Here is a 144,179-nt window from a genome sequence, read left to right on the forward strand (position 1 = left end):
CGAAAACGATCTGATCCCGCTTCATGGAATCAACCGTCGAGTCATAGTTACATGACTGCGCTAGGATGCGGAGATGGGTCGCGAAGGACTGAAAAGGTTCATTCTTACCCTGAAGCCTCTGCTGGAAAAAGTACCATTCAAAGCTCTCATTCACCTCAGTGTCGAGGTGGCTGTCAAACTTCAGCAGGACTGTTTTGAATTTTGTTTTGTCTTCGCCGGCAGCGAACGTAAGGGAGTTGTAGATGTGGATGACATGGTCCCCCGCGGTGGAGAGAAATAATGTGATCTTCCTGGCATCCGATGCTGCTTCGAGGTCGGAGGCCTCGATGTACAGGAGGAACTTTTGCTTGAAGATTTTCCAATTGGTGCCAAGGTTGCCGGAGATGCGGAGCTGCGGAGGAGGCTGGTGTTTTCCATTTCACCGGATGGCTGCTTCCTGGTCAATGCGGATTCACTCGAGGTAGGTCCGTAAAGATCAGTTTCACTCTGGTACCATGATGTGTTAGGCAGGTAGGCTCAACGTGGACTGCACTCGATGCAGGGAAGCTAAAAACAGACGTCGAACACTGGAGAAAATCCAACACTGTTTTATTCAACGATAGAACTGATACACATATTCAGCTGTGGGTCGACTTTATACTGAACTGACTGGAGACCTTGTAGTAGCCTGATCAGACTTACTAGCTACCGCATGATGTTTGCACTTGCTAGCTCGTGGACTCTGACTGTCTCAGTGGCTGGGTCCAGAGAGAGCGGGAAACCTAGTGCCCTCTGGCTTTATAGTGGTAGTGTCCTGTTTGGTGATTGGCTGCACTGTGTTGTCCTTACTGGTCATCCTGTGTGTCCATCACTGACTGTCTGCATCTCATTAAATACATGAGTGGATATTATGACAGACTCCAAATCCAATGGTCTTTTTCCACGGAGATTCTATCCCTTCTCACAGACAGACTGGGAGACCCGCCATCGCATGAAAGCAATAACTTCCTGGAGTGATTCCAGGTTGGGTTTATATCGCATAAATTGTCAATGAATGTCTTGTTAAACGTGGTTCAGTTAGCGGAGTGGCTGTGGCTTGGTACTTGCAATCAAATGGGGTTCCCCCGCACAGTTTCGAAACCTACTCGCACTGCAGGCAGCCCGGTAGCACAGTGGTTAGCACAGTTGTTTCACAGCTCCAGGGAGCTGCGTATGCGGAGTCTGCGCGTTCACCCGGTGTCTGCGTGGGTTTCCTCCGGGTGCCTCCGGTTTCTTTCGGACGTTCGGTGCAGACTCAAGAGGCCGAATGTCCTGCAGGGATTCTCTGGATAACAAATTAGAATCGTCAGAACTCCGACATTGACGGGATGTTTAAGGCGTCTGACTGATCTTCATCATGATGCGATCAAATGTTTGTATCTTTCAGTCTTTCCGCGGTGTTTTATTTACAATGTGCAGAAAAATGTTTAACATGGTGTTGAATGTTTCCCATCAGTTCATTCAGAACAATCCTTCAGCTGATATGATGGAAATGTAATTTGCTGACAGAAACAACATTCCCATCACTTCACATCTGGCTGCACATCTGGACCAATGCACAAAGACGACCTTCTTCCGTTAGTTATTGTGGATATTAAACATCCATGAGGGGGTTTGGTGAAGTCAGGTCATATGGCGAGTTGGCCGAGGGGTGATGGCGATGCCCTGCTAATCCATTGTGCTTTGCATCTGCGGGTCTGAATCCATCTTCGTCGATGATCCATTTCCTGCGTCTCCGCGTTGGTCCACTTATTGAGGGTGACCTGATGATTTATTCAGTGTGTCCGGAACAAGGATGGAGTTTAGATTCGGAGTTCAACAGGCCTGAGGAGTGAATCTTCTTGCACCAATCTCTATACCGATATTTCTGGCTTAACTGGGCGGTCCCTTACCCTGAGATTAATCCCTCAGGTCCCAGACTCTCCCACATGGAAAAACAACCTCTCAGCATCCACCCTGTCAACCCCCCTGAAAATCTATTAAATCAGTGAATTTGAATGGTGAGAATTATACCCTGTCCCAAAGATTAGTTCAGGCCTCTGGATTCCCAATCTAGTGACATAATCTTTCATCCCTTTGAACAACAGTTGATTCGGGTCATTATTAAACATCTTGGGCCAGTGGGCCGATGAATGGCAGATGGAGTTTAATTTGGATAAATGTGAGGTGAGGCATTTTGGTAGCTCAAATCAGTGATTGACCTACTCAGTTAATGGTAGGGAGTTGGGGAGAATTACAGAACAAACAGATCGAGGAGAACAGGTTCACACATCCTTGAAGGTGATGTCGCAGGTGGACAGGGTGGTGAAGAAGGTATTCAGCATGCTCGGTTTTAAGGTCAAAATATTGAATCCAAGAGTTGTGATGTCTTGTTCAAGTTGTACAAGACATGCTCGTAAGACCACACGGGAATACTGTGTTCAATTCTGGTCACCCTATTTTCGGAAGGATATTGTTAAACTAGAAAGGGTGCATAAGTGATTTACAAGGATGCTACCAGGACTTGATGGTGTGAGTGAAAATTCGAGGCTGGATAGGCTGGGACTTTTTTTTCCTGGAGCGTAGGAGGCTTATGGGTGATGTCATAGAGGTCTATGAAATAATGATGAGCATAAATAAGGTAATGAGGAGCATCTGGAACGGGCTGCCAGAGGCAGTGGTAGAGGCAGTTATCATTTTGTCTTTTAATAATCAGTTAGACAGTTACATGCGCAGGATGGGTGGAGATGGATATGGGCCAAATGCGGGCAAGTGGGACGAGCTTAGTGATAGAAACTGGGCGGCATTGACAAGCTGGGACGAAGGGCTGTTTCCATGCTGCCAACATCCACGACTCTTTGACTCTGTCTGTCTTCCTGATGATATTAGAATTTCCTCCACAGAATTGTATTGAACCGATTGATACATAATATTTTATTCTATGTTTTATCCAAGTCAAACAGGTACTGTGGATTCATCAGGGGATAAAGAAAATACTAGGATGAGAGCGAATTGAATGAACAATGTTCCCAAAAATTATATTCCAAAAAGAGCCCTGCAACGTTTGGATGGAAAGGTGAAACTTTGAGCGGAGGAAGGAAAACTCAGCTGACAGCAAGCTCCACCGGATTTCTATATCAAACGATCGCGGTGGGACTCGAGCTTCCAATCATCTGGTATCTTCATTATGTTCACCGAAATCAGACGCCTTAGCCATTAGGCCACGCGACCACTGCATGGGACATACGAGCCGATGTTTATCGCATGTGAATAAATACTGTGATTCTCTCTGTTTCCCTAGAAACCAGTACAATGCAGAAGGAGGCCATTCGGCCCATCGACTCTGCACCGACCCTCCAATCCTGCACCCCACTCATGCTTTAATTTGGATCGAGACTGGGACGTTTGGTGCTGTTCTATGTAAAGCAAAAATGAACTTCTAGGATATTTCCAATGTAACTGTTTTTCTTCCGCAAACAATTGAATCAGTGAAATTGTGCGTTTCGGGAGCTGGGATTTTCGAGTCTCTCAAGGCTTCTCTCCAAATCCAATGGTCATTTTAAGGTAGATTCAACCGCTCCTCACATAAACACCGGGGCACCGTTCATCGCAGGAATGCAAGAACTTCCTGGAGTGATTCCAGGCCGGTTTTATAATGTTTTGTATGTTTTATAATGTTGAAATGAATGACCTATTGAACACAGCTGCGATGGTCGAGTGGTTAAGGTGTTGGACTTCCCCAGCAGGTTCGAGCCCTGCTTCCCAACGACTGTGACTGAAGAATTAATCGATTTTTAGTCAACGGTTTGACACAACGTTCGCGACTTAGCAAATTCTAATATCCTCAGGAAGAGGGTTAATGGTATTTTGGACATCAGCCCGGCTAGTTTAGTCGGTAGAGCATCATAGAATTGCATCGAGTCTGTACCGGCTCTTGGAAAGAGCACCCTACCCAAGGTCAACACCTCCGCCCTATTCCCATAACCCAGTAACCCCACCCAACACTAAGGGCAATTTTGGAGACTAAGGGCAATTTACCATGGCCAATCCACCTAACCTGCACATCTTTGGACTGTGGGAGGAAACCGGAGCACCCGGAGGAAACCCACGCACACACGGGGAGGATGTGCAGACTCCGCACAGACAGTGACCCAAGCCGGAATCGAACCTGGGACCCTGGAGCTGTGAAGCAATTGTGCTATCCACAATGGTACCGTGCTGCCCTCATGCTTGGGACTCTTAATCCCAGGGTCGTGGGTTCCAGACCCACGTTGGGCGCTTCCATATTGTAATCTGAGAGTGTTGAGCTGAATGAACTGATTTGATAACAGGAACACAAGGTTATGTTCCTGGACTGGGAATCCAGAGGCCTGAACTAATCTTTCGTGACAAGATTTAATTAATCTGGAATTGAAATTTCATCTCAGTAATGACGCAGGAAGGTTCTGCTGCAGACGGATCATATTTCCACAACTGGGAACACATTTCCACAACAGGGAATGATTAGCACAACCACAGTGAAGTTCTGTCACCGGCAGAGTCACAGTTCCAACAGAGAGAACAGTTACACAGCAGAGAGCTCAGTTACACAGCAGAGAGCTCAGTTACACAGCAGAGAGCACAGTTGCACAGCAGAGAGCTCAGTTACACAGCAGAGAGAACAGTTACACAGCAGAGAGCTCAGTTACACAGCAGAGAGCACAGTTACACAGCAGAGAGCTCAGTTACACAGCAGAGAGCTCAGTTACACAGCAGGAAAACATTTAATTGCCTATCTTTGTGGAACCGAAAATCCCTTTTTGCTAAATAACCAGTTTTTCCATCTCAGTATCTTGCTGGTTTGCTCGGCACCTTTTCTGTGTGTCATTGTGTGTGTGTGTCCTGATAGTCTCTTCCTGCTTTACTGTGTGCCTTTCTCTGTCTGTCACAGCCGTGCTGATGTTCCGTGTTATTGTCCAGCCAAGGTGAGCTTCACAACACGTGGTTCTCGTTTAAGAAAAAAATAGTTACGTGGCTGCCGCAGAACAGCAATTGCGAACACGGCGGATCTAAAAAGCAGAGTGGCGCAGCGGAAGCGTGCTGGACCCATAACCCAGAGGTCAATGGATCGAAACCATCATCTGCTATTGATATTCTCGGTCACCCCAAAATTAAACATGACGCTATCACCCTGCGGCACATCCGCCTTTTCTTTTCAGTAGATTAGTATCAAAGTGTTGCATCCAGTGTGATCCGGACATTTGCGCCAGGAATGAAGCAGACAGCATTACATCACTGTGAAGCTCAAAGTAACAAAATAGGGAAGCTCTTCAATTCACTCTCACTGAGGAAAACAGACAACATCTGCTGAGTTGTGTGAGTATTATTGGTGCCAATATCACATCTCCACTGACTGGAATGAATTATGTTTTGTTAACACAGTCATGTCATTTGGTAAAGACCGAACCGGGAGTTTTTCAGTGTTTTCAAACCCTATAACAGCGAGAACGTGAAAAGTTTATATAATAACTTCCAGGAATACCCCACAGAGGGGCAATAAGCATATATAACAATATCCAATAATAAACCACTATAGAAACCGAGATCACAGTTTCGCCACTCGGACGGATGTGAACAATCCAACCAGACTATTTAGAACAAGCGAAGATTCCTGCCTCCAGCCACCTCACTTTCTCCAGCTCTCTTCCTCAGCTCGAAACACACGGAATGACGCAAACGCCTCCAATCAAATTATTATTGCGATGGCCGGGAATCGTACCCGGATCAACTGCTTGGAAGGCAGCGATGCTCCCCAGTATCCCCCCATCCCTTACTGCCGAATTTGAGTCATTTTGATGCTTTGCATTAGTTTGATAAATTGTTTCGTAAACAACGTCTCACTATGTTTGTGTTATTTCACTCCAATTTAAAATGCTCCTGAATGAAAGTGTCCGTGTCGCACGGCTCCCGGTCAGCCAGGAGATGGCACCAGTCCACAATAAAAATATTTATTTCTGATGTTCTGTGTGCCATTACATGGGACTCTTGCTCTGGCCTGAGACCTCACCTTGTCCTTGTGTCCTGATGCTGCCGTTTGCACCCTGGTTAAGTAATCATAGAATCCCTCCAGTGCAGAAGGAGACCATTCAGCCCATCCAGTCTGCACTGACCCTCGGAAAGAGCACCCCAACACGGCCCAATCGTCTCCGAACCGTTTGGATACGTCAGGTGTTAGTCTCCTCTGGAGACGAGGGTTCAATCCCACTCCTGACATTGCCATTGATTCTCAGCTGCGATAAAATGCCAGAGGTCCCGGGTTCAAAAATCCGGACGAGCCCGGATGGTGTCATTGACTGAAATCGGGAGGAGGTTTGAGCTCCCGGGAAGTTATTGCAGCGAATATATCAGTGCAGAACACGTGAAGAAACGGACAGGGTATTTAAAGGTCGTTTGATCATGGTGTGGGATTCTGAATTGATCCTCAAGTAAAAACAGACGCAAGCTTGTGCATCCGCGCAGCTGGCTGAATACAATGGTTATTTGTACCTGATAAACCTTTGATTTGACAAACGCGCTTGCGGGATGAGGTGGCCGAGTGGTTAAGGGGACGGGTTGATAATCCATTGGGCTCTCCGTGCGTGGGTTCGAAACCCATCATTGTCGATTTTCCATCCTGCTTTCTCCCAGTGGGACTCATTTTTCCAAAGTATCTGCAATCACTGATGTGACAATCCAGTCCAAGTTGTGAGGCCGGATTGCATCGAGTTGTGTTGGAAGCGCGAGAATTAAAATTCAGTCAGGTTCCGATTGAGATGCATTGATCGGGTAGTGAGGTCGGAACCACTCTGTCTATTGGGTAGTGTCAAAGCCAAGCGACATTTCATTGTTCGAGAGAATGAGGAGTTTCGGGAATCAGGATATTTACAGCAAAAATCTGCTGGAGGAGGGAATGAGGGGAGTCCAAAAATGTATTCAGAACTTTAATGTAGCGGCGGCAATGCAGATTCACCAGAATGATACAGACATAGAAGGTTTCAATTACGAGAACAGATTAGAATTATAGAATCATAGTATGGTTCCAGCACAGGGTGCGGCCATTCCGCCCACCGTGTCCATGTCAGTCGCCCAGAGCTGGAAAATCTCAGCAGACCTGGCAGCATCTGTGGAGCGGGACACAGAGAATGGGAAGCAGGGTCAGACTGGACTGGAAACTGTAACTCTGTTTCTCTCTCCACAGATGCTGCCAGACCAGCCGAGTTATCCAACATTGTCTATTTCTGTTGCAGCATTTTATGAAGAATCTCCATAGCGGCCTTGCCTTTGTGCTTGGCGTTTCTATTTATTTATTTCGTTCTGTATAAATTTAGAGTACCCAATTATTTTTTTTCTCCAATTAAGGGCCAATTTAGCGTGACCAATCCACGTACCTTGCACATCTTTGGGTTGCGGGGGTGAAACCCACGCACACATGGGAAGAATTAGCAAACTCCAGGCGGGCAGTGGCCCAGGGCCGTGATGACGCTACTATTTATAAAGACTGGTCCCGTATGGGCACTAAGGGCAATTTATCCAATCCAACTAATGCACGACTTTGAACTGTGGGAGGAATCCGGAGCACCCGGAGGAAACACACGCAGACACGGGCAGAAGGTGCAGACTCCGCACAGGCAGTGAATCGAACCTGGTACCCTAGCACTGTGAAGCCACTGTGCTAGCCACTTGTGCTACCGTGCTTTGTGCCCAGATAAATTATTGCAGCGAATATATCAGTGGAGAACAAGTAAAGAAATGAAAACGACATTTTTTAAAAACCGCACGCTTCTGCACCCAGGTAACTGGCTGAATGCAATGGTTGTATGCAACCCCGATAAACCTTTGATTTATTTGCTGAACAAGAATTTCCCCATCTGCGCCTTACAAATAATCAATGTCCCGCTTCCGCGGCCTTCTGAGGCAGAGTTCCAAAGTCGCACAACTCTCTGAGAGGGAGAAATCTCATCATCTCCGTTCGAAAAGAGCGACGTCCTTGTTTTTAACTGCCCAGTTGTTCTGGTGTCATCCACGAGCAGTGAGATTGAACCAACTATTTGGACAGCACGGTAGCACAATGTTAGCACTGTTGGTTCAATATTCCCAGATAATAATATGGACGCGGCCAACTGGGAGGTAGAGTCACATGCTCTACTGACTGAGCTATCCAAGTCTCCGCATGTTTGATTAAACTGCTCAAAAATATAAACTGAGCGGGTCAATCTGAAATATCCGCATTTACCAGCATTGTGGCTTTGAACGGAGTCATTTCGGGAACATTCCCACAGAGAAAAATTCCTGGAACCAGCGGCAGAAAATCCTCCTGAGCTTGACGTGATTTGAACACGCAACCTTCCGATCTGGAGTCAGACGCGCTACCGTTGCGCCACAAGCCCAAGTGCGGACCATTGCGGGTTTCTCCTCATAAATTTATGTTTTATTTATACCCAACTGTGCGAAAGAAACGCAAAGAAGTTCGATTGAGGGGTATTAAAGGGCCCTGAAGTAAAGCAGCTGTACCACGTGGTTAAGGGGATGCACAATAATCCATTGTGCTCTGTACACGTGGCTTCAAATCCAATCCTGGTCTGTGACGTGTCTGTTGTGTCTCTGTTTGGTCCCCTCATGGGGGTTGTGGTGATCCACTGCAATAGGAGATGTAATGTAGGGCCTGCACTACAGGTTCGCCGGTAGCTCCTGCCTGCTGGCTCCGCCCAGGGAGAACTGTATAAATATGCATGCCCTCCAGTGCCCTGCCATTTCGCCAGATGCAGCAGGAGGCCTCGCATCTGACTGTAATAAAGCCGCAGCTGTCCACAACTTTAGTCTTTGTGCAATTGATCGTGCATCAAAGATGAAGTAAAAATGCTGTTATTTTTAACTTTTGTTTGAGGGCTGGCGCGGGGGGCGGGGGTGGGGGTGGGGGGGTGGGATAGTCGAACACTGTCCACATTGAAACCAAGTTAAAGAACGATAAGTACTTATTTCATTCCCCGCTGTATTTGCGTCTAAATTCAGAGTGAGAAACTTTCCCTTCTCAGTTTGAAACTCACGAAGAGGCGCAAAAATTCCCAATTTATTATTGCGATGGCTGGGAATCGATCCCGAGTCAATTGCTTAGAAGGCAGCTATGCTCACCACTATACCACCATCGCTCACTGCTCAGAGACGTGTCCTTTTGGTTCTTTAGATTAGTTTGATTAACTGTTTCGTATCAAGTACTTACTTTGCGTAAGTTGTTTCACTCCAATTTAAAATGCTCCTGAATGAAAGTGTCCGTGTCGCACGGCTCCTGTTCAGCCAGGAGATGGCACCAGTCCACAATAAATGTACATTCCATGTGTCATTACATAGGACACTTACTCTGGCCTGAGACCTTAACTCGTCCCTGTGTCCTGATGCTGCCATTTTCACCCTGTTTAAGTAATCATAGATTGCCTCCAGTGCAGAAGGAGGCCATTCGGCCCATGGAACCGGTACCGACCCTCGGAAAGAGCACCAGATTTTGGCCGAAACGCACCTAACCTTTCGAATACGTCAGGATGGCCGAGCGCAGGTCGCAGTCCCCTCTGGAGGTCAGGGCCCGAATCCCACTCCTGAAATTGACTTTTCCTCCGCGAGGCACCATCCAAACCTGGAACCCCTCCCTAACAGCACTGTGTGTGTACATACACCATATGGACTTGCAGCGGTTCCAGAATCCCCTCACCGCCCATTCTCGCGGTCAATTAATGATAGATTGTAAATGTTTGGCCGAATCAGCGACAATCACAGCCAGAGAGACCTGCAATAACCCTCAGAGCAGGAAAGGCAACTCATTGTCCTTTGGCCCAAAAGCAAAATACTGCGGATGCTGCAAATCTGAAACAAAGACAGAAAATGCTGGAAATATTCAGCTGATCCGGCAGCTTCTGTGGAGAGAGAAACAGGTCGTTCCAACGCAAGGTCAGGTTGTGAAATGTTAACTATTTCTCTTTTCACAGATACTACAGATCCGTACAGTATTTCCAGCATTCCCTTGTGATTAGCTGAACATCCTCAGACTCTGTAGCTTCGTCCGGAAAAGTGTCTGTTCACTGAAGAAAAATCTGGACTCAAATCCCAGCCCAGCCTTATTCCGTTTGACCACCTGTGCGATTGAGAACTTCCTCCACAACAGGGGGAAATGTGTTGGATTTCTAGTCGGAAAATATGCCTTTTGCAGGTTTCAATTCAGTAGAATATCTACAGAGATTGTAACGCAAGTATTGATTTTAGCTGCCATCATCCAGTTGTTAAATCTTTCCACTAGAAACCCACTGGATTTTCCCCTTTGACTTGAGTCCTGCTCCCAGAGGATCAGTTCAGTATTTTCAATAATATTATATTTTGAATGCTCTGTGTCCAGAGAATTGTGACGCTGAAATTGCTCACACTTCTCTCCATTGTTATCTACTCTGCAGGTATTGGCGACACCGTCTAATGGAGACATGCTCGCAGGGCTGTGAGAGAGGCTTTCTTTCAGGCGTGAGGCCTCTTTTGGTCCATCAACAGCAACCGGATGCCTGCAGAGAAACTCGGAATACCGAGCCCCTCTTCCCAGGATGGACTTAATCAGGGACAAGATGTTGTTTGAAGAGAGAATCAAAGGTCTGAAGAATTGGTCTGAGATTCCTGGCGTTTTGTGAAGAGAACAAGGTGGTGGAGCAATGTGACAATAGCAGGATACGAGTTTGGGATATTATCCAGTCTGTGCTGGGGGGCCTGCGGGAAGGACGTTGTCTTGTCTGCCCACCCAAGCTGAATGTTGGGATTGAGGTGGTGATCAGATTCCGAGAGGAGGTTGAAATCCTTTCACTGAGTTTCAAGCTCACAGTGCGGTTGAGTGTCTTGAGTTACAGGAAGATACAGACGGGATGGTCAAATGGGCAGAAAAGTGGCTGATGGAATTTAACGCTGAAAAATTAGATGTGATCATTTGGTAGGGGGTTTTCGCAGTAACTTCATTGCAGTGTTAATATAATCCTATTTGTGACAATAAAGAATATTATATTATTATTATAGGATTAATGTTAATGGCCTGACACTGGGAAGTCCTGAGGAACAAAGGGACCTTGGAGTGTTTGTCCAGAGATCTCTGAAGGCAGAAGGGCACGTTAATAGGGTGGTGGAAAAGGCATTTGAGATATTTGTCTTTATCATTCGGGGCATGGATTACAAAGCAGAGAGGTCATGGTGGAGTTGTATAGAATGTTGGGGTACCGTGTGCAATTCTGGTCACCACATTCTAGGAAATATGTGACTGCACTGGATGGGGTGCAGAGGTGATTCAGCAGGATGTTGCTTGGGATGGAACATTTAGGATATGAAGAGAGGTTGGATAGACTTGTTTTCTCTCTCACGCAGGAACAGAGATGACTGAGGGGTGATCTCATCGAGGTGTACAAGATTATGATAGGTATAGACAGGGCGGATAAGGAGCACCTGTTCCCCTCAGTCACAAGGGGACACTATTGTTCTGTGATTCTGTTGCAGATCAGATCTTGGAGGTATCGCTGCTGTATTCCCAGGAGGCGGTGGTCTGATTCGGTGAGCAAAAGCTTCCATCGAGGACGGGGTTCTCAATAAGAACAAACTGAACATAGAACATAGAAAATACAGCACAGAACAGGCCCGTCGGCCCACGATGTTGTGCCGAACCTTTGTCCTAGATTAATCATAGATTATCATTGAATCTACAGTGCAGAAGGAGGCCATTCGGCCCCCTGAGTCTGCACCAGCTCTTGGAAAGAGCACCCTACCCAAACTCAACACCTCCACCCAACACCAAGGGCAATTTAAACATTAGGGGCAATTTATCATTGGCCAATTCACCTAACCCGCACATCTTTGGACTGTGGGAGGAAACCGGAGCACCCGGAGGAAACCCACGCAGACACGGGGAGGACGTGCAGACTCCGCACAGACAATGACCCAAGCCGAAATCGAACCTGGGACCATGGATCTGTGAAGCAATTGTGCTATCCACAATGCTACCGTGCTGCCCTTAAGAACAAATAAATCTACACTATATCATTTTCCCGTAATCCATGTACCTATCCAACAGCTGCTTGAAGGTCACTCATGTTTCCGACTCAACTACTTCCACAGGCAGTGCATTCCATGCCCCCACTACTCTCTGGGTAAAGAACCTACCTCTGATATCCCTCCTATATCTTCCACCTTTCACCTTAAATTTATGTCCCCTTGTAATGGTGTGTTCCACCTGGGGAAAAAGTCTCTGACTGTCTACTCTATCTATTCCCCTGATCATCTTATAAACCTCTATCAAGTCGCCCCTCATCCTTCTCCGCTCTAATGAGAAAAGGCCTAGCACCCTCAACCTTTCCTCGTAAGACCTACTCTCCATTCCAGGCAACATCCTGGTAAATCTTCTTTGCACCTTTTCCAGAGCTTCCACATCCTTCCTAAAATGAGGCGACCAGAACTGTACACAGTACTCCAAATGTGGCCTTACCAAAGTTTTGTACAGCTGCATCATCACCTCACGGCTCTTAAATTCAATCCCTCTGTTAATGAACGCGAGCACACCATAGGCCTTCTTCACAGCTCTATCCACTTGAGTGGCAACTTTCAAAGATGTATGAACATAGACCCCAAGGTCTCTCTGCTCCTCCACAATGCCAAGAACTCTACCGTTAACCCTGTATTCCGCATTCATATTTGTCCTTCCAAAATGGACAACCTCACACTTTTCAGGGTTAAACTCCATCTGCCACTTCTCAGCCCAGCTCTGCATCCTATCTATGTCTCTTTGCAGCCGACAACAGCCCTCCTTACTATCCACAACTCCACCAATCTTCGTATCGTCTGCAAATTTACTGACCCACCCTTCAACTCCCTCATCCAAGTCATTAATGAAAATCACAAACAGCAGAGGACCCAGAACTGATCCCTGCGGTACACCACTCGTAACTGGGATCCAGGCTGAATATTTGCCATCCACCACCACTCTCTGACTTCTATCGGTTAGCCAGTTCGTTATCCAACTGGCCAAATTTCCCACTATCCCATGCCTCCTTACTTTGTGCAGAAGCCTACCATGGGGAACTTTATCAAATGCCTTACTAAAATCCATGTACACTACATCCACTGCTTTACCTTCATCCACATGCTTGGTCACCTCCTCAAAGAATTCAATAAGATTTGTAAGGCAAGACCTACCCCTCACAAATCCGTGCTGACTATCCCTAATCAAGCAGTGTCTTTCCAGATGCTCAGAAATCCTATCCTTCAGTACCCTTTCCATTACTTTGCCTACCACCGAAGTAAGACTAACTGGCCTGTAATTCCCAGGGTTATCCCTAGTTCCTTTTTTGAACAGGGGCACGACATTCGCCACTCTCCAATCCCCTGGTACCACCCCTGTTGACAGTGAGGACGAAAAGATAATTGCCAACGGCTCTGCAATTTCATCTCTTGCTTCCCATAGAATCCTTGGATATATCCCGTCAGGCCCGGGGGACTTGTCTATCCTCAAGTTTTTCAAAATGCCCAACACATCTTACTTCCTAACAAGTATTTCCTCGAGCTTACCAATCTGTTTCACACTGTCCTCTCCAACAATATCGCCCCTCTCATTTGTAAATACAGAAGAAAAGTACTCATTCAAGACCTCGCCTATCTCTTCAGACTCAATACACAATCTCCCGCTACTGTCCTTGATCGGACCTACCCTCGCTCTAGTCATTCTCATATTTCTCACATATGTGTAAAAGGCCTTGGGGTTTTCCTTGATCCTACCCGCCAAAGATTGTTCATGCCCTCTCTTAGCTCTCCTAATCCCTTTCTTCAGTTCCCTCCTGGCTATCTTGTATCCCTCCAATGCCCTGTCTGAACCTTGTTTCCTCAGCCTTACATAAGTCACCTTTTTCCTCTTAACAAGACATTCAACCTCTCTTGTCAACCATGGTTCCCTCACTCGACCATCTCTTCCCTGCCTGACAGGGACATACATATCAAGGACACGTAGCACCTGTTCCTTGAACAAGTTCCACATTTCACTTGTGTCCTTCCCTGCCAGCCTATGTTCCCAACTTATGCACGTCAATTCTTGTCTGACAGCATCGTATTTACCCTTCCCCCAATTGTAAACCTTGCCCTGTTGCACGTACCTATCCCTCTCCATTACTAAAGTGAAAGTCACAGAATTGTGGCCACTATCTCCAAAATTCTCCCCCACTAACAAATCTATCACTTGCCCTGGTTCATTACCCAGTACTAAATCCAATATTGCCCCTCCTCTGGTTGGACAATCTACATACTGTGTTAGAAAATCTTCCTGGACACACTGCACAAACACCACCCCATCCAAACTATTTGATCTAAAGAGTTTCCACTCAATATTTGGGAAGTTAAAGTCGCCCATGACTACTACCCTATGACTTCTGCACCTTTCCAAAATCTGTTTCCCAATCTGTTCCTCCACATCTCTGCTACTATTGGGGGGCCTATAGAAAACTCCTAACAAGGTGACTGCTCCTTTCCTATTTCTGACTTCAACCCATACTACCTCAATAGGGTGATACTCCTCGAACTGCCTTTCTGCAGCTGTTATACTATCTCTAATTAATAATGCCACCCCCCACCTCTTTTACCACCCTCCCTAATCTTATTGAAACATCTATAACCAGGGACCTCCAACAACCATTTCTGCCCCTCTTCTATCCAAGTTTCCGTGATGGCCACCACATCGTAGTCCCAAGTACCGATCCATGCCTTAAGTTCACCCACCTTATTCCTGATGCTTCTTGCGTTGAAGTATACACACTTCAACCCATCTCCGTGCCTGCAAATACTCTCCTTTGTCAGTGTTCCCTTCCCCACTGCCTCATTACATGCTTTGGCGTCCTGAATATCGGCTACCTTAGTTGCTGGACTACAAATCCGGTTCCCATTCCCCTGCCAAATTAGTTTAAACCCTCCCGAAGAGTACTAGCAAACCTCCCTCCCAGGATATTGGTGCCCCTCTGGTTCAGATGCAACCCGTCCTGCTTGTACAGGTCCCACCTTCCCCAGAATGCGCTCCAATTATCCAAATACCTGAAGCCCTCCCTCCTACACCATTCCTGCAGCCTCGTGTTCAACTACACTCTCTCCCTATTCCTAGCCTCGCTATCACGTGGCACCGGCAACAAACCAGAGATGACAACTCTGTCTGTCCTGGCTTTCAACTTCCAGCCTAACTCCCTAAACTTGTTTATTACCTCCACACCCCTTTTCCTACCTATGTCGTTGGTACCAATGTGTACCACGACTTCTGGCTGCTCCCCCTCCCCCTTAAGGATCCTGAAGACACGATCCGAGACATCCCTGACCCTGGCACCCGGGAGGCAACATATTTTCCAGGAGTCTCGCTCGCGACCACAGAATCGCCTATCTATTCCCGTAACCATTGAATCTCCTACAACTATTGCTTTTCTATTCTCCCCCCTTCCCTTCTGAGCCCCAGAGCCAGACTCAGTGCCAGAGACCTGGCCGCGAGGGCCTTCCCCCGGTAGGTCATCCCCCCCAACAGCATCCAAAACGGTATACTTGTTTTGAAGGGGAACGGCCACGAGGGATCCCTGCACTGTCTGCCTGTTTGTTTTTTTCCCCCTGACTGTAACCCAGCTATTCTTGTCCTGTACCTTGGGTGTGGTTACCTCCCTGTAACTCTTCTCAATCACCCCCTCTGCCTCCCGGATGATCCGAAGTTCATCCAGCTTCAGCTCCAGTTCCCTAACACGGTCTTTGAGGAGCTGAAGTTGGGTGCACTTCCTGCAGGTATAGTCAGTGGGGACACCGGTGGTATCCCTCACCACCCACATCCTACAGGAGGAGCATGTAACTGGCCTAGCCTCCATCCCCTCTTACCTTACAGAATATAGCTGCTGTGTGGACTAACTAGATCTCCGCCCTCCGACTCTGCTCCCAGTCAGCTACACTTCCTGTAAACTCCTGGCTCTCTTCGCACTCTTTGCGGAAATGTCGGAAACAAAATGAAAGGAGCACCTTACTCCCTCCTCACCTAACTCCCTCGGTCACCAAACTCTCACTATCGCACTCAAAAAGCACCAAATTCAGCACTCAGTGCAAACAAAGTCTGCACTGTCGGGGATCACTTTTATACTGTCAATCTAGCCTCTGAAAAACTGGCCTAATCCAATTAACTAATTAACAAGCTCCAGCTGCAAGTGCCTAGAAGTAGAAGCCTGTTTAAAGCTGATTGAAAATTCACCTTCTTCTAAACCAAACAGCAACTTTTAAGTTAATTAACTAAATAAAAGAAAGACTAAACTTTAGATAAAAATGAAGCCTTATACTCCCTCGGTCACCAAACTCTCACTATCGCACTCAAAAAGCACCAAATTCAGCACTCAGTGCAAACAAAGTCTGCACTGTAGGGGATCACTTTTATACTGTGAATCAGTGCGCAAAGAAGCTCGCACTCAAAACAACAATCAATAAATAATAACGTTTCCTGCAACGTTTGGAAGGAGAAGCAGCAACGGCAGCGAATGGAAACGTGGTTCGGTTTCATTCAGCTGAATGTATTACTGTGTAAAAAGATCGTGGTCGAAATGGAACATATTTTGTCTCTCTATCTGTTTCTTTATTTCCTTCCCTCTCCCTCACTCACTGTTTTTGTGCTTCTCCGGGGACTGATTGGATACAGTGAAACTCAGCCCCATCTCATCCAAACTCTTTTGGACGAATACATCCTGGTGATGGACGGTCCTGAATCAGTGGAAGAATCGACAAACTATTCCATTCTTGGCTCTGTGAGAAGTTCCATTCCTGGTTGTGAGGTGGCTCTGGGATAAAGGGATCGAGAGAGAACGAGGTGACTGCAATCTGACTCTTACTCTGAAAACCAGTTAGTGCGCCCTTGTACAAACTGGATGTGTCTGAGAACAGGAGGAAAGCAGATCATGGGCCTGTGATTGATTTTATTGAACCGGACCTTGAAAAGTGAAGCAAACTTCTAACCATTCAGCGCCTGTCTGAGAACTGCTAAGGAATTACGGCCGATATTGAAACGGTTCATCTTGAATTAGTTACAGCAAATCGATTCTTTCAGAGGTGTTGGTGTATTGTTTTCAGAGTCACTGTCATAGTTTCTTTAAATATGATTTCTGCTTGTTTTTGTTTTGTTCAGTAAATTGGGAAATCTATTTGGAGCGGGTGCAGTTGGTCAATATCTGTGCCTCTTGCTTGGCAGCTCCCCGGGAAGCAGCAGCTCCATTCCTATCGAGATCTGTGGACACAATCAGGAGACCGAAACTATTGCGCACTGCTGCCATCTCCTGGCTGAAAGCAAGTTGTGCAACAAGGTAACGTTGTATTCGTGACACGCTTCAATTGGAGCAAAATAACATGAACATGGTTAAATATTATCATTGTAGTAATCACATTTAAATCCCCAGATATCTGATTTCTGACTGAGCGACCCAGCTCATCCCGATCTATCGGAAAATAAAAGATTCCCATTACAGACATATTGGTTACAAGAATATCCAATCTCTGATTTAATACATTCCCCCGCTTCATTGTTTGTGTATTCGTTCTATAAATACACAGCGGGTGGCATAGCCCGGGGACAGGTGGTGGTATAGTGGTGACTGTCCCAGCATGTCCCAGGTTCAGTTCCTGGCCATCACAGTGGTCAATTATTTAATTAGATATCGCAGGTCAGGACAGAAAAGGAGTGGACACTCCTCAAATAAAATTCACCAATTGTTCTCATCACCCATGTGTTTCATATCTAACAACCAGCATCAATTTGTTTTGAGTGGAAACATAGTTTAAATTAACGACAATCTTCAACATTAATAACTAAGTTCTCAGTCTGAAGCAACAGTAAATAGGTGGGTTACACGGGCCAGAAATACGAACCACGCAAAGTTCCGTCTACAAAATGAGCTTAAAAAACTCCTAGTGGCTGAATAAATTAATCACTAAGTACGTTACATAATTATTACCAGTAAAACGTTATTACTGAAACAGGATGGAAAAGGCAGCATCAGAACACAAGGACAAGGTAAGGTCTCAGATCAGAGTAAGTGTCCTATGTAATTACACACAGAACATAAGAAATAAATTGCATAACTACATTTATTGTGGACTGGTGCAATCTCCTGGCTGAACGGGAGCCGTGTGACACAGACACTTTCATTCAGGGGCGTTTCAAATTGGAGTGAAATTTACACAAACAACACGAATTTCTTTCTGCTCACTGTGCCCAGTTATAGTGATCTGTATTAAACAGCAGGAGCGGGACCCGCAGTCTTCACCTTGTTTTAAAATAATTTAGAGTACCCCATTCATTTTTCCCAATTAAGGGGCAATTTAGCCTGGCCAATCCACCGAGCTTGCACCTCTTAGGATTCAGGGGACGAAACTCACGCAAACACGGGAGAATGTGCAAACTCCACACGGAGAGTAACCCATTGCCGGGATCGAACCTGGCACCTCGGCGCAGTGAGGCAGCAGTGCTAACCACTGTGCCGCCATGCCGCCCTCGCAGTCTTCACCTTCACGGTGAGACTGAATTTCAGTTTGGGGGTTTCCGAGAGAGCGGATGATATTGTGCAAACTGAAGTCACTTTTCCTGTGAATGGAGCCGGTTAAAGAGCACTGGCCGGCCTGAGAGTCCCCGAGCCCGGGGTCAGTGGGGGCCTGGAGACAAGGCAGATTCCAGAGAAAGGGAAATGGATTAGAGATAGAGGGCGGATAGGAAAAGCGAGGAGTAGTGAGAGGGGGGAAAGGAGGTGAGTGACACAATGGGTGATATTGTGAGAGGGACAGATGGAGGGAACTGGAGGTAGGGAGGCAGCTGGAGGCAGGATTCCCCTTTATTTATCCTGAAGATTACCACTTCAAATAATTCGAACAGATTGTCATGCATGATGTGCCCTTCTTGAAGCCATGCTGAATCGGTTTCATTTTGTTATATATTGCTAAATGTTCTGCTATTATATCCTTTAGAATGGACTCTAACAGTTTCCACATGACAGATATTATGCTAACTAGCATTTAGTTATCTGTTTCTGTCTCCCTCCCTTTTCGAATAAGGGTGTTATGTTGGCAGTTTTCCAAAAAGAACAGTACAGCACAGGAACAGGCTCTCCGGCACTACCAGCCTGCGCTCATTATGATGCCTGTCTGAAGTAAACACGCTGCGATTTTCCAGAATTTAAGGATTCATGGAAGATTTTCACCAGTGCATCCTTTTCATCGATGAGAAGTTGGTAAGAAGGTTCTGAATCTGCAGCCTGGTTTGCAATATTGGACATACATCTTCCGGAAGCACACTCTTCACCAGTGATACCACTCCAGTCAATCTCCACTGCACAATCACCTCGGTCTTGGCGGTTTTCCAAAGGATTTGTTTGAACCCTGGCTAGGATCTAACAATCCACACAAATGCCATATGACTCCAATTCTTTGAATCCCATCTATCACAGCAATTTTGACCAAAGGAGGTAATGACACATTATAGACAATGACATGCTTCCTTCAATGTTAATCTCCTTAATGACATCAAATACAATTGGCCTGAAATCTGTATTGAATAAATAATCATCAAATTCTGCAGTCAGTCCATGAACAACCCGCGCCTTCATTCCACTTATTGTAACTTTAATTTCCCTTATCACACTTCTTTATCACAAAGGTTTCTTTAAACTCCCTTCAATAAAAGTGCTCACTTTCCTCATCGACCATTCGTAAATGTTTTGTTTTGTATAAAACTTTTGTTAAAGTAGAGGTAAGAGAAAGACTGGCTGTAGGTAATGATCACATGTCATGTGGACCAGATGTGATGCAGCTGAGGATGCTGAGTGATGTAATAGTGGACATTGTGAAGTTACTGGCCAGAAACGTCCGAATTCTATTTGTGTTTTTAATGGGCAGCTACAATCCGCTTGTTTATTCCAGGACACAACAATGAATAAAGTGAATCAGTGCTGAACAGGTTCTAACATCCCAATCCTCCAGCTTGTTCTTATTGGCAAACCGGTCCTGGATTGAAGTTTTTTGCTTTAAGAATGAGACCACTGCCTCCTGGGAATATAGGAACGATTTCTCGAGCACCTGAGCTGTAAACGTGAAATTCAGTGAAAGGATTTCACCCTCCGCACGGAATCTGATCACCTCCTAAACCCCAACATTCAGCTTGGGTGGGCAGGCAAGACAATTTCCTTCCCCCCGCCCCCCACACAGACTGGATAATATCCCAAACTCGTATCCTGCTATTATCACAATGCTCCACAACATCGCTCTCTTCCCAAACCTCCAGGAATCTCACCCCAAATCCTCAAACCTTTTATTCTGTATTCAACTAACATTTTGTCCACTGATTAAGTTCATCCTGGGAAGAGAGGTTTGGTATTCCGAGTTCCTCTGCAGATATCCGGTTATTGTTTAATCACCGAAAGAGGCCTAAAACCTGAAAGAAAGCCTCTCTCACAGCCCTGTGAGCGTGTCTCCATTAGACGGTGTAGTCAATATCTGCAGAGTAGATAACAATGGAGAGAAGTGTGAGGAATTTCACCGTCAACATTCGGTGGAAATAAATGATTCAAAAGAAGACATTATTTTAAATACTGAACAGGTTCTCTGGGAGCAGGGCTGAGGTCAAAGGGAAATATCCAGCTGATTTCTAGTCGAAAGTTTTAACCATTGGACTGCATTCAGTCCTTCTGTTAAAATGTCTGTAAATTATCCAGTGGAAAGTGAAGGACAATTTAAACCTGCAATTCTGGAACAAAGACTGATTTTGCGCTGTTATGTTCTTGGGGAGAATTACAGACAAAGAGATCTAGGGGTACAAGTTCGGAGCTCCTTGTAGGTAGAGTCGCAGGTGGACAGGGCGGTGAAGAAGCCATTCAGCATGCTCGCTTTTATTGGTCAGGATATTGAATACAGGAGTCGGGACGTCTTATTGAAGTTGCACAAGACATTGGGAAGAGCACACATGAAATACTATGTTCAGTTCTAGTCACCCTCTTATGGAAAGTATATTGGTAAACTAGAAAGAGTGCCGAAGAGATTTACGAGGATGCTACCAGAACTTGGTCCTCTGGGTTATAAGGAGAGACTGGATAGGTTTGGACTTTTTTCGCTGAAGCGTCGGAGACTTCGAGGTGAACTGATAGAGGTCTATAAAACAATGAGGAGCATAGATCAGGCAGACAGTCAATATATTTACCCAAAGGTAGAGGAGCCTAAAAGGCATAGGTTTAAGGTGAGAGGGGAGAGATGGCAAAGAGACCAGAGAGGATTTGTTTTCACACAGAGGGTGGTGAGCATCCGAAATGGGCTGCCAGAGGCTGTGTGGAGTCGGTACAATGTTTTCCTTTAAAACACAGTGAGATATTTACCTGGGCAGGGTGGATATAGAGGGATATAGATCAAATGTGGGCAAGTGGGACTAACTTGGTGATAGAAACTGGGCAACATGGACAAGCTGGGCCGGAGGGCCTGTTTCCATGCTGTAAACATCTATGACTCTGTGACTCTATGGAGGAAGTGTTCAATCACACAGATCAGGTCAAACGCAATAACACTCTGCTGGTATTGATCTGAGCTACAGAGTGTGAGGATGTTTAGCTGAACAAAACGAAATGCTTGAAATATTTTACGGATCCGTGGTATCTCTGACAAGAGAACTAGTTACCATTTCAGATCCTGACCTTTCATTGGAACGACCTGTTCCTCTCTCCACAGAAGCCGCCGGATCAGCTGAATATTTGCAGCATTTTCTGTTTTTGTCTCGGGTTTGCAGCATCCGCAGTATTTTGCTGTTGGGCCAAAGGACAATGAGTTGTCTTTCCAGCTCTGAGGGTTATTACAGGTCTCTCTGGCTGTGATTATCGCTGATTATCCATCTCTGGGACCTGTATTGTTCAATAAGACTGCCATTTGTGGAGGGTTTCTGAAATCCTGTCAGGGAGCTGGAGTTAAAATACACGGAGCCCTTACTCAATCGAAATGTAGGGCAGAACAGTCTCGAGGTGCTCAACGGCCAGCCCAGTTTGTTTGTTCCTGTGAATACAACAGGATATAAACAGAGACAGCTGCAAACACATGTTGCATTTCATTCATAAATCAGACAGCAGTGAAATGGCCCTTCAGCCAATCGCATCTGTGCCGGTCAAAAACAACCACCGAACCAATCTCATCCCATTTCCCAGCACTTGGCACATAGCCTCGTGGACCCTGGGATCGCAAGTGCCCATCTAAACACTTCTTAGATATTATGAGGGGCTCTGCTCCACCAGCCATTCAGGCAGCGAGTTTCAAACTCCCGCCTCCCTCCAGGTAAAGAGGTTTTCCAATAAACGGTTTCACAAGAAAAGCCTCTGCAGTCAGGAGTTGAAGAGGGAGAGATGACCCATCTGTCATCTTGTACTCTGTGCCGCTATTAATAAAGTCATGACACTGTTTGATTTATAAACGACTCTTACAGACTGCCCTGTCACCTTCAATGATTTGTACACATGTCCATCCATTTCCCGCTGAACCTGCACTCTTTTTTGTAAATAGACACTTTATTTTATATTGTCTACTTCTGTTCTTCCTCCAAAAATAAATCACTTCATTCCTTGTCTGCTACAGGTCCTCCCATTGCACCAACCTGGCTGCGTCCTTCCGGAGTTCTACTATAATTTCTGTAGCGCTTTTCACTGCCACAGTGCGGCCCAAAACATTCCCAGGCAATGAAGTAGTTTTGAGATGTCGTCACTGTGCGAATTACTGAACTTTTGAACTGCCTGTTGGACAACTACAGAAATCCTCATATGGGGATGTGAAAGCGCTGCAGATGTGGCTCTGTGGCGCAACGGATAGCGCGCTGGACTTCTAGTCGCTGTCGTGATGAGACATTCAAAGGTTGTGGGTTCGAATCCCACCCGCTTTGGATTTTCGGTTTGAATAAATCAGTAACATTTATTAATGTTCCCAGATAAGTGAAACTACCGTCCCGAGATTCCTTCTGAAAGGCGACTCCAGTCACTCTCCCCTTTCCCATCTGAGCAACGTCACAGAAGAAAACCCATTCTGGACAAAAATAAAATCTTTGAAAGCTGCTGACCAGAGTCAGTCTGTTCCCTCCTCAGACAGATGGCAAACCGTGCAGATATATCAGCGGGCAGTTTGTTCCTCACAGGCAGCTCCAAACAAGGATGATGTGAATCGACACTGAATGCTCACACTAACAAGTTTATCACAGCTGGAATGAACAGCTCATGTTGCAGCTTTAGATCAGACAGTGGAGGATTATCACAGGCGCTCTGTCAGACTGCATGGTCCTTCAGACAGGTTTCCGACTGGACACGTGGAATGAGCGGCCGTGTGAACATTAGCGGTTCAGGGGGAGATTTCTCACTGGAGTCCCGGTTCCATTCCCAGACCTTTCTCTTTCCTTGTCCTCTTGTCATTTGCACTTTTCATTGTTCCATCAATGGCGGCCGTGTCTTCAGCTGTCTGAGCCTTGAGCTCTACAATTCATTCAAGAAAAATCTCCAGCTGTCTCTCCGCTGTCCAAGTGCAAAATGAATGAATGCAATTAGAAGCAAAAGACAAACAAACGGACGGGCAAGAAACACACCAAACAAAATGGAGAGAGATTGTATCATCTAAAATTACTGAGCTCGATGTTGAGGACGGAATTCTGTGGGTGGCTACTTAAATGTTGAGGTGGTTTTACTCGAGTTTCCGTTAATCTCTATTGGAACACGGATGACCAACGACAGAAAGGTCAGAGTGGGAGAGGTGGAGAATTGAAATGACAAGTGGCAGGAAGCTCGAAGTCAGGATTGTGGATTGACAGAGATTTCTCAAAGCGGTCACACAGACTGTTATTTGGCCTGTTCAAGTAGATGAGACCAAATTGTGGCAGCAGATACAGGAGCTTAAACTGAAAAGCACAAGTGTCTCACTGGTTCACTTGGAAGGAGTGTTTTGGGCACTTGGATAATGAGGAGGGAGGAGGTAAAAAGTCAGGAGTTGCATCTCCTGCACTTGCAAAGAAAGGTGCAGATAGAAAGAGAAGGATATTGGCGGTGGAGCAGCGGTCGCGGAGGGGATTGTCCCTTCAGTCTGGTGAATGGGGAGAGCAGGGGAGGGTGTTTTTCAAGATGTCATAAATGGTCCCTGGAATACGGAGACTGACGGGCTCCAAGGTGAGAACAAGCGGCACCAAATCAGTTCAGCTCGACTTACACAGGACACAACACTGTCAGTAACGGAAAGATCTTTTGGGATAAGAGCAAGAGTTTTGCAACATTGTTCACTTTTATTTCCATTTCCCACCTTAGCCGCTTTTCCTACAAATGTTGGCAGCGGTTGGATTTCCACCCGCATCCTCGAAGAGACTGAAACCTAAACCCATCTCCTCAGACCGCTCGGCCTCGCTATCCTAAAGGTTCATTGTTTCTGATACTGATGACTGGTGATTGGCATCTTGCTGTTTATCAGCTGAGTCCAGGATTTCACATTGAGAGAGAAGGAAATGATCCAATCACAGAGCTGGAACGCTGCTTCTAGTTTTCTCCCCACAGATGCTGTTTAATTCTGAGCATTTCCAGCATTTCCTGTGTTTATTATTTATGATGATCAACATTTGAAGTAATTTGCTTTGTGATTAGTGAACCTTCTGAGCTGGGTTCAGGGGACTCGGTTTCCAAAATATTTTAAAAGTTATTTGACGGGACGTGGGTGTCGCTGAATCCGTCAACAATTATTGTCCAAAATTAATTTCACTTGAGAATTTGGCGGTGACGTGATTCTTGAACCGCTGCAGGTCCATGTGGTGTATGTACACATGGTGCTGTTAGGGAGGGAGTTCCGGGATTGTGAGCCAGCCACAGAAAGGGTGATATATTTCCCAGGATGGTGTGTGTCTCGGAGTGGAACTTGCAGGTGGCCGCTGTTTCTCTGTATCTGCTCCCCTTGTGTTTCCAGGTGAGAGATCCCGCGGGTTTGGATGGAACGTCGCGGAGGAAAAGTCAATGTCAGGAGTGGGATTCGAACCCACGCCTTCAGAAAAGTCTGCGACCTGATCACTCGGCCACACTGGGAAAAACATGGGTAACAGCAAATTCCTGCGGATGCTGGAATCTGAAACGAAAGAGAAAATTCTGGAAAATCTCAGCAAGTCGAGCAGCATCTGTAGGGAGAGAAAAGAGCTAACGTTTCGAGTCCAATGACTCGGCTTTGACAAAGGGTCATTAGACTCGAAACGTTAGGTCTTTCCCCTCCCTACAGATGCTGCCGGACCTACTGAGATTTTCCAGCATTTTCTCTTCCGGCCACGCTGACACACTGATGTGATCAACCGGTGAAGTGGGGATTGGGCCAAGGGTCGGAGCCGACTCGATGAGCCTCCTCTTGCACTGGAGGGGCTCTGTGATAACTTAAACATGTTGAAAGCGGCAGCATCCGGACACAAGGACAAGGTAAGGTCTCAGCCCAGAGTAAGTGTCCTATGTGATGACACACAGAACATCAGAATTAAATTGGTGAAATACATTTATGGTGGACTGGTGCCATCTGGTGGCTGAACGGGAGCAGTGCGACACGCATACATTCATTCAGGAGCATTTTAAATTGGAGGGAAATAAGCTACGAAGAGCAGGATTTTTTCAAGGAACACTTCATAAACTAATGTGAAGTACTAACATGACTGAGATTTTGCCAGTGAGCGATGGTGGTATAGTGGTGAGCATAGCTGCCTTCCAAGCAATTGACCCGGGTTCGATTCCCGGCCATCGCAGTTGTAATTTGGAAGTGAACTTTTCCGCGACTTCGTGAGTTTCAAACCGAGAAAGAAAAACAGTTTCTAACTCAGAATTTACGCGCAATTAGGGAGGGGAGTGAAATAAGTAACTTTCTGATCATTTTTAATATGGTTTCAATATGGACAGTGTTCCACTATTCACCCACAAGCAGTCAAACAACAGCTAAAAGCCGCAGCTTTTTCACTTCATCCTCAAGTTTGTCAAATAGCAGGAGATTCAAAGTCGTCCTCTTAATGCAGAATGACAGTGAGTTCAGTAAGAAATGTTTACAAACAACAACAATTTCTTTCTGCTCAATGTACACAGTTATAGTGATCTGTATTAAACAGCAGGAGCGGGAACCGCAGTCCGCAGTCTTCACCTTCACGGTGACTCTGAATTTCAGTTTGGGGGTTTCAGAGAGAGCGGATGTTATTGCGGAAACTGAAGTCACTTTTCCTGTGAATGGAGCCGGATAAAGAGCCCTGGCCAGCCTGAGAGTCCCCGAGCCTCCATGAATCTTCACAGCTCACAGAGTGAAGGGCTTTTCCACTTTGAAAATGACCATGTCCGGCAGCTGGAGCTTTCCCTTGTATTTTCTGGGATCTGGGAAACAGCGGATCACAAAAAACAGAAATGAAATATAAATAATCGCAGTATTTTTTCACGTGGGCTAAACATCAGCTCAAATGTTACAGCCGGTGGCCGCGTGGCCTAATGGATAAGACGTCTGACTTCGGTAATTCAATTAATGATATCAGGCGATTGCAGGTTCGAGTCCTGCCGTGGCCTTTGTATACAGAAATCCGGTGGAACTTTTGCTGACAATGCAGTTTTCCCTCCTCTCTCTCATCTTAGTCTTTCGTTTACCCCCGAATGAATCCACAATATCTGATTGATTTCGATGAAGATTTGAATAAAATATTATGGATCAATCGGTTCAATACAATTCTGTGGAGGGAATTATAATGTCCTCAGGAAGATGGTTACAGTCATAGATGTTTCAGCATGGAAACAGGCCCTTCGGCCCAGCTTGACCATGCCGCCCAATTTGTATCACGAAGCTAGTCCCACTTGCCCGCATTTAGCCCACATCCATGTATATCCACCGGGGGGGGGGGGGGGGGGGGGGGCGGGGCTTGACAGGATAAATGCTGAGAAGCTGGTTCACCATGTGGGAGAGTCTAGGACCAGAAGGAATAATCTCAGAGGAGGTGGCCGCCCATTTCAACCAGAAATGATGAGTAGTTTCTTCTCTCGGAGTATAGAGCATCTGTAGCAATGTTTGTATGAACCGAATGTAGAGGGTGGGTCAGTTAATTTGTTGAAGGCTGCCACAGACAGATTTTTTAAAAATTTAGAGTACCCAAACATTGTTTCCAACTAAGGGGCAATTTTGCAACCAATCCACCGACTCTGCACATCTTTTGGTGTGGGAGCGCACCCAAACACAGGGAGAATGTGCAATCTCGACGCAGATAGTGACCCAGAGCCGGTATCGAACATGGGCCTTCGGTGCCGTGAGGCACCTGCATAACCTACTGAACCACCGTGCTGCCCTTGAGACAGATTTTTAATCAGTAAAGGAAAGCAAGGATTATGGGGATAAGGCGGGAAACTGGGTTTGAGGATTATATCAGAACAGACATAACCTCTTTGAATGGTGGAGCAGACACGATGGGCCGAATGGCCTACTTCTGCTCCTCCGTCTTACAGTGTAATGAGATCTTCTGATGGACTTGTTTTCACGGCTGGGCGGCCGGTTCTGGAAAGACAAAATCTGCCAGCAGTGCCCCAGATGAAGCTGGCGTCTGTTTTGGAGCTTCTGAAACCGCATGTTTTCATGGTGCCAAACTCCTGCCCAAAACTGGTGTCGTGAATTAAATCGATTATCAGACAGAGGATTAGGAATATCGGTATAGAGAATGGTGCAAGAAGATTCAATCCTCAGTGCATTCCAGACCCGAAACACTCGTTGTGCAAAAGTGCTTCTTTTTCAAACATCACAGCTGCTTCCTTTGCAAATCAACGGAAATCTGTGCCCTCTCATTCTTGCTCTTTTTTCTCGGGGGAACAGTTTCTCTCTAGTTACTCCGCCTAGCCCCCTCATGATTTTGAACATCTCCATCATATCTCCTCTCAGCCTTATCCTCTCCAAGGAGAACGTTCCCAACATCTCCAATCTAGCCTCCTAAATGGAATCAATCCTGTAAACCTCTTCTGCACGCTGCCCAATACGTCCACAGCCTTCCAATATTGTGGCTCCCAGAGCTGTACAAAATATTCCATCTGATGTCTAACTGGTGCCTTGTACAGATTCAGCATAACCTCCTTCCTCTTGTTCTCTTTTCCATTCGTAAATAAGCCCAGAATAAGATCTGCTTTATTACCTGCTCTCTCCACCTGTCCACCTTCAATGATCTATCCACATATACACCCAGCTCTGTCTGCTCCTACATCCCATAAATAGTTGAGGGGCAGCACGGTAGCATAGTGGTTAGCACTATGGCTTCACAGCGCCGGGTCTCAGGTTCGATACCCGCTTCGGGTTCTCTGTCGGTTTCGGCCGGGTGCTCCGGTTTCCTCCCACGCTCCAAAGATGTGCAGGTTAGGTGGATTGGCCATGCTAAATTGCCCTTAGGTTAGATGGGGTAGCTGGGATGCGGGGATAGGGTGGAGGTGTTGGCTTCATGGGGGTTCTCTTTGAAGAGCCGGTGCAGATTCTATGGTCCGAATGGCCACCTTCTGCACTGTAAAATCTGTGATTCTACACTTCCCTACCAAAATGCATCATCTCACACGTCTCCAGATTGAAAATCATCTTTCGTCGTTTGAAGTACTCGACTGTCCGCGTCTCAGTTTTCAAAATTTCCAAGTTTGTACCATCCCTAAACTTTGAAACTGTTCCCTGTACACCATGATCTAGCACATTGTTATACATCAGGGAAAGCAAATATTCCAGTAGGAACCCATGTGAAACACTCAAACCTTCTTCCAGTCCGAAAAGTCTCGATTGACCATTACATTCTGTTTCTGATTATTCAACCACATTTATATCCATATTGCTGCTGTCCCTTTTATTCCAGGAGCTACACATTTCGCTAATTCTGTGCAGTTTTGGTTTCCTTATTTAGGGAAAGATGTAAATACGTTGGAAACGGTTCAGAGAAGGTTTCCTCGATTGGTGCCAGGAATGAGCCTTTTGTCAGTTGTAGGGAAATTACTGGAGAGAATCCTTCGAGACAGAATCTACTCCCATTTGGAAGCAAATGGACGTATTAGTGAGAGGCAGGATGGTTTTGTGTCTCACTAACTTGATCGAGTTTTTCGAAGAGGTCACAAAGATGATTGATGCAGGTAGAGCAGTGGATGTTGTCTATATGGACTTCAGTAAGGCCTTGTCAAAGGTCCCTCATGGTAGGTTGGTACAAAAGGTGAAGTCACACGGGATCAGTGGTGAGCTGGCAAGATGGATACAGAACTGGCTAGGTCATCGAAGGCAGAGAGTAGCAATGGAAGGGTGCTTTTCTAATTGGAGAGCTGGGACTAGTGGCGTTCCGCAGTGATCAGTGCTGGCAGCTTTGCTGTTCGTAGTGTATACAAATGATTTGGAGGAAAATGTAACAGGTCTGATAAGTAAGATTGCAGATGACACAAAAGGTTCGTGGAATTGCGGATAGCGATGAGATCTGTCAGAGGATACAGCAGGATTTAGATCTTTTAGAGGCTTGGGCGGAGAGATGGCAAATGGAGTTTAATCTGGACAAATGCGAGGTAATGCATTTTGGGAGGTCTAATGCAGGTAGGGAATACACAGTGAATGGTAGAACCCTCAAGAGTATTGAAAGTCAGAGAGATCTATGTCTACAGATCCACAGGTCACTGAAAGGGGCAACATAGGTGGAGAAGGTAATCAAGACGGCATACGGCATGCTTGCCTTCATTGGCCGGGGCATTGAGGACAAGAATTGGCAAGTCATGTTGCAGCTGTATAGAACCTTAGTTGGGCCACACTTGGAGAATAGTGTTCAACTCTGGTCGCCACACTACCAGAAGGATGTGGAGGGTTTAGAGAGGGTGCAGAAGAGATTTTACCAGGATGCTACCTGTTATGGAGGGCATTAGCTATGAGGAGCGGTTGAATAAACTCGGTTTGTTCTCACTGGAACGACGGAAGTCTTGGAATTCACTATCATTCATCATTAAGCGCAACACCTCCATACTCCCAGAACGCCTTGATCCACTGCAATTCGCATACCGCTGCAACCGGTCCACATCAGACGCCATTTCCTGGCCCGACACTCATCCCTATAGCATCTCGAAAACAAAGACCCCTAAATCAGACTCCTATTTATTGACTACAGCTCCGCCTTCAACACCATAGTCCCAGCCAAGCTCATATCAAAGCTCCAAAACCTAGGACTTGACTCCCCACTCTGCAACTGGATCCTCGATTTTCTGATCAACACAACACAATCAGTAAGAATGAACAACAACACCTCCTCCACAATAGTGCTCAACACCGCCGCCCCGCAAGGCTGCGTACTTAGCCCCACTACTCTGCACCCTGTTCACACACGAATGCGTGGCAATACTTGGTTCCAACTCCATCTACAAGTTTGCTGATGATACGACCATAGTGGGCCGGATCTCGAATAACGCCGAGTCAGAATACAGGTGGGAGACAGAGAACCTAGTGGAGTGGTGTAGCGACAACAATCTCTCCCTCAATGCCAGCAAAACTAAAGAGCTGGCCATTGACTTCAGGAAGCAAAGCACTGTACACACCCCTGTCAGCATCAACGGGGTCGAGGTGGAGATGGTTAGCAGTTTCAATTTCCAAGGGGTGCACATCTCCAAAAATCTGTCCTGGTGCAGCCACGTCGACGCTACCAGCAAGAAAGCACAACAGCGCCTATACTTCCTCAGGAAACTAAGGAAATTCGGCATGTCCACATTAACCTCACCAACTTTTACAGATGCACCTTAGAAAGCATGCTATCGGGCTGCATCACAGCCTGGTATGGCAACTGCTTGGCCCAGGACCGCAAGAAACTTCAGAGAGTCGTGAGCACTGCCCAGTCCATCACACGAACCTGCCTCCCATCCATTGACTGCATCTACACAACCCGCTGCCTGGGGAAAACGGGCAGCATAATCAAAGATCCCTCCCACCCAGCTTCTTCCATCCAGCAGCAGGTACAGAAGTCTGAGAACACGCACGAACAGACTCAAAAACAGCTTCTTCCCCACTGTCACTAGACTCCTAAATGACCCTCTTATGGACTGACCTCATTAACACTACACCCTGTATGCTTCATCCGATGCCAGTGCTTATGTAGTTACATTGTATATGTTGTGTTGCCCTATTATGTATTTTCTTTTCTTCCCTTTTCTTCCCATGTATTTAATGATATGTTGAGCTGCTCGCTGAAAAATACTTTTCACTGTACCTCGGTACACATGACAATAAACAAATCCAATCCAATCCAATCCAGTCAGTGGTGTTGTGTGGAAAGTAGGATTCAGTCTGTGGAGCTCCGTGTCCCATACTCTATATGTTCAGAGTGACCATTGCACAGTCCTTGTGGAGACAAGGCACCATCTTCACATTGAGGATTCGCTCCATCGGGTTCTTTGACACTACCACCCTGCTAAACGCGATCAATTTTGAAATATAATTCATGTATATTTCAGTCTCTGACACTGTATGACAGAGTCAGATTCATTCCATATTTGTAATATTCCGGTAATTCATCGGATTGTTGCATATCTTCTGTAACACTCTGTCTTTGGGATTCAGTTAAATCGCTTTGCGAGAGTCTCTGGGACTGTATGAGAGTCTGTCATTCATTCAGTATCCTTCATTCTCTGAAAATCTGTGTGAAAGTCGAAGGAAATCTGTAATGATCAATCTCTGATATTGTTATTGAGTGGATAAAATCATTATGTTGTTTGTCAGTTTCCGTTAACACGTCTGCATATCAGAATCATTACAAAACTTTCAGTGGCATTGCGCTTGCGTGTCCGTTGGGGGAGGGGCATATAGGCATTTGGGTGGTGAATGAATCTTTACCTCTCAGTCTCTGATGTGCACAGTACGAAGTCTGACAACACTAGGTTAAAGTCCAACAGGTGTGTTTCAAACACTAGCTTTCGGAGCACTGCTCCTTCCTCAGGTCCTGTTTTATTCTGTTCGCAGAGGAGGCCAACAAAACAAAAATACCCCAATTTACCCAATGATCCCAGTACGAAAAGCAAGGGACAAAAATTGTTTCTTTTCATTTTATTTGAACAACGAAACCAAATTGAACAGGAATAAAGAAGCGCATTGAGCTGATACAATAAGCTTCGGGAGATAATGAGAAGCTGGTTTGATTGAGTCCTGGTTGTCGGTTGGATCGTTGGTCGAGCGGTATTGATTCCCGCTGACAAAACATCCATTTGCGATGAAATGCGAGAACTCCCGCGTTCAAATCCCGGACGAGCCCTGTTTTTTTAATCAAGACGATGGATATGGTGTCATTGACTTCAATCGGGGGCAGGTTTGAGCTCCAGAGAATATATCAGTGCAGAACATGTGATGAAACGAACACGACATTTCAAGACCGTTTCACCATGGTGTAGGACTCTGAATTTTTCCTCATATATCAAGTAAAACTAACGACCGCTTGTGCATCCAGGTAGTTGGCTGAATGTAATGGTTGTATGTAACCCCGATAAACCTTTGATTTATTTGCTGAACAAGAATCTTTCAATCTCCGCCTTAAAAATAATCAATGTCCCGCTTCCGCCGCATTCAGAGGCAGAGTTCCAGAGTCGCACAACTCGCTGAGAGGGAGAAATTTCCCCATCTACGTCCGAAAAGGGCGACATCCTTGTTTTTAACTGCCCAGTAGTTCTGCTCTTACCCACAAGCAGAGACATCCTTTCCAAGTCCACCTTGTCAAGACCATTCAAAATCTGATGTTCTTCAATCAAAACAACTGTCACTCTTCACCTCTCCTTTCCTCAATAGAAAACCCGCTCATTCCTGGGACCAATCGAGGAAATCTCCAAATTCACTTTCGGCTAGGTTTATCACCAAACCTGCCTCCTGAAGTCGATCGAAGAACTCCATACGATGCTTTAAATGTTCTTTCCATGTCTGGAAGTTGGAAGTAAAAGCAGATTGTACCACTTTCTCAATGCAATCCCTCAATGGTGGGATAGGATAAGAGTCCATTCTTGTAACTGCATTCACCTTTCTGTAGACCACACGCAACCATTGGGTACCGTCTGGTTTAGGTACCATCACTATGGGTGAGCTCCATTGGCTGCAATCCACTTCAATTATGCCATTCTTCAGCATACCCTCAATCTCTCTGTTAACCTGTGCCAATTTTAAAGGATTAAGTCTATATGGATGTTGTTTGATAGGGACAGCATTTCCCACATCTACATCATGTATAGCCATTTTCGTACTTCCCAATTTATCCCTACAAACGTGCCCATGTGATATCAATAGCTCTTTCAGGTCAGTTCGTTTTTCCTCTGGCAGGTAACTTCACAATTCATCCCAATTTTTAAGAACATCCTCATTTTCCAATTTAATTTGAGGTATGTCAAATTCACAGTCATCTGAATTTGGTTCATCACTTTGAGTTAGAATCATTAAAATCTCCTTTGTCTCTCCTTCCCTTTCAAAGTACCTTTTAAGCATATTCACATGACACACTCGCTGAGTCTTCCTCCTATTTCGTGTTTTTACCACATAATTCACCTCACTTAATTTCCTTTCAATCTGATACGGTCCACAAAACCTAGCTTTTAAAGGCTCCCCTACCACTGGTAACAACACTAAAACTTTATCCCCACTGGCAAAACTACGAACTTTGGTTTCTTGTCTACTACCCGTTTCATCGCATTTTGTGCAACTTTCAAATGTTGTCTAGCCAATTCACCTGCTCTATTTAATCGTTCCCTAAAATTTGACACGTAATCCAATAGTGTAATTTCCGATTTCTCACCCACCAATTTTTCGTTTTGCAATTTAAGTTGTCCTCTTACCTCATGACCAAAAATTAGTTCAAAAGGACTAAATTTGGTAGACTCATTAGGTGCATCCCTAATTGCAAATAATACGAGTGGGATTCAGGCACTAGCTCATATTCACTCAAGGTGGGTTTCTTCACCTCCTCATACGTTGCAGAAACCTCCTCCGGAAGTGATGCAAACACTTCACTAACTCTACCGACCAGCTTTGTTTGAATCAGTAACACGCACATGTCCTGCGGCCATTTCATTTGTTTAATTACCTTCTCAAATGAAATGAAAAAGGCTTCCACTTCCTTCTCGTCAACCCTTGGACATATTTAAATAGATTCCCACCAAGCCTTCGACTATGACGCTCTTTCTCACTATCCTCATCGCTATCACCCAACTGTACGTTTCCCTTTACATCTGCCAATTTTAATTGATTGTCATGTTTCAAGGCCATTTTCTGAAGTTCAAACTCCCTCTCTTCATCTTTTTCACTGATCTGCATCTCCCTTTCTTTTTCGTTTTATTCCGCTAGGGCTATTCTTGCTTTTCTCCTTTCTTCTCTCTCCTTTTCATTTTCCTCTCTCTCTCTTTCTCTTTCGACTCTCTCACTCTCGTATTCAAGCCGCTTTAATTCTTTCTCATGTTCCATTTGTTTAATTTGCAACTGAATTTTTGTCATTTGCAATGAGCCAAACTCTATCTCAGGCAACTTTTAATGCTTAACCACCGCCATAATTATCTCATCTTTTCGCATTTGTCAGGTAATGTTAACTGCAATGTTCTTGCAAAATCCAACAGTCTGCTTTTCGTTTCTGTCCGTAAAGTACTACGTGTGACATTCTCCACCCCCAAAAACTTCTGAGCCTCTGAAAGAGACATTGTTCGCAACACTCTCCCCACTTAAACTAAAATACCACACCGGAAAAGCAACAATCGTTCACTGTGTTTAAGTTCACAAAAGCCAATCCAATAGATAGACTATTATCGCGGACGGGCCCCCAATTGTTATGGGCGAGGCGTTTTCCGAACCCCAAAATGTATCATGGAGTTCAACCAATCTCTCCCTTTAATGGATTTGTTGCTTTTCCTAGCACATGGCTTTTTCCCTAGGTGTGGGATTACAATTATGGACACGTGGGTTTTTAAACACAAAACACCGTTTATTCCATGAACTCAACTTAACATCTTAAATAAACATTCGATCTCTTAACACCCCTTACTTAAAAGATAACTCAGAAAATATTGCAACAGTAACTAAATACTTAAAATGTTCCTTCAAACTTCCAAGCGACTTAATGCCTTTGAACAGAATCACATCAGGTTAACGGGTTTACAATTATGAATTTAAATCACCCAAATGATCCAGAGATGGTATTTTATGTCAGAGATCCAGTTCCCGTCAAACACAGACACTCCCAAGCTCTTTTCAAACTTGCAGCTCCCTGGAAACACACACACACAAGCTTGAATGCAATAACTTCCCGGAGTGATTCCAGGCTGGTTTTAGAATATATTCTCTCGACCAAGTTACTAATGAATGACATAGTGAACACCGCTGCGATGGCCGAGTGCTTAAGGCGTTGGACTTGAAATCTAGTGGGGTTACCCCGCGCAGGTTCGAATCCTGCTCACAGCGATTGAGTTTCGAAACGTTTGTTCGACTCCCCGCACAAGCTGCTGAATCGGAATGTTTGTAAATGAACGGTTTGAACCTATATCGAGTTCAGTCAGATATTTAACATTTTTTGGGGGAAACTGAGCGAAATATAAAGAAACTCGCACTGAAATCAACAAAGGGGTGTTAAGGGGCAGGACGGTAGCCTTGTGGATAGCACAATTGTTTCACAGCTCCAGGGTCCCAGGTTCGATTCCAGCTTGGGTCACTGTCTGTGCGGAGTCTGCACATCCTCCCCGTGTGTGCGTGGGTTTCCTCCGGGTGCTCCGGTTTCCTCCCACAGTCCAAAGATGTGCAGGTTAGGTGGATTGGCCATGATAAATTGCCCTTCGTGTCCAAATTTGCCCTTAGTGTTGGGTGGGGTTACTGGGTTATTGGGATAGGGTGGCGGTGTTGACTTTGGGTAGGGTGCTCTTTCCAAGAGCCGGTGCAGACTCGATGGGCCGAATGGCCTCCTTCTGCACTGTAAATTCTACGAATCAATAAATAATAACGTTTCCTGCAACGTTTGGAAGGAGAAGCAGGAACGGCAGCGAATGGAAACGTGGTTTGCTTTCATTCAGGTGAACGGCTTTCTGTGTAAAAAGACCGTGCCAGAAATGGAACATATTTGAAAAATATTTTCTTGTTTTCTTTCCTTTGTCTCTCTATCTGTTTCTTTGTTTCTTTTTCTCTCCTTACTCCTTTTTGTGTGCTTCTCCGGGGACTGATTGGATACACAGTGAAACTCAGCCCCATCTCACCCCAACTCTTTTGGACGAATACGTCCTGGTGATGGACGGTCCTGAATCATTGGAAGAATCGACAAACTATTCCATTCTTGTCCTTGTGAGAAGTTCCATTCCTGGTTGTGAGGTGGTTCTGAGATAAAGGCATCGAGAGAGAATGAGGTGACTGCAGTCTGACTCTTACTCTGAAAACCAGTTAGTGCGCCCTTGTAGAAAGTGGATGTGTCTGAGAACAGGAGGAAAGCAGATCATGGGCCTGTGATTGATTTTATTGAGCCGGACCTTGAAAAGTGAAGCAAACTTCTAACTAGTCGGTGCCTGTCTGAGAACTGGTAAGGAATTACGGCTGATATTGAAACGGTTCATCTTTAATTAGTTTCAGCAAATCGATTCTTTCAGAGGTGTTGGTGTATTGTTTTCAGAGTCACTGTCATAGTTTCTTAAAATATGATTTGTGCTTGTTTTTGTTTTGTTCAGTAATTTGGGGAATCTATTTGGAGCGGGTGCAGTTGGTCAATATCTGTGCCCCGTGCTTGGCAGCTCCCCGCGAAGCAGCAGCTCCATTCCTATCGAGATCTGTGGGCACAAACAGGAGGCCCAAACTATGGAGCACTGCTGCCATCTCCTGGTTGAAAGCAAGTTGTGCAACAAGTTGATGATGTATTCGTGATACGTTTCAGTTGGAGCAAAATAACATTAACATGGTTAAATATTATCATTGTAGTAATCACATTTAAATCCCCAGATATCTGATTTCTGACTGAGCGACCCAGCTCATCCCGATCTATCGGAAAATGAAAGATTCCCATTACAGCCATATTGGTTACAAGAATATCCAGTCTCTGGTGACACACGATCACTCGAACGATCACTCGTCTATCCAATCAGTGAGGTTGGCCTCACTGTGAGACAAGATTAGCAGAAGGAAAACTAAATTAATTAGATTCAGATCACACGGTTATACTAGACCTGAAACATGAAAACCCCGCCATCTTACAATTCCCGTTCCAGCCTCCCCGAACCGGGGCCGGGAGGTGGCGACTCGGGGCTTTTCACAGAACCTCGATTGAAGCCTACTTGTGACAATAAGAGATTATTAGTATTATTATTATTGCTCCTCGCCTGCGGTATGGTGATCCTCAGGTTAAATCACCACCAGTCAGATCTTACCCTCAAAGGGCCTATGGTCATCAGGGACTAGAGTGACTTAATTTATTTTAGAACTGGATCAATGTATGACATTTCCAGGATGTGACTTCACTCTAGACTGGCCAAATGACTGACAGCCGGGACATTAACGACCATTGAGGAGTTACCGCTACCTGAGGCTTGGTGGGATTGCTGGTTTTAAAGGTTCATCATGACATCTAGAGATAAAAAGCCGGGAAAGTGGACATGAGTATTATCATGAGATCATTAAAATGTAAAAGGAGGCCATTCTGCCAATGGACTCTGCAACGATATTCTGAAAGAGCCTCTGTGTCCCCACCACATCCCTGTAACACCACCCAACTTTCTGAACACTAAGGGTCAATTTAGCATGGACAGCCCACCTAACCCGCACATATTTGGACTGTGCGAGGAAATCGGAGCATCCGGAGGAAACCCACACAGACACGGAGAGAAAGTGCAAACTCCACACAGTCAGTGACCAAAGGCTGGAATTGAACCCGGATCGCTGGCTCTGTGAGGTAACCACTGTGATAACGTGCCACCGTATGAGGTCATAACACGTCATATATCAGATCAAGCATGATCTCATTGAAATGCGGAGCATATTCGATGGGCTGAATGGCCTGCTTCTGCTCCTACGTCTTATACCCTGATATTGTGTAAATGTGTTCCTGTTCTTGGGTAAAACCCTTGTTAAACCAACACAGACACCGCATGTCGTCTGCATCTGATTATCTGGCGCAGAGAAGGTGATTGTGGAATACATGTCGTACCCATCAAACTCTGCTACTCACCTGACTGAGATTTGTTCTGTATCTGTAAATCACAGGTAGTGTTCGCGAGTGGAGGGAACACTCTGCACCTCAGTCTCTGGGACAGGTTGTGAGAGCAGAATTCCTTCATTATGAGTCAATGTCTGGGACTGTATGTGAGGGTGGGATTCAGTCTCTATTAGACATTGGTACTGAATATCAGTGTGGAAATCTGTCTGTATCTATCAATCACAATTACCGTTTGGGAAAAGTGAGATTAATACACAACAGCAGCACTGCTGTAACAGACAGAGAAAGAGACACAAAAAATCAGAAAGAGACTATCAGGACACACACAATGACACACAGAAAAGGTGCCGAGATGGAGAAACTTTTTTTAGGAAAATGTTGTTTTCTGCTGCACACAGTTTGTAAAATTATATCTTGCTGTGCAACTGAGCTCTCTGTAACCGTGACACTGCCGGTGACAGATCTTTACTGTGTTTGTGCCAAATCATTACTTGTTGTGTAATGTGGTCCCAGTTGTGGAAATAAGATCCATCGGAAGCAGAATCGTTACTGAGACGACATTTTAATTCCATATTCATTAAATTTTGTCACGAAATGTTCGTTTAGACCTCTGGATTCCCAGTCATAACCTTGCGTTCCTGTTACGAAGAAAGTTCATTCAGCATCAATATTTTCAGATAATAACACGGAAGCGCCCAACGTGGGGCTCGAACCCACGACCCTGGGATTAAGAGTCCCATACTCTACCGACTGAGCTAGCCGGGCTGCTGGTGCACAATTTATTAAGCGTCTTCTTGAAGAGAGCTGATGCGGTTAAGTCCTTCTGCCATACTTCCCACTCCTGACACCATGGAGAAATGCTCGTCTCTCAATGACTGGCGACCAATGACATGTAATAAAAAATAACTGACTTAATAATTGAGCAGGTCCTCCTGGCTTGTGCTCTGACTGCGATCCGGGGAACTGCCGGAATCCCGACACGTGACCATTTTAGTTGCGTCATCAGGTCATCAGGCGACCGTTCGGCCTGCACAGGTCTCCTTCTGTGCTGTAATTTCTAGATTTCATCATTTAAATTTTCCTCCAGACTGTAAAGTGTGGTCCTGTTCCATTTGAATTTCTAATATATTTCCCATGTAACTGATGTTGTTCCACAATCTATTTAATCGGTGGAATTGTGCGTTTAGGGAGCTGAGGTTTTCGAGTCTCTCAAGGCCTCTCTCCAAATCCAATGGTCATTTTCCACGAAGATTCAACCCCTCCTCACATAAACACCGGGGCCCCGTTGATCGTTTGAATGCAATAACTTCCTGGAGTGATTCCAGGCTGGTTTTAGAATGTATTCTATCGAACAAATTACTAATGAATGACACCCTGGGCACAGCTGCGATGGCCGAGTGGTTAAGGCGTCGGGCTTGAAATCCAATGGCGTTTCCCCGCGCAGGTTCTAGTCCTGCTCGCACCGACTGCGATTCGAAGTGTTTACTGAACTCCCCGCGCAAGCCACTGACTCGAGAATGAATCGGAATGTTTGTAAATGAACCTATATCGAGCTCAGTCAGATATTTAATGTTTTTTGGGGAAACTGAACGAAATATAAAGAAGCTCGCACTCAAAACAACAATCAATATATAATAACGTTTCCTGCAACGTTTGGAAGGAGAAGCAGCAACGGCAGCGAATGGAAACGTGGTTTGGTTTCATTCAGGTGACCGGTTTTCTGGGTAAAAAGATCGTGGTAGAAATGGAACATATTTTATCTCTCTATCTGTTTCTTTGTTTCTTTCTCTCTCCCTCACTCACTGTTTTTGTGCTTCTCCGGGGACTGATTGGATACACAGTGAAACTCAGCCCTATTTCATCCCAACTCTTTTGGACGAATACGTCCTGGTGATGGACGGTCCTGAATCAGTGGAAGAATCGACAAACTATTCCATTCTTGGCTCTGTGAGAAGTTCCACCCCTGGTTGTGAGGTGGCTCTGGGATAAAGGGATCGAGAGAGAACGAGGTGACTGCAGTCTGGCTCTTACTCTGAAAACCAGCTTTGTACAGCGCCCTTGTAGAAAGTGGATGTGTCTGAGAACAGGAGGAAAGCAGATCATGGGCCTGTGATTGATTTTATTGAGCCGGACCTTGAAAAGTGAAGCAAACTTCTAACCAGTCGGTGCCTGTCTGAGAACTGGTAAGGAATTACGGCTGATATTGAAACGGTTTATCTTTAATTAGTTACAGCAAATCGATTCTTTCAGAGGTGTTGGTGTGTTGTTTTCAGAGTCACTGTCATAGTTTCTTAAAATATGATTTGTGCTTGTTTTTGTTTTGTTCAGTAATTTGGGGAATCTATTTGGAGCGGGTGCAGTTGGTCAATATCTGTGCCTCTTGCTTGGCAGCTCCCCGGGAAGCAGCAGCTCCATTCCTATCCAGATCTGTGGGCACAAACAGGAGATCCAAACTATTGCGCACTGCTGCCATCTCCTGGCTGAAAGCAAGTTGTGCAACAAGGTAACGATGTATTCGTGACACGTTTCAATTGGAGCAAAATAACATTAACATGGTTAAATATTATCATTGTAGTAATCACATTTAAATCCCCAGATATCTGATTTTTGACTGAGCGATCAGTTCATCCCGATTTATCGGAAAATGAAGGATTCCCATTACAGCCATATTGGTTACAAGAATATCCAATCTCTGATTTAATACATTCTCTCGCTTCATTGTTTGTGTATTCGTTCTATATATGGAGGCAATGTTTGAAGAACTCAGTAACAGGTTGATCAATGTACCCGGAGAGGTGAAACTGCCGCCACGAACTTCCTTCTATAAAGGTGATTCCAGTCACTCCCCACTTTCCCATCAGAACAACGTCACAGAAGAAATCACACCAGCTTCACAGAACAACCATTCAGCACGAAAGTAAATTATCTGAACTATGCTAACCAGAATCAGTGTGCTCAAACATGTGTTCTTGTTGAAAGAAAAAATGAGGAAGTGAATAGTGTGGCTACCGCAGGGCAGTAATGTTATAGCTCCTGGTTTAAGGAGCAGAGTGCCGCAGCGGAAGCGTGTTGGGTCATTAGCCCGAGGTCGAGGAATCGAGGCTATTCTCTGCTATTTACATCCTCCCTGACACGAAAAGTAAACATAACGCACGTTCCTGTTTGCTTTGCAGCAAATACCTATCAGAAAATTTCTTGCAGTCTCATCCCGACATTAAACCCAGGATAAAGCAGACAGCATGACACATTACAACATTGTAAAGCTCACACAGAGGGAACCACAGAGAAAATGCTTTAAAGTCTCAGCAGGTCTGACCAGATCTGTAGGGAGAGAAAAGAGTTAACGTTTCGAGTCCAGATGACACTTTGTCAAAGCTGGACCGGATACGATATCCAGTAGTACCCCACAAAGGGGCAATATAGGTATATAACGATATCCAGTAATACCTCACAGGGGGCACATAAGGAAATAAAGCTTTATCGAGCAACAAATCACAAGAGAAACTAAGTTCCCATCTTCCCCTCTCGGACGGATGTGAACAATCGAACCTGCCGGACTATTTACAAGAGAAGACGAATTTTACCCGGAGTCCTGGGATCAATATTAATTCCTCAACCAAAGTCACTGAAGCAGATTATCGAGTCATTAACTGCGCTTTTGCCTGTGTGGTCTCGCTGTGCGTATCTGAGCAGGAATCTCATGTCCTGAGACCAACGCTTTTCCATTGAAAGGAAGGTATTGGACAATCGTGAGGTTGAAAATCTCCTTGGAGAAATTTAACCTCGTGGGGGAAAGGTCAATATCAGGAGTGGGATTCGTATCCACGCTTCCATAAGAGACTGCGACCTGAACTTCAGCGCCTTTGACCGCTCGGTCACCCTGATGCGTTGTCGCCGAAACTAAGATCCGTGCACAAATCGACTCAAATTCTATGTTCATCATCATTTCATTTCAAACAAGATATGCTTATCCTACTTTTGAACACCAGCCATAATCCTGTATCTGAGTGCCATCCTTGTCCAAGCCGCTGGGGGTTAAGGAGCTCCTCATTGCTGCACTGATCAGTTTGCTCCAATCAACCAGGACCGAATTCCCGCTCTACCTGTTCCTCACTCGAAGATATTGAGAGCCTAAGTCCTGAGCGACGTGAAGTATCCAATTGGAGAGTTGCATTCCGGCGAATGGAATCTCTCTCCACAGCTGCTTCCGGTGCTGTTTTCACCGACAAGTAGCCGAAGAATGCCTCCTGTGTCCAAACAGGAGAACGTTCGTCCAGGAGAGGCGCCAGAAGAGTGTTCTGGGAGAAGTCAACTTAGTCACCTCGACTATACTGTGGGTAGCTGAAGAACAGGTGTCAAAGAGCGGATCAGACTGTAAGCTAAACGTTGATACTGATAAAGAAAAAGGTAGATGTGCTGCTGACAAACAGCGACTTGTTTGCGTTTGGTGTGAGTGAGAATATTAATAGCAGAGAATGGTTTCGATCCATCGACTTCTGTGTTAGGGGTCCAGCATACGTCCGCTGCGCCACTTTGCTCGTAGTTGATTTGCTCTGGGGTCGGACTTGAAGCAAAGCTTGAAGAAATCAGTAAGAGCGTGATCAATGTTCCCAGAGAGGTGAAACTGCCGTCCCGAACTTCATTCTATGAAGGTGATTCCAGTCATTCCCCACTTTCTCATCAGAACAACGTCACATAATAAATCACATCCCCTTCACAGAACAACCATTCAGCACGAAAGTAAATTATCTGAAATTTGCTGACCAGAATCAGTGAGCTCAAACGTTTGTTCTTGTTGAAACAAAAAAATGAGGAAGTGAATAGTTGTGTGGCTACCGCAGGGCAGTAATGTTGTAGCTCCTGGTTTAAGGAGCAGAGTGCCGCAGCGGAAGCGTGCTGGGCCATTAGCCCGACGTCAGGGAATCCTGGCTATTCTCTGCTATTTACATTCTCCCTGACACGAAAAGAAAACATAACTCACGTTCCTGTTTGTTTTGCAGCAAATACCTTTCAGAATCCTTCTTGCAGTCTCGTCCCAGGAATGAAGGAGACAGCATGACACAGTACAACGTTGCAAAGCTCACACAGAGGGAAGCACAGATAAAATGCTTTAAAGTCTCTGCTCAATTGATCCTCAAGATAAACACTTCCAAATTCCACCAATTCCATTGGGAAATGCATGAATATCGATTGTTTAAATTTTACATACATCTAACACCTCTCCGTCCACCCGGTCACATTCTATCACCGACAGTTCATGTGAATCTCCCCCGCTCTGTTGCGGTTCTGTGTCGTGGCCAGTAGATGTCAACACACTGTGGTAGAGAGAGGTTCACAGATTCGAGTGAGACACAACTGATAAAAATTGTTTTTATTATATTAAAGTTGGGACGGCGGGATCTCGAAGAAGATAATATGTGGTGATGGTCTATTCTTATATTTTGGTTGTGTTGAAGCCGTCAACATGTTGTATGTGGGAGTGAGGTGCATTCTCTCTGCACTTCTCTGGTCCCGTTTGTAAATGGGGGATTCCTGTTACTCTCAGGTAATGTGTGAGAGTGTAAGAGACATTCTGAACCTGTCAGTCTTCGTCACTATATGTGCCTGTGGATACGTTGTCAGTGGAACCGCACCGTGACACCAGTTCTTCAGCGACCCACAGTACAGTTGAGGTTACCGGGATGACGTTTCCCATAATTCTCTTCAGCCACCTCTCCAGGATGAACCTCCTCCTGTTTGTAGACTGGAGGGGTTCTTTGGCTACTTGCCTGTAATAAGATCGCATATAAAAATTCCATTGAAGTAAATGAGTTGTATCATGTGGTTAAGGAGACGCACAATAACCCATTGTACTCTGCACACGTGGGTTCAAATCCCATCCTCGTCTGTCATGTGTCTGTTGTGTCTCTGGTCCACTTCATGAGCATGAAGTACAAATGCTGTGATTTTTTGCTTTGGTTCACGGGCTTGGCGGGTGGTGAATTCGGCGAACACTGTCTGTGTTGAAACCACATTATAAAAAGGTGAGAAAGTTACTTATTTCACTCCCTGACTTAATTGCGCATACATTCTGAGTTGGAAACTGTTTCTTCGTCTCAGTTTGAAACTCACAAAGTCGCGCAAAAGGTAAGTTCATAAAATAAAGAAGCAGACTTCAGCCATTAGACCCATCGAGTCTGCCCAGCCATTCTATCGTGGCTGATATCTTCCCCATCTGCGACCTACAATGTTACAGATGAAGAGGTCGATTGCGATATCAGCAGGAACACCTTCTCCCTAGAACGCATGATCTCGGAGCGGGAGTAGGCAATTTAGCCTCCTGAGCCTAACACCTTCCATGTGATGTTGGTTGATCCCATCCTGGCCTCAACTCCACCGTCTTCCCGTTCTCCGTATCCCTTCAACTCCTTACCAATAAAACTCTCTCTACCACCTCCTTAAATTTACTCACTCTCCCTGCATCCAACGCAATCTGGGGTACCGAATTCCACAGAATCATAAACCCTTTGGAATAAGTAGTTTTCCCTCAAATCTTTTTTCACATTGCAATCTCTTATTCTAAGATCATGACCTCCTCTTTTAGAATGCCCCACAAGAGGAAGCAACAGCTCCACGTCAACTTTTTCCATACCTTTTGGCATCTGATACACCTCAATTAGATAATGACGCATACATTCTGAGTGTGAAACTGTTGGCCAGTCTTCCTCAGTTTGAAACTCACGATGTTGCACGATAACATCCGATTCAATGGCCGGGAATCGAACAGGGACAACTGCTTGGAAGAAAACTTTGCTCACCACTCTCCCACCGTCGCTGCATTTCCAATTTTGAACACCAGGTGGAATAGAAGGAGGCAGATACATTCAATCAGTTCATGGATGCAAAACGAATTAAGGCATATTGCCATGCGTACTTGTGGGACGAAGTGGCCGAGTGGTTAAGGCGATGGACTACCAATCCATTGTGCCCTACACACGTGTGTTCGCGTTCCATGCTCGTTGATTTTAAATCCACTTTTCTCGGAAGTAGGCCTCCTTTTTCCAAGATGGATATGCAATCACTGATCTGACAATCTATTCCAAGTTATCAGGCCAGATTGCATCGAGTTGGGTTAGAGGACGGTGGAACGGAGGCAGACGTGTTTGGGGCTTAACCGCTCTTTGACACCAGTTCTTCTTCGGCTACCCACAGTACAGTCGAGGATACCGGGTTGACTTCTCCCATAATTACCTTCTGCCACCTCTCCTGGATGAACATCCTCCTGTTTGTGTACTGGAGGGTTGCTTCGGTCACTTGTCTGTGAGAAGGTCAGGTATTAAAGTTCCATGAAGTAAAGGAGTTGTACCACGTGGTTAAGGGGGTGCACAAGAAACCTTTGTGCTCTGCGCACTTGCGTTCGAATCCAATCCTCGTCTGTAACGTATCTGTTGTGTCTCTGTTTGATCCACTTCATGAGGGTGATGGAAAAATGCTGTGATTTTTAGTGTTTGGGGCTTGGAGTTGTGAATAATCGAACACTTTCCATATTGAAACCACTTTAGAAAATGACGAGAAAGTTACTTAATTCACTCCCCCCCATAATTGCGCACACATTCTGAGTGGGAAACTATTTCTTTCCCTCAGTTTGAAAGCCATGAAGCCGCGCAAACGATAGATTCATCAGATAGATGAGCAGTATTACGCCATTCGACCCATCGAGTCTGCCCGCCATTCGATCATGACTGAAATGTTCATCATCTGCTACCTGAAATGTTACGGAACAAGAGATGGATTGAGATATCAGCCAGAACACCTCCTCCCGAGAACACATAACATTGGAGCTGGGATATGCAATTTAGCCACTTGGGCGTAAAACCTTCCATGTGATCTTGCCTGATCAAACATAATGGCCTCAACACCACCGTCCTGCCCGTTCTCCAGAACCTTTCAACTCATTACCAATAAAAGTCTCTCTAAATCCTCCTTAACTTTCTCACTGTCCCTGCATCCACCACACTCTGAGGAAGTGAATTCCACAGAATTACAACCCTTTGGGAGAAGTCGTTTTTCTTTTTTAAATTTGCAGCCTCATATTCTAAGATGATGACCTCTCGTTTTAGACTACCCCACAACAGGTAACATCAACTCCATGTCTACAATATCTACACCTTTTCGCATCTTAAACGCCTCACTTAGATAATCCGTATAAATTCTGAATGAGAAACAGTTGACCAGTCTTCCTCACTTTGAAACTCAGGATGTCGCGCAAAAAAATCCGATTCAACTATTACTGCGCTGGCCGGGAATCGAACCGGAGTCAATGGTTTCAAAAGCAGCGATGCTCACCACTATACCACCACCACTGCATTTCACCCGTCGAATACCTGGTTGAATAGAAAGAGGCAAATAATTGCCATCAGTTCATGGATGCAAAACGAATTAAGACGTATTGACGCGCCAAGTTGTGCGACGAGGTGGCCGAGTGGTTAAGGCGATGGACTGCTAATCCATTGTGCTCTGCACACGTGGGTTCGAATCCCATCCTCGTCGATTTTTCGCCCATTGTTTCTCGGAAGTGGAATTCATTTTTACACGATGGATCTGCAATCACTGATGTGACAAACTATTCCAAGTTGTCAGGCCACTTGCATCGAGTTACGTTAGAGGAGGGACGAACGGAGGCACGAACGGCGGCAGACGTGTTTGGGGCTTAACTCCACATTGCCACAATTCTTCTTCGGCTACCAACTGTGCAGTCGAGGTTACCGGGTTCACTTCTCCCATTATTACCTTCTGCCACCTCTCGTGGATGAACGTCCTCCTGATTGTACATTGGTGGGGTGCTTCGGCTACTTGTCTGTGACAAGATCAGATATTAAAATTCCATGAAGTAAAGGGGTTGTTCCACATGGTTAAGGTGATGCACAATAATCCATTGTACTCTGCACACGTTGATTCAAATCCCATTCTTGTCTGTAACGTGTCTGTTGTGTCTCTGTTTTGTCCACTTCATGAGGATATAGAAAAAAGGCTGTGATTTTTAGCTTTTGATTAAGGGCTTGGCGGGCGGTGAATAGACGAACGCTGTCCATGGTGAAGCCAAATAATAAAAAGCTGAGAAAGTTACTTTTCACTCCCTGCCCTAATTGCGCATAAATTCTGAGTTGGAAACTGTTCCTTCCCCTCAGTTTGAAACTCAGACTCGATGGGTCTAATGGCTTAATTCTGCTCCTATATTTTATGAACTTATCTTTTGCGCGACTTCGTGAGTTTCAAACTGAGGAGAAGGAACAGTTTCCAACTCACGAAGTCGCGCAAAAGATAAGTTCATAAAATATAGGAGCAGAATTAAGCCATTAGACCCATCGAGTCTGCCCCGCCATTCTATCGCGGTTGATTGTGCCAGTTAGAAACTTCTAATATTCTAACAATTATTTGGGAACTAGAATCGTCTAATATTCCATTCCCTGTGTAGGTTAGAAACTTCTAATATTCAAACCTCCACCTGCTTAACTAGAAACTTCTAATATTCTAGCATCGCTTTACCCAGAAACTTCTAATATTCTAGCCCTCCACGTTGCGCGCCATGAAGTTAAAACCTCACCACTATTCTTAGAATTCCCCCTGTACCAGAAAAGGGTCAAGATATTCTAAATGATGAACAGGGATTCTCACTCCCTGACTTCTATGCAGACTTAGGTGGGCGCTATTCGGGTCAAACCAGTGTTTCATGTTATCCCACGGCATAACCCATGTCTTCAGAGAAGATTCTGTTTACTTTCCACTCAGGTGCTTCACTCACGGGTCCGGCTTTTCTAAGTAGAGTAAAGTAAACTTTCTAATAAGCACTCTTTCAGGTTATCAATTTAAGTTCGTTTTAATTTCAAATTAAAAGATGTAATCACTGTTTTTACAGAAAAGTAATAAGATCTTTTCTTTGCATCTTCCTGGTCAGTTGTTAGACCTTCAAGTCTGCCTTGACAATTTTCTCCTGTAACTTTTGTTTTTTTCCTGATGGATTCGCTGTTCTGCTCGGCTTCCGTGTTCAGTCCTTCCCATGACCGAGGGCAGCTATGAGAGCTGGCTGCTGAATTATTAGGTATTATATAGCCCTTTGCGCAGCCTTAGTTTCTACATGGCATTTATTGAAATGTAGCTGTTGCTTGCCGACTGTAGCTATTGCAAGCTCCCTGTCGTTGAACTAGCTTATTCTGCTTGACATGTAATACTTTTGTTTGGCAGGTAATATATTTATTTGTTGCTGCGTCAGCAACTTTCTTGATATCTGTCTTTAGTGATGTTTTTTCTCAGTCTAAATACTGGATATGAACTCGTGTTCAACGAAGCAGTTCGCCTCTGCACTTCCACTGGTCAGCTGGTGTCAACGGCAGGTCGCCCCCTATATTTCTAACCTTATCTGGCTTGGACCTATACCCTACGACCTGATTATTTGCTAAAAGATTTTTAACGTCAAAAATGTGTAAATTATGGGATAAACGTGCCACCTCATGTGTTTCGTAGCTGGAAAGCAGTTGTCTCATATTTAAGTGGCGTCAGCAAGGTTTCCCGCTTAACCTTCTCCCCCAATTTAAACCTAAGATCCTGGTTGTTCCTTTTTTAATTGTTCAGTAAAATAATGCACTTCTCGGGAAGTGTGAAATACTGTTCCCGTTTATATAACTTAAGATTTTAAATTGATTGAATGTCTTTTTAACTTTAAAACCATGTTGAGTTGTCCATATCTGTTTTCTCTAACGCCTGCGAAGCTATCTGTATTTTAAACAACCTGCGGCTGTTAACCCTTTGTGGGACCTTTCCCTTTCATTTCAAATCTCTGTCTTTTCCAGGTTCACATTCATGGTTCAAATGATATATTTTTTCATTATAACCTGTTCCTCACACGAAGGTATTGAGAGACGAAGATCTGAGCGACGTGAAGTATCCAATTGGAGAGATGCATCATGGCGACTGGAATCTCTCTCCACAGCTGCTTCCGGTGCTGCTTTCACAGCCGACGAACCCCTCCAGTGTCCAAACAGGTGAAAGTTCATCCAGTAGAGGCGGCAGAAGGGAGTTCTGGGAGAAGGCAACTTAGTCACCTCGACTATACTGTGGGTAGCTGAAGAACAGGTGTCAAGGAGCAGATCATACTGAAAGGAAAATGTTGATACTAATAAAGAAAAAGGCAGATGTGCTGCTGGGTGATAGCGACTTGTTTGCTTTTGGTGTGAGTGCGAATACAAATAGCAGACGATGGTTTTGGTCCATCGACTGCTGGGCTATGGGCCCACCACGCTTCCGCTGCGCCACTCCGCACGTGGTTGAGCTATTCGCGGTCGAGGTCGAGGAATCGACTCACAGGGGGCCAATAAGGAAATAAAGCTTTATCGAGCAATGAATCACAATAGAAACCGAGTCCCCAACTTCCCCTCTTGGACGGATGTGAACAATCCAACCTGCCAGACTATTTACAAGAGAAGACGAATTATCTTCTATGTGGCATATAAGGAAAGTAGGAAGGAACTTAAGCAAGGAGTCAGGAGGGCTAGAAGGGGTCACGAAAAGTCATTGGCAAATAGGGTTAAGGAAAATCCCAAGGCTTTTTAAAAAGCAAGAGGGTAGACAGGGAAAGGGTTGGCCCACTGAAGGATAGGCAAGGGAATCTATCTGTGGAGCCAGAGGAAATGGGCGAGGTACTAAATGAATACTTTGCATCAGTATTCACCAAAGAGAAGGAATTGGTAGATGTTGAGTCTGGAGAAGGGGGTGTAGATAGCCTGGGTCACATTGTGATCCAAAAAGACGAGGTGTTGGGTGTCTTAAAAAATATTAAGGTAGATAAGTCCCCAGGGCTAGATGGGATCTACCCCAGAATGCTGAAGGAGGCTGGAGAGGAAATTGCTGAGGCCTTGACAGAAATCTTTGGATCCTCGCTGTCTTCAGGGGATTTCCCGGAGGATAGGAGAATAGCCAATGTTGTTCCTCTGTTTAAGAAGGGTAGCAAGGATAATCCCGGGAACTACAGGCCGGTGAGCCTTACTTCAGTGGTAGGGAAATTACTGGAGAGAATTCTTCGAGACAGGATCTACTCCCATTTGGAAGCAAATGGACGTATTAGTGAGAGGCAGCACGGTTTTGTGAAGGGGAGGTCGTGTCTCACTAACTTGATAGAGTTTTTCGAGGAGGTCACTAAGATGATTGATGCAGGTAGGGCAGTAGATGTTGTCTATATGGACTTCAGTAAGGCCTTTGACAAGGTCCCTCATGGTAGACTAGTACAAAAGGTGAAGTCACACGGGATCAGGGGTGAGCTGGCAAGGTGGACACAGAACTGGCTAGGCCACAGAAGGCAGAGAGTAGCAATGGAGGGATTCTTTTCTAATTGGAGGGCTGTGACCAGTGGTGTTCCACAGGGATCACTGCTGGCACCTTTGCTCTTTGTAGTATATATAAATGATTTGGAGGAAAATGTAACTGGTCTGATTAGTAAGTTTGCAGACGACACAAAGGTTGGTGGAATTGCGGATAGCGATGAGGACTGTCTGAGGATACAGCAGGATTTAGATTGTCTGGAGACTTGGGCGGAGAGATGGCAGATGGAGTTTAATCCGGACAAATGTGAGGTAATGCATTTTGGAAGGTCTAATGCAGGTAGGGAATATACAGTGAATGGTAGAACCCTCAAGAGTATTGAAAGTCAAAGAGATCTAGGAGTACAGGTCCACAGGTCATTGAAAGGGGCAACACAGGTGGAGAAGGTAGTCAAGAAGGCATACGGCATGCTTGCCTTCATTGGCCGGGGCATTGAGTATAAGAATTGGCAAGTCATGTTGCAGCTGTATAGAACCTTAGTTAGGCCACACTTGGAGTATAGTGTTCAATTCTGGTCGCCACACTACCAGAAGGATGTGGAGGCTTTAGAGAGGATGCAGAAGAGGTTTACCAGAATGTTGCCTGGTATGGAGGGCATTAGCTATGAGGAGCGATTGAATAAACTCGGTTTGTTCTCACTGGAACGAAGGAGGTTGAGGGGCGACCTGATAGAGGTATACAAAATTATGAGGGGCATAGACAGAGTGGATAGTCAGAGGCTTTTCTCCAGGGTACAGGGGTCAATTACTAGGGGGCATAGGTTTACGGTGAGAGAGGCAAGGTTTAGAGTAGATGTACGAGGCAAGTTTTTTACGCAGAGGGTAGTGGGTGCCTGGAACTCGCTACCGGAGGAGGTGGTGGAAGCAGGGACGATAGGGACATTTAAGGGGCATCTTGACAAATATATGAATAGGATGGGAATAGAAGGATACGGACCCAGGAAGTGTAGAAGATTGTAGTTTAGTCGGGCAGCATGGTCGGCACGGGCTTGGAGGGCCGAAAGGCCTGTTCCTGTGCTGTACATTTCTTTGTTCTTTGTTCTTTGTTGAATTTTACCCTTCTCTTGGCATCAATATTAATTCCTCAACCAGAGTCACTGAAGCAGATTATCCAGTCATGAACTGGGCTTTTGCCGGTGGGGTTTGCTGTGCATATTTAAGCAGAAATCTCATGTCCTGAGACCAACGCTTTTCCATTGATAGGGAGGTATTGGATCTTCCTGAGGTTGAAAATCTGGCTGGAGAAATTTAACCTCGTGGAGTAAAAGGCAACATCAGGAGTGAGATTCGAACCCACGCCTCCAGAAAAGACTGCGTTTTGAACGCAGCGCCTTAGACCGCTCGGCCATCCTGATGCGTCGTCGTCGAATCTAAGATCCGTGCACAAATCGACTTAAAGTCTATCTTCATCGTTATTTCATTTCAAACAAGATATGCTCTTCCTACTTTTGAACCCCAGCCAGAGTCCTGTATCTGAGTGCCATCTTTGTCCAAACCGCTGGTGGTTCAGGAGCTTCTCATTGCTGCATTGATCAGTTTGCTCTAATCAACAAGGTCCGATTTCCCGCTCCACCTGTTCCTCAGACGAAGGTATTGAAAGTCTAAGATCTGAACGGCGTGATGTGTCCATTTGGAGAGTTGCATTCTGGCGACTGCAATCTCTCTCCACAGTTGCTTCCCGTACTGCTTTCACAGACAAGTTCACAGACTGTACTGTGGTTAGCTGAAAAACAAGGAGCGGATCAGACAGAAAGCAAAACTTTGCTACTAATAAAGAAGAAGGCAGGTGTGCTGCTGACAAATAGCGACTTGTTTCCGTTTGGTGTGAGTGAGAATATAAATAGGCTTGTAACTTGCTGGCGAGGCCGTCGCCGGTGATGATGACGTGGCGTGGACTCGCTGAACCAGGTTCAGGAGCTCGAGCACCGAGCAGAGACGCTCTGTCAGGCCCGACGATTTCAAACCACAGTGTTGCCTTGATCGCCTTGTTGGATACCCCTAGTTGACAGGAACCAGTGGCAGCTATGGCATTGCCATTGTAGTCATTGAACTGGCAGGCCGGTGGAAGAATGCTTGGTCTGGCACGCATGGTGTCGAGGCCGGATTTTGAGATGAGGTTCGCTGATGCGCCGGTGTGAAGTTTGAATCGGATGCAAGCCTTGTCTCATTTCATTTCATTTCGTTTTCATTTAATTAATTGTGTGGACATCACACCACCCGTCGATCCACACTGAGGATCGAGAGGCGTTTCTCGTTGTGGTGGAAGGCAGCGCATGTGTAGTTATGATGTCCACCCGGTATGGGGACCTGACGCACTCAGCATCAGGGTCTGTTGGGCTGTCGGGATCGGAATCTGGCATGCCTTGTTGTATCGAGCGGACACTTCTGCGCCGCAGCTGGGATCGCTGGCTGCTGAGCGGTGGAGCAGATCTGCAAAGGGCTGCATAGTGGCCAAGCTTGCCACACTGTAGACACCGGCGTCCTTTTGCCGGACATTTCCGCTTTAAGTGGGTGGAGCCACAATTCGGAGATGTCATGACGCTGATGGCAGGGCATTCCGTGCGCCATCGCGCATGCGCAGTACGGTCGGTCGACGTACGCACCTGTGCAGTCGTGTTTTCGGCCTCGCCGTCCACTCGGTCATGGCGCACCTGCGCAGGGACCTGGGAAAAGCGCACAAAGTGACCACTCTCCTCGATGCTCAGGCCCTGCATTTGAACAATGGCCTGCACCCGTTCCGCCTCGTGGGAGGCCGGTTTTGCAGTTTCTGCCGCCCTGATGTGGGAGTAACGATTCTTAGCATGCTCATGGATAACGCATGTCTCGATAGCAACTGAGAGGGTCAACTGTTTGACTTTCAGGAGCTGCTGCCGAATGGAATCGGAGTGGACCCCGAAAACGATCTGATCCCGGATCATGGAATCAACCATCGAGTCATAGTTACATGACTGCGCTAGGATGCAGAGATGGGTCACGAAGGACTGAAAAGGTTCATTCTTACCCTGAAGCCTCTGCTGGAAAAAGTACCATTCAAAGCTCTCATTCACCTCAGTGTCGCAGTGGCTGTCAAACTTCAGCAGGACTGTTTTGAATTTTGTTTTGTCTTCGCCGGCAGCGAACGTAAGGGAGTTGTAGATGTGGATGACATGGTCCCCCGCGGTGGAGACAAATAATGTGATCTTCCTGGCATCCGATGCTGCTTCGAGGTCGGATGCCTCGATGTACAGGAGGAACTTTTGCTTGAAGATTTTCCAATTGGCGCCAAGGTTGCCGGAGATGCGGAGCTGCGGAGGAGGCTGGTGTTTTTCATTTCACCGGATGGCTGCTTCCTACAGCTCCCCACCTGGAAGTCGGACCGGCCATACACTGCCCTCGAGGGGGACAGTCGCCTCAACCACTTCCTTAGGGTTCAGTATCACAAATGGGATCTCGGTCTTCCAAAAAGAGATGGACCAAGTGGTCGACCAGTACGGTTTGTGGGCCACCTTTCCGTACTTATAAAATGTCACCATCTGCGTCCATGACCAGCAGGACTACGATGCCAACCTCGATAAATTCCTCCGCACTGCCACCCTTCTCAACCTGACCTATAACAAAGAGAAGTGTGTGTTCAGCATGACCCGGTTAGCCATTCTCGGCTATGTAGTCCAAAATGGTCTTCTCTGACCCGACCCCGAGCGCATGCGCCCCTTCATGGAACTTCCCCAAGGCCCTCAAACACTGCCAGGGCTTCTTTTCCTACCACGCTCAGTGGGTCCCAAACTATGCCGACAAGGCCCGCCCACTCATTCAGTCCATCCAATTCCCCGTTGCGGCCGAGACACAACATGCTTTCGTCCGCATCAGAGCAGACATCGCCAAGGCTGGGTTGCGCGCAGTGGATGAGTCACTGCTTTTCCAAGTAGAAAGCGACGCTTCAGACGTCGCCCTGGCTGCCACCCTTAACCAGGCAGGCAGACCCGTGGCATTCTTTCCCCGCACCCTTCATGTCTCTGAAATTCGACACTCATCCGTCGAGAAGGAGGCTCAAGCTATCGTTGAAGCTGTTTGAAGCGGCATTGGAGGCATTACCTGGCAGGTAAGAGATTCACTCTCCTTACGGACCAACGGTCGGTAGCCTTATTGTTCAATAACACACAGCGGGGCAAGATCAAAAATGATAAAATCTTGCGGTGGAGAATCGAGCTCTCCACCTATAATTACGAGATCTTGTATCGCCCCGGTAAACTCAACGAGCCTCCAGACGCCCTCTCCCGAGGTACATGTGCCAGCGCACATGAGGACCAACTCTGGGCCCTACACAACAGCCTTTGTCACCCGGAGGTCACCCGATTGTACCATCTGGTCAAAGCTCACAATCTGCCCTACTCCGTCGAGGAAGTAAGGACAGTGACCAGGGTCTGCCAGGTCTGTGCGGATTGCAAGCTGCACTTCTACCGGCCAGACCATGCACGCCTGGTGAAGGCTTCCCACTCATTTGAACGCCTCAGGGTGGATTTCAAAGGGCCCCTCCCCTCCACCGACCATAACACCATATTCTCAGTGTGGTCGATGCGTACTCCAGATTCCCCTTCACCATCCCATGCCCCGATATGACGTCTGCCACCGTCATCAAGGCCCTCAGCACCATCTTCGCTGTTCGGTTTCCCTGCCTACATCCACAGTGACAGGGGATCCTCATTCATGAGCGATGAGCTGCGTCACGTCCTGCTCAGCAGGGGTATAGCCTCCGGTAGGATGACCAGCTACAACCCCCGGGGAAACGGGCAAGTAGAACGGGTGAATGGGACAGTTTGAGGGCCGTCCCGCTGGCCCTATGGTCCAGGAACCTCCCAGCCTCTCGCTGGCAGGAGGTCCTCTTTGACACTCTGCACTCCATCCGGTCACTATTGTGCACCACCACTAATAACACACCCCATGAACGTGTTTTTACCTTCCCCAGGAAGTCCACATCTGGTGTGTCGCACCCTACTTGGCTCGCTGCTCCAGGACCGGTCCTTCTCCGTAGGCACCTCCGACTCCACAAGGCGGACCCCTTGGTGGACAGGGTTCACCTGCTTCACGCCAACCCTCAATATGCCGACGTTGAGTTTCCCGACGGCCGCCAAGATACTGTCTCACTCAGGGACCTGGCACCGTCAAGTTCCACCCCAACACCCCCCCCCCCCCACCAATGCGCCTCCCCGCCCCCCCCCCCCACCTCTCACCGCGCCGCCAATATTGACCCACCAGACCCCCTCACCTTTTCCGCACAAGAGGACGAAGAGGACTTCTGCACGCTCCCGGAGTTCCCCGATGACTGGCCAGCATCAGCACCGCCATCGGCGCCACCTTTACCTCCGCCAGCACCGACTTCGTCGCCACCATTACGCCGATCCGAACGAAGCACCAAAGCACCGGACCGGCTGAACCTTTGACGGCCTCCGGACCGTCAACATGGACTTTTCTTTCCCTACCACTGTACATAATTCCAATAATTGTAAAAAGTTTCATGTCACCCCCGCCGGACTCATTTTTAACAGAGGGTGAATGTGGTGATCCACTGTAATAGGAGATGTAAGATAGGACCTGCCGACTGGCTCCGCCCAGTGAGAACTGTATAAATATGCATGCCCTCCAGTGCCCTGCCATTTCGCCAGATGCAGCAGGAGGCCTCGCATCTGACTGTAATAAAGCCACAGTTGTCCACAACTTTAGTATTTGTGCAATTGATCGTGCATCAAAGATGAAGTAAAAATGCTGTTATTTTTAACTTTTGTTTGAAGGCTGGCGCGGGGACGGGGGGGGGGGGGGGCGGGGGGAAAGTCAAACAGTGTCGACATTGAAACCACGTTAAAAAACGATAAGTACTTATTTCATTCCCCGCTGTATTTGCGTATAAATTCTGAGTGAGAAACTTTCTCTTCCTCAGTTTGAAACTCAGCAAGAGGCGCAAAAATTCCCAATTTATTATTGCGATGGCCGGGAATCAAACCCGGGTCAACTGCTTGGAAGGCAACTATGCTCACAACTATACCACCATCGCTCACTGACTGGAGACGTGTCCTTTTGGTTCTTTAGATCAGTTTGATTAACTGTTTGGTATCAAGTACTTACTTTGCGTAAGTTATTTCACTCCAATTTAAAATGCTCCTGAATGAAAGTGTCCGTGTCGCACGGCTCCTGGTCAGCCAGGAGATGGCACCAGTCCACAATAAATGTACATTCTATGTGTCATTACATAGGACACTTACTCTGGCCTGAGACCTTAACTCGTACCTGTGTCCTGATGCTGTCATTTTCACCCTGTTTAAGTAATCATAGATTGCCTCCAGTGCAGAAGGAGGCCATTCGGCCCATGGAACCGGTACCGACCCTCGGAAAGAGCACCCGATTTCGGCCCAAACGCACCTAACCTTTCAAATACGTCAGGATGGCCGAGTTCAGGTCGCAGTCTCCTCTGGAGGCCAGGGCTCGAATCCCACTCCTGAAAGTGACTTTTCCTCCGCGAGGCACCATCCAAACCTGGAACCCCTCCCTAACAGCACTGTGTGTGTACATACACCATATGGACTTCCAGCGGTTCCAGAATCCCCTCACCGCCCATTCTCACGGTCAATTAATGATAGATTGTAAATGTTTTGCCGAATCAGCGATAATCACAGCCAGAGAAACCTTCAATAACCCTCAGAGCAGGAAAGGCAACTCATTGTCCTTTGGCCCAAAAGCAAAATACTGCGGATGCTGCAAATCTGAAACAAAAACAGAAAATGCTGGAAATATTCAGTTGATCCGGCAGCTTCTGTGGAGAGAGGAACAGGTCGTTCCAATGAAAGGTCAGGATCTGAAATGGTAACTATTTCTCTTTTCACAGATACTACAGATCCGTAAAGTATTTCCAGCATTCCCTTGTGATTAGCTGAACATCCTCAGACTCTGTAGCTTAATCCGTTAAAGTGTCTGTTCCCTAAAGAAAAATCTGGACTCAAATCCCAGCCCAGCCTTATTCCGTTTGACCACCTGTGCGATTGAGAACTTCCTCCACAACAGGGGGAAATGTGTTGGATTTCTAGTCGGAAAAAATGCCTTTTGCAGGTTTAAATTCAGTAGAATATCTACAGAGATTGTAACGCAAGTACTGATTTCAGCTGCCATCATCCAGTTGTTAAATCTTTCCACTAGAAACCCACTGGATTTTCCCCTTTGACTTGAGTCCTGCTCCCAGAGGATCAGTTCAGTATTTTCAATAATATAATATTTTGAATGCTCTGTGTCCAGAGAATTGTGACGCTGAAATTGCTCACACTTCTCTCCATTGTTATCTACCCTGCAGGTATTGACTGCACCGTCGAATGGAGACATGCTCACAGGGCTGTGAGAGAGGCTTTCTTTCAGGCGTGAGGCCTCTTTTGGTTCATCAACAGCAACCGGATGCTGCAGAGAAACTCGGAATACCGAGCACCTCTTCCCAGGATGAACTTAATCAGGGACAAGATGTTGTTTGAAGAGCGAATCAAAGGTCTGAAGAATTGGTCTGAGATTCCTGGCGTTTTGTGAAGAGAACAAGGTGGTGGAGCAATGTGACACTAGCAGGATACGAGTTTGGGATATTATCCAGTCTGTGCTGGGAGAGCTGCGGGAAGGACGTTGTCTTGTCTGCCCACCCAAGCTGAATGTTGGGATTGAGGTGGTGATCAGATTCCGAGAGGAGGGTGAAATCCTTTCACTGAGTTTCAAGCTCAGAGTGCGGTTGAGTGTCTTGAGTTACAGGAAGATACATACGGGATGGTCAAATGGGCAGAAAAGTGGCTGATGGAATTTAACGCTGAAAACTTAGATGTGATCATTTGGTAGGGGGGTTTCACAGTAACTTCATTGCAGTGTTAATATAATCCTACTTGTGACAATAAAGAATATAATATTATTATTATAGGATTAATGTCAATGGCCTGACACTGGGAAGTCCTGAGGAACAAAGGGACCTTGGAGTGTTTGTCCATAGATCTCTGAAGGCAGACGGGCAGGTTAATAGGGTGGTGGAAAAGACATTTGAGATATTTGTCTTTATCAATCGGGGCATGGATTACAAAAGCAGAGAGGTCATGGTGGAGTTGCATAGAATGTTGGTGAGGCCACAGCTGGAGTACCGTGTGCAATTCTGGTCACCACATTATAGGAAATATGTGACTGCACTGGATGGGGTGCAGAGGTGATTCAGCAGGATGTTGCTTGGGATGGAACAGTTAGGATATGAAGAGAGGTTGGATAGGCTTGTTTTCTCTCTCACGCAGGGACAGAGATGACTGAGGGGTGATCTCATCGAGGTGTACAAGATTATGATAGGTATAGGCAGGGCGGATAGGGAGCACCTGTTCCCCTCAGTCACAAGGGGACACTGTATTATTCTGTGATTCTGTTACTGATCAGATCTTGGAGGTATCGCTGCTGTATTCCCAGGAGGCGGTGGTCTGATTCGGAGAGCAAAAGCTTCCATCGAGGACGGGGTTCTCAATAAGAACAAACTGGAGGTGTGGGATGTTAGAATCTGCTCAGCACTGATTCATTTTTATTCATTGTTGTGTCCGAGAATAAACACGTGGATTGTAGCGGTCCATTAAAAGCAAAAATAGAATTCGGAAATTTCTGGCCAGTAACTTCACCATGTCCACGTTACATCACTCAGCATCCTCAGCTGCGTCACATCTGATCCACGTTTCCTCAGCAGAGAGCAGTTTCACAGCAGAGAGTACATTTCCACTGGAGAGATCGCAGTTTCTCAGCAGAGCGCACAGTTCACGGCAGAGAACACAGTCCCACAGCAGAGAACACAGTCCCACAGCAGAGAGCACAGTCCCACAGCAGAGAGCACAGTTTCACAGCAGAGAACACAGTAACACAGCAGAGAACACATTTCCACAGGAGAGGTCTCTCTCTGATACAGTCTGTGAGTTCTCCCTCAATGCTCTCACCTTCTGACCTATTGCTCACGTGCCCACTCCAATGGTGTTGAAGTGTTTCCCATCAGTCCGTTCAGAACAATCCTTCAGCTGATATGTTGGAAATGTAATTTGCTGACAGAGACTATATTTCCAACATTTCACAACTGGCTGCACATCTGGACCAATGGACAAATACAACCTTCTTCCGTTAGTTGTTGCAGATGTTAAAGGTCCATGAGGTGGTTTGGTGAAGTCAGGTCATTTGGCGAGTTGGCCGAGAGGTGACGGTGATGCGCTGCTAATCCATTGTGCTTTGCATCTGCGGGTTTGTATCCATCCTCCTCGATGATCAATTTCCTGCGTCTCCGCGTTGGGCCACTTATTGAGGGTGACCTGATGATTCATTCAGTGTATCCGGAACTAGGATGGAGTTTAGATTCGGAGTTCAACAGGCCTGAGGAGTGAATCTTCTTGCACCAATCTCTATACCGATATTCCTAATCCTCTGTCTGATAATCGATTTAAATCACGACACCAGCTTTGGGCAGGAGTTTGGCACCATGAAAACTTGCGGCTTCAGAAGCTCCAAAACAGACGCCAGCTTCATCTGGGGCACTGCTGGCAGATTTTGTCTTTCCGGAACCGGCCGCCCAGCCGTAAAAACAAGTCCATCAGGTGACCTCATTACACTGTAAGACGGAGGAGCAGAAGTGGCCCATTCGGCCCATCCTGTCTGCTCCACCATTCAAAGAGATTATGATTGACCTGATATAATCTTCAAACCCACTTTCCCGCCTTATCCCCATAATCCTTGATTCCCTTACTGATTTAATCTTGCGCATATTAACTTCCCCAGCCTCGACAAGTATTCGCTTAGAAACAATGTTTCCACAGATACACTATACTCTGAGAGAACAAATTACTCATCATTTCTGATTTAATTGGGCGGCCCCTTACTCTGAGATCATTCCCTCTGGTCCTAGACTCTCCCACATGGAGAAACAACCTCTCAGCATCCACCCTTTCAACGCCTCTGAAAATCTATTGAATCAGTGAATTTGAATGGTGAGATTTATTCCCTGTCCCAAAGGGTATTTCAGGCCTCTGGATTCCCAATCCAGTGAGATAATCTTTCATCCCTCTGAACAAAAAAACAGTTGATTCAGCTCATTATTAAACATCTTGGGCCAGTGGGCCGATGAATGGCAGATGGAGTTCAATTTGGATAAATGTGAGGTGATGTATTTTGGTAGCTCAAATCAGGGATTGACCTAATCAGTTACTAGTAGCGAGTTGGGGAGAATTACAGAACAAACAGATCTAGGAGTACAGGTTCACAGCTCCTTGAAGGTAGTGTCGCAGGTGGATAGGGTGGTGAAGAAGGCATTCGGAATGCGAGGTTTTAAGCTCAAAATGTTGAATACAAGAGTTGGGACGTCTTGTTCAAGTTGCACAAGACATTGGTAAGACCACACATGGAATATTGTGTTCAGTTCTGGTCACCCTATTTTCCGAAGGATACTGTTAAACTAGAAAGAGTGCAGAAGTGGTTTACAAGGGTGCTACCAGGACTTGATGGTCTGAGTGAAAGGTAGAGGCTGGATAGGCTGGGACTTTTTTTCCTGGAGCGTAGGAGGCGTATGGGTAATGTCATAGAGGTCTATGAAATAATTAGGAGCATAAATAAGGTACTGAGGAGCATCTGGAACGGGCTGCCAGAGGCAGTGGTGGAGGCGGGTATCATTTTGTCTTTTAAAAATCAGTTAGACAGTTACATGGGCAGGGTGGGTATAGAGGGATATGGGCCAAATGCGGACAAGTTTGTCTCGCTTAGTGAAAGAAACTGGGCGGCATTGACAAGCTGGGCCGAAGGGCTTTTTCCATGCTGCCAACTTCTATGACTCAATCACTCTGTCTGTCTTCGTGACGACATTAGAATTTCCTCCACAGAATTGTATTGAACCGATTGATACATAATATTTTATTCTATACTTGATCCAAGTCAAACAGATACTGTGGATTCATCAGGGGATAAACAAAATACTAGGATGAGAGCGAATTGAATGAAAACAATGTTAGAAGGAATTATATACCATAAAAAGCCCTGCAATGCTTGGATGGAAAGGTGGAACTATGAGCTGAGGAGGGAAAACTCGGCTGTCAGCAAGTTCCACCGGATTTCTGTATAAAACGACCGCGATAGGACACGAACCTGCAATCTTCTGATATCATCATTAGATTCATCGAAGTCAGACGCCTTATCCATTAGGCCACGCGGCCACCGCCAGTGACGTGCGAGCCAATGCTTATCCCATGTGAATAAATACTGTGATCATATCTGTTTCCGTAGAAACCAGTAAAATGCAGAAGGACGCTATTCGGCCCATCGAGTCTGCACTGACCCTCCAATCCTGCACCCACTCATGAGAGGGGATGGACGGATTTCAGGGGTTGGAATGGGGGCCAGAGTTGCTCCATCGGACCCAATATTCCAGTAGAGGGCAGGTGAGTGAGCTTTCGGAGGGTCAGTACATACTCGTTGTGCCGAATGGTCTTCATTTGCACAATAGGGATTCTCTGATTCTATGACAGCAGCGGGTTTAGGTGGCGAAGCCCTTGTGCCATACTGCCCACTCCTGACACCATGGAGAAATTCTGATCTCTCAAAGACTGGCGACCAAGGACGTGTAACAAAAAATAATTTATTTACTGTTTGAGCAGCTGCTCCAGGCTTGTGCTCTGAGCGCGATCCGGGGAGAACACCTGATCATTTTAGATGCGGGACACGTAATCACGTGACCATTCGGTCTGCACAGGCCTCCTTCTGTGCTGCCAGTTTCTGTGATTGAATTGCTTTAATTTGGAGCTGGACTGGGAAGTTCGGTGCTGTTCCATGTAAAGCAAAAATGAACTTCTAGGATATTTCCAATGTAACTGATTTTCTTCCGCAAACAATTGAATCAGTGGAATTGTGCGTTTCGGGAACTGGGAGTTTCGAGTCTCTCAAGGCTTCTCTCCAAATCCAATGGTCAATTGTAAGGTAGATTCAACCGCTCCTCACATAAACACCGGGGCACCGTTCATCGCAGGAATGCAAGAACTTCGTGGAGTTATTCCTGGCCGGTTTTATAATGTTTTGTACGTTTTATAATGTTTAATGAATGACCTATTGAACCGAGCTGCGATGGTCGAGTGGTTAAGGTGTTGGACTTCCCCAGCAGGTTCGAGCCCTGCTCCCAGCGACTGTGGCCGAAGAATTAATCGGAATTTTAGTAAACGGTTTGACACAAGGTTCGCTGCTTAGCAAATTCTAATCTCCTCAGGAAGAGGGTTAATAATATTTTTGACAGCAGCCCGGTTAGCTCAGTCGGCAGAGCATCGGACATTTAATCCCACGGTCGTGGATTCAAGCCCTATATTGTTTCTTATTGGGTTCCAGTCCCATATTGGGCGTTTCCATCTGAGAATGTTGAGCTGACCGAACTGTTTTGATAACAGGAATACAGTTCTGTCCCGGGACTGGGAATCCACAGGCCTGAACTAATCTTTCATGACAAGATTTGATAAATCTGGAATTGAAATTTCGTCTCAGTAATGGCGGAGAAAGGTTCTGATTCAGACGGATCACATTTCCACAACTGGGAACATATTTACACAACAGGGAATGTTTAGACCCAAACACAGTGAAGATCTGTCACCGGCACAGTCACGGTTCCAGGACAGAGAAAACAGTTACACAGCAGAGAGCACAGTTATACAGCAGGGAGCTCAGTTACACAGCAGAAAGCTCAGTTACACAGCAGAGAGCACAATTATACAGCAGAGAGCGCAGTTACTCAGCAGAGAGCTCAGTTACACAGCAGGGAGCACGGTTACACAGCAGAGAGCACAGTTACAGAGTAGAGAGCTCAGTTACACAGCAGAGAGCACCATTATACAGCAGAGAGCGCAGTTACTCAGCAGAGAGCAAGGTTACACAGCAGAGAGCACAATTATACAGCAGAGAGCGCAGTTACTCAGCAGAGAGCACAGTTACACAGCAGAGAGCTCAGTTACTCAGCAGAAATAGATTTAATTGCCTATCTTTGTACAACAGAAAACCCTGTTTTCCTAAATAACCAGTTTGTCCATCTCAGTATCTTGCTGGTTTGCACTGCACCTCTTCTGTGTGTCATTGTGTGTGTGTGTCCTGATAGTCTCTTCCTGCTTTTCTGTGTGTCTTCCTCTGTCTGTTACAGCCGTGCTGAAGTTCCATGTTATTGTCCAGCCAAAGTGAGCTTCACAACACTTGGGTTCTCGTTTAAAAAAAAAGTTATCTGGCTGCCTCAGAGCAGTAATTGCGAACACGGCGGACCTAAGGAGCGGAGTGGCGCAGCGGAAGCGTGCTGGGCCCATAACCCATAAACCAACCTCTGCTATTTATATTCTCACTCACACCAAAAGTAAACATGTCGCTATCACCGTGCATCCGCCTTTTCTTTTCAGTAAATTAGTATCAAAGTGTTGCTTCCAGTGTGATCCGGACATTTATCATTTCACATCACTGTGAAGCTCAAAGTAACGAAATCGGGAAGCTCTTCAATTGACTCTCTCTGAGGGAAACAGACAACATCTGCTGTGGTGTGTGAGTTTTACTGGTGCCAATACCACATCTCCACTGACTGGAATGGGTTATGTTTTATTAACACAGTCATATCATTTGATAAAGATAGAACCAGGAGTTTTTCAATGTTTCCAATTCCTTTAACAGAGCGAAGGGGAAAAGTTTATATAATAACTTCCAGGAATACCCCACAGTGGGGTAATAAGGACAAGGTAAGGGCAGCACGGTAGCATAGTGGAATTGCTTTGACAAAACATTGAATTCTATACCCGTCAGTCTGCCCTCAATAAAACTCGAGATGGATTTTTAGGCATAGTATTATTTATTTTTAACCAACTTGCAAGTCTAACTCGCTTCACAAGAACCCAGAACAGAAGCTGCCTCCTGGGTTTCCCGCATCGAGTGTCATTGGAGACAAAGGTATCTCTACAAATACATTCAAATGGCATCAAGTTTCACATACACGATTCCCGTAGGCCATCCTATACACCTCCTGACCTGGCCATACATCCTAATTGGCTCACTTCTCATTCCTTAACCCTGGGCCTCTTGTTACCTAGCATCCTTTTCTCTTCCTCCACCAGATACCCCTCCCCCCCTTCCTTGCCATGCTGTCTGAAATCCTTTGTCTGTGGACTCACTAGAATTGGACTGGCCTACACATCTACATTACTGTAACTAATATATTTAAACTAACTATTTTATATCACATTCATCAGCTTCACAGTTCCAGGGTCCCTGTTCGATTCCCGGCTGGGTCACTGTCTGTGCGGAGTCTGCACATTCTCCCCGTGTGTGAGTGGGTTTCCTCCGGGTGATCCGGTTTCCTCCCAAAGTTCAAAGATGGGCAGGTTAGGTGGATTGGCCATGCTAAATTGCCCTTAGTGTTGGTTGAGTGGGGTTATTGGGTTATGGGGATAGAATTTCAAGTGCAGAAGGAGGCCGTTCGGCCCATCGAGTCTGCAGCGGCTCTTGGAAAGAAGTGCAGGAAAGGGGAGTTGTGAAGCTGTTGGTGCATACGGTGGGCCATAAAGAGGAGCTGAGGGTCCATTTGGGTGGGTTTGATATCCTACCCCATGTTGATCCACCCACCCAAGGTCACAATATTGGGGTTCCAGCTGCTCAGCCACCGTATCTGCCGCTGGTTGGGGCCTCAGATCATCCTTTTTCATTACATACTCAGTCTTAATCTTTGTAACTGAGCCTCCTTCCTGGCCTACACACTCCTTCCAATAAAATCTGACTGCCCTGGCCATCAGAGAAGGGTCGTTCTCTGACTAATTCATGTTATTACAGTTCACGGCAGCAGCCACGGAAGGTGCTAGGCAATGCATTAACATAGCACAATATTGAAGGGAACTCTGACCATTTTGGTACTGCAAGTCGCCTGACTGCCCACGGTAGATTTCATTAAAACGTTCCAGAAATTCCTCTGGCACTTCAGTCTTTTTAGGTTTGAGGTCTAAGATAGCAGAAATGTTTATGGGCTTTTGTAATGTGACATTCACCGCATTCAGGATTTGTGCCCGTCTATCATCGTCCAAAGCATGGGCTTGCTGAAGTGCGGCGTGCCTAGCATAATGCAAGTGATTGAGATGATTGCTGTACTCTGCTGGGGTTAAAACCTGCTGGACTAGGGCCCAGATGTCCCTAGAATCAGCTTGATAAACTGAGATTGTAGTTCTCAGGTAATCCACGAAAGCAGCAGGAGATTTCTTCCTGTCTGGGATTGCAGCCAGAATAGCCATCATCTCACTGGGTCTCCATGGGAAATAAACGTCTATCGTGGGCTGGGCGGCCGCCGTTACAGCATCAGGGTTTGGTATTTTCCTAATCGGCAACTGTCTCAGAGTCTCACTAGGGGGCGCTCTAGCGTATTCCCCTGGCTCTTCAAAGACTTCGACGCCCTTCCCTGCGACTAGGGGGAGCTCCAGCTTCTCAGAACCATTCCCATCCTCTTTCTTTGTTCTCATACTTTTCTGTCCTACCATATCGGTCTGAAGGGATCTAGGTGGTATGCGTGATTGTTTCTGGATATGATCAGGCCCCTCTCTCATTGTCCGAGATCGGGTCCTAGAGCTAACTGGGTTTGTTGAACAGAGCTCCCCTTCTCTAACAGACGGTGAAGATGCTGAATTAGGACGCAAGCTATCAACCGAAGGGGCTGGAGAGGCTGGCATGATTTGAATCTGGGGTGCAGTGACTGGATATAAATTATCATACCCTGCTGGTTCCTGAATTAGTGCAGACAATGCTACTGGTGCAGTCGGGACTCTACCCGACATGGTCCGATTTTCTAGGTGCTCATCTGCTTCTGACAATGCAAGGTCAGTTATTGAACTACGTTGCTCTTTTTTTTTCTCGAGTCCACCCTCTCTTTACTTGCGCGTCTTTTGAATGCACACACCTTTTTCAAGACCTCCAGAGTTTTCTGGTTCCCCCTTTCACTTATTGGAATCCCCATTTTAAGGGCATTTTCTTGCCAATTTAATAACATGATCTTATCCCTCTCATGTTGACAATTTTGTCTCCATAATCTAATTAACTCTTTAGCTTTCATACTTTGGCTATCTTTTTTAAAAAATGTATTTGCCTATTTATGACCAATGGCAATTTCTGCTACTTGGCAAAATTATTTAAAAGGTTTTAACAGTGTTCTTTTAAAACTTAAAATGTTTGAAAATTCAAATTGAATTACTGCAACCTGCAAGCTTAGCTCTGATCTCAACTCAGAACTGAATTTACGATTTGCTTAACACAAACTTGTATAACTTTTACAACTTAATTAATTCTTTATCTTAACAATTTTTCTTTCAACAAGTTTTTCTTACATTCACAAAAATGTTGGCTGCTATCAATGAGGGAGCAGTTAGCTGTGGTGATTTATATCGGAGCAAAATCAACTGTCATCTCCAGATTTACACTTTTTAAAATGGTGTCAGTGAGTTTCTTTAAGTTTCTATTAATTCACAAATAAAATGAGATAAACATTATTTCAAGTAATTCAAACTTAAGATTCTGGCAATTTCAATCAATTGCTTGCTAAAATAATTAACTTTTATCAAAGAGGTGGAGAAATCCACTGGTTTCCTTTACCTTTTACTTACTTCAAAACGTAACTTTGCTGGAGTTTCACTGACTCGAAAGAAAGGTATCCAATTCCACCACAAGCTGCAACTTTGCTGGAGTTTCACTGACTCGAAAGAAAGGTATCCAATTCCACCACAAGCTGCAACTTTGCTGGGGTTTCAGTGACTCGAATGAAAGGTATTCAATTACACCACAAGCTGCCTGCTATCTCAAGCTGCTGTTAAACCTTTGAGAGGCTTCTGCTTTAACTAACATGCAGCATCCAGTTTCTCTTAAAATGTATCTTTTCTCGCCACTACAGTCTAAGGATACAATTTTCGCTTAATCAACAATAGTTTCCAAAACACTCTCGTGGAACTAAACCATCTTGCCAGATGTCCCATCAGATCAATTTTCTAATCCCCAGACTGACCTTTGATTTCATCGAGACGATCTTTCCGTACCAACCGCGAGTGACCAGACCAATCAGACCATGAGAAGAGGGGAAAACCAATGTGGGTCATTTTACAGCTACACACATTGTGGGCCCGTTTCCACTTTCCTTGTCAAAAATCAGTCTAATTCTGATTTCGCAGTTGGTCGCTAACCGTCTGGAGAAATCCCTGGTTTCCAGCACCAAATGACAAAACATTGAATTCTTTACCCGTTAGTCTGGCCTCAATAAAACTCGAGATGCATTTGCAGGCATTGCATTATTTATTTTTAACCAACTTGCAAGTCTGAATCGCATCACACAAACCCAGAACACAAGCTGCCTCCTGGGTCTTCCGAATCGAGTGCCATTGGAGACAAAGGAATCTCTACAAATACATTCAAATGACATCAAGTTTCACATACAGATTCCCATAGGTCATCCTATACCCCTCCTGACCTGGCCATACATCCTAATTGGCTCACTTCTCATTCCTTAACCCTGGACCTCTTGTTACCCAGCATCCTTTTCTCCTCCTCCACCAGACACACCTCCCCCTTTCGTGCCATGTTTTCTGAAATCCTTTGTCTGTGAACTCACTAGAATTAGACTGGCCTACATCTACATTACTGTAACTAATACATTTAAACTAACTATTTTATATCACATTCATCAGCTTCACAGTTCCAGGGTCCCAGGTTCGATTCCCGGCTGGGTCACTGTCTGTGCGGAGTCTGCACATTCTCCCCGTGTGTGAGTGCATTTCCTCCGGGTGCTCCGGTTTCCTCCCACAGTCCAAAGATGTGCAGGTTAGGTGGATTGGCCATGCTAAATTGCCCTTCGTGTTGGTTGAGTGGGGTTATTGGGTTATGGGGATAGGGTGGTGAGGGCTTGGGTAGGGTGCTCTTTCCAAGAGCCGGTGCAGACTCGATGGTCCGAATGGCCTCCATTTGCATTGTCAATTCTATATATAACAAAATCCAATAATAAATCACTACAGAAACCGAGATCCCAGTTTCGCCACTCGGACGGATGTGAACATTCCAACCAGACTATTTCGAACAAGCGGAGATTCCTGCCTCCAGCCACCTCACTTTCTCCAGCTCTCTTCCTCAGTTCGAAACACACAAAATCACGCAAACGCCTCCGACCAAATTATTATTGCGATGGCCGGGAATCGACCCCGGATCAACTGCTTGGAAGGCAGCGATGCTCCCCAGTATCCCCCCATCACTTACTGCCGAATGTTGAGTCCTTTTGATGCTTTGCTTTGTTTCGTAAACAACGTCTTACTATGTTTCTGTTATTTCACTCCAATTTAAAATGCTCCTGAATGAAAGTGTCCGTGTCGCACTGCTCCCGTTCAGCCAGGAGATGGCACCAGTCCACAATAAATGTTTTTACTTCTGATGTTCTGTGTGTTATTACATAGGACTCTTGCTCTGGCCTGAGACCTCACCTTGTCCTTAGAATTTACTGAATTTACGATGCAGAAGGAGGCCATTCAGCCCATCGAGTCTGCACCGGCTCTTAGAAAGAGCACCCTACCCAAGGTCCACACCTCCACCCTATCCCAGTAACCCAACCCAACACTAAGGGCAATTTTGGACACTAAGGGCAATTTATCATGGCCAATCCACCTAACCTGCACATCTTTGGACTGTGGGAGGAAACCGGAGCACCTGGAGGAAACCCACGCAGACACGGGGAGAATGTGCAGACTCCGCACAGACAGTGACCCAAGCCGGAATCGAACCTGGGACCCTGGAGCTGTGAAGCAATTGTGCTACCCACAATGCTGCCGTGCTGCCCTTGTGGCCTGATGCTGCCGTTTGCACCCTGGTTAAGTAACCATAGAATCCCTCCAGTACAGAAGGAGACCATTCGGCCCATCCTGTCTGCACTGACCCTCGTAAAGAGCACCCCAACACGTCCCAATCCCCTAGAACCGTTTGGATTCATCAGGTGTCAGTCTCCTCTGGAGACGAGGGTTCAATCCCACTCCTGACATTGCCACTGATTCTCAGCTGCGATAAAATGCCAGAGGTCCCGGGTTCAAAAATACGGACGAGACCGGATGGTGTCATTGACTGAAATCGGGAGGAGGTTTGAGCTCCAGGGAAGTTATTGCAGCGAATATATCAGTGCAGACCACGTGAAAAAAACGGAAAGGGTATTTAAAGGTCGTTTGATCATGGTGTGGGATTCTGAATTTATCCTCAAGTAAAAACAGCATCCACGCAGCTGGCTGAATACAATGGTTGTTTGTACCTGATAAGCCTTTGATTTGACCAACGCGTTTACGGGATGAGGTGGCCGAGTGGTTAAGGGGCCGGACTGCTAATCCATTGAGCTCTCCGTGCTTGGGTTCGAAACCCATCATTGTCGATTTTCCATCCTGCTTTCTCCCAAGTGGGCATTTTTCCAAGATGGATCTGCAATCACTGATGTGACAATCCAGTCCAAGTTGTGAGGCCGGATTGCATCGAGTTGTGTTGGAAGAGCGAGAATTGAAAATTCAGTCTTGTTCCGATTGAGATGCATTGATCGGGTAGTGAGTTCGGAACCACTCTGTCTGTTGGGTCGTGTCAAAGCCAAGCGACATTTCATTGTCCGAGAGAATGAGGAGTTTAGGGAATCAGGATATTTACCCGGCAAAAATCTGCTGGAGGAGGGAATGAGGGGAGTCCAAAAATGTATTCAGAACTTTAATGTAGTGGCGGCAATGAAGCACCCATGGACCAGTTGAACTAAGAACATTCCTCGTCACAATGGATGTCTCGGCACTGTATACCAGCATCCCCCATGACGACGGCATTGCTGCAACAGCCTCAGTACTCAACACCGACAACTGCCAATCTCCAGATGCAATTCTGCAACTCATCCGCTTCATTCTGGATCACAACGTCTTCACCTTCGACAACAAGTTCTTCATCCAGCCATGGGGACCAAATTCGCACCCAATACGCCAACATCTTCAGGCAGAGGTTTGAACAGGACCTACTAACCGCACAGGACCTTCAACCAACGTTATACATCGATGACATTTTTTTTCCTTTGGACCCACGGCGAAGAATCACTGAAACGACTACACGATGACATCCATAAGTTCCATCCAACCATCAGACTCACCATGGACTACTCTCCAAAATCAGTTGCATTCTTGGACACACTCGTCTCCATCGAGGACGGTCACCTCAGCACTTCGCTTTACCGCAAACCCACGGATAACCTCACACTTCTCCAGCTTCCACCCTAAACACATTATAGAAGCCATCCCCAATGGACAAGCTCTCCGTATACACAGGATCTGCTCAGATGAGGAGGAGCGTAACAGGCATCTACAGACGTTGAAAGATGCCTTCGTATGAACGGGATATGGCGCTCGACTCATCGATCGACAGTTCCAACGCGCCACAGCAAAAAAACGCACTGACCTCCTCAGAAGACAAACATGGGACACAACCGACAGAATACCCTTCGTCGTCCAGTACTTTCCCGGAGCGGAGAAACTACGACATCTTCTTCACAGCCTTCAACACATCATCGATGAAGATGAACATCTTGCCAAGGTCATCCCCACACCCCCACTACTTGCCTTCAAACAACCGCGCAACCTCAAACAAACCATTGTTTGCAGCAAACTACCCAGCCTTCAGAACAGTGACCACGACACCACACAACCCTGTCATGGCAATCTCTGCAAGATGTGTCAGATCATCAACATGGATACCACCATTACACATGAGAACACCACCCACCAGGTACGCGGTACATACTCGTGCGACTCGGCCAATGATGTCTACCTCATACGCTGCAGGAAACGGTGTCCCGAAGCGTGATACATTGGCGAGACCATGCAGACGCTGCGACAACGAATGAACGGACATCGTGCGACAATCACCAGGCAGGTATGTTCCCTTCCAGTCGGGAACACTTCAGCAGTCAAGGGCATTCAGCCTCTGATCTCCGGGTAAGCGTTCTCCAAGGCAGCCTTCAGGATGCGCAACAACGCAGAATCGCTGAGCAGAAGCTTATAGCCAAGTTCCACACACATGAGTGCGGCCTCAACCGGGACCTGGGATTCATGTCGCATTACATTCATCCCCCACCATCTGGCCTGCGAAATCCTACCAACTGTCCTGGCTTGACACAATTCACACCTCTTTAACCTCAGTCCAACGCCGGCATGTCCACATCAGAATGGTACAGTACGAAGTCTTACAACACCAGGTTAAAGTCCAACAGGTTTGTTTCGATGTCACTAGCTTTCGGAGCGCTGCTCCTTCCTCAGGTGAATGAAGAGGTCTGTTCCAGAAACACATATATAGACAAATTCAAAGATACCAAACAATGCTAGGAATGCGAGCATTAGCAGGTGATTAAATCTTTACAGATCCAGAGATGGGGTAACCCCAGGTTAAACTCCACAGAATGATACAGGCATAGAAGGTTTCAATTACGAGGACAGTTTAGAATTATAGATGATGGCTTGACACAATTCACACCTCTTTAACATGGGGTTACCCCATCTCTGGATCTGTAAAGATTTAATCACCTGCTAATGCTCGCATTCCAAGCATTGTCGGGCATCTTTGAATCTGTCTACATATATGTTTGTGGACCATACCTCTTCATTCACCTGAGGAAGGAGCAGCTCTCCGAAAGCTCGTGAAATCGAAACAAACCTGTTGGACTTTAACCTGGTGTTGTAAGACTTCTTACTAGAATTATAGAATCATAGAATGGTTCCAGCACAGGGTGCGGCCATTCCGCCCACCGTGTCCCGGTCAGTCGCCCAGAGCTGGAAAATCTCAGCAGACCTGGCAGCATCTGTGGAGCGGGAAACAGAGAATGGGAAGCAGGGTCAGACTGGACTGGAAACTGTAACTCTGTTTCTCTCTCCACAGATGCTGCCAGACCAGCCGAGTTATCCAACATTGTCTATTTCTGTTGCAGCATTTTATGAAGAATCTCCACAGCGGCCTTGCCTTTGTGCTCGGCGTTTCTATTTATTTATATAGTTCTGTGTAAATTTAGAGTACCCAATTTTTTTTTTTTCCGATTAAGGGCCAATTTTGCGTGGCCAATCCACATACCTTGCACATCTTGGGTTGTGGGGGGTGAAACCCACGCACACATGGGAAGAATGAGCAAACTCCAGAGGGGCAGTGACCCAGGGCCCGGATGACGCTTCTATTTATGAAGACTTGTCCCGTATGTAACGTATGGGCACTTAGTGCAATTTAGGACGGCCAATACACCTAATCCACGACTTTGCACTGTGGGAGATATCCGGAGCACCCGGAGGAAACCCACGCAGACAGGGGCAGAACGTGAGGACTCCGCGGACAGGCAGTGAATCGAACCTGGTACCCTGGCGCTGTGAAGCCACAGTGCTAGCCACTTGTGCTACTGTGCTTTGTGCCCAGAGAAGTTATTGCAGCGAATATATCAGTGGAGAACACGTGAAGAAATGAAAACGACATTTTAACACCGTTTCACCATGGTGTGGAACTGATATATCAAATAAAAAACCGCACGCTCGTGCACCCAGGTAACTGGCTGAATGCAATGGTTGTATGCAACCCCGATAAACCTTTGATTTATTTGCTGAACAAGAATTTCCCCATCTCCACCTTGAACATAATCAATGTCCCGCTTCCGCGGCCTTCTGAGGCAGAGTTCCAAAGTCGCACAACTCTCTGAGAGGGAGAAATCTCCTCATCTCCGTCCGAAAAACAGCGACATCCTTGTTTTTAACTGCCCAGTAGTTCTGGTCTCACCCACGAGCAGTGAGATTGAACCAACTGGTTGGGCAGCACGGTAGCACAACGGTTAGCACAGTTGGTTCAATATTCTCAGATAATAATATGGAAGCGGCCAACGTGCGGCTCGAACCCTCGACCCTGGGAGGTAGACTCCCATGCTCTACCGACTGAGCTATCCGAATGTTTGATGAAACTGCTCAAAAATATAAACTGAGCGGGTAAATCTGAAATATCCGGAAAGATTTACCAGCATTGCGGCTTTGAACGGAGTCATTTCGGGAACATTCCCACAGAGAGAAATTCCTGGAACCAGCGGCAGAAAAACATCCTGAGCCTGACGTGATTTGAACACGCAACCTTCTGATCTGGAGTCAGACGCGCTACCGTTGCGCCACAAGCCCAAGTGCGGACCGCTATGTGTTTCTCCTCATAGATTTATGTTTTATTTACACCCAACTGTGCGAAATAAACGCAGAGAAGTCAGATTGAGGGATATGAAAGGACCCTGAAGTAAAGCAGCTGTACCACGTGGTTAAGGTGATGCACAATAATCCATTGTGCTCTGTACACGTAGCTTCATATCCCATCCTGGTCTGTAACGTGTCTGTTGTGTCCCCTTCGTGAGGCCGAAGTGAAATTGGTGTGATTTTTAGTTTTGTCGGAGGGCTTGGGCAGTGAATAGTGGAACACTGTCCATATTGAAACCACATTAAAAATGATGAGAAAGTTACTTATTTCACTCCTCGCTGTACTTGCCACTAAATTCTGACTGCGAAACTTTCTCTTCCTCAGTTTGAAACTCACAAAGAGCTGCAAAGATTCCAATTTATTATTGCGATGGCCGGGAATCGAACACAGGTCAACTGCTTGGAAGGCAGCTATGCTCACCACTATACCACCATCGCTCACTGATTGGAGACGTGTCCTTTTGGTTCTTTAGATCAGTTTGATTAACTGTTTCGTAACAAATACTTAATTTGCGTAAGTTATTTCACTCCAATTTAAAATGCTCCTGAATGAAAGTGTCCGTGTCGCACGGCTCCGGTACAGCCAGGAGATGCCACCAGTCCACAATAAATGTACATTCTATGTGTCATTACACAGGACACTTACTCTGGCCTGAGACCTTAACTTGTCCTTGTGTCCTGGATGCTGCCATTTTCATCCTATTTCAGTAATCATAGAATACCTCCAGTGCAGAAGGAGGCCATTCGGCCCATCGAGTCGGCACCGACCCTCGGAAAGAGCACCCGATTTCGGCCCAAACGCACCTAACCTTTCGACTACGTCAGGTTGGCCGAGCGCAGGTCGCAGTCTCCTCTGGAGGTCAGGGCTCGAATCCCACTCCAGAAATTGACTTTTCCTCCGCGAGGCACCATCCAAACCTGGAACCCCTCCCGAACAGCACTGTGTGTGTACATACACCATATGGACTTGCAGCGGTTCCAGAATCACCTCACCGCCCATTCTCGCGGTCAATTAATGATAGATTGTAAATGTTTGGCCGAATCAGCGATAATCACAGCCAGAGGGACCTGCAATAACCCTCAGAGCAGGAAAGGCAACTCATTGTCCTTTGACCCAAAAGCAAAATACTGTGGATGCTGCAAATCTGAAACAAAGACAGAAAATGCTGGAAATATTCAGTTGATCCGGCAGCTTCTGTGGAGAGAGAAACAGATCGTTCCAATGAAAGGTCAGGTTGTGAAATGTTAACTATTTCACTTTTCACAGATACTACAGATCCGTACCGTATTTCCAGCATTCCCTTGTGATTAGCTGAACATCATCAGACTCTGTAGCTTCGTCCGGTAAAGTGTCTGTTCCCTAAAGACAAATCTGGACTCAAATCCCAGCCCAGCCTTATTCCGTTTGACCACCTGTGCGATTGAGAACTTCCTCCACAACAGGGGGAAATGTGTTGGATTTCTAGTCGGAAAATATGCCTTTTGCAGGTTTAAATTCAGTAGAATATCTACAGAGATTGTAACGCAATGACTGATTTCAGCTGCCATCATCCAGTTGTTAAATCTTTCCACTAAAAATCCACTGGATTTTCCCCTTTGACTTGAGTCCTGCTCCCAGAGGATCAGTTCAGTATTTTCAGTAATATTATATTTTGAATTCTATGTCCAGAGAATTGTGACGCTGAAATTGCTCACACTTCTCTCCATTGTTATCTACTCTGCAGGTGTTGACTGCACCGTCTAATGGAGACATGCTGACAGGGCTGTGAGAGAGGCTTTCTTTCAGGCGCGAGGCCTCTTTTGGTCCATCAACAGCAGCCGGATGTCTGCAGAGAAACTCAGAATACCGAGCCCCTCTTCTCAAGATGGACTTAATCAGGGACAAGATGTTGTTTGAAGAGAGAATCAAAGGTCTGGAGAATTGGTCTGAGATTCCTGGCGTTTTGTGAAGAGAACAAGGTGGTGGAGCAATGTGACAATAGCAGGATACGAGTTTGGGATATTATCCAGTTTGTGCTGGGGAGCTGCGTGAAGGACGTTGTCTTGTCTGCCCACCCAAGCTGAATGTTGGGATTGAGGTGGTGATCAGATTCCGAGAGGAGGGTGAAATCCTTTCACTGAGTTTCAAGCTCACAGTTCGGTTGAGTGTCTTGAGTTACAGGAAGATACAGACGGAATGGTCAAATGGGCAGAAAAGTGGCTGATGGAATTTCACGCTGCAAAATTAGATGTGATCCTTTTGGTAGGGATTTTCGCAGTAACTTCATTGCAGTGTTAATATAAGCCTATTTGTGACAATAAAGAATATAATATTATTATTATTGGATTAATGTGAATGGCCTGACACTGGGAAGTCCTGAGGAACAAACGGACCTTGGAGTGTTTGTCCAGAGATCTCTGAAGGCAGAAGGGCAGGTTAATAGGGTGGTGGAAAAGACATTTGAGATATTTGTCTTTATCAATCGGGGCATGGATTACAAATGCAGAGAGGTCATGGTGGAGTTGTATAGAATGTTGGGGAGGTCACAGCTGGAGTACCGTGTGCAATTCTGGTCACCACATTCTAGCAAATATGTGACTGCACTGGATGGGTTGCAGAGGTGATTCAGCAGGATGGTGCTTGGGATGGAACATTTAGGATATGAAGAGAGGTGGATAGGCTTGTTTTCTCTATCACGCAGGAAAAGAGATGACTGAGGGGTGAACTCATCGAGGTGTACAAGATTATGATAAGTATAGACAGGGCGGATAGGGAGCACCTGTTCCCCTCAGTCACGAGGGGACACTATTATTCTGTGATTCTGTTACAGATCAGATCTTGGAGGTATCGCTGCTGTATTCCCATGAGGTGGTGGTCTGATTCGGAGAGCAAAAGCTTCCATCGAGGACGGGGTTCTCAATAAGAACAAACTGGAGGTGTGGGATGTTAGAATCTGCTCAGCACTGATTCATTTTTATTCATTGTTGTGTCCTAGAATAAACACGTGGATTGTAGCTGTCCATTCAAAACAAAAATAGAATTCGGAAATGTCTGGCCAGTAACTTCACCATGTCCACGTTACATTACTCAGCATCCTCAGCTGCATCACATCTGGTCCACGTTTCCCTAGCAGAGCGCACAGTTTCACAGCAGAGAGTACATTTCCACTGGAGAGATCGTAGTTTCTCAGCAGAGCGCACAGTTCACGGCAGAGAACACAGTCCCACAGCAGAGAACACAGTTTCACAGCAGAGAGCACAGTTTCACGGCAGAGCGCACAGTTCACGGCAGAGAGCACATTTCCACAGGAGAGGTCGCCGTTTCCCAGCAGAGGCACAGTTCACAGCAGAGATCACATTCCACAGCAGAGAGCAGTTACACAGTAGAGATCTCGGTTGCACAGTAGAAATCACAGTTCAGCGGGAGAGAATATACTTAAATATCGGAAAGCAGTTTAATTAACATCAGGGAAGACCTTTCAATAACAGAGTGAAGATGCAGATAACACAGTTACACAAGAGGAAAGAGGGGAGATTTTACAACAAAGAACAAAGACAAAGAAAAGTACAGCAGAGGAACAGGCCCTTCGGCCCTCCAAGCCTGAGCCGACCATGCTGTCCATCTGAGCTAAAATCTTGTCGTCTTCCTGGGTCCGTATCCCTATATTCCCATCCTATTCATGTATTTGTCAAGATGCCCTTAAATGTCACTATCGTCCCTGCTTCCACCACCTCATCTGGCAGCGAGTTCCAGGCACCCACTACCCTCTGTGTAAAAAAACTTGCCTCACACATCTCCTGTAAACCTTGCCCCTCACACCTTGAACCTATGCCCCCCCAGTAATTGACCCCTCTACCCTGGGAAAAAGCCTCTGACTATCCACTCTGTCTATGCCCCTCATAATTTTGTAGACCACTTTCAGGTCACCCCTCAACCTCCGTCGTTCCAGTGAGAACAAACCAAATTTATTGAACTGCTCCTCATAGCTAATGCCCTCCATACCAGGCAACATCCTGGCAAACCCACGACCGTGGGATTAAATGTCCGATGCTCTGCCGACTGAGCTAACCGGGCTGCTGTTAAAAATATTATTAACCCTCTTCCTGAGGAGATTAGAATTTGCTAAGCAGCGAACCTTGTGTCAAACCGTTTACTAAAATTCCGATTAATTCTTCGGCCACAGTCGCTGGGAGCAGGGCTCGAACCTGCTGGGGAAGTCCAACACCTTAACCACTCGACCATCGCAGCTCGGTTCAATAGGTCATTCATTAAACATTATAAAACGTACAAAACATTATAAAACCGGCCAGGAATCACTCCAGGAAGTTCTTCCATTCCTGCGATGAACGGTGCCCCGGTGTTTATGTGAGGAGCGGTTGAATCTACCTTACAATTGACCATTGGATTTGGAGAGAAGCCTTGAGAGACTCGAAACTCCCAGTTCCCGAAACGCACAATTCCACTGATTCAATTGTTTGCGGAAGAAAATCAGTTACATTGGAAATATCCTAGAAGTTCATTTTTGCTTTACATGGAACAGCACCGAACTTCCCAGTCCAGCTCCAAATTAAAGCAATTCAATCACAGAAACTGGCAGCACAGAAGGAGGCCTGTGCAGACCGAATGGTCACGTGATTACGTGTCCCGCATCTAAAATGATCAGGTGTTCTCCCCGGATCGCGCTCAGAGCACAAGCCTGGAGCAGCTGCTCAAACAGTAAATAAATTATTTTTTGTTACACGTCCTTGGTCGCCAGTCTTTGAGAGATCAGAATTTCTCCATGGTGTCAGGAGTGGGCAGTATGGCACAAGGGCTTCGCCACCTAAACCCGCTGCTGTCATAGAATCAGAGAATCCCTATTGTGCAAATGAAGACCATTCGGCACAACGAGTATGTACTGACCCTCCGAAAGCTCACTCACCTGCCCTCTACTGGAATATTGGGTCCGATGGAGCAACTCTGGCCCCCATTCCAACCCCTGAAATCCGTCCATCCCCTCTCATGAGTGGGTGCAGGATTGGAGGGTCAGTGCAGACTCGATGGGCCGAATAGCGTCCTTCTGCATTTTACTGGTTTCTACGGAAACAGATATGATCACAGTATTTATTCACATGGGATAAGCATTGGCTCGCACGTCACTGGCGGTGGCCGCGTGGCCTAATGGATAAGGCGGCTGACTTCGATGAATCTAATGATGATATCAGAAGATTGCAGGTTCGTGTCCTATCGCGGTCGTTTTATACAGAAATCCGGTGGAACTTGCTGACAGCCGAGTTTTCCCTCCTCAGCTCATAGTTCCACCTTTCCATCCAAGCATTGCAGGGCTTTTTATGGTATATAATTCCTTCTAACATTGTTTTCATTCAATTCGCTCTCATCCTAGTATTTTGTTTATCCCCTGATGAATCCACAGTATCTGTTTGACTTGGATCAAGTATAGAATAAAATATTATGTATCAATCGGTTCAATACAATTCTGTGGAGGAAATTCTAATGTCGTCACGAAGACAGACAGAGTGATTGAGTCATAGAAGTTGGCAGCATGGAAAAAGCCCTTCGGCCCAGCTTGTCAATGCCGCCCAGTTTCTTTCACTAAGCGAGACAAACTTGTCCGCATTTGGCCCATATCCCTCTATACCCACCCTGCCCATGTAACTGTCTAACTGATTTTTAAAAGACAAAATGATACCCGCCTCCACCACTGCCTCTGGCAGCCCGTTCCAGATGCTCCTCAGTACCTTATTTATGCTCCTAATTATTTCATAGACCTCTATGACATTACCCATACGCCTCCTACGCTCCAGGAAAAAAAGTCCCAGCCTATCCAGCCTCTACCTTTCACTCAGACCATCAAGTCCTGGTAGCACCCTTGTAAACCACTTCTGCACTCTTTCTAGTTTAACAATATCCTTCGGAAAACAGGGTGACCAGAACTGAACACAATATTCCATGTGTGGTCTTACCAATGTCTTGTGCAACTTGAACAAGACGTCCCAACTCTTGTATTCAACATTTTGAGCTTAAAACCTCGCATTCCGAATGCCTTCTTCACCACCCTATCCACCTGCGACACTACCTTCAAGGAGCTGTGAACCTGTACTCCTAGATCTGTTTGTTCTGTAATTCTCCCCAACTCGCTACTAGTGACTGATTAGGTCAATCACTGATTTGAGCTACCAAAATACATCACCTCACATTTATCCAAATTAAACTCCATCTGCCATTCATCGGCCCACTGGCCCAAGATGTTTAATAATGAGCTGAATCAACTGTTTTTTGTTCAGAGGGATGAAAGATTATCTCACTGGATTGGGAATCCAGAGGCCTGAAATACTCTTTGGGACAGGGAATAAATCTCACCATTCAAATTCACTGATTCAATAGATTTTCAGAGGCGTTGAAAGGGTGGATGCTGAGAGGTTGTTTCTCCATGTGGGAGAGCCTAGGACCAGAGGGAATGATCTCAGAGTAAGGGGCCGCCCAATTAAATCAGAAATGATGAGTAATTTGTTCTCTCAGAGTATAGTGTATCTGTGGAAACATTGTTTCTAAGCGAATACTTGTCGAGGCTGGGGAAGTTAATATGCGCAAGATTAAATCAGTAAGGGAATCAAGGATTATGGGGATAAGGCGGGAAAGTGGGTTTGAAGATTATATCAGGTCAATCATAACCTCTTTGAATGGTGGAGCAGACAGGATGGGCCGAATGGGCCACTTCTGCTCCTCCGTCTTACAGTGTAATGAGGTCACCTGATGGACTTGTTTTCACGGCTGGGCGGCCGGTTCCGGAAAGACAAAATCTGCCAGCAGTGCCCCAGATGAAGCTGGCGTCTGTTTTGGAGCTTCTGAAGCCGCAAGTTTTCATGGTGCCAAACTCCTGCCCAAAGCTGGTGTCGTGATTTAAATCGATTATCAGACAGAGGATTAGGAATATCGGTATAGAGATTGGTGCAAAAAGATTCACTCCTCAGGCCTGTTGAACTCCGAATCTAAACTCCATCCTAGTTCCGGATACACTGAATGAATCATCAGGTCACCCTCAATAAGTGGCCCAACGCGGAGACGCAGGACATTGATCATCGAGGAGGATGGATAGAAACCCGCAGATGCAAAGCACAATGGATTAGCAGCGCATCACCGTCACCTCTCGGCCAACTCGCCAAATGACCTGACTTCACCAAACCACCTCATGGACCTTTAACATCTGCAACAACTAACGGAAGAAGGTTGTATTTGTCCATTGGTCCAGATGTGCAGCCAGTTGTGAAATATTGGAAATATAGTCTCTGTCAGCAAATTACATTTCCAACATATCAGCTGAAGGATTGTTCTGAACGGACTGATGGGAAACACTTCAACACCATGGGAGTGGGCACGTGAGCAATAGGTCAGAAGGTGAGAGCATTGAGGGAGAACTCACAGACTGTATCAGAGAGAGACCTCTCCTGTGGAAATGTGTTCTCTGCTGTGTTACTGTGTTCTCTGCTGTGAAACTGTGCTCTCTGCTGTGGGACTGTGCTCTCTGCTGTGGGACTGTGTTCTCTGCTGTGGGACTGTGTTCTCTGCCGTGAACTGTGCGCTCTGCTGAGAAACTGCAATCTCTCCAGTCGAAATGTACTCTCTGCTGTGAAACTGCTCTCTGCTGAGGAAACGTGGACCAGATGTGATGCAGCTGCGGGTGCTGAGTGATGTAACGTGGACATGGTGAAGTTACTGGCCAGAAATTTCCGAATTCTATTTTTGCTTTTAATGGACAGCTACAATCCACGTGTTTATTCTCGGACACAACAATGAATAAAAATGAATCAGTGCTGAGCAGATTCTAACATCCCACACCTCCAGTTTGTTCTTATTGAGAACCCCGTCCTCGATGGAAGCTTTTGCTCTCCGAATCAGACCACCGCCTCCTGGGAATACAGCAGCGATACCTCCAAGATCTGATCAGTAACAGAATCACAGAATAATACAGTGTCCCCTTGTGACTGAGGGGAACAGGTGCTCCCTATCCGCCCTGCCTATACCTATCATAATCTTGTACACCTCGAAGTGATCACCCCTCAGTCATCTCTGTCCCTGCGTGAGAGAGAAAACAAGCCTATCCAACCTCTCTTCATATCCTAACTTTTCCATCCCAAGCAACATCCTGCTGAATCACCTCTGCACCACATCCAGTGCAGTCACATATTTCCTATAATGTGGTGACCAGAATTGCACACGGTACTCCAGCTGTGGCCTCACCAACATTCTATACAACTCCACCATGACCTCTCTGCATTTGTAATCCATGCCCCGATTGATAAAGACAAATATATCAAATGTCTTTCCCACCACCCTATTAATCTGCCCGTCTGCCTTCAGAGATCTATGGACAAACACTCCAAGGTCCCTTTGTTCCTCAGGACTTCCCAGTGTCAGGCCATTGACATTAATCCTTTAATAATAATATTATATTCTTTATTGTCAAAAGTAGGATTATATTAACACTGCAATGAAGTTACTGTGAAAACCCCCTACCAAATGATCACATCTAAGTTTGCAGCGTTAAATTCCATCAGCCACTTTTCTGCCCATTTGACCATCCCGTCTGTATCTTCCTGTAACTCAAGACACTCAACCGCACTCTGAGCTTGAAACTCAGTGAAAGGATTTCACCCTCCTCTCGGAATCTGATCACCACCTCAATCCCAACATTCAGCTTGGGTGGGCAGACAAGACAACGTCCTTCCCGCAGCTCTCCCAGCACAGACTGGATAATATCCCAAACTCGTATCCTGCTAGTGTCACATTGCTCCACCACCTTGTTCTCTTCACAAAACGCCAGGAATCTCAGACCAATTCTTCAGACCTTTGATTCCCTCTTCAAACAACATCTTGTCCCTGATTAAGTTCATCCTGAGAAGAGGTGCTCGGTATTCCGAGTTTCTCTGCAGCATCCGGTTGCTGTTGGTGAACCAAAAGAGGCCTCACGCCTGAAAGAAAGCCCCTCTCACAGCCCTGTGAGCATGTCTCCATTAGACGGTGCAGTCAATACCTGCAGGGTAGATAACAATGGAGAGAAGTGTGAGCAATTTCAGCGTCACAATTCTCTGGACACAGAGCATTCAAAATATTATATTATTGAAAATACTGAACTGATCCTCTGGGAGCAGGACTCAAGTCAAAGGGGAAAATCCAGTGGGTTTCTAGTGGAAAGATTTAACAACTGGATGATGGCAGCTGAAATCAGTCATTGCGTTACAATCTCTGTAGATATTCTACTGAATTTAACCCTGCAAAAGGCATATTTTCCGACTAGAAATCCAACACATTTCCCCCTGTTGTGGAGGAAGTTCTCAATCGCCCAGGTGGTCAAACGGAATAAGGCTGGGCTGGGATTTGAGTCCAGATTTTTCTTTAGGGAACAGACACTTTAACGGATTAAGCTACAGAGTCTGAGGATGTTCAGCTAATCACAAGGGAATGCTGGAAATACTGTACGGATCTGTAGTATCTGTGAAAAGCGAAATAGTTACCATTTTAGATCCTGACATTTCGTTGGAACGACCTGTTTCTCTCTCCACAGAAGCTGCCGGATCAACTGAATATTTGCAGCATTTTCTGTCTTTGTTTCAGATTTGCAGCATCCGCAGTATTTTGCTTTTGGGCCAAAGGACATTGAGTTGCCTTTCCTGCTCTGAGGGTTATTGACGGTTTCTCTGGCTTTGATTGTCGCTGATTCGGCAAAACATTTACAATCTATCATTAATTGACCGTGAGAATGGGCGGTGAGGGGATTCTGGAACCGCTGGAAGTCCATCTGGTGTATGTACACACACAGTGCTGTTCGGGAGGGGTTCCAGGTTTGGATGGTGCCTCGCGGAGGAAAAGTCACTTTCAGGAGTGGGATTCGAGCCCTGGCCCCTGGAGACTGCGACCTGAACTCGGCCATCCTGACGTATTTGAAAGGTTAGGTGCGTTTGGGCCGAAATCGGGTGCTCTTTCCGAGGGTCGGTACCGGTTCCATGGGCCGAATGCCCTCCTTCTGCACTGGAGGCATTCTATGATTACTTAAACAGGGTGAAAATGACAGCATCAGGACACAGGTACGAGTTAAGGTCTCAGGCCAGAGTAAGTGTCCTATGTAATGACACATAGAATGTACATTTATTGTGGACTGGTGCCATCTCCTGGCTGAACAGGAGCCGTGCGACACGGACACTTTCATTCAGGAGCATTTTAAATTGGAGTGAAATAACTTACGCAAAGTAAGTACTTGATACCAAACAGTTAATCAAACTGATCTAAAGAACCAAAAGGACACGTCTCCAGTCAGTGAGCGATGGTGGTATAGTGGTGAGCATAGTTGCCTTCCAAGCAGTTGACCCGGGTTCGATTCCCGGCCATCGCAATAATAAATTGGGAATTTTTGCGCCTCTTGCTGAGTTTCAAACTGAGGAAGAGAAAGTTTCTCACTCAGAATTTAGACGCAAATACAGCGGGGAATGAAATAAGTACTTATCGTTTTTTAACGTGGTTTCAATGTCGACAGTGTTCGACTATTCACCTCCCCCCCCCGCCAGCCCTCAAACAAAAGTTAAAAATAACCGCATTTTTACTTCATCTTTGATGCACGATCAATTGCACAAATACTAAAGTTGTGGACAACTGTGGCTTTATTACAGTCAGATGCGAGGCCTCCTGCTGCATCTGGCGAAATGGCAGGGCACTGGAGGGCATGCATATTTATACAGTTCTCACTGGGCGGAGCCAGACGGCAGGTCCTATCTTACATCTCCCATTACAGTGGATCACCACATTCACCCTCTGTTAAAAATGAGTCCAGCGGGGGTGACATGAAACTTTTTACAATTATTGGAATTGTGTACAGTGGTAGGGAAAGAAAAGTCCATGTTGACGGTCCGGAGTCCGTCAAAGGTTCAGCCGGTCCGGTGCTTTGGTGCTTCGTTGGGATCGGCGTAATGGTGGCGACGAAGTCGGTGCTGGCGGAGGTAAAGGTGGCGCCGATGGCGGTGCTGATGCTGGCCAGTCATCGGGGAACTCCAGGAGCGTGCAGAAGTCCTCATCGTCCTCTTGTGCGGAAAAGGTGAGGGGGTCTGGTGGGTCAATATTGGCGGCGCGGTGAGAGGTGGGGGGGCGGCGGGGAGGCGCATTGGTGGGGGGGGGAGTGTTGGGGTGGAACTTGACGGTGCCAGGTCCCTGAGTGAGACAGTATCTTGGCGGCCGTCGGGAAACTCAACGTCGGCATATTGAGGGTTGGCGTGAAGCAGGTGAACCCTGTCCACCAAGGGGTCCGCCTTGTGGAGTCGGAGGTGCCTACGGAGAAGGACCGGTCCTGGAGCAGCGAGCCAAGTAGGGTGCGACACACCAGATGTGGACTTCCTGGGGAAGGTAAAAACACGTTCATGGGGTGTGTTATTAGTGGTGGTGCACAATAGTGACCGGATGGAGTGCAGAGTGTCAAAGAGGACCTCCTGCCAGCGAGAGGCTGGGAGGTTCCTGGACCATAGGGCCAGCGGGACGGCCCTCAAACTGTCCCATTCACCCGTTCTACTTGCCCGTTTCCCCGGGGGTTGTAGCTGGTCATCCTACCGGAGGCTATACCCCTGCTGAGCAGGACGTGACGCAGCTCATCGCTCATGAATGAGGATCCCCTGTCACTGTGGATGTAGGCAGGGAAACCGAACAGCGAAGATGGTGCTGAGGGCCTTGATGACGGTGGCAGACGTCATATCGGGGCATGGGATGGTGAAGGGGAATCTGGAGTACGCATCGACCACACTGAGAATATGGTGTTATAGTCGGTGGAGGGGAGGGGCCCTTTGAACTCCACCCTGAGGTGTTCAAATGAGTGGGAAGCCTTCACCAGGCGTGCACGGTCTGGCCGGTAGAAGTGTGGCTTGCACTCCGCACAGACCTGGCAGACCCTGGTCACAGTCCTTACTTCCTCGACGGAGTAGGGCAGATTGTGAGCTTTGACCAGATGGTACAATCGGGTGACCTCCGGGTGACAAAGGCTGTTGTGTAGGGCCCAGAGTTGGTCCTCATGTGCGCTGGCACATGTACCTCGGGAGAGGGCGTCTGGAGGCTCGTTGAGTTTACCGGGGCGATACAAGATCTCGTAATTATAGGTGGAGAGCTCGATTCTCCACCGCAAGATTTTATCATTTTTGATCTTGCCCCGCTGTGTGTTATTGAACAATAAGGCTACCGACCGTTGGTCCGTAAGGAGAGTGAATCTCTTACCTGCCAGGTAATGCCTCCAATGCCGCTTCAAACAGCTTCAACGATAGCTTGAGCCTCCTTCTCGACGGATGAGTGTCGAATTTCAGAGACATGAAGGGTGCGGGGAAAGAATGCCACGGGTCTGCCTGCCTGGTTAAGGGTGGCAGCCAGGGCGACGTCTGAAGCGTCGCTTTCTACTTGGAAAAGCAGTGACTCATCCACTGCGCGCAACCCAGCCTTGGCGATGTCTGCTCTGATGCGGACGAAAGCATGTTGAATCTCGGCCGCAACGGGGAATTGGATGGACTGAATGAGTGGGCGGGCCTTGTCGGCATAGTTTGGGACCCACTGAGCGTGGTAGGAAAAGAAGCCCTGGCAGTGTTTGAGGGCCTTGGGGAAGTTCCATGAAGGGGCGCATGCGCTCGGGGTCGGGCCAGAGAAGACCATTTTGGACTACATAGCCGAGAATGGCTAACCGGGTCATGCTGAACACACACTTCTCTTTGTTGTAGGTCAGGTTGAGAAGGGTGGCAGTGCGGAGGAATTTATCGAGGTTGGCATCGTGGTCCTGCTGGTCATGGCCGCAGATGGTGACATTTTATTAGTACGGAAAGGTGGCCCACAAACCGTACTGGTCGACCACTTGGTCCATCTCTTTTTGGAAGACCGAGATCCCATTTGTGATACTGAACCCTAAGGAAGTGGTTGAGGCGACTGTCCCCCTCGAGGGCAGTGTATGGCCGGTCCGACTTCCAGGTGGGGAGCTGTAGGAAGCAGCCATCCGGTGAAATGGAAAACACCAGCCTCCTCCGCAGCTCCGCATCTCCGGCAACCTTGGCGCCAATTGGAAAATCTTCAAGCAAAAGTTCCTCCTGTACATCGAGGCATCCGACCTCGAAGCAGCATCGGATGCCTGGAAGATCACATTATTTGTCTCCACCGCGGGGGACCATGTCATCCACATCTACAACTCCCTTACGTTCGCTGCTGGCGAAGACAAAACAAAATTCAAAACAGTCCTGCTGAAGTTTGACAGCCACTGCGACACTGAGGTGAATGAGAGCTTTGAATGGTACTTTTTCCAGCAGAGGCTTCAGGGTAAGAATGAACCTTTTCAGTCCTTCGTGACCCATCTCTGCATCCTAGCGCAGTCATGTAACTATGACTCGACGGTTGATTCCATGATCCGGGATCAGATCGTTTTCGGGGTCCACTCCGATTCCCTTCGGCAGCAGCTCCTGAAATTCAAACAGTTGACCCTCTCAGTTGCTATCGAGACATGCGTTATCCATGAGCATGCTAAGAATCGTTACCCCCGCATCAGGGCGGCAGAAACTGCAAAACTGGCCTCCCACGAGGCGGAACGGGTGCAGGCCATTGTTCAAATGCAGGGCCTGAGCATCGAGGAGAGTGGTCACTTTGTGCGCTTTTCCCAGGTCCCTGCACAGGTGCGCCATGACCGAGTGGACGACGAGGCCGAAAACACGACTGCACAGGTGCGTACGTCGACCGACCGTACTGCGCATGCGCGATGGCGCACGGAATGCCCTGCCATCGGCGTCATGACATCTCCGAATTGTGGCTCCACCCACTTAAAGCGGAAATGTCCGGCAAAAGGACGCCGGTGTCTACAGTGTGGCAAGCTTGGCCACTATGCAGCCCTTTGCAGATCTGCTCCACCGCTCAGCAGCCAGCGATCCCAGCTGCGGCGCAGAAGTGTCCGCTCAATACAACAAGGCATGCCAGATTCCGATCCCGACAGCCCAACAGACCCTGATGCTGAGTGCGTCAGGTCCCCATACCGGGTGGGCATCATAACTACACATGCGCTGCCTTCCACCACAACGAGACACGCCTCTCGAACCTCAGTGTGGATCGACGAGTGGTGTGCTGTCCACACAATTAATGAAATGAAAACGAAATGAAATGAAATGAGACAAGACTTGCATCCGATTCAAACTTCACACCGGCGCATCAGCGAACCTCATCTCAAAATCCGGCCTCGACACCATGCGCGCCAGACCAAGCATTCTTCCACCGGCCTGCCAGTTCCTTGACTACAATGGCAATGCCATAGCTGCCACTGGTTCCTGTCAACGAGGGGTATCCAACAAGGCGATCAAGGCAACACTGTGGTTTGAAATCGTCGGGCCTGACAGAGCGTCCCTGCTCGGTGCTCGAGCTCCTGAACCTGGTTCAGCGATTCCACGCCACGTCATCATCACCGGCGACGGCCTCGCCAGCAAGTTGCAAGCCTATTTATATTCTCACTCACACCAAACGGAAACAAGTCGCTATGTGTCAGCAGCACACCTGCCTTCTTCTTTATTAGTAGCAAAGTTTTGCTTTCTGTCTGAACCGCTCCTTGTTTTTCAGCTAACCACAGTACAGTCTGTGAACTTGTCTGTGAAAGCAGTACGGGAAGCAACTGTGGAGAGAGATTGCAGTCGCCAGAATGCAACTCTCCAAATTGACACATCACGCCGTTCAGATCTGAGACTTTCAATACCTTCGTCTGAGGAACAGGTGGAGCGGGAAATCGGACCTTGTTGATTAGAGCAAACTGATCAATGCAGCAATGAGAAGCTCCTGAACCACCAGCGGTTTGGACAAAGATGGCACTCAGATACAGGACTCTGGCTGGGGTTCAAAAGTAGGAAGAGCATATCTTGTTTGAAATGAAATAACGATGAAGATAGACTTTAAGTCGATTTGTGCACGGATCTTAGATTCGACGACGACGCATCAGGATGGCCGAGCGGTCTAAGGCGCTGCGTTCAAAACGCAGTCTTTCCTGGAGGCGTGGGTTCGAATCTCATTCCTGATGTTGCCTTTTCCTCCACGAGGTTAAATTTCTCCAGCCAGATTTTCAACCTCAGGAAGATCCAATACCTCCCTATCAATGGAAAAGCGTTGGTCTCAGGACATGAGATTTCTGCTTAAATATGCACAGCAAGACCCCACCGGCAAAAGCCCAGTTCATGACTCGATAATCTGCTTCAGTGACTCTGGTTGAGGAATTAATATTGATGCCAAGAGAAGGGTAAAATTCAACAAAGAACAAAGAACAAGAAATGTACAGCACAGGAACAGGCCTTTCGGCCCTCCAAGCCCGTGCCGACCATGCTGCCCGACTAACCTACAATCTTCTACACTTCCTGGGTCCGTATCCTTCTATTCCCATCCTATTCATATATTTGTCAAGATGCCCCTTAAATGTCCCTATCGTCCCTGCTTCCACCACCTCCTCCGGTAGCGAGTTCCAGGCACCCACTACCCTCTGCGTAAAAAACTTGCCTCGTACATCTACTCTAAACATTGCCCCTCTCATCGTAAACCTATGCCCCCTAGTAATTGACCGCTCTACCCTGGAGAAAAGCCTCTGACTATCCACTCTGTCTATGCCCCTCATAATTTTGTATACCTCTATCAGGTCGCCCCTCAACCTACTTCGTTCCAGTGAGAACAAACCGAGTTTATTCAATCGCTCCTCATAGCTAATGCCCTCCATACCAGGCAACATTCTGGTAAACCTCTTCTGCATCCTCTCTAAAGCCTCCACATCCTTCTGGTAGTGTGGCGACCAGAATTGAACACTATACTCCAAGTGTGGCCTAACTAAGGTTCTATACAGCTGCAACATGACTTGCAAATTCTTATACTCAATGCCCCGGCCAATGAAGGCAAGCATGCCGTATGCCTTCTTGACTACCTTCTCCACCTGTGTTGCCGCTTTCAATGACCTGTGGACTCCTAGATCTCTTTGACTCTCTTGAGGGTTCTACCATTCACTGTATATTCCCTACCTGCATTAGACCTTCCAAAATGCATTACCTCACATTTGTCCGGATTAAACTCCATCTGCCATCTCTCCGCCCAAGTCTCCAGACAATCTAAATCCTGCTGTATCCTCAGACAGTCCTCATCACTATCCGCAATTCCACCAACCTTTGTGTCGTCTGCAAACTTACTAATCAGACCAGTTACATTTTCCTCCAAATCATTTATATATACTACAAAGAGCAAAGGTACCAGCAGTGATCCCTGTGGAACACCACTGGTCACAGCCCTCCAATTAGAAAAGAATCCCTCCATTGCTACTCTCTGCCTTCTATGGCCTAGCCAGTTCTGTGTCCACCTTGCCAGCTCACCCCTGATCCCGTGTGACTTCACCTTTTGTACTAGTCTACCATGAGGGACCTTGTCAAAGGCCTTACTGAAGTCCATATAGACAACATCTACTGCCCTACCTGCATCAATCATCTTAGTGACCTCCTCGAAAAACTCTATCAAGTTAGTGAGACACGACCTCCCCTTCACAAAACCGTGCTGCCTCTCACGAATACGTCCATTTGCTTCCAAATGGGAGTAGATCCTGTCTCGAAGAATTCTCTCCAGTAATTTCCCTACCACTGATGTAAGGCTCACCGGCCTGTAGTTCCCGGGATTATCCTTGCTACCCTTCTTAAACAGAGGAACAACATTGGCTATTCTGCAGTCCTCCGGGACATCCCCTGAAGACAGCGAGGATCCAAAGATTTCTGTCAAGGCCTCAGCAATTTCCTCTCCAGCCTCCTTCAGCATTCTGGGGTAGATCCCATCTAGCCCTGGGGACTTATCTACCTTAATATTTTTTAAGACACCCAACACCTCGTCTTTTTGGATCACAATGTGACCCAGGCTATCTACACCCCCTTCTCCAGACTCAACATCTACCAATTCCTTCTCTTTGGTGAATACTGATGCAAAATATTCATTTAGTACCTCGTCCATTTCCTCTGGCTCCACAGATAGATTCCCTTGCCTATCCTTCAGTGGGCCAACCCTTTCCCTGGCTACCCTCTTGCTTTTTATGTACGTGTAAAAAGCCTTGGGATTTTCCTTAACCCTATTTGCCAATGACTTTTCGTGACCCCTTCTAGCCCTCCTGACTCCTTGCTTAAGTTCCTTCCTACTTTCCTTATATGCCACATGGAAGATAATTCGTCTTCTCTTGTAAATAGTCTGGCAGGTTGGATTGTTCACATCCGTCCAAGTGGGGAAGTTGGGGACTCGGTTTCTATTGTGATTCATTGCTCGATAAAGCTTTATTTCCTTATTGGCCCCCTGTGAGTTATTACTGGATATCGTTATATATCTATATTGCCCCTCTATGGGGTACTGCTGGATAACGTTTCCCGAGCAGCTTTGACTAAGGGTCATCTGGACTCGAAACGTAAGCTCATTTCTCTCCCTCCAGATGCTGTCAGATATGCTGAGACTTTGAAGCATTTTCTCTATGGTTCCCTGTGTGTGAGCTTTACAATGTTGTAATGTGTCATGCTGTCTCTTTCATTCTTGGGACTAATGTCGGGATGAGACTGCAAGAAGGTTTCTGATAGGTATTTGCTGCAAAGCAAACAGGAACGTGTGTTATGTTTATTTTTGGCGTGAGGGAGAATGTAAATAGCAGAGAATACCCTCGATTCCTCGACCTCGGTCTAATGGCCCAGCACGCTTCCGCTGCGGCACTCTGCTCCTTAAACCAGGAGCTACAACATTACTGCCCTGCGGTAACCACACAACTATTCACTGCCTCATTTTTTTCTTTCAACAAGAACACACGTTTGAGCACACTGATTCTGGTCAGCATAGTTCAGATAATTCAGTTTCGTGCTGAATGGTTGTTCTGTGAAGGTGATGTGATTTCTTCTGTGACGTTGTTCTGATGGGAAAGTGGGGAGTGACTGGAATCACCTTTAAAAAATGAAGTTCGGGGCGGCAGTTTCATCTCTCTGGGAACATTGATCACGCAGTTACAGACTTCCTCAAACTTTGCCTCAAATCCGACCACAAAAATGATGAGCACCGAGCAGAGTGGCGCAGCTGAAGCGTGCTGGGCCGATAACGCAGATGTCGATGGATCGAAACCATTCTCTGCTATTCATATTCTCAATCACAACAAACGGAAACAAGTTGCTATTTGTCAGCAGCACATCTGCCTTTTTCTTTATTGGTACCAAAGTTTTGCTTTCAGTCTTATCCGCTCTTTGACACCTGTTCTTCAGCTAGCCACAGTACAGTCGAGGTGACTGAGTTGAATTCTCCCAGAACACTCTTCTGCCGCCTCCACTGGATGAACGTTCACCTGATTGGACACTGGAGGGGTTCTTCGGCTACTTGTCTGTGAAAGCAGCACCGGAAGCAGCTGTGGAGAGAGATTGCAGTTTCCAGAACGCAACTCTCCAATTGGGTACTTCACGTCCTCAGATCTTAGACTTTCAATACCTTCGTCTGAGGAACAGAGAGAGCGGAAAATCGGGCCTTGTTGATTAGAGAAAACTGATCAATGCAGCAATGAGAAGCTCCTTAAACACCAGCAGTTTGGACAAGAATGGCACTCAGATACAGGACTCTGGCTGGGGTTCAAAAGTAGGAAAAGCATATCTTGTTTGAAATGAAATAAAGATGAAAACAGACTTTATTCGATTTGTGCACGGATCTTAATTCCTGCGTCAATGCATCTGGATGGCCGAGCGGTCTGTGGCGCTGCGTTCAGTTCGCAGTCTCTTCTGGAAGCGTGGGTTTAAATCCCACTCCTGATATTGCCTTTTACTCCACGAGGTTAAATTTCTCCAGCAAGATTTTCATCTCAGGAAGATCCAATACCTCCCTTTCAATGGAAAAGCGTTGGTCTCAGGACATGAGATTCCCGCTTAAATACGCACAGCAAGACCCCACCGGCAATTTCATGTCTCGATAATCTGCTTCAGTGACCCAGGTTGAGGAATTAATATTGATCCCCAGAGAAGGGTAAAATTCGTCTTCTCTTCTAAATAGTCTGGCAGGTTGGATTGTTCACATCCGTCCAAGAGGGGAAGTTGGGGACTCGGTTTCTATTGTGATTCATTGCTCGATAAAGCTTTATTTCCTTATTGGCCCCCTGTGAGTTATTACTGGATACCGTTATATATCTATATTGCCCCTCTGTGGGGTACTACTGGATAACGTTTCCCGAGCAGCTTTGACTAAGGGTGACCTGGACACGAAACGTCAGCTCATTTCTCTCCCTCCAGATGCTGTCAGATCTGCTGAGACTTTAAAGCATTTTCTCTGTGGTTCCCTATGTGTGAGCTTTACAATGTTGTAATGTGTCATGCTGTCTCCTTCATTCTTGGGACTAATGTCGGGATGAGACTGCAAGAAGGTTTCTGATAGCTATTTGCTGCAAAGCAAATAGGAACGTGTGTTATGTTTACTTTTGGCGTGAGAGAGAATGTAAATAGCAGAGAATACCCTCGATTCCTCGACCTCGGGCTAATAGCCCTGCACGCTTCCGCTGCGCACTCTGCTCCTTAAACCAGGAGCTACAACATTACTGCCCTGCGGTAGCCACACAACTATTCACTGCCTCATTTTTTTCTTTCAACAAGAACAGACGTTTGAGCTCACTGATTCTGGTCAGCATAGTTCAGATACTTTACTTTCGTGCTGAATGGTTGTTCTGTGAAGGCGATGTGATTTCTTCTGTGACGTTGTTCTGATGGGAAAGTGGGGAGTGACTGGAATCACCTTTATAAAATGAAGTTCGGGGCGGCAGTTTCATCTCTCTGGAAACATTGATCACGCTGTTACAGACTTCTTCATACTTTGCCTCAAGTCCGACCACGGAAATAAAGAGCACCGAGCAGAGTGGCGCAGCGGAAGCGTGCTGGGCCCATAACCCAGAAGTCGATGGATCGAAACCATTCTCTGCTATTCGTATTCTCACTCACACCAAACTGAAACAAGTTGCTGTTTGTCAGCAGCACATCTGCTTTATTCGTATCAAAGTTTTGCTTTCAGTCTGATCCGCTCTTTCACACCTGTTCTTCAGCTAACCACAGTACAGTCGCGGTGACTAAGTTGACTTCTCCCAGAACACTCTTCTGCCGCCTCTACTGGATTAACGTTCACCTGATTGGACACTGGAGGGGTTCTTCAGCTACTTGTCTGTGAAAGCAGCACCGGAAGCAGCTGTGGAGAGATATTGCAGTCGCCAGAATGCAACTCTCCAATTAGATACTTCACGTCGCTCAGATCGTAGACTTTCAATACCTTCGTGTGAGGAACAGGTAGAGCGGGAATTCGGACCTTGTTGATTAGAGCAAACTGATCAATGCAGCAATGAGAAGCTCCTTAAACACCAGCGGTTTGGACAAGGATGGCACTCAGACACAGGACTCTGGAAGGGGTTCAAAAGTAGGAAAAGCATATCTTGTTTGAAATGAAATAACGATGAAGATAGTCTTTAAGTCGATTTGTGCACGGATCTTAGTTTCGGCGACAACGCATCAGGATGGCCGAGCGGTCTGAGGCGCTGCGTTCAGGTCGCAGTTTCTTCTGGAGGCGATGGCTCGAATCCGACTCCTGATATTGCCTTTTCCTCCACGAGGTTAAATTTCTCCAGCAAGATTTTCAACCTCAGGAAGATCCATTACCTCCCTTTCAATAGAAAAGCGTTGGTCTCAGGACATGAAATTCCAGCTTAAATACGCACAGCAAGACCCCACCGGCAAACGCCCAGCTCATGACTCGATAATCTGCTTCGGTGAGTCTGGTTGAGGAATTAATATTGATCCCAAGAGAAGGGTAAAATTCGTCTTCTCTTGTAAATAGTCTGGCAGGTTGGATTGTTCACATCCGTCCAAGAGGGGAAGTTGGGGACTCGGTTTCTATTGTGATTCATTGCTCGATAAAGCTTTATTTCCTTATTGGCCCCCTGTGAGTCGATTCCTCGACCTCGACCGCGAGTAGCTCAACCACGTGCGGAGTGGCGCAGCGGAAGCGTGGTGGGCCCATAGCCCAGCAGTCGATGGACCAAAACCATCGTCTGCTATTTGTATTCGCACTCACACCAAAAGCAAACAAGTCGCTATCACCCAGCAGCACATCTGCCTTTTTCTTTATTAGTATCAACATTTTCCTTTCAGTATGATCTGCTCCTTGACACCTGTTCTTCAGCTACCCACAGTATAGTCGAGGTGACTAAGTTGCCTTCTCCCAGAACTCCCTTCTGCCGCCTCTACTGGATGAACTTTCACCTGTTTGGACACTGGAGGGGTTCGTCGGCTGTGAAAGCAGCACCGGAAGCAGCTGTGGAGAGAGATTCCAGTCGCCATGATGCATCTCTCCAATTGGATACTTCACGTCGCTCAGATCTTCGTCTCTCAATACCTTCGTGTGAGGAACAGGTTATAATGAAAAAATATATCATTTGAACCATGAATGTGAACCTGGAAAAGACAGAGATTTTAAATGAAAGGGAAAGGTCCCACAAAGGGTTAACAGCCGCTGGTTGTTTAAAATACAGATAGCTTCGCAGGCGTTAAAGAAAACAGATATGGACAACTCAACATGGTTTTAAAGTTAAAAAGACATTCAATCAATTTAAAATCTTAAGTTATATAAACGGGAACAGTATTTCACACTTCCCGAGAAGTGCATTATTTTACTGAACAATTAAAAAAGGAACAACCAGAATCTTAGGTTTAAATTGGGGGAGAAGGTTAAGCGGGAAACCTTGCTGACGCCACTTAAATATGAGACAACTGCTTTCCAGCTAAGAAACACATGAGGTGGCACGTTTATCCCATAATTTACACATTTTTGACGTTAAAAATCTTTTAGCAAATAATCAGGTCATAGGGTATAGATCCAAGCCAGATAAGGTTAGAAATATAGGGGGCGACCTGCCGTTGACACCAGCTGACCAGTAGAAGTGCAGAGGCGAACTGCTTCGTTGAACACGAGTTCATATCCAGTATTTAGACTGAGAAAAAACATCACTAAAGACAGATATCAGGAAAGTTGCTGACGAAGCAACAAATAAATGTATTACCTGCCAAACAAAAGTATTACATGTCAAGCAGAATCAGCTCGTTCAACGACAGGGAGCTTGCATTAGCTACAGTCAGCAAGCAACAGTTACATTTCAATAAATGCCATGTAGAAACTAAGGCTGCGCAAAGGGCTATATAATACCTAATAATTCAGCAGCCAGCTCTCATAGCTGCCCTCGGTCATGGGAAGGACTGAACACGGAAGCCGAGCAGAACAGCGAATCCATCAGGAAAAAAACAAAAGTTACAGGAGAAAATTGTCAAGGCAGACTTGAAGGTCTAACAACTGACCAGGAAGATGCAAAGAAAATATCTTATTACTTTTCTGTAAAAACAGTGATTACATCTTTTAATTTGAAATTAAAACGAACTTAAATTGATAACCTGAAAGAGTGTTTATTAGAAAGTTTACTTTACTCTACTTAGAAAAGCCGGACCCGTGAGTGAAGCACCTGAGTGGAAAGTAAACAGAATCTTCTCTGAAGACATGGGTTATGCCGTGGGATAACATGAAACACTGGTTTGACCCGAATAGCGCCCACCTAAGTCTGCATAGGAGTCAGGGAGTGAGAATCCCTGTTCATCATTTAGAATATCTTGACCCTTTTCTGGTACAGGGGGAATTCTAAGAATAGTGGTGAGGTTTTAACTTCATGGCGCGCAACGTGGAGGGCTAGAATATTAGAAGTTTCTGGGTAAAGCGATGCTAGAATATTAGAAGTTTCTAGTTAAGCAGGTGGAGGTTTGAATATTAGAAGTTTCTAACCTACACAGGGAATGGAATATTAGACGATTCTAGTTCCCAAATAATTGTTAGAATATTAGAAGTTTCTAACTGGCACAATCAACCGCGATAGAATGGCGGGGCAGACTCGATGGGTCTAATGGCTTAATTCTGCTCCTATATTTTATGAACTTATCTTTTGCGCGACTTCGTGAATTGGAAACTGTTCCTTCTCCTCAGTTTGAAACTCACGAAGTCGCACAAAAGATAAGTTCATAAAATATAGGAGAAGAATTAAGCCATTAGACCCATCGAGTCTGAGTTTCAAACTGAGGGGAAGGAACAGTTTCCAACTCAGAATTTATGCGCAATTAGGGCAGGGAGTGAAAAGTAACTTTCTCAGCTTTTTATTATTTGGTTTCACCATGGACAGTGTTCGTCTATTCACCGCCCGCCAAGCCCTTAATCAAAAGCTAAAAATCACAGCCTTTTTTCTGTATCCTCATGAAGTGGACGAAACAGAGACACAACAGACACGTTACAGACAAGAATGGGATTTGAATCAACGTGTGCAGAGTACAATGGATTATTGTGCATCACCTTAACCATGTGGAACAACCCCTTTACTTCATGGAATTTTAATATCTGATCTTGTCACAGACAAGTAGCCGAAGCACCCCACCAATGTACAATCAGGAGGACGTTCATCCACGAGAGGTGGCAGAAGGTAATAATGGGAGAAGTGAACCCGGTAACCTCGACTGCACAGTTGGTAGCCGAAGAAGAATTGTGCAATGTGGAGTTAAGCCCAAAACACGTCTGCCGCCGTTCGTGCCTCCGTTCGTCCCTCCTCTAACGCAACTCGATGCAAGTGGCCTGACAACTTGGAATATTTTGTCACATCAGTCATTGCAGATCCATCGTGTAAAAATGAATTCCACTTCCGAGAAACAATGGGCGAAAAATCGACGAGGATGGGATTCGAACCCACGTGTGCAGAGCACAATGGATTAGCAGTCCATCGCCTTAACCACTCGGCCACCTCGTCGCACTACTTGGCGCAACAATACGTCTTAATTCGTTTTGCATCCATGAACTGATGGCAATTATTTGCCTCTTTCTATTCAACCAGGTATTCGACGGGGGAAATGCAGTGCTGGTGGTATAGTGGTGAATAACGCTGCTTTTGAGACCGTTGACTCCGGTTCGATTCCCGGCCATCGCAGTAATAGTTGATTCGGATGTTTTTGCGCGACATCCTGAGTTTCAAACTGAGGAAGACTGGTCAACTGTTTCTCATTCAGAATTTATGCGGATTATCTAAGTGAGGTGTTTAAGATGCGAAAAGGTGTAGATATTGTAGACGTGGAGTTGATGTTACCTGTTGTGGGGGAGTCTAAAACGAGAGGTCATCATCTTAGAATATGAGGCAAATTTAAAAAAGAAAAACTACTTCTCCCAAAGGGTTGTAATTCTGTGGAATTCACTTCCTCAGAGTGCGGTGGATGCAGGGACAGTGAGAAAGTTAAGGAGGACTTAGAGAGACTTTTATTGGTAATGAGTTGAATGGTTCTGGAGAACGGGCAGGACGGTGGTGTTGAGGCCATTATGTTTGATCAGGCAAGATCACATGGAAGGTTTTACGCCCAAGAGGCTAAATTGCATATCCCAGCTCCAATGTTATGAGTTCTCGGGAGTAGGTGTTCTGGCTGATATCTCAATCGATCTCTTGTTCCGTAACATTTCAGGTAGCAGATGATGAACATTTCAGTCATGATCGAATGGCGGGCAGACTCGATGGGTAGAATGGCGTAATACTGCTCATCTATCTGATGAATCTATCGTTTGCGCGGCTTCATGACTTTCAAACTGAGGGAAAGAAATAGTTTCCAACTCAGAATGTGTGCGCAATTATGGGGGGGGGGGGGGGGTGAATTAAGTAACTTTCTCGTCATTTTCTAAAGTGGTTTCAATATGGAAAGTGTTCGATTATTCACAACTCCAAGCCCCAAACACTAAAAATCACAGCATTTTTCCATCACCCTCATGAAGTGGATCAAACAGAGACACAACAGATACGTTACAGACGAGGATTGGATTCGAACGCAAGTGCGCAGAGCACAAAGGTTTCTTGTGCATCCCCTTAACCACGTGGTACAACTCCTTTACTTCATGGAACTTTAATATCTGACCTTCTCACAGACAAGTGACCGAAGCAACCCTCCAGTACACAAACAGGAGGATGTTCATCCAGGAGAGGTGGCAGAAGGTAATTATGAGAGAAGTCAACCCGGTATCCTCGACTGTACTGTGGGTAGCCGAAGAAGAACTGGTGTCAAAGAGCGGTTAAGCCCCAAACACGTCTGCCTCCGTTCCACCGTCCTCTAACCCAACTCGATGCAATCTGGCCTGATAACGTGGAATAGATTGTCACATCAGTGATTGCATATCCATCTTGGAAAAAGGAGGCCTACTTCCGAGAAAAGTGGATTTAAAATCAACGAGCATGGAACTCGAACACACGTGTGTAGGGCACAATGGATTGGTAGTCCATCGCCTTAACCACTCGGCCACTTCGTCCCACAAATACGCACGGCAATATGCCTTAATTCGTTTTGCATCCATGAACTGATTGAATGTATCTGCCTCCTTCTATTCCACCTGGTGTTCAAAATTGGAAATGCAGCGACGGTGGGAGAGTGGTGAGCAAAGTTTTCTTCCAAGCAGTTGTCCCTGTTCGATTCCCGGCCATTGAATCGGATGTTATCGTGCAACATCGTGAGTTTCAAACTGAGGAAGACTGGCCAACAGTTTCACACTCAGAATGTATGCGTCATTATCTAATTGAGGTGTATCAGATGCCAAAAGGTATGGAAAAAGTTGACGTGGAGCTGTTGCTTCCTCTTGTGGGGCATTCTAAAAGAGGAGGTCATGATCTTAGAATAAGAGATTGCAATGTGAAAAAAGATTTGAGGGAAAACTACTTATTCCAAAGGGTTTATGATTCTGTGGAATTCGGTACCCCAGATTGCGTTGGATGCAGGGAGAGTGAGTAAATTTAAGGAGGTGGTAGAGAGAGTTTTATTGGTAAGGAGTTGAAGGGATACGGAGAACGGGAAGACGGTGGAGTTGAGGCCAGGATGGGATCAGCCAACATCACATGGAAGGTGTTAGGCTCAGGAGGCTAAATTGCCTACTCCCGCTCCGAGATCATGCGTTCTAGGGAGAAGGTGTTCCTGCTGATATCGCAATCGACCTCTTCATCTGTAACATTGTAGTTCGCAGATGGGGAAGATATCAGCCATGATAGAATGGCGGGCAGACTCGATGGGTCTAATGGCTGAAGTCTGCTTCTTTATTTTATGAACTTACCTTTTGCGCGACTTTGTGAGTTTCAAACTGAGACGAAGAAACAGTTTCCAACTCAGAATGTATGCGCAATTAGGTCAGGGAGTGAAATAAGTAACTTTCTCACCTTTTTATAATGTGGTTTCAACATAGACAGTGTTCGCCGAATTCACCACCCGCCAAGCCCGTGAACCAAAGCAAAAAATCACAGCATTTGTACTTCATGCTCATGAAGTGGACCAGAGACACAACAGACACATGACAGACGAGGATGGGATTTGAACCCACGTGTGCAGAGTACAATGGGTTATTGTGCGTCTCCTTAACCACATGATACAACTCATTTACTTCAATGGAATTTTTATATGCGATCTTATTACAGGCAAGTAGCCAAAGAACCCCTCCAGTCTACAAACAGGAGGAGGTTCATCCTGGAGAGGTGGCTGAAGAGAATTATGGGAGACGTCATCCCGGTAACCTCAACTGTACTGTGGGTCGCTGAAGAACTGGTGTCACGGTGCGGTTCCACTGACAACGTATCCACAGGCACATATAGTGACGAAGACTGACAGGTTCAGAATGTCTCTTACACTCTCACACATTACCCGAGAGCGACAGGAATCCCCCATTTACAAACGGGACCAGAGAAGTGCAGAGAGAATGCACCTCACTCCCACATACAACATGTTGACGGCTTCAACACAACCAAAATATAAGAATAGATCATCACCACATATTATCTTCTTCGAAATCCCGCCGTCCCAACTTTAATATAATAAAACAATTTTTATCAGTTGTGTCTCACTCTAATCTGTGAACTACGCTCTACCAGAGTGTGTTGACATCTACTGGCCACGACACAGAACCGCAACAGAGCGGGGGAGATTCACATGAACTGTCGGTGATAGAATGTGACCGGGTGGACGGAGAGGTGTTAGATGTATGTAAAATTTAAACAATCGATATTCATGCATTTCCCAATGGAATTGGTGGAATTTGGAAGTGTTTATCTTGAGGATCAATTGAGCAGAGACTTTAAAGCATTTTATCTGTGGTTCCCTCTGTGTGAGCTTTGCAACGTTGTACTGTGTCATGCTGTCTCCTTCATTCCTGGGACGAGACTGCAAGAAGGATTCTGAAAGGTATTTGCTGCAAAGCAAACAGGAACGTGAGTTATGTTTTCTTTTCGTGTCAGGGAGAATGTAAATAGCAGAGAATAGCCAGGATTCCCTGACGTCGGGCTAATGGCCCAGCACGCTTCCGCTGCGGCTCTCTGATCCTTAAACCAGGAGCTACGATTTTACTGTCCTGCGGTAGCCACACAGCTATTCACTTCCTCATTTTTTTGTTTCAACTTGAACAAACGTTTGAGCACACTGATTCTGGTCAGCATAGTTCAGATAATTTACTTTCGTGCTGAATGGTTGTTCTGTGAAGGTGGTGTGATTTCTTCTGTGACGTTGTTCTGATGGGAAAGTGGGGAGTGACTGGAATCACCTTTATAGAAGGAAGTTCGGGGCGGCAGTTTCACCTCTCCGGGTACATTGATCAACCTGTTACTGAGTTATTCAAACTTTGCCTCCATATATAGAACAAATACACAAACAATGAAGCGGGGGAATGTATTAAATCAGAGATTGGATATTCTTGTAACCAATATGGCTGTAATGGGAATCCTTCATTTTCCGATAAATCGGGATGAACTGATCGCTCAGTCAAAAATCAGATATCTGGGGATTTAAATGTGATTACTACAATGATAATATTTAACCATGTTAATGTTATTTTGCTCCAATTGAAACGTGTCACGAATACATCGTTACCTTGTTGCACAACTTGCTTTCAGCCAGGAGATGGGAGCAGTGCGCAATAGTTTGGATCTCCTGATTGTGTCCACAGATCTCGATAGGAATGGAGCTGCTGCTTCCCGGGAGCTGCCAAGCAAGAGGCACAGATACTGACCAACTGCACCCGCTCCAAATAGATTCCCCAAATTACTGAACAAAACAAAAACAAGCACAAATCATATTTTAAGAAACTATGACAGTGACTCTGAAAACAATACACCATCACCTCTGAAAGAATCGATTTGCTGTAACTAATTCAAGATGAACCGTTTCAATATCAGCCGTAGTTCCTTACCAGTTCTCAGACAGGAACCGACTGGTTAGAAGTTTGCTTCACTTTTCAAGGTCCGGCTCAATAAAATCAATCACAGGCCCATGATCTGCTTTCCTCCTGTTCTCAGACACATCCACTTTGTACAAGGGCGCACTAACTGGTTTTCAGAGTAAGAGTCAGACTGCAGTCACCTCGTTCTCTCTCGATCCCTTTATCCCAGAGCCACCTCACAACCAGGGGTGGAACTTCTCACAGAGCCAAGAATGGAATAGTTTGTCGATTCTTCCACCGATTCAGGACCGTCCATCACCAGGACGTATTCGTCCAAAAGAGTTGGGATGAAATAGGGCTGAGCTTCACCGTGTATCCAATCAGTCCCCGGAGAAGCACAAAAACAGTGAGTGAGGGAGAGAGAAAGAAACAAAGAAACAGATAGAGAGATAAAATATGTTCCATTTCTACCACGATCTTTTTACCCAGAAATCCGTTCACCTGAATGAAACCGAACCACGTTTCCATTCGCTGCCGTTGCTGCTTCTCCTTCCAAACGTTGCAGGAAACGTTATTATTTATTGATTGTTGTTTTGAGTTCGAGCTTCTTTATATTTCGTTCAGTTTCCCCAAAAAAACATTAAATTTCTGACTGAGCTCGATATAGGTTCATTTACAAACATTTCGATTTATTCTCGAGTCAGTGGCTTGCGCGGGTAGTTCAGCAAACACTTCGAATCGCAGTCGGTGCGAGCAGGACTGGAACCTGCGCGGGGAAGCCCCATTGGATTTCAAGCCCGACGCCTTAACCACTCGGCCATCGCAGCTGTGCCCAGGGTGTCATTCATTAGTAATTTGTTCGATAGAATACATTCTAAAACCAGCCTGGAATCACTCCAGGAAGTTATTGCATTCAAACGATCAACGGGGCCCCGGTGTTTATGTGAGGAGGGGTTGAATCTTCGTGGAAAATGACCATTGGATTTGGAGAGAGGCCTTGAGAGACTCGAAAACCTCAGCTCCCGAAACGCACAATTCCACCGATTAAATAGATTGTGGAACAACATCAGTTACATTGGAAATATATTAGAAATTCAAATGGGACAGGACCACACTTTACAGTCTGGAGGAAAATTTAAATGATGAAATCTAGAAATTACAGCACAGAGGGAGACCTGTGCAGGCCGAACGGTCACCTGATGACCTGATGACGCAACTAAAATGGTCACGTGTCGGGATTCCGGCAGTTCCCCGGATCGCAGTCAGAGCACAAGCCAGGAGGAGCTGCTTTATTATTAAGTCAGTTATTTTTTATTACATGTCATTGGTCGCCAGTCATTGAGAGACGAGCATTTCTACATGGTGTCAGGAGTGGGGAGTATGGCAGAAGGACTTAACCGCATCAGCTCTCTTCAAGAAGACGCTTAATAAAGAGTGCACCAGCAGCCCGGCTAGCTCAGTCGGTAGAACATGGGATTCTTAATCCCAGGGTCGTGGGTTCGAGCCCCACGTTGGGCACTTCCGTGTTATTATCTGAAAATATTGATGCTGAATGAACTTTCTTCGTAACAGGAACGCAAGGTTATGACTGGGAATCCAGAGGTCTAAACGAACATTTCGTGACAAAATTTAATAAATATGGAATTAAAATGTCGTCTCAGTCACGGTTCTGCTTCCGATGGATCTTATTTCCACAACTGGGACCACATCCACAACGAGAAATGATTTGGCACAAACACAGTAAAGATCTGTCACCGGCAGTGTCACGGTTACAGAGAGCTCAGTTACACAGCAAGATATAATTTTACAAACAGGGCCTCTCTGTGTGCAGCAGAAAACAACATTTTCCGAAAAAAACAGTTTCTCCATCTCGGCACCTTTTCTGTGTGTCATTGTATGTGTGTCCTGATAGTCTCTTCCTGATTTTTTTGTGTCTCTTTCTCTGTCTGTTACAGCAGTGCTGCTGTTGTGTATTAATCTCACTTTTCCCAAACGGTAATTGTGATTGATAGATACAGACAGATTTCCACACTGACATTCAGTACCAATGTCTAATAGAGACTGAATCCCACCCTCACATACAGTCCCAGACATTGACTCATAATGAAGGAATTCTGCTCTCACAACCTGTCCCAGAGACTGAGGTGCAGAGTGTTCCCTCCACTCCCGAACACTACCTGTGATTTACAGATACAGAACAAATCTCAGTCAGGTGAGTAGCAGAGTTTGATGGGTACGACATGTATTCCACAATCACCTTCTCTGCGCCAGATAATCAGATGCAGACGACATGCGGTGTCTGTGTTGGTTTAACAAGGGTTTTACCCAAGAACAGGAACACATTTACACAATATCAGGGTATAAGACGTAGGAGCAGAAGCAGGCCATTCAGCCCATCGAATATGCTCCGCATTTCAATGAGATCATGCTTGATCTGATATATGGCGTGTTATGACCTCATACGGTGGCACGTTGTCACCTCAGAGAGCCAGCGATCCGGTTCAATTCCAGCCTTTGGTCACTGACAGTGTGGAGTTTGCACTTTCTCTCCGTGTCTGTGTGGGTTTCTTCCGGGTGCTCCGATTTCCTCGCACAGTCCAAATGTGTGCGGGTTAGGTGGACTGTCCATGCTAAATTGACCCTTAGTGTTCAGAAAGTTGGGTGGTGTTACAGGGATGTGGTGGGGACACAGAGGCTATTTCAGAATATCGTTGCAGAGTCCATTGGCAGAATGGCCTCCTTTTACATTTTAATGATCTCATGATAATACTCATGTCCACTTTCCCGGCTTTTTATCTCTAGATTTCATGATGAACCTTTAAAACCAGCAATCCCACCAAGCCTCAGGTAGCGGTAACTCCTCAATGGTCGTTAATGTCCCGGCTGTCAGTCATTTGGCCAGTCTTGAGTGAAGTCACATCCTGGAAATGTCATACATTGATCCAGTTCTAAAGTAAATTAAGCCACTCTAGTCCCTGATGACCATAGGCCCTTTGAGGGTAAGATCTGACTGGTGGTGATTTAACCTGAGGATCACCATACCTCAGGCGAGGAGCAATAATAATAATACTAATAATCTCTTATTGTCACAAGTAGGCTTCAATCGAGGTTCTGTGAAAAGCCCCGAGTCGCCACATCCCGGCCCCGGTTCGGGGAGGCTGGAACGGGAATTGTGAGATGGCGGGGTTTTCATGTTTCAGGTCTAGTATAACCGTGTGATCTGAATCTAATTAATTTGGTTTTCCTTCTGCTAATCTTGTCTCACAGTGAGGCCAACCTCACTGATTGGATAGACGAGTGATCGTTCTTCAGTCTTGTCATTGTCGGACCCGCTGAATATGGAGGCATACCCTGTGTGGCAGGATTTAGCTCCAACTCAATCTATAAGTTTGTGGATGATACCACTGCGGTAGGTCGTATCGCAAACAATGACGAATCAGATACAGAAGGTAGATAAATCACATGGTTGCATAGTGCACTGTCATGTGATTGTACCTTTAAGACCTAGCTGTTTAAGAAAACAGTGAGGTCAGAGAGTGGGTGGAGCTCGGCTTTAGGTCAGCCATTTTGCAGATTTTTACTTTCAGTTTAAAAAGCACCTTGTGTGTGTCTGTGTGTTTCCAGAGAGCTGCAAGTTTGAAAAGAGATTGGGAGTGTCTTCGTTTGCAGGGAGCTGGATCTCTGGCATAAAAGACCATCTCTGGATCATTTGGGTGATTTAAACTGATAATTATAAAACCTTTAACCTGATGTGATTCTGTTTAAAGGTGTTAAGTCTCTTGGAAGTTTGAAGGAACATTTTAAGGAATTATTTACTGTTGCAATATTTTCTGAGTTATCTTTGAAGTAAGGGGTGTTAAGAGATCCTATGTTTATTTAAGATGTGAAGTTGAGTTCATGGAATAAACAGTGTTTTGTGTTTAAAAGCCCACGTGTCCATAATTGTATAATAACAATACACCTAGGGAAAAAGCCGTGTGCTAGGAAAAGCAACAAATCCATTAAAGGGAGAGGTTGGTTGAACTCCATGATACATTTTGGGGTTCTGAAAACGCCTCACCCATAAAAATTGGGGGCTCATCCGGGATAAAAGTCTATCTATTGGATTGGCTTTTGTGAACTGAAAGACAGTGAGGGATTGTTGTTTTTCCGGTGTGGTATTTTAGTTTACGTGGGGAGAGTGTTGTGAACAATGTCTCTTTCAGAGGCTCAGAAGTTTTTGGGGGTGGAGAATGTCACACGTAGTACTTTACGGGCAGAAACGAAAAGCAGACTGTTAGATTTGGCAAGAACATTGCAGTTAACCTTACCTGACAAAATGCGAAAAGATGAAGTAATTATGGCGGTGGTTAAGCATTTAAAGTTGCATGCGATAGAGTTTGACTCATTGGAAATGGCAAAAATTCAGTTGCAAATTAAACAAATGGAACATGAGAAAGAATTAAAGCGGCTTGAATACGAGAGGGAGAGAGAGGAAAAAGAAAGAGAAAGAGAGAGAGAGGAAAAAGAAAAGGAGAGAGCAGAAAGGAGAAAAGAAAGAATAGTCCTAGCAGAAAAAAAGAAAAAGAAAGGGAAACACAGATTAGGGAAAAAGATAAAGAGAGCGAGTTTGAACTTCAGAAAATGGCCATGAAACATGACAATCAGTTAAAATTGGCAGACGTAAAGGGAAACGTACAGTTGGATGATAGTGATGAGGATAGTGAGAAAGCGCGTCATAGTCGAAGGCTTGGTGGGAATCTATTTAAATATGTCCAAGCATTGCCACGGTTTGACGAGAAGGAAGTGGAAGCATTTTTCATTTCATTTCAGAAGGTAGCTAAACAAATGAAATGGCCACAGGACTTGTGGGCGTTACTGATTCAAACAAAGCTGGTAGGTAGGGCTAGTGAAGTGTTTGCATCACGACCGGAGGTGGAATCTGGAACGTATGAGGAGGTGAAGAAACCCATCTGAAGTGCATCTGAGCGAGTGCCTGAAGCTTACAGACTAAGGTTTAGACATTTAAGGAAAGAATTTGGTCAAACATACATGGAGTTTGAAAGGCTCAAACAGAGTAATTTTGATAGGTGGATAAGGGCTTTGAAAATAGACCAAACGTATGACGTTCTCAGAAAATTATACTTTTGGAGGAGTTTAAAAATTCATTTCCTGATGTAGTGTGAACTCATAGAATCATAGAAGTTTACAGCATGGAAACAGGCCCTTCGGCCCAACCAGTCCATGCCGCCCAGTTTTTACCATTAAGCTAGTCCCAGTTGCCCTCACTTGGCCCATAACCCTCTATACCCATCTTACCCATGTAACTATCAAAATGCTTTTTAAAAGACACAATTGTACCCGCCTCTACTACTACCTCTGGCAGCCCATTCCAGACATTCACTACCCTCTGAGTGAAGAAATTGCCCCTCTGGGCCCTTCTGAATCTCTCCCCTCTCTCCTTAAACCTATGCCCTCTAGTTTTAGACTCCCCTACCTTTGGGAAAAGATGTTGACTATCTACCTTATCTATGCCCCTCATTATTTTATATACCTCTATAAGATCACCCCTAAGCCTCCTACGCTCCAGGGAAAAAAGTCCCAGTCTATCCAGCCTCTCCTTATAACTCAAACCATCAAGTCCCGGCAACATCCTAGTAAATCTTTTCTGCACTCTTTCTAGTTTAATAATATCCTTTCTATAATAGGGTGACCAGAATTGCACACAGTATTCCAAGTGTGGCCGTACCAATGTCTTGTACAACTTCAACAAGGTGTCCCAACTCCTGTATTCAATGTTCTGACCAATGAAACCAAGCATGCCGAATGCCTTCTTCACCACCCTGTCCACCTGCGACTCCACCTTCAAGGAGCTATGAACCTGTACTCCTAGATCTCTTTGTTCTATAACTCTCCCCAACGCCATACCATTAACTGAGTAGGTCCTGGCCTGATTCGATCTGCCAAAAGGCCATTCGTCGGCCCACTGGCCTAATTGATCAAGATCCCGTTGCAATCCTAGATAACCTTCTTCACTATCCACTGTGCCACCAATCTTGGTGTCATCTGCAAACTTACTAACCATGCCTCCTAAATTCTCATCCAAATCATTAATATAAATCACAAATAACAGTGGACCCAGCACCGATCCCTGAGGCACACCACTGGTCACAGGCCTCCAGTTTGAAAAACAACCTTCTACAACCACTCTCTGCCTTCTGTCGTCCAGCCAATTTTGAATCCAATTGGCAACCTCACCCTGGATCCCGTGAGCTTTAACCTTCTGCAACAACCTACCATGCGGTACCTTGTCAAAGGCTTTGCTAAAGTCCATGTAGACAACGTCTACTGCACTGCCCTCATCCACCTTCTTGGTCACCCCCTCAAAAAACTCAATCAAATTTGTGAGACATGATTTTCCACGCACAAAGCCATGCTGACTGCCCCGAATCAGTCCTTGCCTCTCTAAATGCTTGTAGATCCTGTCTCTCAGAATACCTTCTAGCAACTTACCTACTACAGACGTTAGGCTCACCGGTCTGTAGTTCGCAGGCTTTTCCCTGCTGCCCTTCTTAAACAAGGGCACAACATTCGCCACTCTCCAATCTTCAGGCACCTCACCTGTGGCTGCCGATGATTCAAATATCTCTGTTAGGGGACCCGCAATTTCCTCCCTAGCCGCCCACAACATCCTGGGATACATTTCATCAGGTCCCGGGGATTTATCTACCTTGATGCGCTTTAAGACTTCCAGCTCCTCCTCCTCTGTAATATGCACACTTCTCAAGACATCACTATTTATTTCCCTTAGTTTCCTAACATCCATGCCTTTCTCCACCGTGAATACCGATGAGAAATATTCATTCAGGATCTCACCCAACTCTTGTGGCTCTGCACATAGATGTCCTTGTTGATCCGGAAGAGGCCCTACTCTGTCCCTAGTTACTCTTTTCCCCTTTATGTATCTGTAGAATCTCTTTGGATTCTCCCTTGCATTATTTGCCAAAGCAATTTCATGTCCCCTTTTTGCCCTCCTGATTTCCCTCTTAACTCTATTTCGACAATCTCTATAATCTTCAAGGGATCCACTTGATCCCAGTTGCTTATGTACGTCATATGCCTCCTTCTTCTTTTTGACCAGAGTCTCAATATCTCGAGTCATCCAGGGTTCCCTACTTCTACCAGCCTTGCCCTTCACTCTAAAGGGAATGTGCGTACCCTGCACCCTGGTTAACACATTTTTAAAAGCCTCCCATTTACCAGCCGTCCCTTTGCCTGCCAACAGTCTCCCCCAATCTACCTCTGCAAGTTCTTGTCTGATACCATCAAAATTGGCCTTGCCCCAATTAAGAATTTTAACTCTTGGGCAGACCTATCATTCTCCATAGCTATCTTAAAACTAATGGAGTTATGGTCACTTGTCCCAAAGTGATCCCTCACTAGCACTTCTGTCACTTGCCCTTCCTTATTTCCCAAGACGAGGTCAAGTTTTGCCCCCTCTCTAGTCGGTCCATCCACATACTGAATGAGAAATTCCTCCTGAATACACTCAACGAATTTCCCTCCATCCAAGCCCCTAATGCTATGGCTGTCCCAGTCAATGTTGGGAAAGTTAAAGTCCCCTACTACTACCACCCTATTATTCTTGCAGCTATCTGTAATCGCCTTACATACTTGCTCCTCAATTTCCCGCTGACTATTTGGGGGCCTGTAGTACAGTCCTACCAAGGTGATCTCTCCATTCTTATTTTTCAGTTCCACCCATATAGACTCAGTGGGCGAACCCTCGGACATATCCCCTCTAAGTACTGCCGTGATGTTCTCCCTAATCAAAAACGCCACTCCCCCTCCTCTCTTACCTCCTGTTCTATCCTTTCTATAGCATCTGTACCCCGGAACATTGAGCTGCCAGTCCTGCCCCTCCCTTAGCCATGTTTCAGTCATAGCTATAATATCCCAGTCCCATGTGCCCATCCATGCCCTAAGTTCATTCGCTTTGCCCGTCAGGCCCCTTGCATTGAAATAAATGCAGTTTAATGTAAACTTTCCTTGCTCTCTGCCCTGCTTTCTCTGGTCATGCTTTACACACTCTCCCTTCCTGCCTTTTGTTTCTGTCCCCACTGACTTCCTACATCGGTTCCCATCCCCCTGCCACATTAGTTTAAACCCTCCCCAACTGCACTAGCAAACACACCCCCGAGAACATTGGTTCCGGTCCCACCCAGATGCAGACCGTCCGATTTGTACAGGTCCCACCTCCCCCAGAACCGGTCCCAATGTCCCAGGAATTTGAAACCCTCCCTCTTGCATCATCTCTCAAGCCACGTATTCATCCTAGCTATCCTGTCATTCCTACTCTGACTATCACGTGGCACTGGTAGCAATCCTGAGATTACTACCTTTGAGGTCCTACTTTTTAGTTTAACTCCTAACTCCCTAAATTCAGCTTGTAGGACCTCATCCCGTTTTTTACCTATATCGTTGGTGCCTATATGCACCACGACAGCTGGCTGTTCACCCTCCCCCTCCAGAATGCCCTGCAGCCGCTCCGAGACATTCTTGACCCTTGCACCAGGGAGGCAACATACCAACCTGGATTCTCGTTTGCGTCCGCAGAAACGCCTGTCTATTCCACTTACAATTGAATCCCCTATCACTATAGCTCTGCCACTCTTTTTCCCGCCCTTCTGTGCAGCAGAGCCAGCCACGGTGCCATGTACCTGGCTGCTGCCACCTTCCCCTGGTGAGCCATCTCCCCCAACAGTTTCCAAAACGGTAAATCTGTTTTGGAGGGAGATGACCGTAGGGGATCCCTGCACTGCCTTCCTACTCTTCCTCTGTCTGTTGGTCACCCATTCCCTATCTGCCTCAGTAATTTTAATCTGCGGTGTGACCAACTCACTGAATGTGCTTTCCACAACTTCCTCAGCATCGCGGATGCTCCAAAGTGAGTCCATCCGCAGCTCCAGAGCCGTCAAGCGGTCTAACAGGAGCTGCAGTTGGACACACTTCTTTTTTTTTTTAATAAATATTTTATTGAAAATTTTTGGTCAACCAACACAGTACATTGTGCATCCTTTACACAACATTATAACAATACAGATAATAATGACCTTTTTTATATAAACAAAAAACAACAAATAAATAAATATTAAATAACAAAAATGAAAACTAGCCCTAATTGGCAACTGCCTTGTCACAGGCTATACCCCCCCCCCACCCACCCCCCCCATCCCTCCCCCCCCCCCCCCCAAGTCCTGGGCTGCTGCTGCTGCCTTCTTTTTCCCCCCATCTATCTTTCCGCAAGATATTCGACGAACGGTTGCCACCGCCTGGTGAACCCTTGAGCCGACCCCCTTAGGACGAACTTAATCCGCTCTAGCTTTATGAACCCCGCCATATCATTTATCCAGGTCTCCACCCCCGGGGGCTTGGCTTCTTTTCACATTAGCAATATCCTGCGCCGGGCTACTAGGGACGCAAAGGCCAAAACATCGGCCTCTCTCGCCTCCTGCACTCCCGGCTCTTGTGCAGCCCCAAATATAGCCAACCCCCAGCTTGGTTCGACCCGGACTCCTACTACTTTTGAAAGCGCCTTTGTCACCCCCACCCAAAACCCCTGTAGTGCCGGGCATGACCAAAACATATGGGTATGATTCGCTGGGCTTCTCGAGCACCTCGCACACCTATCCTCCACCCCAAAAAATTTACTGAGCCGTGTTCCAGTCATATGTGCCCTGTGTAATACCTTAAACTGAATCAGGCTTAGCCTGGCGCACGAGGACGACGAGTTTACCCTGTTTAGGGCATCTGCCCACAGCCCCTCCTCGATCTCCTCCCCTAGCTCTTCTTCCCATTTCCCTTTTAGTTCGTCCACCATAGTCTCCCCTTCGTCCCTCATTTCCCTATATATATCCGACACCTTACCATCCCCCACCCATTTCTTTGAGATGACTCTGTCCTGCACCTCTTGTGTCGGGAGCTGCGGGAATTCCCTCACCTGTTGCCTCGCAAAAGCCCTCAATTGCATGTACCTGAATGCATTCCCTTGGGACAACCCATATTTCTCGGTCAGCGCTCCCAGACTTGCGAACTTCCCGTCCACAAATAGATCTTTCAGTTGCGTTATTCCTGCTCTTTGCCACATTCCATATCCCCCATCCATTCCCCCCGGGGCAAACCTATGGTTGTTTCTTATCGGGGACCCCCCCAATGCTCCGGTCTTTCCCCTATGTCGTCTCCACTGTCCCCAAATCTTCAGTGTAGCTACCACCACCGGGCTCGTGGTGTAGTTCCTCGGTGAGAACGGCAATGGGGCTGTCACCATAGCCTGCAGGCTGGTCCCCCTACAGGACGCCCTCTCTAATCTCTTCCACGCCGCTCCCTCCTCCTCTCCCATCCACTTACTCACCATTGAAATATTAGCGGCCCAATAATACTCACTTAGGCTCGGTAATGCCAGCCCCCCCTATCCCTACTACGCTGTAAGAATCCCTTCCTCACTCTCGGAGTCTTCCCGGCCCAAACAAAACCCATGATGCTCTTTTCTATCCTTTTAAAAAAAGCCTTCGTGATCACCACCGGGAGGCACTGAAACACAAAGAGGAATCTCGGGAGGACCACCATCTTAACCGCCTGCACCCTCCCTGCCATTGACAGTGCTACCATATCCCATCTCTTGAAATCTTCCTCCATCTGTTCCACCAACCACGTTAAATTTAGCCTGTGTAATGTGCCCCAATTCTTAGCTAGCTGGATCCCCAGGTAACGAAAGTCTCTTGTTACCTTCCTCAACGGTAGGTCTTCTATTTCTCTACTCTGCTCCCCTGGATGCACCACAAACAGCTCACTCTTCCCCATGTTCAATTTATACCCTGAAAAATCCCCAAACTCCCCAAGTATCCGCATTATTTCTGGCATCCCCTCCACCGGATCCGCCACATATAGTAGCAGATCATCCGCATATAAAGATACCCGGTGTTCTTCTCCTCCCCTAAGTATTCCCCTCCATCTCTTGGAACCTCTCAGCGCTATCGCCAGGGGCTCAATCACCAGTGCAAACAGTAATGGGGACAGAGGACATCCCTGCCTTGTCCCTCTATGGAGCCGAAAATATGCCGATCCCCGTCCATTCGTGACCACACTCGCCACTGGGGCCCTATACAACAGCTGCACCCATCTAACATACCCCTCTCCAAAACCAAATCTCCTCAACACCTCCCACAGATAATGCCATTCCACTCTATCAAATGCTTTCTCGGCATCCATCGCCACTACTATCTCCGTTTCACCCTCTGGTGGGGCCATCATCATTACCCCTAACAGCCTCCGTATATTCGTGTTCAGCTGTCTCCCCTTCACAAACCCAGTTTGGTCCTCGTGAACCACCCCCGGGACACATTCCTCTATTCTCATTGCCATTACCTTGGCCAGGACCTTGGCATCCACATTTAGGAGGGAAATTGGTCTGTAGGACCCGCATTGTAGCGGATCCTTTTCCTTCTTTAAGAGAAGCGATATCGTTGCTTCAGACATAGTCGGGGGCAGTTGTCCCCTTTCCTTTGCCTCGTTAAAGGTCCTCGTCAGTACCGGGGCGAGCAAGTCCAAATACTTTCTGTAAAATTCAACTGGGAATCCGTCCGGTCCCGGGGCCTTTCCCGTCTGCATGTTCCTAATTCCTTTCACCACTTCTTCTACCGTGATCTGTGCTCCCAGTCCCATCCTTTCCTGCTCTTCCACCTTGGGAATTTCCAGCCGATCCAAAAAATCCATCATTCTCTCCCTCCCATCCGGGGGTTGAGCTTCATACAATTTTTTATTAAATGTCTTGAACACTTCATTCACTCTCTCCGCCCCCCGCTCCATCTCTCCTTCCTCATCCCTCACTCCCCCTATTTCCCTCGCTGCTCCCCTTTTCCTCAATTGGTGTGCCAGCAATCTGCTCGCCTTCTCCCCATATTCATACTGTACACCCTGCGCCTTCCTCCATTGTGCCTCTGCAGTGCCTGTAGTCAGCAAGTCAAATTCCACATGCAGCCTTTGCCTTTCCCTGTACAGTCCCTCCTCCGGTGCTTCCGCATATTGTCTGTCCACCCTCAAAAGTTCTTGCAGCAACCGCTCCCGTTCCTTACTCTCCTGCTTCCCTTTATGTGCCCTTATTGATATCAGCTCCCCCCTAACCACCGCGTTCAACGCCTCCCAGACCACTCCCACCTGAACCTCCCCATTGTCATTGAGTTCCAAGTACTTTTCAATACATCCCCTCACCCTTAGGCACACCCCCTCATCCGCCATTAGTCCCATGTCCATTCTCCAGGGTGGGCGCCCTCCTGTTTCCTCCCCTATCTCCAAGTCTACCCAGTGTGGGGCATGATCCGAAATGGCTATAGCCGTATATTCCGTTCCCCTCACCTTCGGGATCAATGCCCTACCCAACACAAAAAAGTCTATGCGCGAATAGACTTTATGGACATAGGAGAAAAACGAGAACTCCTTACTCCTAGATCTACTGAATCTCCACGGGTCCACACCTCCCATCTGCTCCATAAAATCCTTAAGCACCTTGGCTGCTGCCGGCCTCCTACCAGTCCTGGACTTCGACCTATCCAGCCTTGGTTCCAACACCGTGTTAAAGTCTCCCCCCATTATCAGCTTTCCCGTCTCTAGGTCCGGGATGCGTCCTAGCATTCACCTCATAAAGTTGGCATCATCCCAGTTCGGGGCATACACGTTTACCAAAACCATCATCTCTCCCTGTAATTTGCCACTCACCATCACGTATCTGCCCCCGTTATCCACCACTATAGTCTTTGCCTCGAACATTACCCGCTTCCCCACTAATATAGCCACCCCCCTGTTTTTCGCATCCAGCCCCGAATGGAACACCTGCCCCACCCATCCTTTACGCAGCCTAACCTGGTCTATCAGTTTCAGGTGCGTTTCCTGTAACATAACCACATCTGCTTTAAGTTTCTTAAGGTGTGCGAGTACTCGTGCCCTCTTTATCGGCCCGTTGAGCCCTCTCACGTTCCACGTGATCAGCCGAGTTGGGGGGCTTCCCACCCCCCCCCCCCCTTGCCGGTTATCCATCATCTTTTTCCAGCTTCTCACCCAGTTCCCACGCAGCTGTATCTCCCCCAGGTGGTGCCCCCCTGCCCATCCTCTCCCGTACCCACTCCCCTCTTTCCCCAGCAGCAGCAACCCAGTAATTCCCCCCTCCCACCCCCCCCCCCGCTAGACCCCCCGCTAGCGTGATTACTCCCCCCATGTTGCTCCCAGAAGTCAGCAAACTCTGGCTGACCTCGGCTTCCCCCCGTGACCACGGCTCGCACCGTACGACGCCCCCTCCTTCCTGCTTCTCTATTCCCGCCATAATTATCATAGCGCGGGAACCAAGCCCGCGCCTCTCCCTCGGCCCCGCCTCCCATGGCCAACGCCCCATCTCCTCTCCCTCCCCACCTCCCCCATCACCACCTGTGGGAGAAAGAAAAGTTACCATACCGCAGGATTAGAACATAAAACCCCTCTTCGTCCCCCCCATTCGCCCCGCCACTTTGTCCAAACGTTCTTTTTCATAATCCACTCATTCCAGTTTTTCTTCTACAATAAAAGTCCACGCTTCATCCGCCGTCTCAAAGTAGTGGTGCCTCCCTTGATATGTGACCCACAGTCTTGCCGGTTGCAGCATTCCAAATTTTATCTTCCTTTTGTGAAGTACCGCCTTGGCCCGATTAAAGCTCGCCCTCCTTCTCGCCACCTCCGCACTCCAGTCTTGATAAACGCGGATCACCGCGTTCTCCCATTTACTGCACCGAGTTTTCTTCGCCCATCTAAGGACCATTTCTCTATCCTTAAAACGGAGGAATCTCACCACTATGGCTCTGGGAGTTTCTCCTGCTCTCGATCCTCGCACCATAACTCGGTACGCTCCCTCCACCTCCAACGGACCCGTCGGGGCCTCCGCTCCCATTAACGAATGCAGCATCGTGCTCACATATGCCCCGACGTCCGCCCCCTCCACACCTTCAGGAAGGCCAAGAATCCTCAGGTTGTTCCTCCTTGCGTTGTTTTCCAGTGCCTCCAACCTCTCCACACATCGTTTCTGGTGTGCCTCCTGTATCTCCGACTTCACCACCAGGCCCTGTATATCGTTCTCATTCTCGGCTGCTTTCGCCTTCACGACCCGAAGCTCCTGCTCCTGGGTCTTTTGTTCCTCCTTTAGCCCTTCGATCGCCTGTAGTATCGGGGCCAACAACTCTTTCTTCATTTCCTTTTTTATCTCCTCCACGCAGCATTTCAAGAACTCTTGTTGTTCAGGGCCCCATATGAAACTGCCACCTTCCGACGCCATCTTGGTTTTTGCTTGCCTTCCTTGCCGTTGTTCCAAAGGATCCGCTGCAATCCGGCCACTTTCCTCTCCTTTTTCCATCCGTGTCCAGGGGGAACACCCTCCTGGTTTACCGCACGGTGTTTTTAGCCGTTAAAATTGCCGTTGGGGCTCCTATCAAGAGCCCAAAAGTCCGTTTCACAGGGAGCTGCCGAAACGTGCGACTCAGCTGGTCATCGCCGCACCCGGAAGTCGTTGGACACACTTCTTGCAGATGAAGGAGTCAGGGACACCAGAAGGGTCCCTGACTTGCCACATCTCACAAGAGGAGCATGACACGGGTCTGAGCTCTCCTGCCATGACTTAAACCTGAAGTTAAATTTGAACTACACTACACAGCTAAGAGAAAGTCAAAGAGAGAGAAATCACTTACCAGTCACAAGCCAATCACTTACCTGCTGGCTGTGATGTAATTGCTCCCGAGACTCCCTCACAGGTCTGCTTCTCTGCACCTCCTTAAGATGAGCACAAAATTCCCTTAACTAGTTAATTAATTTACTTAATTAATTGGATTTTTTTTTTTTGAAACTCAACCCCAAACACCAAACTCCAAAAAACACAGCCCTCACTCACCTCTTACCCGAACTCAGCCTTACCCAAACTCAGATACACTCTGTTTGCCTCCAGCACTCTGTTTCTATAGGCACTCCAGCCACACCCTTTGTATCCTTCCTGATTTAGTCAGCCAATAGGCCTGCTCCCGAAACTGATCTCCCGAAACTAACAGCTGACCTGCAAGGTAAGGAAGTTGTTAAGCGGTACTTACCAAATTCTCACTCGGTCTGTATCTCTCTCACTCAGGCTGTGTCTCCTTGACCTGCGCAATGCTTACTAAGTTCACTTTCTGTCTGTCTTTTATACAGACTTTAGGATGACTCACTCTAAAACTTCAAAGAGAAGAATACAATGTGTACCTTTGTGCCCCTCAACAGGCCTCAGGTGACTGCCAGATAACTGCCTCTCAGCAATTAGGGTGGGGGCAGCTTCAGCCAATCAGACACTAATCTACACTGCACTTTTAACTGAAAAACAGCAAAATTAGATGAACCACTTACTTTTCCTGGTTACCTCACTGCACCAAATTACCAAATTCTCACTCTGTCTGTGTCTCACTAACTCTGGCTGTGTCTCCTTGACCTGCGCAATGCTTACTAATGTGCGCTTTCTGTCTGACTTTTATACAGACTTTAGGATGACTCACACTAAAACTGTATCTCATGTGGAAGAACAGGGGGTTAAAACTGCGAGATTAGTAGCAGAAATGGCAGATGATTATGAATTAGTTCATAATTCAAAGATTGTTTTCCGACATCAGTTTCAGCCGATGAGGGATAGAAACTGGGGACATGAGAAATACTCAAGTGGTAAAGGTAAAGGTGATATGATGGGAGACAATAAAGGGAGTGTACCTCTGATTGAAAAAGATATCCAGGAGGGTGGAAAAGAAATGAAAAGTTTCAAATGTTTTCACTGTAATAAACTAGGCCATGTAAAGTCACAGTGTTGGTGGTTGAAAACAAGCACTGAGAAGGGTGATGTGGTAAAACAGGATAAGACGGTGGGGTTTGTAAGAGTGGTAAAGGAAATCCCAAGGGACGCGAAGGAGGTGCAAACAATTGTACAGCCTGTTCAAGAAGCAATTGTTAAGAAGGTGCCAGATGTCTTTAAAGAATTTACTTGTGTGGGTAAAATTTACTTATGTGTATCAGGAGGCGCAGGTGAAGAAGTCACAATGTTTTGAGATACAGTGGCTAGTCAATCTTTAATGGTAAGAGATGAGGAATTATGTAGTTTGGGAAGAATGTTGCCAGAAAAGGTGGTGATGTGTGGAATTCAGGATGAAAGGAGTCGCGTTCCCTTGTATAAGGTGAGGTTGGAAAGTCCAGTGAAGAATGGTGAAGAGGTAGTAGGAGTAATAGATAAACTATCTTGTCCAGGAATACAGTTTATCTTGGGTAATGATATAGCTGCATCGCAGGTGGGAGTGATGCCTACTGTGGTTGATAAGACAGTGGAAAATCAGTCAACTGAAGTGTTGAAGGACGAATATCCTGGGATTTGTCCGGATTTTGTAGTAACAAGGTCGCAAAGTCACAGGTTAAGGCAAGAGGAGAAATCAAAGAGTAAAGATGAAGTTGAAGTGCAATTATCAGCAACAATGTTTGATCAGATGGTTGAAAAAGAACAGGAACAGGTGGAGGATGAGGCGGATATTTTTAGTTCAGGAAAATTGGCGGAGTTATAACAGAAAGATGTAGAAATAAAACGGATATATTAGAAAGCAGATACAGAAGAGGAATCTGAGAGTATACCAGTGTGTTATTACCGTAAAAATGATGTCCTGATGAGAAAATGGAGACCTGTACATATGCAGGCAGATGAAAAGTGGGCAGAAGATCATCAAGTAGTATTGCCGGTAGGGTATAGAAAGGAGGTGTTGCAAGTTGCACATGAGGTACCAGTGGGAGGTCATTTGGGAATAGGGAAAACACCAGCTAAAATACAGAATTTTTTTATTGGCCTGGACTACATTCAGATGTAGTTAAATTTTGTAAATCATGTCGCACATGTCAAGTGATAGGGAACTCTCAAGCAGTGACAAAACCAGCGCCCTTAATACCCATTCCAGCATTTAAGGAACCTTTTACAAGGACCCTAATCCATTGTGTAGGACCTCTTCCTAAACAAAAAGTGGGAATCAATATCTTTTGACTGTAATGGATGTGTCTACTAGGTTTCCAGAGGCCATTCCAGTACGTAATATTACAGCTAAAAGGATTGTGGAGGAGTTACTTCAATTCTTTACTAGATATAGACTACCACCAGAAATTCAATCCGATCAAGGAACTAATTTTACTTCAAAGTTATTCAAAGAAGTTATGGATAGCTTAGGAATAAAGCAATTTAAATCAACTGCGTCCCATCCAGAATCGCAGAGAGCGTCAGAATAGTTGCAACAGACATTAACGCCAATGTTGAGGCCGTACTGTCAAGGTTATCCAGAGGATTGGGATAAATGAATCCCATTCGTATTGTTTGCAATTAGGGATGCACCTAATGAGTCTACCAAATTTAGTCCTTTTGAACTAGTTTTTGGTCATGAGGTAAGAGGACCGCTGAAATTGATTAAGGAAAAATTGGTGGGTGCGAAATCGGAAGTTACACTATTGGATTACGTGTCAAATTTTAGGAAACGATTAAATACAGCAGGTGAATTGGCTAGACAACATTTGAAAGTTGCACAAAATGGAATGAAACGGGTAGCGGACAAGAAATCCAAAGTTCGTAGTTTTGCCAGTGGGGATAAAGTTGTTACCAGTGGCAGGGGAGCCTTTAAAAGCTATGTTTTGTAGGCCGTATCAGATTGAAAGGAAATTAAATGAGGTGAATTAAGTGGTAAAAGCACCAGATAGAAGGAAGACTCACCGAGTGTGTCATGTGAATATACTTAAAAGGTACTTTGAAAGGGAAGGAGAGAAAAATGAGATTTTAATGATTCTAACTCAAAGTGACGAACCAAATCCAGATGACTGTGAACTTGACATACCTCAAATCAAATTGAAAAATGAGGATGTTCTTAAAATTTGGTATGAATTGTTAAGTTACCTTCCAGAGGAAAAACGAACTGACCAGAAAGAGTTATTGAAATCACATGGGAAAGTTTGTAGAGATAAATTGCGTAGTATTAAAATGGCTATACATGATGTAGATGTAGGAAATGCTGTTCCTATCAAACAACATCCATATAGACTTCATCCGTTAAAATTGGCACAGGTTAGCAAAGAGATTGAGAGTATGCTTAAAAATGGCATAATTGAAGTGGGTCGCAGCCAATGGAGCTCACCCATATTGATGGTACCTAAACCAGACGGTATCCAACGGTTGTATGTGGACTATAGAAAGGTGAATGCAGTTACAAGAACTGACTCTTATCCTATCCCACGTTTGAATGATTGCATTGAGAAAGTGGAACAATCTGCTTTTATTTCCAACTTCCAGATATGGAAAGAACATTTAAAACATCGTATGGAGTTCTTCGATCGACTTCAGGTGGCGGGTTTGGTGATGAACCTAGCCGAAAGTGAATTTGGAGAAGCCCGAATCACTTTCCTTGAGGAGTTTCTGATACCCTCAAGAGGAAGGGAAATAATGTGATTTCTTAGCATGAGTGGATTTAATCGAACGTTAGTGCAAACGTTTTGTGGCGTGATTACTCCACTGATGGAATTGCAGAAGAAACGTTAAAATATTCAATGGACTGCGGACTTTCAACAGGCATTTGACTGCCTGAAAGCTGTGATCACCAATGTCCCTGTATTGGAGAATTGCAAGGGACTCTGTGGTCAGATTGAACTGAAGAGTCTGATTCTAAAGAGAAATGCCGAGGAGTAGAGAAATGGATGGATCGTGCAGAGACTTTGTTCAAAGATACTGTCAATCGAGAAGGATTTCGGTCGGAGGAAGAAGAACAAAGAAAAATGGACTATATTCTTATACCTGTTTGCATGTGTTGTTATTTTTTTTAAACGAAAGTGTATATTTACTGTGTATATTTCTTAGTGAATGGTGCAAAAGTGAAAAATGAAACCATCTTGAAGTTGAAGTTTTTTTTTGCTTGGGTGGAGGTATCATGGAAGAGATCCTTTAAGACATGGATGTTTGAGCGATGTCCCTTTAAGAAAACAGTAATGCCAGAGAGTGGGTGGAGCTGGGCTTTAGGTCAGCCATTTTTCAAATTTTTAGTTTCAGTTTAAAAAGCAGCTTGTGTGTGTCTGTGTGTTTCCAGAGAGCTGCAAGTTTGAAAAGAGCTTGGGAGTGCCTGTGTTAGCAGGGAGCTGGATCTCTGATATAAAAGACAATCACTGGATCATTTGGGTGATTTAAACTGATAATTGTAAAGCCTTTAACCAGATGTGATTCTGTTTCAAGATGTTAAGTCTCTTGGAAGTTTGAAGGAACAGTTTAAGGATTTATTTACTGTGGCAATATTTTCTGAGTTATCTTTGAAGTAAGAGGTGGTAAGAGATCCAATGTTTATTTAAGATCTTCAGTTGAGTTCATGGAATAAACAGTGTTTTGTGTTTAAAAACCCACGTGCCCATAATTGTAATCCCACATCTAGGGAAAATGCCATGTGCTAGGAAAAGCAACAAATCCATTAAAGGGAGAGATTGGTTGAACTCTCTGATACATTTTGGGGTTCGGAAAACGCCTCGCTCATAACAGTACCTAAAACAGCCTGTCTCCAAATATCGGAAAGACCAAGGAACTGATCATCGACGCCATGAAGCGTTGCACAACACACACACCCGTCTGCATCAATGGGTGCGAAGTGGAGATGGTCGATAGCTTTACATCTCTGGTGGTCGCCGTCATCAACAGTCTGTCCTGGTCCACTCATGTTGATGCAACAATCTAGAAGCCCAACATCGTTTCTACCTCCTAAGGAAGGACAAGAAATTCGTCATGTCTGCTTCGACTCTCACAAACTTCTACAGATGCGCCATAGAGAGCATCCTATCGGGCTGCATCATAGCTTGGTATGGCAACTGCCCGGTCCAACTTCGCAAAAAACTGCAATGTGGTGAACTCAGCCCAACCCATCACACAAGCATGCCACACGCACAGTGATTCTGTCTCCAATCCCGCTGCCGCAGGACAGCAGACAACATTATCAGAGACCCTCCCACCCAGGTTTTACCTTTTTACAGACGATTTCATCAGGCAGAAGGTACAGAAGTCTGAAGACCCGCACATCCAGACATAGGAACAGCTTCTTCCCCACAGCTACTAGACTCCTCAACAACTCTCCCTCGGACTGATCTGTTCCCTGTAAGAACACTATTCACGACGCCCTATGCTGCTCTTGCTCATGGATTTACTTTGTTTGTCCACTTGTTCCGCACTGTAACCAATCACTGTTTGTCGATGTACCATTTGGCAATGCACTGTGTCGATTATTCTTTCTTTGCCGACTATGTAGGTAATGTGGATGTTCCTTGGTAACAGAAAAATACTGTTCACTGTACTTCAGTACATGTGACAGTAAGTCAAATCAAAGTGGTTCCTCTCTCCCTACCCGATCAATTCATCTCAATCAGAACAAGACTGAATTTTGAATTCTCGCTTTTCCAACACAGCTCGATGCAATCCGGCCTCACAACCTGGAATGGATTTGCACGTCAGTGATTGCAGATCCATCATCGAAACATGAGTCCCACTTCCGAGAAAACAGCATATGAAAAATCGACGAGGATGGGATTCGAACGCCGTTACAGAGCGCAATGGACGAGCAGTACATCGCCTTCACCACTCGGCCACCTCAACCCACAGATGCAGGCGTCAAAAAGTGTTAATTCGTTTTGCATTCATGAACTGATGGAAAATATCCGCCTCTTTGTCTTCAGCCCCGTGTTCAATGTTGGGAATGCAGTTTTCTTCAGTAAAATGAATTCCCATCACAATCAGGGACTTTTATGAATGGACTGATGTGAAACACTTCAATATCATGTCCAAGATATTTCCACACAGTGTGAAAGCCCCCCGCTGAAAGACTGGAATGAACCAGCATTTGACAGCAAAAACAAACGCTCCCGGCTTCACCGAGGAATCCGTCGATCATCGGAACACACATTTCACGATGGACATTTTCTGATCATTCAGTTGCAGGTTTCTACACCTGCCTGGCTTCATTCCCCAGGAAATAGGGATTATATTCTTTCAGCGAGTCGTGAAAGTATACTTGGAGCAGATTAATGATAAATTATTGTGGTACGATGAGACTATTCCTGGTTGAAAGGTAAACTGTCCAGAAAGTGCCTTCATATGAAATGAAAATCGCTTATTGTCACGAGTAGGCTTCAATGAAGTTACTGTGAAAAGCCCTTAGTCGCCACATTCCGGCGCCTGTTCGGGGAGGCTGGTACGGGAATTGAACCGTGCTGCTGGCCTGCCTTAAAAGCCAGCGATTTAGCCCAGTGAGCTCGGATTCGTCCATGACAAGACTGAAGAACGATCACTCGTCTATCCAATCGGTGAGGTTTGCCTCAGCGTGAGACAATATTAACAGAGTGAGAACCAGGTTAATTAGATTCAGATCACACGGTTACAATAGAACTGAATCAGGAAAACCCCGCCTTCACCGCCTTGCCACTCGCCTGAGGTATCGTGAACCTGAGGTTAAATCACCATCAGTCAGATCTCACCGTCAACGGGGAAAGCAGCCTATGGTTATCAGGGACTGAAGCGACTTAATTTACTTTGGAACTGGATCAATTTCTGATGTTTCCAGGATGCGACTTCCCTCAGACTGATCAAATGATTGGCAGCCGGAAAATTAGCGCCCATTGAGGAGTTACTGGTACCTGAGGCTTGGTTGGAGTATTGGTTTTAAAGGTTAATCATGAAATCTAGAGATGAAAAGCCGGGAAAGTGGGCATGAGGATCATCATGAAATCATTAAAATGTAAAAGGTGTCCATTCGGCCCATCGGCTCTGCACCGACCCTCTGAAAGAGTCCCAATGCCCCAACCACATCCCTGTAACGCACTACCCAACTTTATAAACACAAAGGGGCAATTTAGCATGGGCATTCCACCTAGCCCACACACATTTGGACGTGCGAGGAAATCGCAGCACCCGGAGGAAACCCATAGACACAGAAAAAAAGTGCAAACTCCATACAGTCAGTGACCAAAGGCTGGAATTGAACCCGGATCGCGGGCGCTGTGAGGTAGGCATTGTGACAACGTGCCACCATACCAGATCATAGCACGTCGTATCATATCAGATGAATCATGATCTCATTGAAATACAGAGCACATTCGATAGGCTGAATGGTCTACTTCTGCTCCTCCGTCTTATACCCTGATATTGTGTAAATGTGGTCCGGTTCTTGTGTAAAACTCTTGTTAAAACAACACAGACACCGCATGTCGATTGCATCTGATTATCTGGCGCAGAGAAGGCGATTGTGGAATACATGTCGTACCCATCAAACTCTGCCACTCACCTGACTGAGATTTGTTCTGTATCTGTAAATCACAGGTAGTGTTCGCGAGTGGAGGGAACAGACTGCACCTCAGTCTCTGGAACAGGTTGTGAGAGCAGGATTCCTTCATTATGTGTCAATGTCTGGTACTGTATGTGAGTGTGGGTTTCAGTCTCTATCAGACATTGGTACTGAATGTCAGTGTGAAAATCTTTCTGTATCTGTCAATCACAATTACCGTTTGGGAAAAGTGAGATTAATCCGTAACATCATCACGGCTGTGACAGACAGAGAAAGACACACAGAAATGCAGGTAGAGACTATCAGGACACACACACAATGCCACACAGAAAAGGTGCCGAGATGGTGAAACTGTTTTTTTCGTAAAATGTGTTTTCTGCTGCACACAGAGAGGCCCTGTTTGTAAATGTATACCCTGCTGTGTAACTGTTCTCTCTGCTGTGTAACTGTGCTCTCTGCTGTGTAACTGTGCTCTCTGCTGTGTAACTGAGCTCTCTGCTGTGTAACTGAGCTCTCTGTCATGGAACCGTGACTCTGCCGGGGACAGATCTTCATTGTGGTTGTGTCAAATCATTCCCTGTTGTGTAAATGTGTTCCCGGTTGTGGAAATATGATCCGTCTGAAGCAGAACCTTTCTGCGCCGTTACTGAGACGAAATCTCAATTCCAGATTTATCAAATCTTGTCACGAAAGGTGAGTTCAGGCCTCTGGATTCCCAGTCCAGCGACATAATCTTGTGTTCCTGTTATCAAAACAGTTCGTTCTTCTTAACATTCTCAATACTGTGAAGGTTCATCTAATGTTTTTTTCCCCACGCAGATTCAATCCCTACTCAAAGAAAGACTGGGACACCGTTCATCGCATTACTGCAATCCCGCGTGTCTGATATCACAATGCTTTCTATAGAACGAATTGGCTGCGTAGCTGTCAGCTGCGATGGCCGAGTGGTTAAGGCGTTGGACTCGAAATCCAATGGGTTTCCCCGCGTAGGTTCGAACCCTGCTCGCAGCGAAATAACGGCCATGTTGGAGCTATTTGTTCGAAAAATGCAGTTTTGTGTCATCATTCAATGTATTCTGATGAAATGTCATTACATTAGAATCTTCTTGTGCCCTGAAGCTGTTTTTCTTATTCTGCTTTCGCTCTGAATTTTCTTATTTGTCAGGACAAGATCATCACCTCAGTAACGTTCATATTAACTTCATCAGGAACCAGAATTGTGAAAATGTCTGATCACAAAGCAATGTGAAATTTATTTTTGTCACATCTTTTGCCAGAATTCATCATATGTCAGAATTTTTAATGTCTCTCATTGTGAAACTGACCAGCCGAACTGAAAGTTCTAGATAAAGCAGCGCAACAAATTGAAGGCTGGTTAACAGCCGGGAAGGCAGCAATGCTCCCCATATACCGTCACTGCCGACTTACCATGGCCCAACTATTGTTTATCTTCACTTTGCATTTGCTTGAGAGACTGTTTTTAATCATTCTTACAATGTTTATGCTATTTCACTCCAATTTAAAAATGTTCCTGAAAGTGTCAGGAACCATCCAGGAGATGGCACCAGTCCACAATACATTTATTTATGCAATTTATTTCTGATGTTCTGTGTGTAATAACAATCGCTTATTGTCACAAGTAGGCTTCAATGAACTTACTGTGAAAAGCCACATTCCGGCGCCTGTTCAGGGAGGCCGTACGGTACCATTACATAGGACTCTTACTCCGGCCTGAGACCTCAACTTGTCCTTGTGTCCCGATGCTGCCGTTTGTAACCTGCTTTGTAACCATCACTTTTATGAATTAGTCATCATTTTGTAAGTAACTTAGGTGCTAATTTCACCAGGTACCAGGTGTGTCCATAACACAGTTTGTAAACTGAAATGTACTTGTCTCATTTTTCTGGCCCGGATAACCCAGCTGTTTACTATTGTTTCTAACTGAGAACTCATGTGTTCAAAAAACATTTGTACTGAAAAATAATGAAGCTGGATTTTAAGAAAGAAGCGCACGAATGAAGGTTATTTTGTTTATTGAATTTGAGGAGTGTCCAAATTTAAAATGCTCATGAATGAAAGTGTCTTTGCCGAACGCCTCCCGTTCAGCCAGGAGATGGCACCAGTGCACAATAAATGTATTTATGCAGTTTATTTCCAATGTTAGGAATCATTACATAGGGCTCTTACTCTGGCCTGAGAGCTTACCTTGTCTCTGTGTCCTGAGGCTGCCATCTTCACCCTGTTTAAGCAATCATAGAATACTTCTTGTGCAGAAGGAGGACATTCGGCCCATCGAGTCTGCACTGATCATCCGAAGGAGCACCCAACCTACGGCCCATACCCACGTAAACGTTTGGACTCTAAGGGCTAATTTAACATGGCCAATCCACCTAAACTGGACATCTTTGGACAGTGGAGGAAACTCACGCAGACACGGGAAGAACGTGCAAGACTGTAACCCAAGGCTGGAATTGACCCCGGGTCCCTGAGTGTTAACCACGGTGACACCCAAAAGCCGACTCTGGTGGGATTTGAATCTACCGCCTCATGGCCACGAATTGCATGTTTTTGTATTAGTCATCATAATGTAAGCCATGATGTGGCGATGCCGGTGTTGGACTTGGGTGGGCTCAGTAAGAAGTCTTACAGCACCAGGATTAAGTCCAACAGGTTTATTTCGATTCACCTGAGGAAGGAGCTGCGCTCCAAAAGCTAGTGATTCGAAAGAAACCTGTTGGACTTTAACCTAGTGTTGTAAGACTTCTTATCACAATGCAAATACATCAGTTGCTGATCTCATCAGGCTCCAGGAGTGTCCGTAAACTGAATGTTGCTTGTGTCATTTTACTGACGCGATTAACCCAACTTTTCACTCTTGTCTCTATTTACGATTTGTTATTGTTTACTAATATTACTTACATTTATTATTACTGTTATTATTATTTACATTGTGTATTTATGCATGTCTTATGTTTTACATGTATGAACCGATCTGTCTGGACTGTATGTAGAACAATACTTCTCACTGTACCTCGGTCCACGTATTATGGGCCAGGGTTTAGAGAACCCCAAAGTATATCACGGAGTTCACCTGACCCACAACTTTAAATACATTTTGGTTATGGGGAGCACAAGGGCCCATTTTACAGGTGTGATGCAACAGAGATCTAAAGTATGTTTAAAACAAAAGTATTTTTATTACATGAATCCAGTTAACATTTTATAAACACACAGTAAACAGTATATCAACTACAAATCCTGACCACTCCCCAAAAGATACAGGACTCTATAGACAACCCTTGATAACGATCCAAACACCATCTGGTCTTTGCTTGCGAAATCCGACCAACTGTCCTGGCTTGAAACAATTCACACCTCTTTAACCTGGGGTTACCCCTCTCTCTGGCTCTGTAAAGACTTAATTACCTGCAAATTCTCGCATTTAAAGTCTTGCATCTTTGACTTTGTCTATATAAATGTTTCTGGAACCTACCTCTCCATTCAGCTGGGGAAGGAGCAGCGCTCCGAGAGCTAGTGATTTGAAACAAACCTGTTGGACTTTAATTTGGTGTTGTAAGACTTCTTACTGTATGTGAGAAGGGATAGAATCTCCGTGGAAAAAGACCATTGGATTTGGAGTCCAACCCTTGAACTATTCGAAAATCTCAGCTCCCTAAACGCACTGTTCGACTGATTAAATTGTTGGTGTAACAATATCAGTTACAGATATTCCAGAAATTCATGTTTTTTTAAAAAACATTGCGGTCAGTTGGGCGCAGTTGGTGAAGAAGTGCAGTATTGACTGCGGTGCATTATCTAACCAATCAGAAAAGGTACCAGCTTACACCTGACTAAAGTTAACCAGCTCCGATTCCTTTCAATTCCAGATTTATTAAATCAGTGAAGTTAACTGTCACCAGAGGCCGTGTTGGGATTTATTCTCTGTCCCAAAGATTAGTTCGGGCCGCTGGTTTCCCAATCCAGTGTCATAACCTTTCACCCCAGTTAACAAAACCCGCACATTCAGCTCATGACTAAACATCTTCCTGAGGAGATTAGAATTCCTGCCGCAGAATCTTATTGAACAGATTGACACAAAACATTTTGTTCTGGATGGAGCTTCGATTGTTTATCCAGATCAAACAGAAATTGTGGATTCCTTAGGATCTAAGCAGAGTACCAAGATGAGAGACAATTGAATGAACAAAATAGCAAGAAAATAGATTCTGAGACAAGTCGGGAAATGTTTAGACGGAAACGCGGAACTTTGAGCTGAGGAAGGAAAACCAGCAATGTGATTTCTGTTTGAAACGGCCGTGGCAGGACCCGAACCTGCAGTTTTCTGATATCGTCACTAGATTCACCTTATCCGTTAGGCCACGCAGCCACCTGCTGCGCTGAGGTAACTGATGTTAACATCATGTGAGAAAATACTGTGACTAGACGTGTTTCATTTCTGTGTTTTGATGATCCGCTGATTCCCAGATTCCATAAAATACAAGGGAAAGCTCCAGCTGCCGGACATGGTCATTTTCGACGTCGAAAACTCCTTTCACCCTGTGAGCCGTGAAGATTCATGGAGCAACATCCACAAACTCGGCTGCTTCCGGACATGTGTCACATCCTCTGCCTGCTCCACAATCACATACAGTCAGTGACCCTCACCAAGTGAACGAACATAAACTCCCCTCAATAAAAACTGCAGAGAAACAAAGGGAGCGTCATTGCACCAATTCACTTTTCCATTTTCCTCACTTCAATATTGTACCTGTCACCCAGCAACTTCCCCACAGGCCTGGAGAAAATCAAAGGAAGGACAGGAAATTGTTCACACTCCAACCATCTTCATTGGAAAGACAAACTCGATCTTCAGTCATTGAGCTCTAGGCTGTAGGTCATGTTTGTGTGGGTGCTGACTCAGAAACTTAGCCCAGGTCACTGCAGTTATGGATTTGATATCATTTGCGCTGGGAGTTTCTGATAGTGCATCCTGTGTCAGGATGGCCGAGCGGGTCTAAGGCCAGTTCGTAGTTCAGGTCGCAGTCTCCTCTGGAGGCGAGGATTGAAATCCCACCCCTGACATTGACTGTTCCTCCGCGAGGGTCCATCCAACCCCGCGGGATCTCTCACCTGGAAACACAAGGGGAGCAGATACAGAGAAACAGCGACCACCTGCAAGTTCCACTCCGAGACACACACCATCCTGGGAAATATATCACCCTTTCTGTGGCTGGCTCACAATCCCGGAGCTCCCTAACAGCACTGTGTGTGTACATACACCACATGGACTTGCAGCGGCTCAAGAATCACGTCACCGCCAAATTCTTAAGGGTAATTAATTTTGGACAATAATTGTTTACGGATTCAGCGACACTCACACCCCGTCAAATATTTAAAAAAATATTTTGGAAACCGAGTCCCCTGAACTCAGCTCAGAAAGTTCACAAATCACAAAGCAAATTACTTCAAATATTGATCATCATAAATAATAAACACAGGAAATGCTGGAAATACTCAGAATTAAACAGCATCTGTGGGGAGAAAACTAGAAGCAGCGTTTCAGCTCTGTGATTGGATCATTTCCTTCTCCCTCAGTGTGAAATCCTGGACTCAGCTGATAAACAGCAAGATGCCAATCACCAGTCATCAGTATCAGAAACAATGAACCTTTAGGATAGCGAGGCCGAGCGGTCTGAGGAGATGGGTTTAGGTTTCAGTCTCTTCGAGAATGCGGGTGGAAATCCAACCGCTGCCAACATTTGTAGGAAAAGCGGCTAAGGTGGGAAATGGAAATAAAAGTGAACGATGTTGCAAATCACTTGCTCTTATCCCAAAAGATCTTTCCGTTACTGACATTGTTGTGTCCTGTGTAAGTCGAGCTGAACTGATTTGGTGCCGCTTGTTCTCACCTTGCAGCCCGTCAGTCTCCGTATTCCAGGGACCATTTATGACATCATCAAAAACGCCCTCCCCTGCTCTCCCCATTCACCAGACTGAAGGGACAATCCCCTCCGCGACCGCTGCTCCACCGCCAATATCCGCTCACTTTCTATCTGCACCTTTCTTTGCAAGTGCAGGAGATGCAACTCCTGCCTTTTTACCCCCTCCCTCCTCATTATCCAAGGGCCCAAAACACTCATCCCAAGTGAACCAGTGCGACACTTGTGCTTTTCAGTTTAATCTCCTGTATCATAGATTATCATCGAATTTACAGTGCAGAAGGAGGCCATTCGCCCCCATCGGTATTTGCTGCCACAATTTGGTCTCATCTACTTCAACAGGTCAGATAACAGACTGTGACCGCTTTGATAAATCTCTGTTCAATCCACAATCATGACTTTGAGTTTCCTGCCACTTGTCATTTCAATTCTCCACCTCTCCCACTCTGACCTTTCTGCCGTTGGTCATCCGTGTTCCAATGGAGATTAACGGAAACTCGAGTAAAACCACCTCAACATTTAAGTAGCCACCCACAGAACTCCGTCCTCAACATCGAGCTCAGTAATTTTAGATTATGTTTTGTTTGGTGTGTTTCTTGCCCGTCCCTTTTTTTTTGCTTCTAATTGCATTCATTCATTTTGTACTTGGACGGCGGAGAGACAGCTGGAGATTTTTCAAGAATGAATTGTAGAGCTCAAGGCTCAGACAGCTGAAGACGCGGCCGCCATTGATGGAACAATGAAAAGTGCAAATGAGCAAGAGGACAGGGATGGATTCAGAAAGAGAAAGGGAAATGTCTGGGAATGGAACCGGAACTCCAGTCTGGTCAGTGAGAAATCTCCCCCTGAACCGCTAATGTTCACACGGCCGCTCATTCCAAGTGTCCAGTCGGAAACCTGCCTGAAGGAACATGCAGTCTGACAGAGCGCCTGTGATAATCCTCCACTGTCTGATCTAAAGCTGCAACATGAGCTGTTCATCACAGCTGTGATAACCGTGTTGGTGTTCGCATTCAGTGGTGTCGATTCACATCATCCTTGTTTGGAGCTGCCTGTGAGGAACAAACTGCCCGCTGATATATCTGCCCGGTTTGCAATCTGTCTGAGGAGGGAACAGACTGACTCTGGTCAGCAGCTTTCAAAGATTTTATTTTTGTCCAGAATGGGATTTCTTCTGTGACGTTGTTCTGATGGGAAAGGGGAGAGTGACTGGAGTCGCCTTTCAGAAGGAAGTTCGGGGCGGCAGTTTCACTCACCTGGGGACATTGATAAACCTGTTGCTATTCAAACCTTGCCTAAAAACCGACTCTGGTGGGACTCGAACCCACAACCTTTGAATGTCTCATCACGACAGCGACTAGAAGTCCAACGCGCTATCCGTTGCGCCACAGAGCCACACCTGCAGCGCTTTCACATCCCCATATGAGGATTTCTGTAGTTTTCCAACAGGCAGTTCAAAAGTTCAGTAATTCGCACAGTGACGACATTTCAAAACTACTTCATTGTCTGGGAATGTTTTGGGCAGCCCTGTGGTTGTGAAAAGCGCTACAGAAATTCTAGTAAAACTCCGAAAGGACACAGCCAGGTTGGTGCAAAGGGAGGACATGTAGCAGACAAGGAATGAGGCGATTTATTTTTGTAGAATAACAGAAGTAAACAATATAAAATAAAGTGTCTATTTACAAGAAAGAGTGCAGGAACAGCGGGACATGTGTCCAAATCATTGAAGCTGACAGGGCAGGCTGTAAGAGTCGTTTATAAATCAAACAGTGTCATGACTTTATTAATAGCGGCACAGAGTACAAGATGACAGAGGGGTCATCTCTCCCTTTTCAGCTCCTGACTGCAGAGGCTTTTCTTGTGAAACCGTTTATTGGAAAACCTCTTTCCCTGGAGGGAGGCGGGAGTTTGGAACTGTTGGAAGTGTTTAGATGGGCATTTGCGATCCCAGGGTACACGAGGCGATGATCCAAGTGCTGGGAAATGGGATGAGAATGGTTCGGTGGTTGTTTCTGACCGGCACAGATGCGATGGGCTGAAGGGCTATTTCTCTGCTGTCTGATTCGATGACTTTATGAATGAAATGCAACATGTGTTTGCAGCTGTCTCTGTTTATCTCCTGTTGTATTCACAGGAACAAACAAACTGGGCTGGTCGTTGAGCACCTCGAGACTGTTCTGCCCTACATTTAGATTGAGTAAGGGCTCCGTGTATTTTAACTCCAGCTCCCTGACTGGATTTCAGAAACCCTCCACAAACGGCAGTCTTATTGAATAATACAGATCCTAGAGATGGATAATCAGCGATAATCACAGCCAGAGAGACCTGCAATAACCCTCAGAGCAGGAAAGACAACTCATTGTCCTTTGGCCCAACAGCAAAATACTGCGGATGCCGCAAATCTGAAACCAAGACAGAAAATGCTGCAAATATTCAGCTGACACGGCAGCTTCTGTGGAGAGAGGAACAGGTCGTTCCAATGAAGGGTCAGGATCTGAAATGTTAACTATTTCTCTTGTTAGTGATACCACAGATTCGTAAAATATTTCAAGCATTCCGGTTTGTTCAGCTAAACATCCTCACACTCTGTAGCTTAGATCAATCCCAGCAGGGTGTCACTGCGTTTGACCTGACCTGTGTGATTGAACACTTCCTCCATAAAGTCACAGAGTCATAGATGTTTACAGCATGGAAACAGGTCCTTCGGCCCAGCTTGTCCATGTTGCCCAGTTTCTATCACCAAGTTAGTCCCACTTGCCCACATTTGATCCATGTCCCTCTATATTCAACCTGCCCAGGTAAATTTGATTTGATCAAATTAGCATTTGATAAGGTTCCCCATGGTAGGCTTATGGAGAAAGTAAGGAGGCATGGGATAGTGGGAAATTTGGCCAGTTAGATAACGAACTGGCTAACTGATAGAAGTCAGAGAGTGCTGGTGGATGGCAAATATTCAGCCTGGATCCCAGTTACCAGTGGCGTACCGCTGGGTCCTCTGCTGTTTGTGATTTTCATTAATGACTTGGATGAGGGAGTTGAAGGGTGGGTCAGTAAATTTGCAGACGATACGAAGATTGGTGGATTGTGGATAGTGAGGAGGGCTGTTGTCGGCTGCAAAGAGACATAGATAGGATGCAGAGCTGGGCTGAGAAGTCGCAGATGGAGTTTAACCCTGAAAAGTGTGAGGTTGTCCATTTTGGAAGGACAAATATGAATGCGGAATACAGGGTTAACGGTAGATTTCTTGGCAATGTGGAGGAGAAGAGAGATCTTGGGGTCTATGTTTATACATCTTTGAAAGTTGCCACTCAAGTGGATAGAGCTGTGAAGAAGGCCTATGGTGTGCTCGCGTTCATTAACAGAGGGATTGAATTTAAGAGCCGTGAGGTGATGATTCAGCTGTACAAAACTTTGGTAAGGCCACAGTTGGAGTACTGTGTACAGTTCTGGTCGCCTCATTTTAGGAAGGATGTGGAAGCTTTGGAAAAGGTGCAAAGAAGATTTACCAGGATGTTGCCTGGAATGGAGAGTAGGTCTTACGAGGAAAGGTTGAGGGTGCTAGGCCTTTTCTCATTAGAACGGAGAAGGATGAGGGGCGACTTGATAGAGGTTTATAAGATGATCAGGGGAACACATAGAGTAGACAGTCAGAGACATTTTCCCCGGGTGGAACAAACCATTACAAGGGGACATAAATTTAAGGTGAAAGGTGGAAGATATAGGAGGGATATCAGAGGTAGGTTCTTTACCCAGAGAGTAGTGGGGGCATGGAATCACTGCCTGTGGAAGAAGTTGAGTCGGAACCTTTAGGGACCTTGAAGCAGCTATTGGATAGGTACATGGATTACGGTACAATGATATAGTGTAGATTTATTTGTTCTTAAGGGCAGCACGGTAGCATTGTGGATATCACAATTGCTTCACAGTTCCAGGGTCCCAGGTTCGATTCCGGCTTGGGTCACTGTCTGTGCGGAGTCTGCACGTCCTCCCCGTGTCTGCGTGGATTCCCTCCGGGTGCTCCGGTTTCCTCCCACAGTCCAAAGATGTGCAGGTTAGGTGAATTGGCCAATGATAAATTGCCCTTAATGTTCAAAATTGCCCTTGGTGTTGGTTGGAGGTGTTGAGTTTGGGTAGGGTGCTCTTTCCAGGAGCCGGTGCAGACTCAAAGGGCCGAATGGCCTCCTTCTGCACTGTAAATTCAATGATAATCTATGATTAATCTAGGACAAAGGTTCGGCACAACATCGTGTGTTCTGTGCTGTATGTTCTATGTAAATATCTCACTGTATTTTAAAGGAAAACATTGTACCGATTCTACACTGCCTCTGGCAGCCCATTTCGGATGCTCACCACCCTCCGCATGAAAGCAAATCCTCTCTGGTCTCTTTTGCATCTCTCCCCTCTCACCTCAAACCTATGCCCTTTAGGCTCCTCTACCTTTGGGAACATATGTTGACAATCTGCCTGATCTATGCTCCTCATTATTTTATAGACCTCTATCAGTTCACCTCGAAGCCTCCGACGCTCCAGGGAAAAAATCCAAGCCTGTCCAGTCTCTCCTTATAACCCAGAGGACCAAGTCCTGGTAGCATCCTCGTAAATCTCTTCGGCACTCTTTCTAGTTTACCAATATACTTCCCATAATAGGGTGACTAGAACTGAATATAGTATTTCATGTGTGCTCTTACCAATGTATTGTACAACTTCTAATAAGACGTCCCGACTCCTTTATTCAATATCCTGATCAATAAAACCGAGCATGCTGAATGGCTTCTTCACCACCCTGTCCACCTGCGACTCTACTTACAAGGAGCTCCGAACTTGTACCCCTAGATCTCTTTGTTCTGTAATTCTCCCCAAAGAATACAACAGCGCAAAATCTGTCTTTGTTCCAGAATTGCAGGTTTAACTTGTCCTTCACTTTCCAGTGGATAATTTACAGACATTTTAACACAAGGACTGAATTCAGTCCAATGGTTAATGCTTTCGACTAGAAATCAGCTGGATTTTTCCCTTTGACTTCAGTCCTGCTCCCAGAGAATCTGTTCAGTCGTTAAAATAATGTTTTCTTGTGAATCCTTTATTTCCACCGAATGTTGACGCTGAAATTCCTCACAGTTCTCTCCATTGTTATCTACTCTGCAGGTATTGACTGCACCGTCTATTTGAGACATGCTCACAAGGCTGTGAGAGAGGCTTTCTTTCAGGTTTTAGGCCTCTTTTGGTCATTAAACAAAAACCGGATATCTGCAGAGGAACTCGGAATACCAAACCTCTCTTCCCAGGATGAACTTAGTCAGGGGACAAAATGTTGTTTGAATACAGAATAAAAGGTTTGAGGATTTGGGGTGAGATTCCTGGAGATTTGGGAAGAGAGCGATGTTGTGGAGCATTGTGACAATAGCAGGATACGAGTTTGGGAGATTACCCAGTCTGTGTGGGGGGCTGGGGGAAGGAAATTGTCTTGCCTTCCCACCCAAGTTGAATGTTGGGGTTGAGGTGGTGATCAGATTCCGTGCGGAGGGTGAAATCCTTTCACTGAATTTCACGTTTACAGCTCAGGTCCTCGAGGAATCGCTGCTGTATTCCCAGGAGGTGGTGGTCTCATTCTTAAAGCAAAAAACTTCAATCCAGGACCGGTTTGTCAATAAGAACAAGCTGGAGGATTGTGATGATAGAAACTGTTCAGCACTGATTCACTTTATTCATTGTTGTGTCCTGGAATAAACAAGTGGATTGTAGCTGTCCATTAAAAACGCAAATAGAATTCGGAAGTTTCTGGCCAGTAACTTCACAATGTCCACTATTACATCACTCAGCATCCTCAGCTGCATCACATCTGGTCCACATGACATGTCACCATTACCTACAGCCAGTCTTTCTCATTCCTCTTTGACATAAGTTTTATACAAAAGAAAACAATTACGAATGGTCGATGAGGAAAGTGAGCACTTTTATTGAAGGGAGTTTAAAGAAACCTTTGTGATAAAGAAGTGGGATTAAGGAAATGAAAGTAACAATAAGTGGAATGAAGGCACGGGTTGTTCCTGGACTGACTGTAGAATTTGCTGTTTATTTATTCAATAGAGATTTCAGGCCAATTGTATTTGATGTCATTAAGGAGATTAACATTGAAGGAAGCATGTCGTTGTCTATAATATGTGATTACCTCCTTTTATCAAAATTGCTCTGATAGATGGGATTCAAAGAATTGGAGTCATATGGCATTCCTGTGGATTGTTAGATCCTTGCGAGGGTTCAAACAAATCCTTTGGAAAACCGCCAAGACCGAGGAGATTGTGCAGTGGAGATTGACTGGAGTGGTATCAGTGGTGAAGAGTGTGCTTCCGGAAGATGTATGTCCAATATTGCAAACCAGGCTGCACATTCAGAACCTTCTTACCAACTTCTCATCGATGAAAAGGATGCACTGGTGAAAATCTTCCATGAATCCTTAAATTCTGGAAAATCGCAGCGTGTTTACTTCAGACAGGCATCATAATGAGCGCAGGCTGGTAGTGCCGGAGAGCCTGTTCCTGTGCTGTACTGTTCTTTATGGAAAACTGCCAACATAACACCCTTATTCGAAAAGGGAGGGAGACAGAAACAGATAACTAAATGCTAGTTAGCATAATATCTGTCATGTGGAAACTGTTAGAGTCCATTCTAAAGGTTATAATAGCAGAACATTTAGCAATATATAACATAATGAAACAGATTCAGCATGGCTTCAAGAAGGGCACATCATGCATGACAATCTGTTCTAATTATTTGAAGTGGTAATGTTCAGGATAAATAAAGGGGAATCCTGCCTCCAGCTGCCTCCCTACCTCCAGCTCCCTCCATCTGCTTCTCTCACAATATCACCCATTGTGTCACTCACCTCTTTTCCCCCCTCTCACCCTTCCTCGCTTTTCCTATCCGCCCTCTATCTCTAATCCATTTCCCTTTCTCTGGGATCTGCCTTGTCTCCAGGCTCCCACTGACCCCGGGTTCGGGGACTCTCAGGCCGGCCAGGGCTCTTTAACCGGCTCCATTCACAGGAAAAAAGACTTCAGTTTGCACAATATCATCCGCTCTCTCTGAAACCCCCAAACTGAAATTCAGACTCACCGTGAAGGTGAAGACTGCGAGGGCGGCATGGCGGCACAGTGGTTAGCACTGCTGCCTCACGGCGCCGAGGTGCCAGGTTCGATCCCGGCAATGGGTCACTCGCCGTGTCGAGTTTGCACATTCTCCCGTGTTTGCGTGAGTTTCGTCCCCTGAATCCTATGATGTGCAAGCGAGGTGGATTGGCCACGCTAAATTGCCCCTTAATTGGGAAAAATGAATTGGGTACTGTAAATTGTTTAAAAACAAGGTGAAGACTGCGGGTCCCTCTCCTGCTGTTTAACACAGATCACTACAACTGGGCACAGTGAGCAGAAAGAAATTCGTGTTGTTTGTGTACATTTCACTCCAATTTGAAACGCTCCTGAATGAAAGTGTCTGTGTCACACGGCCCCCGTTCAGCCAGGAGATTGCACCAGTCCACAATAAATGTATTTAAGCAATTTATTTCTGATGTTCTGTGTGTCATTACATAGGACCCTTACTCTGATCTGAGACCTTACCTTGTCCTTGTGCCCTGATGCTGCACTTTTCATCCTGTTTCGGTAATAACTTTTTACTGGTATTAATTATGTAACTTACTTAGTGATTAATTTATTCAGACACTAGGAGTTTTTTAAGCTCATTTTGTAGACGGAACTTTGCGTGGTTCGTATTTCTGGCCCGTTTAACCCACCTATTTACTATTGCTTCAGACTGAGAACTTAGTTATTAATGTTGAAGATTGTCGTTAATTTAAACTATGTTTCCACTCAAAACAAATTGATGCTGTTGTTAGATATGAAACCCATGGGTGATGAGAACAATTGGTGAAATTTATTTGAGGAGTGTCCACTCCTTTTCTGTCCTGACCTGCGATATTTAATTAAATAATTCACCACTGTGATGGATAGGAACTGAACCTGGGACATGCTGGGACAGTCACCACTATACCACCACCTGTCCCCGGGCTATGCCACCCGCTCTGTATTTATAGAACGAATACACAAACAATGAAGCGGGGGAATGTATTAAATCAGAGATTGGATATTCTTGTAACCAATATAGCTGTAATGGGAATCTTTCATTTTCCGATAGATCGGGATGAGCTGGGTCGCTCAGTCAGAAATCAGATATCTGGGGATTTAAATGTGATTACTGCAATGATAATATTTAAACATGTTAATGTTTAAACAACCACAGTGCAGATCTGTCACCGGCCGAGTCACGGTTCCATGACAGAGAGAACAGTTACACAGCAGAGAGCTCAGTTCCACAGCAAAGAGCACGGTTATACAGCAGAAAGCTCAGTTACACCGCAGAGAGCACGGTTATACAGCAGAAAGCTCAGTTACACTGCAGAGAGCAAGGTTACACAGCAGAGAGCACGGTTACACAGCAGAGAGTTCAATTACACAGCAGGGCCTCTCTGCAGTAGAAAACACATTTTCCTTAAAAACCATTTTCTCCATCTCGGCACCTTTTCTGTGTGTCATTGTGTGTGTGTCCTGATAGTCTCTTCCTGATTTTCTGTGCGTCTCTGTCTGTCACAGCCGTGCTGATGTTACGTATTAATCTCACTTTTCCCAAACAGTAATTGTGATTGATAAATACAGAAAGATTTCCACACTGACATTCAGTACCAATGTCTGATAGAGACTGAACCCCACCCTCACATACAGTACCAGACATTGACTCATAATGAAGGAATCCTGCTCTCACAAACTGTCCCAGAGACTGAGGTGCAGAGTGTTCCCTCCACTCGCGAACACTACCTGTGACGTACAGATACAGAACAAATCTCAGTCAGGTGAGTAGCAGAGTTTGATGGGTACGACATGGATTCCACAATCAGCTTCTCTGCGCCAGATAATCAGATGCAGTCGACACGTGGTGTCTATGTTGGTTTAACAAGGGTTTTACACAAGAACAGGAACACATTTACACAATATCAGGGTATAAGACGTAGGAGCAGAAGTAGACCATTCACCCCATCGAATATGCTACTTATTTCAATGAGATCATGCTTGATCTGATATATGACGTGTTATGAACTCATACGGTGGCACGTTGTCACAGTGGCTACCTCACAGCGCCAGCGATCCGGGTTCAATTCCAGCCTTTGGTCACTGACTGTGTGGAGTTTGCACTTTCTCTCCGTGTCTGTGTGGGTTTCCTCCGGGTGCTGCGATTTCCTCGCACAGTCCAAATGTGTGCGGGTTAGGTGGACTGTCCATGCTAAATTGCCCCTTAGTGTTCAGAAAGTTGGGTGGTGTTACAGGGATGTGGTAGGGACACAGAGGCTCTTTCAGAGGGTCGGTGCCGAGTCGATGGGCCGAATTGCCTCCTTTTACATTTTAATGATTTCATGATAATCCTCATGCCCACTTTCCCGTCTTTCTATCTCTAGATTTCATGATGAACCTTTAAAACCAACATTCAAACCAAGCCTCAGGTACCAGTAACTCCTCAATGGTCGTTCATTTCCCGGCTGTCAATCATTTGGTCAGTCTGAGGAAGTCACTTCCTGGAAATGTCATACATTGAAACAGTTCTAAAGTAAATTAAGTCGCTCTAGTCCCTGATGAACATAGGCTGCTTTCCCCTTTGAGGGTGAGATCTGACTGGTGGTGATTTAACCTGAGGTTCACCATACCTCAGGCGAGGAGCAATAATAATAATAAGAAGAAGAATCGCTTATTGTCACAAGTTGGCTTCAATGAAATTACTGTGAAAAGCCCCGAGTCGCCACATTCCGGCGCCTGTTCGGGAAGGCTGCAACGGGAATTGTGAGAAGGCGGGGTTTTCATGATTCAGTTCTGGCATAACCATGTGATCTGAATCTAATTCATCTGGTTTTCCTTCTGCTAATCTGGTCTCACAATGGGGCAAACCTCACTGATTGGATAGACGAGTGATCGTTCTTCAGTCTTGTCATGGCCGGACCCGCTGAATATGGAGGCATATCCTGTGTGGCAGGATTTAGCTCCAACTCAATCTATAATTTTGTGGATGATAGCACTGTGGTAGGTCGTATCGCAAACAATGACGAATCAAATACAGAAGGTAGATAAATGACATGGTTGCATAGTGCACTGTCATGAATGAAATGAAATGAAAAGAAATGAAATGAAAATCGCTTATTGTCACGAGTAGGCTTCAATGAAGTTACTGTGAAAAGCCCCAAGTCGCCACATTCCGTCGCCTGTTCGGGGAGGCTGGTACGGGAAACGAACCGTGCTGCTGGCCTGCCTTGGTCTGCTTTAAAAGCCAGAGATTTAGCCTAGTGTGCTAAACCAGCCCCTGTCATGTGAGTGTACCTTCAAGACTGGATGTTTAAGCAATGTACATTTAAGAAAACAGTGATGTCAGACAGTGGGTGGAGCTGGGCTTTAGGTTAGCCATTTTGCAGGTTTTTAGTTTCAGTTTTAAAAGCACCTTGTGTGTGTCTGTGTGTTTCCAGAGAGCTGCAAGTTTGAAAAGAGCTTGGGAGTGTCTGTGTTTGCAGGGCGCTGGATCTCTGGCATAAAAGACCATCTCGGGATCATTTGGGTGATTTAAATTCATAATTGTAAAGCCCTTAACATGATGTGATTCTGTTTGAAGGTGTTAAGTCGCTTGGAAGTTTGAAGGAACATTTTAATGAATTATTTACTGTTGCAATATTTTCTGAGTTATCTTTGAAGTAAGGGGTGTTAAGAGATCCAATGTTTATTGAAGATGTTAAGTTGAGTTCATGGAATAAACAGTGTTTGGTGTTTAAAAACCCACGTGTCCATAATTGTAATGCCATACCTAGGGAAAAAGCCGAGTGCTAGGAAAAGCAACAAATCAATTAAAGGGAGAGGTTGGTTGAACTCCATGATACATTTTGGGGTTCTGAAAACGCCTCGCCCATAACAATTGGGGGCTCGTCCGGAATAAAAGTCTGTCGATTGGATTGGCTTTTGTGAACTTAAAGACAGTGAAGGATTGTTGCTTTTCCGGTGTGGTATTTTAGTTTAAGTGGGGAGAGTGTTGTGAACAATGGCTCTTTCAGAGGCTCAGAAGTTTTTGGGGGTGGAGAATGTCACACGTAGTACTTTACGGACAGAAACGAAAAGCAGACTGTTAGATTTGGCAAGGATATTGCAGTTAACATTACCTGACAAAATGCGGAAAAGATGCGGTGGTCAAGCATTTACAGTTGCCTGAGATAAGGTTTGACTCATTGGAAACGGCAAAAATTCAGTTGCAAATTAAACAAATGGAACATGAGAAAGAATTCAAGCGGCTTGCATACGAGAGTGAGAGAGAGGAACAAGAAAGAGAGAGAGAGGAAAAAGAAAGAGAAAGAGAGAGAGGAAAAAGAAAAGGAGAGAGAAGAAAGGAGAAAATCAAGAATAGCCCGAGCAGAACAAAAAGAAAAAGAAAGGGAGATACAGATCAGGGAAAAAGATAAAGAGAGGGAGTTTGAACATCAGAAAATGGCCATGAACCATGACAATCAGTTAAAATTGGCAGACGTAAAGTGAAACAGACAGCTGGATGATAGCCATGAAGATAGTGAGTATGGACTTCCGGGTGCGGCGATGACCAGCTGAGTCGGACATTTCGGCAGCTCCCGGTGAAACTGACTTTTGGGCTCTTGATAGGAGCCCCAACGGCAATTTTGACGGCTAAAAACACTGTGCGGTAAACCAGAAGGGAATCCCCCCTGGATACGGATGGAAAAAGGAGGAGAAAGTGGCCGGATTGCAGTGGATCCTTTAGAACAGCGGCAAGGAAGGCAAGCAAAATCCAAGATGGCGTCGGAAGGTGGCAGTTTAACATGGGGCCCTGAACAACAGGAGTTCTTGAAATGCTGTGTGGAAGAGCTCAAAAAGGAAATGAAGAAAGAGCTGTTGGCCCCGATACTACAGGCGATCGAAGGGTTAAAGGAGGAACAAAAGACCCAGGAGCGGGAGCTCCGGGTCGTGAAGGCAAAGGCAGCCGAGAATGAGGATGACATACAGGGCCTGGTGGTGAAGACGGAGACGCATGAGGCACATCAGAAACGATGTGTGGAAAGGTTGGAGGCACTGGAGAACAATGCAAGGAGGAACAACCTGAGGATTCTTGGTCTTCCTGAAGGTGTGGAGGGAGCGGATGTCGGGGCATATGTGAGCATGATGCTGCACTCGTTAATGGGAGCGGAGGCCCCGGCGGGCCCGTTGGAGGTGGAGGGAGCATACCGAGTGATGGCGCGAGGACCGAGAGCAGGAGAAATTCCCAGAGCCATAGTGGTGAGATTCCTCCGTTTTCAGGATAAAGAAATGGTCCTTAGATGGGCAAAGAAAACTCGGAGCAGTAAATGGGAGAACGCGGTGATCCGCGTCTATCAAGACTGGAGTGCGGAGGTGGCGAGAAGCAGGGCGAGCTTTAATCGGGCCAAGGCGGTGCTTCATAAAAAGAAGATACAATTTGGAATGCTGCAAACGGCAAGACTGTGGGTCACATATCGAGGAAGGCACCACTACTTTGAGACGGCGGATGAAGCGTGGACTTTTATTGTGGAAGAAAAACTGGAATGAGCGGGTTATTAAAAAGAAAGTTTGAACAAAGTGGTGGGGCGAATGTGGGGGGTGAAGAGGGGGGTTAAAAAGGGGGGAAAGAGGAGTTTTATGTACTAATCCTGCGATGTGGTAACTTTTCTCTCTTCCACAGGTGGTGATGGGGGGAGGTGGAGGAGATGGGGCGTTGGCCATTGGGGGCGGGGCCAAGGGAGAAGCGCGGGCTTGGTTCCCGCGCTATGATAATCATGGCGGGAATAGAGAAGCAGGAAGGAGGGGGCATCACACGGTGCGAGCCGAGGTCACGGGGGGAAGCCGAGGTCGGCCAGAGTTTGCTGACTTCTGGGAGCAACATGGGGGGAGTAATTACGCTAGCGGGGGATCCAGCGGGGGAGGGGGGTGGGAGGGGGAATTACTGGGTTGCTGCTGCTGGGGAGAGGGGGGAGCTGGTATGGGAGGGGATGGGCGGGGGGGGGGGGCACCGCCTGGGGGAGATACAGCTGCGTGGGAACCGGGTGAGGAGCTGGAAAAAGGGGATGGGTAATCGACAAGGGGGGGGGGGGGTAGGAAGCCCCCCAACCCGGCTGATCACGTGGACCGTGAGAGGGCTGAACGGGCCGATAAAGAGGGCACGGGTACTCGCACACCTCAAGAAACTTAAGGCAGATGTGGTTATGTTACAGGAAACGCACCTGAAACTGATAGACCAGGTTAGGCTACGCAAAGGATGGGTGGGGCAGGTGTTCCATTCGGGGCTAGATGCGAAAAACAGGGGGGTGGCTATATTAGTGGGGAAGCGGGTAATGTTCGAGGCAAAAACTATAGTGGCGGATAACGGGGGCAGATACGTGATGTTGAGTGGCAAACTACAGGGGGAGACGGTGGTTTTGGTAAACGTATATGCCCCGAACTGGGATGATGCCAATTTTATGAGGCGGATGCTAGGACGCATTCCGGACCTAGAGATGGGAAAGCTGATAATGGGGGGAGATTTTAATACGGTGTTGGAACCAGGGCTGGATAGGTCGAAGTCCAGGACTGGAAGGAGGCCGGCAGCAGCCAAGGTACTTAAAGATTTTATGGAGCAGATGGGAGGTTTGGACCCGTGGAGATTTAGCAGACCTAGGAGTAAGGAGTTCTCGTTTTTCTCCTATGTCCATAAAGTCTACTCGCGAATAGACTTTTTTGTGCTGGGA

General features: G+C 46.0%; 16 non-coding genes across 16 annotated transcripts; 8 read left to right on the forward strand and 8 right to left on the reverse strand.

The window, feature by feature from the left end:
• Nucleotides 1–8,330: 8,330 nt before the first annotated feature.
• On the reverse strand, nt 8,331–8,402 carry trnaw-cca (transfer RNA tryptophan (anticodon CCA)). The gene has a single exon. It is a non-coding gene; the product is annotated as a tRNA-Trp (tRNA).
• Nucleotides 8,403–25,732: 17,330 nt separating this feature from the next.
• On the forward strand, nt 25,733–25,804 carry trnag-ucc (transfer RNA glycine (anticodon UCC)). Its single transcript has one exon. It is a non-coding gene; the product is annotated as a tRNA-Gly (tRNA).
• Nucleotides 25,805–35,387: 9,583 nt separating this feature from the next.
• On the forward strand, nt 35,388–35,469 carry trnas-uga (transfer RNA serine (anticodon UGA)). The gene has a single exon. It is a non-coding gene; the product is annotated as a tRNA-Ser (tRNA).
• Nucleotides 35,470–38,883: 3,414 nt separating this feature from the next.
• Nucleotides 38,884–38,956, reverse strand: trnak-cuu (transfer RNA lysine (anticodon CUU)). Its single transcript has one exon. It is a non-coding gene; the product is annotated as a tRNA-Lys (tRNA).
• A 618-nt stretch (nt 38,957–39,574) lies between these two features.
• On the forward strand, nt 39,575–39,656 carry trnas-uga (transfer RNA serine (anticodon UGA)). Its single transcript has one exon. It is a non-coding gene; the product is annotated as a tRNA-Ser (tRNA).
• A 6,982-nt stretch (nt 39,657–46,638) lies between these two features.
• On the forward strand, nt 46,639–46,720 carry trnas-gcu (transfer RNA serine (anticodon GCU)). The gene has a single exon. It is a non-coding gene; the product is annotated as a tRNA-Ser (tRNA).
• Nucleotides 46,721–51,813: 5,093 nt separating this feature from the next.
• On the reverse strand, nt 51,814–51,896 carry trnal-caa (transfer RNA leucine (anticodon CAA)). The gene has a single exon. It is a non-coding gene; the product is annotated as a tRNA-Leu (tRNA).
• A 21,768-nt stretch (nt 51,897–73,664) lies between these two features.
• On the reverse strand, nt 73,665–73,736 carry trnaw-cca (transfer RNA tryptophan (anticodon CCA)). The gene has a single exon. It is a non-coding gene; the product is annotated as a tRNA-Trp (tRNA).
• A 432-nt stretch (nt 73,737–74,168) lies between these two features.
• trnag-ucc (transfer RNA glycine (anticodon UCC)) lies at nt 74,169–74,240 on the reverse strand. The gene has a single exon. It is a non-coding gene; the product is annotated as a tRNA-Gly (tRNA).
• Nucleotides 74,241–84,097: 9,857 nt separating this feature from the next.
• trnag-ucc (transfer RNA glycine (anticodon UCC)) lies at nt 84,098–84,169 on the forward strand. Its single transcript has one exon. It is a non-coding gene; the product is annotated as a tRNA-Gly (tRNA).
• Nucleotides 84,170–88,748: 4,579 nt separating this feature from the next.
• trnal-caa (transfer RNA leucine (anticodon CAA)) lies at nt 88,749–88,831 on the forward strand. Its single transcript has one exon. It is a non-coding gene; the product is annotated as a tRNA-Leu (tRNA).
• Nucleotides 88,832–97,554: 8,723 nt separating this feature from the next.
• On the reverse strand, nt 97,555–97,636 carry trnas-gcu (transfer RNA serine (anticodon GCU)). The gene has a single exon. It is a non-coding gene; the product is annotated as a tRNA-Ser (tRNA).
• Nucleotides 97,637–102,793: 5,157 nt separating this feature from the next.
• On the reverse strand, nt 102,794–102,875 carry trnas-uga (transfer RNA serine (anticodon UGA)). The gene has a single exon. It is a non-coding gene; the product is annotated as a tRNA-Ser (tRNA).
• A 618-nt stretch (nt 102,876–103,493) lies between these two features.
• Nucleotides 103,494–103,566, forward strand: trnak-cuu (transfer RNA lysine (anticodon CUU)). Its single transcript has one exon. It is a non-coding gene; the product is annotated as a tRNA-Lys (tRNA).
• Nucleotides 103,567–125,354: 21,788 nt separating this feature from the next.
• On the forward strand, nt 125,355–125,435 carry trnas-cga (transfer RNA serine (anticodon CGA)). Its single transcript has one exon. It is a non-coding gene; the product is annotated as a tRNA-Ser (tRNA).
• Nucleotides 125,436–131,666: 6,231 nt separating this feature from the next.
• trnar-ucu (transfer RNA arginine (anticodon UCU)) lies at nt 131,667–131,758 on the reverse strand. Its single transcript is given in 2 exon segments — nt 131,667–131,702; nt 131,722–131,758. It is a non-coding gene; the product is annotated as a tRNA-Arg (tRNA).
• Between the last annotated feature and the right edge of the window lie 12,421 nt (nt 131,759–144,179).

Source organism: Scyliorhinus torazame, chromosome 24 (genome assembly GCF_047496885.1).
Source record: "Scyliorhinus torazame isolate Kashiwa2021f chromosome 24, sScyTor2.1, whole genome shotgun sequence".
Classification (NCBI taxonomy): Eukaryota; Metazoa; Chordata; class Chondrichthyes; order Carcharhiniformes; family Scyliorhinidae; genus Scyliorhinus; species Scyliorhinus torazame.